General features: G+C 35.9%; 1 protein-coding gene across 1 annotated transcript; it reads right to left on the bottom strand.

Annotated features, from left to right (window-relative positions):
• Positions 1-48,195: 48,195 nt before the first annotated feature.
• Positions 48,196-87,643, bottom strand: SULT1B1 (sulfotransferase family 1B member 1). Its single transcript, XM_033214523.1, has 8 exons — positions 87,383-87,643; positions 82,004-82,195; positions 81,605-81,733; positions 76,578-76,675; positions 58,093-58,219; positions 57,364-57,458; positions 54,461-54,641; positions 48,196-51,154 (listed from the first exon to the last, which is right to left on the bottom strand). Exons 2-8 carry the CDS (start codon positions 82,149-82,151, stop codon positions 51,033-51,035), a joined length of 900 nt encoding a protein of 299 aa, XP_033070414.1. The 5' UTR covers positions 82,152-82,195; positions 87,383-87,643; the 3' UTR covers positions 48,196-51,032.
• Between the last annotated feature and the right edge of the window lie 50,145 nt (positions 87,644-137,788).

Below are 137,788 nucleotides of genomic sequence, written 5' to 3'. Positions count from 1 at the left end.
AGATTAAAAATAATTAAACTTTAAGTAAAAATGTATCTGTAATTATAGTCTCAGCCAGGAATGACAATATAATATGATAGGGTGATGCAATTTGATCCACAATATAACCTGATAGAACACTATAATTTTATAAAGTAGAGTAATGACTTGTTATAAAACAGTTCAATTGCTCTCTAGAAATAAAATATTTTTTTCCAAACAAAGTAATAAATCAATTTTTTGAATCATTAAAAAACATAAACAAAAGACACTTGAGGGTGATAAAAAGACTAACAGATGCTTAAGAGAGAAGGGTGTCCCATGAAGTTAAGAAAAATAAAATAGCTTGCAGCAAACATAATCACTAGAAACTAACTAAACAATTAAGTTCATTTTTTCTTCAGAAATGTGAACTATTTTGCTTCAGTAAAGAACCACTTAAAATTAAAAATAGTAATCATCAAAGCCCCTTCAATAATCATTGTCTTTGTCAGAATACTGATCTGCACATGCAGGTGAGGAAACTACTATAATAGGGCATAAAACCACTACAAACAGTAGGTGGTCCAGGAATAGTTAGTCCGTATTGGTTCCTGACATGTTGAAAAGGTCTCCATACATCAAAGCACATTCCTTAAGTGTATTACCTCATTGGTGGCGTAAAATTTACTCTGAAATAAAATGTTGGAATTTGATTTAATAAACTTTAAAACTAGCTTCTAATGGATCATTTAGAAATTTATCTCTACCAGATCAAAACTACCAAACATTTAAAAGAATATAAATAAATAAATAAATACATACATACATATATAAATAAAGTCCAGTAACCAAGGTAAAATCGTAGTGAAAAGTTCTGAAATATTCAACAAATCATAAATATGTGACATATATGATATAAAATATGCCATATTACTTAATAGACCAAGTCACAGTAATGTCACAGATGATGGAATTAGTAGACTTGAAAATAGTGATTATAAACAGCTTATGGCTATTGAGCTTTCTTTAAGATAATCCTCCAAGGATAGGTTTTGCTGTATTTTCTAATTGTATCTGGTTTAGAGAATGCTATCGAGTTTTACAACTCAATATTTTCTCAGACAATCTGTTAGACTCTTTAGTGAGTTTTAATATTTGTTTATTGATTTTGCAAGTTTTCTTGCCTGGAGCTTTTGAAAGGATATATCTTTACCATACTTAGCAGTTGCTCTGTATTTCTGTGTGTGAATTTTAAATTTACATGAATAATACAGTTTAGACCTGAAAAAAAAGTAGCTATGGCCAGAAAAACATAAAAGTGAGCATGTGAGGAGGAAAATAAAAGATCTAAATATGAGCCTATATTAAACTACCAGAGATGAAATACACAATATCTAAAATTAAGAATACTTTGGATAGTATTAACAGATTAGACATACTATAGAAAAATATCATAAACTTTAAAATAGTGTAATATAAACTACTCAAAATGAACAAAACCATTCTTCACTCCCCCTACAAAATAAACAAAGCATCCCAACATGCATATAATTAGATTCCCTAACAGAGGGAGCATCAACAGAAACCAATTTTGAAAGAAATAATAATTATTTTCAAATTTGGTGAATTCTATATATGCCTACATCCCAGAAATTCAATTAACCAGGTAAAAAGACAAAAAAATCATCCCAAACACATCATAATCAATGTATTGAACTCCAGTTATAAAGAAAAAAACCTTAAAAATTGTAGAAAAGTTTTAAAAACCGTATCACCTAATGAATGAAGAAAATATAGAAACAGACTTCTCATTAAAAGTAATGTAAGATAGAAAACAATAAAGTTAAATCTAAAAGTCCTGAAAAAAATACAATCCTTGTAATAAATATATGTATGCCCAGACAATTAAATATACAGCAAATATAATTTTAAAAATAAAGACTAAAGATTTTTTATAGCTACAAGAAACAAGAAAATTAATCTTCTCTAGAAGACCACTGCTTTACAAAAAATTAAAGGCAGAAGAAAAATAATATCTAATGGATATTTGGATGTAGGCAAGTGAATGGAGAGTGTTAAAATTATGAATATGTGTGTGATTATGAAAGACGTTTAAAAATTTTATTTAATATCACTAAAGGTTAAATGACTGCTTAAAACCAAAATAATAACTACTATTATTTATTGTATTGTGAATTTATAACACATAGATGTAAAATATATGGCAATAATAGCAGAAAATCTGGGAGGAGGTACAGGAAGTATACTGTTGTAAAGTTGTTATGCAAAAGATATTAATTGCAAACTGAACGTACAACTACAAAAAAAGGAACAAAACAAATATCTAAAAGGCCAATAAAAATGTCAAATAGAATTATAAAATATATTCTACTAATTAAAATGAAGGTAGAAAAGAAAAAAAAACAAAGAAGAGATAAGATGAATTTATAAAACAAATAGCAAAATAATAAATTTCTCTTCAAACATGTGAATAATCACAATAAATACGAATAGTCTCACTACTCTCACTAAAAGTTAGGCATAGTCAGATTGGTTTTTCTAGACATCTATATGATGTCTAGAAGAAACTCATTTTATAAATAAAAAGTTTAAAAATAAAATGAGAATACACATTTTATAGCAATACAAGTATAATAGAACAGGGGTGACTACAATAACATCAAATAAAGTAGATTTTTGGGGAAATTATTAGAGAAAAATGGTGATTTGATAATTAAAGTTGTCATTTCATCAAGAAGACATAAAAATCAGAAATATATATGTACCTAAGAGCATCAAAGTAAAGAAAGCAAATTGATGAAAATTAAAGGAGAAATAGAGTCCCATTTATACTTGGAGATTATTATGACCTTCTTTTAGTAATTGACAAAATAAGCATATAGAAAGTAAATAAGAAATAATAAAGTTCACATTCTTCATGAAAACATAATTCACAAAAATTAAATGTTCTTGTTATATTTTACAATATACAACATGCCTTTTTAAGGTGCTTTTTCTGGGCATTTTGGCCTGCATTAATTTTGTAAAATCTTCATCTTTCTTGTTGTTTTTATTTTCTGCAATGCTTTTGCTTATGTACTTTTGTTTAATTTACTTTCAAATAAATCTGTTATAAAAAGTATTAAGCTCAATTTTTTACCTTCATCTCAAAGATTTTATTTGAACTATTTTTATACATAGTCATACATAATTTCACACACAAAGTGAGGTAAAACAAATACTAATCTATTTGATAGCCATATAAAGAAATTAAATATTATGATACAATTCTATATATCTTGTCTGCTCGTTTGCTCCTTATGACTGACTTCAATTCTTTGATTCTCATGTTCTTTGTAATGATTTTTTGTATTTATTATTAAGATATATTATTTTATATATTTTTAAATATTGAACAGAATACACAATATTCTGTTAAATATTATGTTGATTTTTATTACATGTGTGCACAATTTCCCACAGTGGTAAGTGACTTAGTCATACCTTTATATTGGATCTTGTCCTTTCCCTATTTAATGTTACCCACTGCCCTTGTGGAAATACCTGGCAATGCTTCTTACAGAAATAATTTGCACTCAAATTTTTCCCTGAGAGCCTATTTCTTTGGGAACTCAAAACAGAGAATAATATTGTAGCGATGCTAGGCCATATAGCTATAAAAACTACATTACTGGTAGAAGTGAGGTAGATATCACTTGGCATGCAGTACAATCACAATTACTACTATTTTCATTATTGGTGAATTGTGGTGAGGAACAGATGGAAGAGGATGGACTATTCTTGTGCAAAATATACACTTAAGAAATATGGGACCAATAACGATTATAAGATTACGTAGCTGTTAGCTGTGTTTATTACCTTCAACAAAGTAAGGTAGAAAGAAAATAACAGAATCAATTCAGCCATGTATATCTCAGGACACAATATAAAGCAGAAGCCATCGAGGACAGGTTTTTTTTTTTTATAATAATTATTTTCTCAAACTTTTGTTTTAGGTTCAGGGGTACATGTGAAGGTTTGTTACATAGGTAAATTCTGTGTCATGGGTGTTTGATGTACGGATTATTTCATCAACCTGGTAATAAGCATAGGACTCAATAGGTAGTTTTTTAATCCTCATCCTCCTTCCTCCCTCCACTCTCAGGTGGGCCCCAATGTCTGTCGTTTCCTTCTTCATGTCCATATGTACTCAATGTTATAGCTGCCACTTATAAGTGAGAACATGTATTTGGTTTTCTGTCCTGGTGTTACTTTGCATAGGATAATGACCTCCAGCTCCATCCATGTTGCTGCAAAGGACATGATCTTGTTTTTTTGTTTTGTTTGTTTGTTTGTTTGTTTGTTTTCTGCTGCATAGTATTCAATTGTGTATATATACCACATTTTTTTCATTGAGTCTACCACTGATAAGCATTTAGGTTGAATCCATGTCTCCGCTATTGTGAATAGTGCTGTGATGAACACGTGTGCCTATGTCTTTAAGGTAAAATAATTTATATGCCTTTGAGTGTATACCCAATAATGGGATTGCTGGATTGAATGGTAATTCTGCTTTGAGTTCTTTGAGAAATCACCACACTGCTTCACAATGGCTGAACTAATTTACATTCCCACCAGCAGTATATAAGCATTACCTTTTCTTTGCAACCTGGACATCATCTGTTTATCTTTTGGCTTTTATATAATAGCAATTCTGACTGGTGTGAGATGGTATCTTGTGGTTTTGATTTGCATTTCTTTAACGATTATTGATTTTGAGTAGTTTTTCCTATGCTTATTAGCCGCATGTATGTCTGCTTTCAAAAGGTGTCTGCTAATGTTCTTTGTTCACTTCTTAATGGGGTTGTTTTGCTTGTTAGTTTAAGCTCCTTATAGATTCTGGATACTAGACTTTTGTCAGACACATAGTTTGCAAGTATTTTCTCCCATTCTGTAGGTTGTTTATTCTGTTGATAGTTTATTTTGCAGTATAGAAGCTCTTTAGTATAATTAGGTCCAATTTGTCAATTTTTGTTTCTGTTGCAATTGCTTTTCTTACCTTCATAATGAAATCTTTGCCAACTCCTATGTCCAGAATGGTATTTTCTAGGTTATCTCCCAAGATGTTTATGGTTTTAGTTTTTTACAATTAAGTCTTTAATCCATCTTGAGTTGTTTTTTGTATGTGGTGGAAAAAAGGGTCCAGTTTCAATCTTCTGCATATGGCTAGCCAGTTACTCCACCACCATGTATTGAATAGGGAATTCTTTCCCCATTGCTTGCTTATGTTGACTTTCTTAAATATCAGATGGTTGTGGGAGAGCTTGGCTCTCTATTCTGTTCCATTAGTCTATGTGTCTGTTTTTGTGCCAGTTATTTTGGTTACTGTAGCCTTATATACACTATACTGTATTTAGAGTACAGTACTTATAGTATAATTTTTAAAGAGACCCTTATGTCCCATAGCAAATGGGCAAACTGTCTTGAAAATCATAACCAGGACCTAATCTTTGGCTTATCAGAATTACAAAGGATGCTGAATTCATAACAATTATTTTTTCTAGCCAGCTCAAATATGCTACACCAAAGCCAAGACATAGGTTTGGGACAGATGGATTGATGTATTTGAGAACCTTGAACCTCCATATTCCCCGAACCCTATAGGTCAGTTGAAGACACCCTTCTCTTTGCTAGACAATTAAGCATCCTCTTGCATGCAGACAGTGCATAGAATTAAAGTTTATAACACACAAAATACTCAATATATGCCCCTCTCACCTTCAAACTTCTAGATCAGGAGTTGTTAACATAACATATAATATTAATATGTAATAAGCATTATATTGTGTATACATTAAGAGTATGTATTATATAAGTACTCTATGTCTATTTGACAGATAATATTTAATAAAAGTTATTTTTTCTAAAATCTGTTTCTTTAAGAAATTTGTCATTGGTTTTGTTAGGCAAACAAAAAAAATGCAGTTCTCTTTTGTTTCTATGTGGTTAAACAATTGTTTCAGGTCATTAATTAAGCAATCTATAATTTTTCCCATTTCCCAGTGGTATGAAATGCAGTGACATATTAGCTACACATATATGATTAGGTCTCTACCTCTCTTTATATGCTAGTTTTCCATCACTGTGTTGTTACTACACTATATTATTACTTGTGTTATTATTTATTATTTACCTTAATATCTGTTCAAGTGAGTATTTATGACTTTGTCCTTCAAATGTATTTTGGCTGTTTTGAGCCCAGTATTAGTCCATTATCATGCTACTATGAAAAAATATCCGAGGCTGGGTAATTTGTAAAGAAAGAGTTTTAATTGACTCTCAGTTTCCAGTTGGCTGGGGATGCCTCAAGAAACTTACGATCATAGCGGAAGGCAACTCTTCAAAGTGGGGACAGGAGAATGAGTGCAAGCAGGGGAAATGCCAGATGCTTATAAAACCATGAGATCTCGTGAAACTCGTTCACTGTCAGGAGAGCAGCATAGCAAAAACTGCCCCCAGGGATCCTATTACCTCCACCTGGTACCTCCCACAACATGTGGGGATAATCAAGATGAGATTTGTGTGGGGTCACAGCCAAACCATATCAAGCCCATTATTTATATCACAGATTTTGAAAATCAAGTTCATACAAACACAGAATTAACCATTGAGATAATTTATTTGAGAATTACTATAATCTTTTCATGTTACAACTATTACTAGGTATATTGTATTATTTGTAGTGTCTCATTCAGTAATTTTAAAATTTCATTTCTGATTGTTATGTGTGTATAAGACTGCAATTTACTTTTGTATATTATTTTAATATATAGCAATTCTGGTAAACTTTCCGTTTTGAATAATTCAGCAATTTCTTTGTTTTAGAAAACAATATGTAAATATGTATATTGCATTAATTAAAACATCAAATTAAACACTAAATTGAAGCGATGTTAAAGAACATCTTTGTCTTGATCCTGATTTTTAAAAATTATTCTAATCATTCATTATTAAGTAGATAATTTTCTGAAGTTAGGTTTCTTGATTGTTTTGTTGTTTTTTGTTTGTTTATTTAATAGCTGTTGTTTTTTATTTTTCATCTGATTAAGAAATTTCACTCCCAACACTATGTTGAGTAGGAGTGGTGAGAGAGGGCATCCCTGTCTTGTGCCAGTTTTCAAATGAAATGCTCCCAGTTTTTGCCCATTCAGTATGATATTGGCTGTGGGTTTGTCATAAATAGCTCTTATTATTTTGAGATACATCCCATCAAGACCGAGTTTATTGACAGTTTTTAGCATGAAGGGCATTTGAATTTTGTCAAAGGCCTTTTCTGCATCTATTGAGATAATCATGTGTTTTTTGTGTTTGGTTCTGTTTATGTGATGGATTACGTTTATTGATTTGCATATGTTGAACCAGCCTTGCATCCCAGGGATGAAGACAACTCGATCGTGGTGGATAAGCCTTTTGATGTGATGCTGGATTTGGTTTGCCAGTATTTTATTGAAGATTTTTGCATCGATGTTCTTCAGGGAAATTGGTCTAAAATCTCTTTTTTGTGTGTCTCTGCCAGGCTTTTGTATTAGGATGATGCTGGCCTCATAAAATGAGTTAGGGAGGATTCCCTTTTTTTTTCTATTGATTGGAATAGTTTCAGAAGGAATGGTACCAGCTCCTCTTTGTACTTCTGGTAGAATTTGGCTGTGAATCCGTGTGGTCCTGGAGTCTTTTTGGTTAGTAGGCTATTAATTACTGACTCAATTTCAGAACTTATTTTTGGTTTATTCAGGGATTCAACTTCTTCCTGGTTTAGTCTTGAGAGGGTCCATATGTCTGGGAATTTATCCATTTCTTCTAGATTTTCTAGTTTATTTGCATAGAGGTGTTTATATTATTTTCTGATGGTAGTTTGTATTTCTGTGGGATCGGGGGTGATATCCCCTTTATCATTTTTATTGTGTCTATTTTATTCTTCTCTCTTTTCTTCTTTCTTAGTCTTGCTAGCCGTTTATCAATTGCGTGGATCTTTTCAAAAAACCAGCACCTGGATTCATCGATATTTTGAAGGATTTTTATGTCTCTATCTCCTTCAGGTCTACATTGATCTTAGTTATTTCTTGCCTTCTGCTACTTTTTGAATGTGTTTGATCTTGCTTGTCTAGTTCTTTTAATTGTGATGTTAAGGTGTCAATTTTAGATCTTTCCTGCTTTCTCTTGTGGACATTTAGTGCTATAAATTTCCCTCTACACACTACTTTAAATATGTCCCAGAGATTCTGGTATGTTGTGTTCTGGTATGTTTGTTCTCTGGTATGGTTTCAAAGAACATCCTTATTTCTGCTTTCATTTCATTATGTACCCAGTAGTCATTCAGGAGCAGGTTGTTCAGTTTTCATGTGGCTGAGCAGTTTTGAGTGAGTTTCTTAATCCTGAGTTCTAATTTGATTGCACTGTGGTCTGAGAGACAGTTCGTTATAATTTCTGTTCTTTCACATTGGCTGAGGAGTGCTTTACTTCCAACTATGTGGTCAGTGTTGGAGTTAAGTGTGATGTGGTGCCAAGAAGAAGGTATATTCTGTTGTTTTTGGGTGGAGAGTTCTGTAGATGTCTATTAGGTCCACTTGGTGCAAAGCTGAGTTCCATTCCTGGATATCCTTGCCAACTTTCCGTCTCATTGATCTGTTTAATGTTGACAGTGGGGTGTTTAAGTCTCCCATTGTTATTGTGTGGGAGTCTAAGTCTCTTTGTAGGTCTTTAAGGACTTGCTTTATGAATCTGGGTGCTCCTGTATTGGGTTCATATATATTTATGATAGTTAGCTCTTCTTGTTGAATTGATCCCTTTACTATTATGTAATGGCCTTCTTTGTCTCTTTTGACCTTTGTTGATTTGAAGTCTGCTTTATCAGAGACTAGGATGGCAACCCTTACTTTTTTGTTTGTTTGTTTTCCGTTTGCTTGGTAGATCTTCCTCTATCCCTTATTTTGAGCTCATGTGTATCTCTGTACATGAGATAGGACTCCTGAATACAGTACACAGATGGATCTTGACTCTTTATCCAACTTGCCAGTCTCTGTCTTTTAATTGGAGCATTTACCCCATTTGCATTTAAGGTTAATATTGTTATGTGTGAATTTGATCCTGTCATTATGACGTTAGCTGATTATTTTGCTTGTTAGTTGATGCAGTTTCTTCCTAGCATCGATGGTCTTTACAATTGGCATGTTTTTCCAGTGGCTGGTACTAGTTGTTCCTTTCCATGGTTAGTACTTCCTTCAGTAGCTCTTGTAAGGCAGGCCTGGTGGTGACAAAATCTTTCAGCATTTATTTGTCTGTAAAGGATTTTATTTCTCCTTCACTTATGTAGCTTAGTTTGGTTGGATATGAAATTCTGGGTTGAAAATTATTTTCTTTAAGAATGTTGAATATTGCCCCCAGTTTCTTCTGGCTTGTAGAGTTTCTGCTGAGAGATCTGTTGTTAGTCTGATGGGCTTCCCTTTGTGGGTAATCTGACCTTTCTCTCTGGCTGCCCTTAACATTTTTTCCTTCATTTCAACTTTGGTGAATCTGACAACTATGTGTCTTGGGGTTGCTCGTCTTGAGGGGAAGTTCTGGCCAGGGCAATCAGGCAGGAGAAATAAATAAAGGATATTCATTGAGGAAAAGAAGAGGTCAAATTGTCACTGTTTGCAGATGACATGATTGTATATTTAGAAAACCCCATCGTCTCAGCCCAAAATCTCCTTAACTTGATAAGCAACTTCAGCAAAGTCTCAGGATACAAAATCAATGTGCAAAAATCACAAGCATTCCTATACAACAATAACAGGCAAACAGAGAACCAAATCATGAGTGAATTCCCATTCACAATTGCTTCAAAGATAATAAAACACCTTGGAATCCAACTTACAAGGGATGTGAAGGACCTCTTCAAGGAGAACTACAAACCACTGCTCAGCAAAATAAAAGAGGACAAACAAATGGAGAAACATTCCATGCTCATGGATAGGAAGAATCAACATCGTGAAAAAGGCCATACTGCCCAAGGTAATTTATAGATTCCATGTCATCCCCATCAAGCTACCAATGACTTTCTTCACAGAACTGGGAAAAACTACTTTAAAGTTCATATGGAACCAAAAAAGAGCCTGCAATGCCAAGACAGGCCTAAGCCAAAAGAACAAAGCCGGAGGCATCACGCTACCTGAATTCACATGATACTACAAGGCTACAGTAACCAAAACAGCATGGTACTGGTAGCAAAACAGAGCTATAGACCAATGGAACAGAACAGAGTCCTCAGAAATAATACCACACATCTACAACCATCTGATCTTTGACAAATCCAACAAAAAGAAGAAATGGGGAAAGGATTCCCTATTTAATAAATGGTGCTGGGAAAACTGGCTAGCCATATGTTGAAAGCTGAAACTGAATCCCTTCCTTACAGCTTACACAAAAATTAATTCAAGATGGATTAAAGACTTAAATGTCAGACTTAAAACCATAAAAACCCTAGATGAAAACCTAGGCAGTACCATTCAGGACATAGGCATGGGCAAGGACTTCAAGTTTAAAACACCAAAAGTAATGAAAACATAAGCCAAAATTGGCAAATGGGATCTAATTAAACTAAAGAACTTCTGCACAGCAAAGGAAACTACCATTAGAGTGAACAGGCAACCTACAGAATGGGAGAAAATTTTTGCAATCTACTCATCTGACAATGGGCTCATATCCAGAATCTGCAAATAACTCAAACAAATTTACAAGAAAAAAAACAAACAATGCCATCAAAAAGTGGGCAAAGGATATAAACAGACACTTCTCAAAAGAAGACATCTATACAGCCAACAGACATATGAAAAAATGCTCATCATCACTGGCTATCAGAGAAATGCAAATCGAAACCACAACGAGATACCATGTCACACCAGTTAGAATGGTGATCATTAAAAAGTCAGGAGACAACACGTGCTGGAGAGGATGTGGAGAAATAGGAACACTTTTACACTGTTGGTGGGACTATAAACTAGTTCAACCATTGTGGAAGACAGCGTGGTGATTCTTCAATGATCTAGAACTAGAAATACCATTTGACCCAGGCATCCCATTACTGGATATATACCCAAAGGATTATAAATCATGCTGCTATGAACACGTGAAGCACACATGAACATGTATGTTTATTGTGGCACTATTCACAATAGCAAAGACTTGGAACTAACCTGAATGTCCATCAATGATAGACTGGATTAAGAAAATGTGGCACATACATACCATGGAATGCTATGCAGTCATAAAAAAGGTTGAGTTCCTGTCTTTTGTAGGGATGGATGAAGCTGGAAACCATCATTCTGAGCAAACTATTGCAAGGACAGAAAACCAAACACCGCATGTTCTCACTCATAGGTGGGAATTGAACAATGAAAACACTTGGACACAGGAAGGCGAACATCACACACCAGGGCCTTTCATGGGGTTGTGGGAGGGAGGAGGGATAGCATTAGGAGATATATCTAATGTAAATGACAAGTTAATGGGTGCAGCACACCAACATGGCACATGTATACATATGTAACAAACTTGCATGGTGTGCACATGTACCCTAGAACTTAAAGTATAATGGAAAAAAAAAAAAAAGAAAAAGAAAAAGAAATTTCACTGCTATTTTTTTTAATCAGTAAGAGTGTTGGGTTACATTTAAGACTTTTCTACAAGTGTTGCTTAATAGAGTCAATTAAAGTTAGAAGTACATATTTAAAAATTTCAACCAAAATTGAATCTGAAAAGCATGAAGATTTTACTATATTAAGGGCTTCAGGAATTAACAGACAATATATTTTAGTCTTTACATACTTGCTTTTTGGGGGGGGTGCAAATGGAAACATTTGAAAGTGTTCAGTTATCTGTGCTCTATTTAAATGTTCATGCAACTACCATAGGCTAAAATAAATTAATTTTTGGCAGCAGGAATAGCAAAAGATCATTTAAATCAATACAATTAGAAATGTATTAGAATTTGCCTAGATATTTTTGTGCTTTTTAAATCTGGTCTCATGTGACAATAATTTTGCCAAACTTTAGTATAATTCCTCAACTATATTGATGAATTTGAGTTCCTGGAATATCTGACCCTATTTAATTTGATGTCTCAAAATATTTTCAAGTGAAATATAACCAGTTCTATCAAATTCAATGCATGCTCCCCCTTTCAACCTGTATACACAACACAGACACGCAAACACACACACACACACACACACACACACACACACACACATTTTCCCCCAGGCTTTTTCTCTGTGAAATGATATTTTCTCATAGAACTATGATGATTATACAACATGGATACAAACTCTCTATTTAAAAATCTGCAATCAAGTTTTTCTGTAATTTGAATTTATGTAGACCCCTAATTGAATGACTTTGAACAAATTAATTCTTACGACCTGGAAAATTATCTCTCATTTAAACTCAAATGTGAGTGATTTCCAAACGGCATATTAAAACACAATAACGCTAGGATTACAATGTCTTGTTTATCATTTTGTTGTTATTGTTATGTTAACTTTGTTACTTCCTCAGGAAACTAGGTATTGAACATTTTGAGATGAGACAATACTATTTTCCAGTATTATTTTGAAACTTAATTATATTTTAATTCAATGATCTTGAAAATTATATCAGACTATCCTGGATATTAATTACATTTTAGTGGAAATAGATTTAGAAGTTTTAATATACAGTATTGAGTAAAAATTATGTCATTTTAAAGTTTAAAATTATTTTAAACCTGTTAATGGAGTCTATATGTTGCTAGTGAAATCACCTTAAACCTTTAATGTACTTATATCTTTGTTTTAACTTTAACTTATGAATAGCACTAGCTCTAACCTGAAAATGTCTTTCTTGATAAACACCAAACAAACTAGCGTTTGGAGAATAACCACAGAATTTCCCAATAAATACATTGTGTGTGTTCATCTTGGTTTTGGGGGGGGGGGCGGAGAGAGAACTATTATTTTGCCATCAACAAAATTATTAAATTCCTAGTAATTTGGACCCGTCATACTTATTCAGCACTATCAACCATCATCCACATGAGGGCAGTATACCCTAAAGGATACGGATTTTTATATTAAAGTTTTGAAAGTGCTTTTACACATCGTTTCATGTTGAACCCTAGCAAAAGTTCTCTGATCCTAACTTTATTTTACTGATGAAGAAATCAAAATCAGAGAAGTTGAGAAATCCCTGGTGATTGGAAACTGGAATTATATTCCATTTTCACCAATTACATATTTCTTATTCACTTACATTTTAACTACAAAACAATAGTAAAAAAAAGTATGGGCAAAAGCTTATGCATATGTTTCTTACTCCACTATCATTAATTAGAGGTGCCACATACACCGGAGGTACTTTCAAGTGGGACAATGAAACTTAAAGACCCTTCCAAAAAAATAAAAATCTTTGGCAAAGAAATTTCAAAGTGTCGTTAGTTTTAGATTTGTGTAGTAATGACAAGCTACAATCCTAGCTAAACAGAGAATTTACAGCTTGCACTTCTCCATTTATTATTTCCCTTAATGAACTGTTGCATAATCTAGTTAGAAGATAAAAAGATTAGTTTTAATTATTATCGATACATAATAGTTGCACATATTTATGGGGTGCATGTTGTTTTGGATGCAAGTATAAAGTGTATAGTGATCAAATAAGGATAACTGGGATTCCCATCACCTCAAGCATTTATTGTTTTTGTGTTGGGAAAATTTCAATTCCACTCTTTCAGTTCTTTTAAAATATACAATAACTTACTGTTTACTATGGTCACTATATTGTGCTACCAAGTGCTGGATATTATTCATTCTAACTTGATTTTTGTAGCCATTAACCACGCTCTCTTTAAACTCCTCATTCTCACCACATTTTCCAGCCTCTGGTAACCATCCTTCTACTTTATACGCCCGTGAGTTAATTTTTGTTTTTAGCCCCAACATAAGAGTGAAAACATGCAATATTTTTCTTTCTGTGCCTGGTTTATTTAATGTAATATAACTGGAGGAAACTCCAGATCTATCCATGTTACTGCAAATGACAGGATTTCATTATTTTTATGGCTGAATATTAATTCATTGTGTATTATGTACCAGGATTTCCTTATCCATTTGTCCATTGGTAGAAATGGATGTCGATTTCATATCTTGGCTATTGTAAATAGTCCTGCATTAAACATGCATGTGCACATATTTCTTCAGTATATTGATTTCCTTTATTTGGATATATACTCAGTAGTATTAATTGCTGAATCACATGGTAGTTATATTTGTAGTTTTTTGAGGAACCACCACACTGTTTTCCATAATGGCTATACTAATTTACCTTTTCACCAACAGTGTACAAGAGTTCCCCTTTATCCACATCCTCATCAGCATTTATTATTGCTTACTTTTTTGACTAAAAGCCGCTTAAACTGGGATAAGATATCTCATTATAGATTTTATTTGCACTTGTCTGATCAGTGATGTTGAGCATTTTTTCATATACTTGTTGGTCATTCTTCTTTTGAGAAATATCCGTTCGGATATTTTGTCCTTTTTTTTTGTTTTGTTTTGTTTTGTTTTGTTTTTTTGAAACGGAGGGAGTCTGGCTCTGTCGCCCAGCCTGGAGTGCAGTAGCGTGATCTCCACTCACTGCAAGCTCCGCCTCCCGGGTTCAAGCCATTCTCCTGCCTCTACCTCCCGTGTAGCTGGGACTACAGGTGCCCACCACCGCGCCCGGCTAATTTTTGTATTTTTAGTAGAGATGGGGTTTCACCATGTTAGCCAGGATGGTCTCGATATCCTGACTTCGTGATCCGCCCACCTCGGCCTCCCAAAGCTTTTACCCATTTTTAAAATTGATAATTTGTTTTTTGGGTGTTTTTTTTTCTCCTACTGAGTTGTTTGAGCTCCTTATAGATTCTGCTTATCAATCCTTTGTCAGATGGGTACTTGGCAAATATTTTCTCCAATTTGGTAGGCTGTCTCTTCACTTTGTTGTTTGTTTACTTCACTGTGCAGAATCTTTTTAGGCTGATGTTATTTCATTGTCCCTCTTTGCTTTGGTTGTCTGTATTTTTGAGGTCTTACTCAAGAAATCTTTGTCCATAACGCTGTCCTAGAGTGCTTCCTCAATGTTTTCTTATAGTATTTTCATAGTTGAGGTATTAAATTTAAATATTTAATGCTTCTTTATTTAATTTTTATATATGGTGAGAGATAGGAGGTCTAGTTTCATTTATCTGCATACAAATACACAGTTTTCCAAGCACCATTCATTTCATTGAAAAGTCTGTCAATTCAGCAATGTATACACTTGGCATACATTGTCTGTGTTATCTCTTCATAGCTTCTCTTACTGTGCAGTTCTTTAATTATGTCTTACATGCCAATTTTTGTTTTTGTTGCAATTGCTTTTGGAGACCTATTCAAAAATATTTTACCTAGGCTCTTGACAGGAAATTCTATCCTAGATTTTCTTCAAATTTTTTATAGTTTGAAATCTTCCATTTAAATTTTTTTTATAGTTTGAAGTCTTCCCTTTAAATATTTAATCCATCTTGAGTTAGTTTTTGTATAGGGTGAAATAGAAGGGTACAGTTTCATCCCGCTGCATGTGGCTAATCAGTCATACCAGCACCATTTATAGAATAGGGAGTTCTTTCCCTATTTTCTGTTTTTGTCCACCTTTGTCAAAAATCAGATGTTTACAGGTGTGTGTCTTCAATAGTGAGTTTTCTTTTCTACTCAATTGGTCTATGTGTCTGTTCTTGTAATTGTACCATTCTGTTCTGATTACTGTAGTCTCATAATATACTTTGAATTTGGGTAGTATGGTGCCTCTGGCTTAGTTCTTTGGCTTAGAATTACTTTTGCTATTCACACTCCTTTTTTGATTCCATATGATTTTTTTTTTCTGTGAGAATTAAATAATATTTATTAAAATGCCAATGCATTATCTGGCACATAATAGGTGCTCCATAATGTGTCTTTTTCTCTCTCTTTTTCTTTATACTTTAAGTTCTAGGGTACATGTGCACACCGTGCAGGTTTGTCACATATGTATACATGTGCCATGTTGATGTGCTGCACCCATTAACTCGTCATTTACATTAGGTATATCTCCTAATGCTATCCCTCCCCCTTCCCCCCACCCCATGATAGGCCCTGGTGTGTGATGTTCCCCTTCCTGTGTCCAAGTGTTTTCATTGTTCAATTCCCACCTATGAGTGAGAACATGCGGTGTTTGGTTTTCTGTCCTTGCAATAGTTTGCTTAGAATAAGGGTTTCCAGCTTCATCCATGTCCCTATAAAGGACATTAACTCATCCTTTTTTATGGCCGCATAGTATTCCACATTGTATATGTGCCACATTTTCTTAATCCAGTTATCATCAATGGACATTTGGGTTGGTTTCAAGTCTTTGCTATTGTGAATAGTGCTTCAATAAACATACGTATTCATGTGTCTTTATAGCAGCGTGATTTACAATCTTTGGGTATATACCTAGTAATGGGATGGCTGGGTCAAATGGTATTTCTAGTTCTAGATCCTTGAGGAATGGACACACTGTCTTCCACAATAGTTGAACTAGTTTACAGTCCCACCAACAGTGTAAAAGCATTCCTATTTCCCCACATCCTCTCCAGCATCTATTGTTTCCTGACTTTTTAATGATCACCATTCTAACTGGTGTGAGATGGTATCTCATTGTGGTTTTGATTTGCATTTCTCTGGTGGCCTGTGATGATGAGCATTTTTTCATGTGTCTATTGGCTGCATTAATGTCTTCTTCTGAGAAGTGTCTGTTCATATCCTTTGCCCACTTTTTGATGGGGTTGTTTTTTTCTTGTAAATTTGTTTGAGTTCTTTGTACATTCTGGATATTAGCCCTTTGTCAGATGAGTAGATTGCAAAAATTTTCTCCCATTCTGTAGGTTGCCTGTTCATTCTGATGGTAGTTTGTTTTGCTGTGCAGAAGCTCTTTAGTTTAATTAGTTCCTGTTGGTCAATTTAGGCTTTTGTTGCCATTGGTTTTGGTGTTTTAGACATGAAGTCCTTGCCCATGCCTATGTCCTGAATGGTATTGCCTAGGTTTTCTTCTAGGGTTTTTATGGTTTTAGGTCTAACATTTAAGTCTCTAATTCATCTTGAATTAATTTTCATGGAAGGTAAAAGGAAGGGATCCAATTTCAGCTTTCTTCATGTGGTTAGCCAGTTTTCCCAGCACCATTTATTAAATAGGGAATCCTTTCCCCATTTCTTGTTTTTGTTGGATTTGTCAAAGATCAGATGGCTGTAGATGTGTGGTATTATTTCTGAGGACTCTGTTCTGTTCCATTGGTCTATTTGTCTGTTTTGGTACCAGTATCCTGCTGTTTTGGTTACTACAGTCTTGTAGTATAGAATAGAGTTTTTTCTTCTAATTCTGTGAAGAATGATTTTGGGAGTTTTATAAGAATATCATTGAATCTGTAAAATGCATTGAGCAGTATTGCCATTTTGATATTCATTCTTTCAACTAATGAGCATGGAATGTTTTCCATTTATCTCTGTCATATCTGATATCTGTCAGTAGTGTTTTGTAATTCTTCTTGTAGACATTTTCCCCTTTTTGGTTAGCTATATTTACAGATATTTCATTTTCCTTTGATAGTGTGTTCTTTATTTGGTTCTCAGCCTGGAGTTTATTGGTATATAGAAATTGCTGACATTTCTACATTGGTTTTGTATCCTGAATCTTTACGAAAGTCATTTATCAGTGCATCAGTTTTGAGCATCTTTTCTGAGCATCTTTATGGAGTCTTTAGGGTTTTCTAGGTATAGAATAACATCAAAGCAAAGAGAGATAGTTTGATTTATTCTTTTCCTATTTTGATGCCTTTTCTTATTTTCTCCGGTTGATTTTCAGCACTATGTTGAATAGGAGTGATGAAAGTGGCCATTCTTGTCTTATTCCAGTTCTCAAGGGGAATGATTACAGCTTTTACCATTCAGTTGAAGTTGGCTGTGTGTTTGTTACAAATGGCTCTTATTATTTTGACATATGTTCCTTCAATGCCTGTTAGTTGAGATTTTTACACTAAAGATATGTTGGGTTTTATCAAATACTTTTTCTGTGTCTATTGAGATGATCATGTGGCTTATGCATTTAATTCTGCTTATGGGGTGAATCACCTTTATTGATTTGTATATGTTGAACCAACTTGGCATCCCAGGAATAAAGTCTACTTGATCATGGTGAAGTAACTTTTGGATGTTCTGCTGGATTCGGTTAGATAGTATTTTGTTGAGGATTGTTTCTTCTGTGTTCATCAGGGATATTGGCCTGAAGTTTTCTTTTCTCATTGTCCTTTTGCAAGATTCTGGTGTCATAGTGATGGTGGCTTCATAGAGTGATTTAGAGAAGTGTCACTCCTCCTCAATACTTTTGGAATAGTTTTACTAAGATTGGTACCAGTTTTTCTTTATATATCTGTTAGAATTTAGGTGTGAATTCATCTGGTCCAAGGTATTTATGGTTGATTTTTTTTTATTATTACAGATTCAATTTGAGAGCTTGATATTTATCTATTCAGGGTTTCAATCTCTTCCCGATTCAACCCTGCGAGAGTGTGTGCTTCCAGGAAATTAACGTTTTCCTGTAGATTTTCTAATTTGCATGCATAAAGTTGTACATAGTATTTTCTGAGTATCTTTTCTATTTCTGCAGGATCAGTTGTTATGTAGTCTGTGTCATTTCTCAATGTGTTTATTCGGATATTCTCTTTTTTTATTTATTGATCTAGCTAGTAGTCTATTAATCTTGTTAATTTTTTCAAATAACCAACACTTGGTTTCGTTGATCCTTTGTATAGACTTTTATGTCTCATTTTGTTCCATTATTCTCTAACTTTTGTCTTTTCTTTTCTCCTGCTAGCTTTGGGGTAAGTTTGTTCTTTTTTTTTTTTTTTTTTTTTTTTTCTGTTCATTTGGATGTGAAATTAGATTGCTTATTTGAGTTTTTTGTTTGTTTGCTTTTGTTTTGTTTTGTTTTGTTTTGTTTTTTAGATGAAGTTTCACTCTTGTTGCCCAGGCTGGAGTGCAATGGCATGATCTTGGCTCACTGCAACCTCTGCCTCCTGGGTCCAAGTGATTCTCCTGCCTCAGCCTCCCGAGTAGGTGGGATTACAGGCTCCCACCACCACGCTGGCTAATTTTTGTGTATTTAGTAGAGATGAGGCTTCACCGTGTTGATCAGGCTGTTCTTGAACTTCTGACCTCAGGCGATCCACCCACCTTGGCCTCCCAAAGTACTGGGATTACAGGCGTGAGCCACTGTGCCCAGCCTATTTGAGATCTTTCTAATTTCTGGATGAAGGTGTTTCGCACTATAAACTTTCTTCTTAACACTGATTTTGCTAAAACCAAGATATTTGGGGGAAGTTGTGTCTCTATTTCATTAATTTCAAAGAATTGTTTTATTTTTTTCTTAATTTCACTGTTCATTCATGAGCCATTCAGGAGCACTTTGTTTAATTTATATGTATTTATTTAGTCTTAAGAGTTATTCTTGATATTTGATATGGTTTGGCTCTGTGCCCCCACCCAAATCTCAAATTATACTCCTCACCTGTTGAGGGCAGGACCTGCTGGGAGGTGATTGGATCATGGGGGTAGTTTCCCGCATGGTGTTCTTTTGATAGTGAGTGAATTATCACAAGATCTGATGGTTTAAAAGTGTTTTTCAAAAACTGCTTTAAAGTTCATATGGAACCAAAAAGAGCCCGCATTGCCAAGACAATCCTAAGTCAAAAGGACAAAGCTGGAGGCGTCACGCTACCTGACTTCAAACTATACTACAAGGCTACAGTAACCAAAACAGCATGGTACTGGTACCAAAACAGAGATATAGACCAATGGAACAGAACAGAGTCCTCAGAAATAATACCACACATCTACAGCCATCTGATCTTTGACAAACCTGAGACAAACAAGAAATGGGGAAAGGATTCCCTATTTAATAAATGGTGCTGGGAAAATTGGCTAGCCATAAGTAGAAAGCTGAAACTGGATCCTTTCCTTACCCCTTATACGAAAATTAATTCAAGATGGATTAGAGACTTAAATGTTAGACCTAATACCATAAAAACCCTAGAAGAAAATCTAGGTAGTACCATTCAGGACATAGGCATGGGCAAGGACTTCATGTCTAAAACACCAAAAGCAACGGCAGCAAAAGCAAAAATTGACACATGGGATCTAATTAAACTAAAGAGCTTTTGCACAGCTAAAGAAACTACCATCAGAGTGAACAGGCAACCTACAGAATGGGAAAAAATTTTTGCAACCTACTCATCTGACAAAGGGCTAATATCCAGAATCTACAAAGAACTCAAACAAATATACAAGAAAAAAACAAACAACCCCATCAAAAAGTGGGGAAAGGATATGAACAGACATTTCTCAAAAGAAGACATTCATACAGCCAACAGACACATGAAAAAATGCTCATCATCACTCGCCATCAGAGAAATGCAAATCAAAACCACAATGAGATACCATCTCACACCAGTTAGAATGGCAATCATTAAGAAGTCAGGAAACAACAGGTGTTGGAGAGGATGTGGAGAAATAGGAACACTTTTACACTGTTGGTGGGATTGTAAACTAGTTCAACCATTATGGAAAACAGTATGGCGATTCCTCAAGGATCTAGAACTAGATGTACCATATGACCCAGCCATCCCACTACTGGGTATATACCCAAAGGATTATAAATTACTCTACTACAAAGACACATGCACACGTATGTTTATTGCGGCACTATTCACAATAGCAAAGACTTGGAATCAACCCAAATGTCCATCTGTGACAGACTGGATTAAGAAAATGTGGCACATATACACCATGGAATACTATGCAGCCATCAAAAGGATGAGTTTGCGTCCTTTGTAGGGACATGGATGCAGCTGGAAACCATCATTCTTAGCAAACTATCACAAGAAGAGAAAACCAAACACCGCATGTTCTCACTCATAGGTAGGAACTGAACAATGAGATCACTTGGACTCGGGAAGGGGAACATCACACACTGGGGCCTATCATGGGGAGGGGGGAGGAGGGAGGGATTGCATTGGGGAGTTATACATGATATAACGTCATGCACATGTACCCTAGAACTTAAAGTATAATAAAAAAAAAAAAAAAAAAAAAGAAAATAAAGATAAATTGAATATATCATAAAAAAAAAAAAAAAAAAAAAAAAAAAGTGTTTTTCAGTCCCCGACCCTCTCTCTCTCGCTGGCTGCCCTGTGAGAAAAAAGGCACTTTTCCTTCACCTTCTGCCATGACTGTAAGTTTCCTGAGGCCTTTCCAGCCATGTGGAATTGTGAGTCAATTAAACCTCTTTTCTTTACAAATTACTCAGTCTCAGGTAGTTCTTTATAGCGGTTTGAAAACAGGCTAATATAAGATTAAGTATTATTTTTATCACACTGTGGTTCGAGAGCATGCTATGATTTTTATGTTATTAAATGTGTTGAGACTTGCTTTATGACTGTATTATTCCACTCTCATGCTGTTAATAAAGATATACCTGAGACTAGGTAATTTATACTGGAAAGAGGCTTAACGGACTCACAGTTCCACATGGCTGGGGAGGCCTCACAATGATGGCAGATAGCAAATGAGGAGCAAAGTCACATCTCACATGGCAGCAGGCAAGAGAATGTGTGCAGGGGAACTCCCCCGTTACAAAATCATCAGATATTATGATAATTATTCCCTTTCATGAGAATAGCATGAGAAAGTCCCGCCTCCATGATTCAATTAACTCCCACCATGTCCCTTTCATGACATGTGGGAATTATGTGAGCTACAAGTCAAGATGAGATTTGGGTGGGGACACAACCAAACCATATAAATGACTAAACATGTAGTCAACCTGAGAATATATTCTATGTGCCTATGAGAAGAATGTATATTCTGTGATTGTGGTGCAGAATGTCAGTTCCAGTTATTTAAGTATTGAGTTTAAGTTCAGAGTGTCTTTGTTAGTTTTCTGCCTTGATGATCACTCTAATGCTGTCAGTGATGTGTTGAAGTCTCCCTCTGTTATTGTGTGCTTATCTCAGTGTTTTTATAGGCTAATAAAACTTATTTTAGGAAGAAGTGTGCTCTGATGTTAAGTGCATATATATCAGATAGTTAATTTCCTTGGATTGTACTCTTTATCATTATGTAATGCTCATCTTTATCCTTCTAAATTGTTATCGTTTTAAACTCTGTTTTATTTGACGTAAGAATAGTGGTTCCTACTCTTTTTGTTTCCCATTGGCATAGTAGATCTTTCTCCACATTTTCAGTTTGAGCCTGTGGCTGTTGTTACATATGAGATGGATTTCTTGAAGAGAGCATATAGTTGGGTCTTACCTTTTTCTCCAGCTTGACACCCAAGTCCTTTTGGCGGGGTGGTTAGCTCATTTGCATTCAGGGCTAGTGTTGATATATGAGATTTTGATTTTGTCATCATATTATTAACTGGTTGCTACATAGACTTGATTGTATAGTTGCTTTATACTGCCTGGGGGCTACTTGCTTATGTGTGTTTTTGTGGTAGCAGATATTGGTCTCTTGATTCCCTGTTTATCACTCCCTTAAGGAACTCTTGTAATGTTGGTCTAGTTGATATGAATTCCCTCAGTATTTGCTTGTCTGAAAACGATTTTATTACTCTTTCACTTATGAAGCTTTGCTTGCTGGGATATGACATTCTTGGTTGGTTGGAATTTCTTTTCTTTAAAGATGTTGAAAATATGTCCCCAATCTCTTATGGCTTGTACAATTTCTGCTGAGAAGTCAACTACTAGCCTGATGAGGTTCATTTTGTATGTAACATGACTCTGTTGTGTTTACCTTGGTGCATCTGATGGCTATATGTTGCAGGGATGGTTGTATTGTTTAGTATCTAGGCAGGGTTTTCTATATATTTTTTTGAATTTGCATGTCAATCTCTAGTGAAATTAGGCAACTTTTCATGACTATATTCTCAAACAAATTTTCTACGTTTCTTATTTTCTCTCTTTTTCTATCAAGAATGCCAATGAGTTATAGATTTGGTCTCTTTACATAATCTCATATTTCTCTAAGGTTTTGTTGATCTTTAAAACTCTTTTAAATTTATTTTTGTCTGACTAAGTTGATTCAAATAACTCACCTTTGAGCTCTGAGATTGTTTTCTTAGCTTGGTCTATTCTTCTGTTAATACTTTCTACTGTATTATGAAATTACTATGAATTTTTCAGCTCTAGAAGTTTAGTTTGGTTCTTTCATAAAATGACCTTTTTGCCTTTAACTTTTGGATCATTTTATTGGATTTCCTGGATTGCTTGGATTAGGTTTCAACTTTCTCCTGAATCTTTTGAACTTCCTTGCCATTATACATCTGTCATTTCAGTATATTTAAGAACCCCTGCTAGGAAGCTATTGGACTCATTTGAAAGAAAGGGAACCTTCTGGCTTATTGAATTGCCAAAATTTTGTGCTGCTCACTTCTCAGTTGGGAGGGTTGGTGTCCCTTTAACTGTGGTATAAGTTGAGTATAGTCAGTTGACTTCATTTCTAGATGTTTTCAAAGGGTCAAGGCTAAGTACAGGGTTTTTATCTGTAGTTGAATTATTGCCCTTGGTTTCTCAGGGGAGTATATTAGTAAAATATATTTGGTGTTATACTTTGGGTTGTGATTCAGTAAGTAGTATTTAAGAGTAAGGGGCAGTAGATAAGTTCTTACTTAGCCACATGGCTCCTTTGGATTTCCTTACATTTGTAGCCATGTGCTGTGGTGCAATGGGGAGAGAAGTGGCCCCTTCAACCAGGTCTGCTCCTGGGCCTTAATGGAGCCCCCTCCAATTACTGGCACTGCACCCATATTTCTTTTTATTAGGTGCTCCAGGTCACAGGACTCACTCACCCTTTCCAGGCTGGCTTTTTTAATGGAAGCACACCAAACTCCTACTCCAGCCCACAAACACAAGCATCTCATTTTGCTCAGTGCTTTAAGAGTGTGGGCTACTTTCTGCTCAAATTATGGCCACATATCTCAGCTCCACATTTCCAAGCTTCATGCCACATCCATGGGTTTCTGGATCAGGGTGTGGCTCTGTCCTTTGGAGTTAGGGAGCATTTTGTCAGCTCAAAAGTCAACGGGGAAAGTGGGGTCCTCTGTAGCTAAAATCCCAATAGTCTCATATTTCCTTCTCTTTCTCATTTGCCAGAAGCCATTCAGGACTGGAAAGTAGCTCTAGCATTTGGGTATCCCACACGGGGTTACCAGCTTTCTTCTTTAGCTTAAGTATTTGCAATGTGTCTTCATCTACTTTCAGCAATTTCTCTATGAAGATCTTTTCAAATTATGTTTGTTTGCGCAAAATTTTGTTATCTCTGTGGGAGTGACTCTTCCTGGCTGCATCTAACTGGCCATCTTCACGTTTTGTATTTTATTTGATTTTTTAATTAATCAATTAATCAATTAATTTTTGAGATGGAGTCTCACTCTGTCACCCAGACTGGAGTGCAATGGCACAATCTTGGCTCTCTGCAACCCCCCCTCCCGGATTCAAGTGATTCTCCCGCCTCTGCCTCCTGAGTACTTGGGATTACAGGCACCCGCCACCATGCCTGGCTAATTTTTGTATTTTTAGTAGAGATGGGGTTCCACCATGTTGGTCAGGCTGGTCCTACACTGCTGACCTCAGGTCATCTTCACCTTTCTCATTTCTTGCACCTTTAATAAGATCCGTCTTTCAAACCCATAATTGTTATATTTGTTTATGTTTAAATTTTACACATTCTTGATTTCACCCTAGTTCTATTTTCCATAAGTTTTATGACTATATTATGCTTAGTAATTAAATGTACTAACTAATTTAGAGTACTTAGTTAATTAGCTCCCTCATATATATCATAGAGCTATAATGGTACCTTGGAATACATTTAATGAAGGAGGTGAAAAGAACTCTTCAAGGAGAACTCCACTGCTGAAATAAAAGATGACACAAATAAATAAAAACACTTTATGCTTAAGAATTGGAAGATCAATACGATTAAAGTATACTGCAGATTTCATGCTAGTTTTATTAAACTTCCATGTGATTTTTCACAGAATTGGAGAAAACTATTCTAAAATTCACATGGAACCAAAAAGGGACCTGAATAGCCAAAGTAATCATAGGCAAAAAGAACAAAGCTCAAGATAGTCACACTACCTGACATCAAAATACAATATAAGGCTACAGTAACCAAAACAGCATTATACTGGTACAAAAACAGACACATAGAACAATGGAACATAATGGAGAACCCAGAAGTACTGTCACACACATACAACTATCTGGTCTTTGGCAAGCTCAATAATAAGAACCAATCAAGAAAGGACCCCCTATTCAGTAAGTGGTGTTGGAATAACTGGCTAGCCATATATAGAATATTAAAACTGGACCCCATCTTTCACCATATACAAAAATTAACTCGATGAATTAAAGACTTAAAGGAAGAGCTAAAACTACAAAAATCTTAGAAGAAAACCTAGGAAATACAATTCTGGAAATTGACCTTGACAACAAATTTATAACTACATTGTTAAAGCAATTGTAAAACCCTCCAAAATTTACAAATAGGATGAATTAAACTAACGAGCTTTTGCACAGTAAAAGAAATTATCTACAGAGTACACAGACAACCTACAGAATGGAGAAAAATGCGAACTATGCATTTTATAAAGGTCTAATATCCAGAATCTAAAAGGAATTTAAACAATTTAATGAGCAAAAAAACAAATAACCTCACTAAAAAAATAGGAAAAGGATGTAAAGACACTTCTCAAAAGAAGACATACATGCAGCCAACAAATATATTTTAAAATGCTCAATATTCCTAATTATCTTTATTTTTTATTTTTTGAGACAGAGTCTTGCTTTGGTGCCCAGGCGGAAGTGTAGTGGCATTATCATTGCTCACTGCAGTCTTTAACTCTGGAGCTCAAGTGCACCCCTTATCTCAACTTCCTGAGTAGCTGGGACTACAGGCATGTGTCACCACACCTGGTTATTAAAAAAATTTTTTTTTGTACAGATCAAGTCTCACTATGTTGCCAGGGCTGAACTTCACTAATTATTAGACAAATTCAATCAAAACAAAAACATACCATCTCACACCAGTCAGAGTGGTTATTATTAAAAAGACAAAAAATAACAGATGCTGGTGAGGATGCGGAGAAAAGGGAACACTTATACACTGTTGGTAGGAATGTAAATCAGCTCAGCCAATGTTGAAAGCTGTCTTGAAGTTTTTTTAAATAACTTAGAGCAGAATTATTATTTGACATAGTAATCTCATTACTGGGTGTATACATATGCAAAGGAAAATGAATCATTCCACCAAAAAGACATATGTATTCATATGTACACCACAGCACTATTCACAATAGCAAAGACATGGAATCAAAGTAGATACTCATCATTAGTGGACTGAATAAAGAAAATGTGGTAAAAGGAATGTTTTAAGAATAAATACAATGGTACAAGATCAGCTCAGTACTTGGAACTTATAAATTATTCAATGGTAGTTATTACTGTTATATTTATGATTTTTAATTGTCTTATTTGGGGAATTATATTCAGTATACATTTCATAATAGATTATTCTAATTCCTTTCTTGTATATTCACTCAGCTTTGTTGCCTCTCTCAGCCCTCAGCATATTTGTTTTGCAAAATCCCAAGTCTAAGTTCAACATTCCACCCATTTTGTACTCAAACATGGCTAAAGAAAATACATTGCTATAGTGACTGATCTCGTTTTATATTCACGGCATGACCATTCTCCCATGGCTCTTCCTATGTTTTCCTACATTTCTAAAAAAATAACGTTCTACATCCTCTTTGCTATTTTTCCTTGCTCTATTTTGTGTTTTACTTTTAGGTCCCTATTTCTCATCTTCTTTTTTGATAAATTTGCTAACTCATCCTTTCCAGAGCATAGTGAGCCATGAAAGCCACGTGTGAGATAATTAAATACATAATTTACTGCAGCACATACTGACGTTCAATTTTGTGAGGGCTTTGTGATAAAATTATTATATACATTGGAGTTACTTATCAGCACTTTGTGGAAAGACATTTATTCATCATGGGACAGACACAATAGCCTTTAACTCACTAGACTTGCACATTATGGTGAAGGTAGTTACACATCCTGGTAGCAGATAAGGATGCCCAAGTTTACTCAGAATTATCAGGGGACTACCCAGGGTAACTCCTCACAACTCTCAATTAGAAATCAAGCCCCTGAATAAACTCCAGAGTACTAGAGAGAATTAGTTAAGACAACAAAATAAAGCACAAAAGTGAAAGATACTACCAGTGTTTCAAAAAGAAGGAAGGAAGGAAGGAAGGAAGGAAGGAAAGAAGGAAGGAAAGAAAAGAAGAAGGAAGGAAGGAAGAAGGAAGGAAAGAAGGAAGGAAAGAAAGAAGGAAGGAAGGAAAGAAGGAAAGAAAGAAGGAAGGAAGGAAAGAAGGAAAGAAGAAAGAGAAGAAAGAAAAAGAAAGAAGAAAGAAAGAAAGAAAGAAAGAAAGAAAGAAAGAAAAAAGAAAAGAAAGAAAGAAAGAAAGAAAGAAAAAAAGAAAAGAAAAGAAAGAAAGAGAGGAAGGAAGGAAGGAAGAAAGAAAGAAAGAAAGAAGAGAGAAAGAAAGAGAGAGAGAAAGAAAGAAAGAAGGAAGGAAGGAAGGAAGGAAGGAAGGAAGGAAGGAAGGAAGGAAGAGAAACGAGAGGAAAGAGGAAGAACTACTTTCACAACGGGTGCTCTATAACGACGGTGAAAGTTTGTACTTTTTCCCCACTGCTTTCAATAGAGATAAAGAGAAAGCACCACCTTTTTCACTTTAACATTGTCCTGAAAAGTAACTAATCTAATGGGTCTGCAGCCTTCCCAAATATACACCTCTTTCTTTTTCATCTTTTATCAAGAGGACACTGTATTTTATCAAGAAACTTTTGTTTCTCAAACTTAGCTCTAAGATTTTTCAGTAAGTATATGATTAAGACAAAACATTGATAAATCTTTCAGCAATTTTTCAAAAACAAGACACCACACAAGCAGTGACAATAAAAGTTTTAAAACCCTATGTATCCAGTCTTTCAGTTTCTCTTAAAGAGTAACCTTACAGAGCTCAGGGGCACCTGAAACCATATCTGAAATGATTCACTTAATCTCAGTAGCACTGTTTCATTCCCCATCGTTGTACTTTAGTCTTCTGAAATACTCCTATATATATATGAATTCATATTAAATGGTCCAATTTTAATTGGGAGAATTTCCAATATTGAACTTGCCTTTTACTCTTTATTTCATTGTAACTGACGGTTTATAAATCAACAGTAGGCAGAGTGTGGTAGCACACACCTGTAATCCCAACTACTTGGGAGGCTGAAGCACAAGAATTGCTTGAACATCATGTGTTTGGAATTGGTGGCTTCTTGGTCTTGCTGACTTCAAGAATGAAGCCACGGACCCTCGCTGTGAGTGTTACAGTTCTTAAAGATGGTATGTCCGGAGTTTGTTCCTTCAGACATTCAGATGTGTCTGGAGCTTCTTCCTTCTAGTGGGTTCATGGTCTGGCTGATACGAATGAAGCTGCAGACCTTCGCGGTGAGTGTTACAGCTCTTAGAGGCAGCACATCTGGAGTTGTTTGTTCTTCTTGGTGGGTTCGTGGTCTCGCTGGCTTCAGGAGTGAAGCTGTAAACCTTTGAAGTGAGTGTTACAGCTCATAAATGCGGCATGGACCCAGAGAGTTAGCAGCAGCACTATTCATTGCAAAGAACGAAAGAACAAATGTTCCACAGTGCAGAAGGCGACCCTAGCGGGTTGCCACTGCTAACTCAGCCAGCCTGCTGTTATTCCCTCATCTGACCCCACCCACATCCTGCTGATTGGTCCATTTTACAGAGAGCTGATTGGTCTATTTTACAGAGAGCTGATTGGTCCGTTTTGACAGAGCGCTGCTTGGTGCCTTTACAATCCTTGATCTAGACATAGAGTGCTAGACAGGAAAGTTCTCTAAGTCCTCACTAGGTTAGCTAGATACAGAGCATCAATTGGTGTCTTTACAAAGCTTGAGCTAGACACAGAGTACTGATTGGTGTATTTACAAACCCTGAGCTAGACACAGAGTGCTGATTGATGTATTTACAATCCCTTAGCTGGATATAAACGTTCTCCAAGTCCCCACTAGACTCAGCAGCCCAGCTGGCTTCACCTGGTGGATTCTACATGGGGACTGCAGGTGGAGCTGCTTGCCAGTCCCTAGCTGCCCCTGCACTGCTCAGTCCTTGGGAGGAAGATGGGACCGGGTGCCATGGAGCAGGATGGGGCACGCTTTGGGGATGCTCGGGTGGCATGGGACCCCACCGGGAAGGGGGCTCGGACATGGCAGGCTGCAGGTCCCCAGCCCTGCCCCATAGGAGGCAGCTGAGGCCCGGCGAGAACTCAAGTGCAGTGTCGGCTGCCAGCACCCTCTGCAGCTGCTGGCCCTGGTGCTAAGCTCCTCACTGCCCTGGCTCAGGGGGCCAGCCAGTCAGTCACTCCATGTGCTGGGCCACATAGCCCGCGCCTGCGCCCTCCGGAACTCGCGCTGGCCTGGAAGCCGGCCAGCACCTCTCCCTCCACACCTCCCTGCAAGTAGAGGGAGGCGGCTCCACCTCGACCAGCCCAGAGAGGGGCTCCCACAGTGCCCTGGCAGGCTGAAAGGCTCCTCAAGTGCTGCCAGAGTGGACAACCATGCCGAGAAGGCACCAAGAGCCAGGGCTGCTAGCACATTGCCACCTCTCAATAGGAGGTGGAATTTCAGTCAGCCGAGATCCACAACTGTACCCTGGCCTGGGCAACAGAGCGAGACTATCTCAAAAGAAAACAAATCATTGTTAGTACTAAAGAAACTAATTTGTAAATTATGTATTTTAGAAAATTTTTTTTCTAGTTTTACCTGTTTTATAGTTCTTAATCTGGCCTGAACACATTTTCTATAAATGATTAACTCCTTGAAATGTTATATTTAAACTATTCTATCTGCCCCAATATAGAGTACATAGAATGTACGTACAACTATATCTTTCTGCAGTGTGTGCTTAGAGTTCCAACCTGGTGTTTTGAGGGTGGTAGGTGTTCCTGTTAGTTCCTCTTGATGACTGTACACCCTGCACATTTTATTCAGACAAATATTAATACACATAGGCTGAAATAAATGAATATTTTCGTCTCTACTGACTCAAATGTCAGAAAAATAAAACTATAAACATCTGGAGAGAATAGAAAGGAATTACCATTTTATAATTTACCACTTTCTGTTTTTGCCAAATCAAAAACTTCATGGAACTGACCCACTCATAATATTTATGAGTTCTAAACAAGAATATGAATGGAAGCCCTAGCCCACAGTAACACCCAACTCCACTCACCACCAGAAGGGTCTCATATAAATATATTTGAACAAACCATACCTCAAGTTAAAGCTCTGTCCCACCCTTTCTTCCATGCAAAGAGCCACCATGGGAAGAAAGCCTCATAGGTCTGCTAGTGGGCCATGACCATATGGGCAGAGAATTTCTGAGTTCGGAACACCTGAAACATGGCCTACATAGAAGGACAGTCCCTGGCTTTTTGTCCATAGTGAGGGGTACAGCAAGAGAAAGGCCAGAGTATGAGCCCCTGAAACTTATGGCTCTCAGCAGATAGCAGCTAGGGATATATTTCTCTCAGTCAAAATGAGACTAACCTATAGGATAAGGATTATGGAGGAGATAAAAAGTAAATAGTAATAGCACCATAAATGCCCAGACTGGTGAGAGATGAGGCGAGTGGGCTTAGCCGTGAAAGAAGGTTTCATGTGTGACATCCTCTAACTGTTTGTGTTTTTATTTTCTATTTGAGGTACAGAAATTACCCTATTGCTTCAGGGTTTATCCTACGCAACTTAGGCTTTTAATCAACACTTTGCTTTTTAAAAATCTACAGTACTAATCAGCTGTCTTACAGCTTTCCTGCATGGCAGGTAAGAACTCACGGCATTGTTTTCTGTGATTTCAACATTACATAAAAAAAAAGGGAGGAGTAATCAACACTGCTTCCTAGAGATTGCGCTATTGTTCTGTTTCATAGAATTGATAGGAAGAAAAGTAGTCACAATTGCAATTGAATAATATTTGTATTCCAATGAATGAAATAAAAAGCAATGGACATTTTAACTGTAATAGAAAATTTTGTTTCAGTGTTAATTATTAGTTCCATTTGTGGTGATATTTTTAAATGACGTTAAGTTGTAACAGTCTTCTAATGAGAGGGGTCTTTGTTACCTCCGCTTGAGTGTGGACGGGCTTCAATCAAAAGAGTATAGCAAAGTGACACTATTTAAATCCTGATTCTAGGTCATAAAATGTTGTGTAACTATCCCTTTGTCAGAATATTTGCTCTTGGAGCCCTGAGTTGCCGTATAAGAAGACACTATTTTGTGTGGGAGCCCAAGCCATAAGGAAGGAACACAGGTAGCCCCCTGGTGTTCATTACCAGTTGAGTATAGTCTTCAAGTTATCACAGCCCAGACTTCCAGTCAGTGATAGAAGACACCTCCAAAATATTTCAGCACCCAGTCATTTGAATCTTCCCAGTGGAGTCTCCCAACGTTATAGAGGGAAGCCAAGCCATCTCTCTGTACCTTGTCTGGATTCCTGATCCACAGTATTTTTAAATATGTTTTTTCATACCATTATATTTTTGGGGTAGTTTGTTACATAAAAGCAGATAACCTGAAACATTTTAACAATTGTGTGTGTGTGTGTGTGTGCATATGTGTGTGTGTGTTCTACATAGGTACAAATATGTTAGATGAGAAATACTCAAATATTACAATAACTAATAAAGCTATTTAAAGTTTCATTATACAGTTCATTGTATGTTTACTTTTAATTGAATCTCTTAGTATAATATTTTGTTGTAAAGGATGAGGTGTCATGGACCTTTCTTGACTTTTCCCATTTAAACTTCTATAGTTGTGGATTCATTTGTAGAGCTGCGTTAAAATTATTACATATTTTGCATGTGTTCATCTTACTAGTGTTTGAAAGAGTAATTTGAAAAATGTTGTGGCATTTTAAATAACATTTATTATATAATACATACATCTAGGGGAAGAAGAAATTGAGATTATTCAGTCTTAAGTAGTTTGAGAAGTACTAGCATACAGATTCTTTAAAACAAAACTTCCTTTCAAAGTTGTAATAAAAAGAAATAAAACAATGATTATTATGCATAGAAATTACTTAGGTAATCTAGATCTTCAGGGGTCTTTACAAGACTTTAAATCTTCAATTCAACAACATCTGATTTAGATCTTTATACCTTGGAGAGTTCTTTATTATACATTTTCTTCATTTATTTTTGTCTCTATTTTCTGTTTTTCCCTCACTTCCCATTTGCTACTGGCCACTATATTATTAGAAAAAAACTAACCTAAGTAAAGCAAACATACTATTGCAGTTCTCATTTCTTTGCTTTTAGGGCGAGACATTTTCTACATCAATATTTGTATGAGATGAGAGCTAATCAAACCAAACCTCAGTTACTTTTTTTTTTTTTTTTGAGATGGAGTCTCGCTCTGTCGCAAAGGCTGGAGTGCAGTGGTGCATCTCGGCTCACTGCAAGCTCCGCCTTCCGGATTCAAGCCAACCTCCTGCCTCAGCCTCCCGAGTAGCTGGGACTACAGGCGCCCACCACTAGGCCTGGTTAATTTTTTTGTATTTTTAGTAGAGACGGAGTTTGTGTTAGCCAGGATGGTCTCGATCTCCTGACCTCGTGATCTACCCGCCTCAGTCTCCCAAAGTGCTAGGATTACAGGCGGGAGTCATCGCGCCCGGCCCTCACTTACTTCTTTTAACTTCCTTGTAGATCATCTGCTTGAACATCTCCAATATCTCCTTCCTCTGGAGACATCATGGTGTTTTTTCCCAGAAAGAACCTTTACTTATGGGAGAATGACATTTGATGATTTTTAATACTTCTGATGAGTGGGATGGTTTGGTGATTTGGGACAATTATACTCAGATAAAATGTGAGTATGCCCAGTCTGAGAAAGAAGAAACCAGGCAAAGAAAAATAAAGTGAGTTTCTAATGATCACATAGCTATTAAAACAGAATTAGAAATCAGGTTTCACTTCTAAATGTTTCTGCTCAATTCATGCTGTTCACTTTTTGTCAGTCAGACTTTCTAACTCTACTGAATGCTGAAGGATATTCTTTTTAATTCCATCAAAATAGAAGCTCTTAGTAGTATTTTAATCTATCAAAGTTTAAAATTTCAGAAGTGGGTTCATTAAAATACATTTTGAAAAATCGATAGATAAATGATTCATTTAAGAAAGGAAACTGATTTTCCTACTGATTGCCTGTAATATTTCCATGCACTGATTTTAAATTAAAAATTATCTGGAAAATGTGATAAAGTTAATGGGATTATTTTTAACATATGTCTGGTGAGATAAAAGAGGTAAGAATATACTGATATTGAGTGAGAAAAAATTCGAGAGCGAAGGACAATTTTTTTTTTAATTTTAGAATATTTACCAAAACTCCTTATTAAGCTGTATCATTTTTACGTAATTTTGCAAGATCTTTGAATATCAGGACAAAATGAGAAGATATACATGAATTTAGTTTGAAAATTATTTATACCTCTTTAATGACTCTGTATTTTGTAAGATTATTTTCACTTCAGAAAAAAAATACCAAATTGTCTCATTGGCTTTCAGGACTCAAGAGTTCTTTTGTCTCTAATAGAAAAACTGTGAAACATGAAGTTACACTCCTGTTTATTTCTTTGGGTTTCTTTTACTCTTCAGAAGATCTACATAAGCTTCTTAAACCTGGCTTGTATAGCACTGTTTTTGGCAATGCTGAAATCATGTTTTTGGCACATCACAAACTATCTTACTATTACTTATGTCAGAATGTTCTCACTATCTGGGAAATTTCCTCTATAAATTCTTTGAACTAAACACACCGGTGATGGCTGGCTGGGGCAGAATCAACACAGCTATGAAATAAAGTGTTGCCTAAGGCAGGAGAAGTTTACAACTGCCTTTCAGTTCTGGGCATGTTGGAGTTTGTCTCCCTTTTCCTTTTCTTTACTTCTTTTTGTTATTGTTGAGTGTGTTTTTAAGTGTGCCTTTACACCAGATAATCATATTTAATTTCATATTTCATGGTATACATGTGACAGAATAATTTGATGGAAATTCATCAAATTTCATCAAAATTGACTATGAGTCAATATTCTACATGTTTCTCCCATTAAGATACATTTGTTTCTATTTTTTTTTTTTTCAAAATGAATCATCTGGATTCAATTTTATGATAAGGGTTGAAATTCTCATTTGGATATTATATTTTAAAGTTAAAAATATATTTCTGTCCATTAAAAACCAGGAAAAAATTTACTCATACAAGACATATTTGCTCTATGTGTGTGTGTGTGTGTGTGTGTGTGTGTGTGTGCACCTTTCCCATTCTGCCATGCTAATTTTTAGACAATTGTCTCATGCTTGCTTTTAGAAAAAAATATGTTGCTTTAAGAGTTTTGTTTTTGCCAGGCTAGTCTCCAACAGATAACATTCATTCTCTAAAATGATATTCACAAATGAGATGAGTAACATTTCTTTAGACCTACTATCTGTGAGTAACTTCAAAGGGCTTGACATATGCTTGCTAATTTTACCCTCGTTACACTCTCATGAGTAGCCACTATAATTGTGCTCATTTTTAAGGAAGGAAACTGAAACAGAGGCTAAGCTACCTGACCCATATCACCCTGCCGGAAAGTGGCACAGCCCACAATCTTAACTCTCATGTACTACTGCATTATATAATTTCAAAAATAATTCAAATAATTATAGTAATTACCATTTTTATATACTTTTTATGTACTCTATGTGAGATTTTGCATATGTCATTTTATTTTATTCTCTTCATAATGCTATGAAATACTTTTAGCAATGTGGAAATAGAATTAGACATGCTAACTAATAAGCCAAGGTCATGAAGCTAGTAATTGGGAACATATAGATGTTAACCTCTATATTAGTCTGTTCTCATGCTGCTAATAATTAAATTAAAAAAAAAAAAAAAGACACTCCAGAGTAGATAATTTATAAAGGAAAGAGGTTTAATGGACTCACAGTTCCGCATGACTGGGGAGGCCTCACAATCACGGCCAAAGGTGAAGGGGTAGCAAAAGCATGTCTTACATGATAGCAGGCAAGAAGATGTGTGCAGGGGAATCCCCCTTTTTAAAACCATTAGTTCTCATGAGACTTATTGACTATTACGAGAAGAGCATGGGAAAGAACTGTCCCCATGATTCAATTATCTCACACTGAGTGGGAATTATGGGAGCTACAAGTCAAGATGAAATTTGGATGGGGAGACAGCTAAACCATATCATTTGGCCCCTGGCCCCGTCCAACTCTCATGTGCTAACATTTCAAAACCAATCATGCCTTCCCAACAGTTTCCCAAAGTCTTAACTCATTTCAGCATTAACTCAAAGTCTAAGTCCAAAGTCTCATTGGAGACAAGGCAAGTCCCTTTCACTTATGAGCCTGTAAAGTCAAAAGCAAGTCAGTTACTTCCTAGACACAATGGGAGTACAGACATTGTGTAAATACACTCATTCCAAATGGGATAAGTTGGTCAAAATGAAAGGACAAGATGCTCCATGCAAGTCTGAAATCCAGCAGGGCAGTCACATCTTAAAGCTCAAAAATATCTCCTTTGACTCTTTGACTCATATTCAGGTCACACAGATGCAAGAGGCGGGTTCCCATGGTCTTGTCCCTGTGGCTTTGGAGGGTACAGTCCCCCTCCTAGCTACTTTCACAGGCTGGCATTGAGTGCTTGTGACTTCTCCAGGTGCACAGTGTAAGCTGTTGGTAGATATACCATTCTAGGGTCTGGAAGACAGTGGTCCTTTTTTCACAGCTCCACTAGGCAGTGCCCCCAAGTAGGGGCACTGTGTGGGGGTTCACAACGCACATTTTTCTTCCACACTGCCCTAGCAGAAGCTCTCCATGAGGGCTCTGTCCTTGTAGCACACATCTACCTGGACATCCAGGCATTTCCATACACCCTCCGATATCTAGGTGGAGGTTCCCAAACCTCAATTTTTGACTTGTGCACACCCACAGACCCAACACCACCTGTAAGCTGCCAAGGCTTGGGGCTTGCACTCTGAAGCAAAGACCTATGCTGTATGTTGGTCCCTTTTAGCCATGGCAGGATGCAGGACACCAAGTCCTGAGACTGCACAAAGCACAAGGCCCTGGGCCTGGCCCAGGAAACCATTTTTTCCTCCGAGGCCTCCAGACTTGTGATGGGAGAGGCTGCCATGAAGACCTCTGACATGTCCTGGAGACATTTTCCCCATTTGCTTGCTGATTAACACTTAGCTCCTAATTACTTATGCAAATTTCTGCAGCTGGTTTGAATTTCTCCTCAGAAAATTGGTTTTTCTTTTCTATTGCTTTGTCAGGCGGCAAATTTTCTGAAATTTTATTCTCTGCTTCCCTTTTTAAATAAGTTCCAACTCCAAACCATATATATGTGAATACATAAAACTGAATGCCTTTGGCTATACCCAAATCACCTCTTGAATGCTTTGCTGCTTAGAAATTTCTTCAGTCAGATGCCTTTAAACTATCTCTCTCAAGTTCAAAGTTCCACAAATCTCTAGGGCAGGGGCAAAAAGCTGCCAGTCTCTTTGCTAAAATATAGCAAGTCACCTTTGCTCCAGTTCCCAACAAGTTCCTCATCTCCATCTGAGTCCACCTCAGCCTGGATATTATTGTCCATATCACTATCAGCATTTTGGTCAAAGGTATTCAACAAGTCTCTAGGAAGTTCCAAGCTTTTCCACATCTTCCTTTGTTCTTCTGAGCCCTCCAAGCTGTTCCAATCTCTGCCTGTTACCCAGTTCCAAAGTCACATTTTCAGGTATCATTACAGCAGCACCCCACTACTTGGCACCAGTTTACTATATTAATCTCTTTTCATGCTGCTAATAAAGACATAATTGAAACTGGGTAATTTATAAAGGAAAGAAGTTTAATGGACTCACAGTTCTGCATGGCTGGGGAGGCCTCACAATCACGGTGGAAGGTAAAGGAGGAGCAAAGGCACATCTTACATAGCAACAGGCAAGTGGGCTTGTACAGGGAAACTCCCCTTTATAAAACCACCAAATCTCTTGAGACTTATTCAATATCATGAGAACAACATGGGAAAGACCTACGTTCATGATTCAATTACCTCCCACCTGCTCCCTCCCAGGACATGTGGGAATTATGGGGCTTACAATTCAAGATGAGATTTAGATGGGAACACAACCAAACCATATCAACCTCTTTTCATTTTAATTGAATGACTAAGCTCATTTTACTTTTCTAATTTGCTGTTTTTCTATTTGTTACTTATTTTATATTTGTGTGTGTTCCTCTGTGTGTGAGATAATAACAGGAAAAATGTGGATGGTTTAATAATATATTTCAGCTTCTACTAAAGGATTGAATCTAAAGTCAATTGTGCAGACAGAAAATATTGCTTTGAAGGGAATTATATACCTTGGGGAAGAAACTAGATGAGATTTTTCTGGACTAGCCAAAAACTAAAATGTTTTTAATGTCCTAGGCAAGTCACATAAATGTGAGAGTGACTGAGAAGGATAGTGGGGCTTATGTTGAACTGGAGATTATATGCCCCCAGTTAAAGACATTCAAATTCTTAAAAAAGTAAATGCCAAACAAATACATGAGTACCAACAGCAACGCTGAAAATTCTACTGGTCAAATAGAATACTTCCAAAGCCAAATTCCAGTGAATAAATTCTAACTTGCCTCTTCATTGCAGATAATAATCAACACCTCATTTTCAAAACCCAGCTAATATATCAGGAATCCAAAGTAAGTAAAAAACACTTTTTACATATTTTGTACATAAAGTTTTCAAAGTAGAGAGAAACACCAATTTGTTAAAGGGAGAGTGAGGAATTCCCAGTATTCCAGGGAAGAGAGGTGCGGAAGTAGCCAATGTGCACAGATGAATTCGTGAGAAGAGACTGAGGTCTAGGAGAAGGCAGGAGAGCACAGTGGTTAAGACTATGCTCAGATATTAGACTACCTGGTGTCAAATCCCAGCTCCACTACCTCACAACTGAAATACAATAATAATAATAATTATTATAATTATTATTATTTTGAGAAAAAGAAAATCTAGATGGAGGGCAATATCTAACTCAAATGAATGAATGAACTGATGGAATCAGGTAGGTCGTCAGAGATGAGCTTATTGAGGAAAGATTTCTTGCCAAGAGTTTCAGTATGAGCAGTTGTTGTGCTGAAATCCTGTCTACTCCAGTAAGGATGGCACCGGGTTCAAGAGGCCAAAGAAGAGATCAGAATCAGCAAATGACACATCGGGTTTTACTAGGGACTTACCTACAGGCCTAAAAATCTAGTATTAGTGGGCTGGACAGGAGAACCAACCACATAGCCCATTGGTGGCGGACTGGGCAGAAGACTGAAACTCTTGAAAAAGGAATGCAGTTTGTACAAGAATTTCACATAGTACCCTTTCCCTAACAATTTCCACCTGACAACATTTATGCAACCCAAAACTCACTTCCCTGTATGTACCATGTTCCATAGGAGAAGCCAGGGTCTTAGATGTTCCTCACAGCCATGAAACAAATCTCTGGATGGCTACTCCAAAATTCTCTAGCTCTAGCTCATAACACACATTCACATGCATGTACCATGCAGGGTCATTCTCAGAATATGCTTAAGTTATTGCTCTCAGGTGCATTTACCATACACTTGTGCCTCATCTCAGAGTGGTCAAATCCTACTCCTCAACTTCCCTGATATGGTTTGGCTCCATGTCCCCACGCAAATCTTTTCTAGAATTGTAATCCCCACATGTTGAGGGGGTTACCTGGTGGGAGGCGGTTGGCTCATGGGTGCGATTTTCCCCATGCTTTTCTCTTGATAGTGAGTGAGTTCTCAGGAGATCTGGTTGTTTGAAAAGCGTCTGGCATTTTCCCTGCTGGCTCTCTCTCTCTCCCTGGCCCCTTGTGAAGAATGTGCTTGCTTTTCCTTCACCTTCCACAAAGATGGTAAGTTTCCTGAGGTCTTCCCACCCATGTGAAACTGTGAGTCAATTAAACCTCTTTTATTTATAAACTACCCAGTTTCATGTAGTGTCTTTATAGCAGTGTGAAAATGGACTAATACACATCCCTACCTCCTTGGGTCATGTGTTGGTAGGCAGATGAGCCTTCTTCTAAGAAAAGGAGGAGAAAGAGGTCTTTATTGAGCCGCTCTCAAGGACCAGATTCAGCTGAAGTTTTATCATCTAATTTCATCCTCATAATACTATGATCCTATGACCTATCCTTGATAGAGGTATTGTTTGTCCTGGTGTTCATGCAATTGAGGAAACTGAGATTCGGCAACAGTAATAGCTTGCATAAGATGAAAGAGTTAGTATGTGGCAGAGATGGGATCCAAACTCTGGTGTGTTTGACAGGAAGGCCTGTGCTTTTCCTCTACACTACACCATCTCCCTCTGCCACTTCGTTTTACCAAATGACACTGCTGCAACCCTGGCTCTTGGCCCTAACTGTAAGGTTAATTTCTATTCTGCTCAGAACCCTGGTGGAAGAACCTCCTGTAGGCTCTGGAAAGCTGCAGGGGCACAGTGATCCTCCCTATTAACAGCATCAACCTTTTCTCCAAGGTAGAGGGAACTTAATCAACCAGGTGCTACACAGGAAACAAATGGCTAAGGGGAAAAAGGAAGGTCATAAGTAAAAACTGGTAAGTATGCAGAGGGGTCACACAGGAACATGATTCAAATTGCTGTCCTCAAAAGATGGTGCTACCTTGGATAAAATTTTCCCTAACAAATATAAGAAAATAGTTTGGGACCCATAAAGAGAAATTAAAACTTAGTTACTGGAGCTATTTGCTTGTGCATTTATTTGATCAACTGTTAAAAGAGTCTGGATATTTTTCTCTTTCAGTTCTCTTCACCCGACCTCTGGGACACTTGTTTCTGTAGGTGAAAGGGATGGGAAAATGCCCTTACCAAGGTCCAGACAATGATTTCAGAAAATAACCTCTAAAGCAACGTGAGCAGGCAATGGTGGATGGGTTCCATGAGCCAGAAAGGGCTATGAGATGTCCAGGAGCTGAACCCTGGAATCCTGCTCTCTGATTCTGTATAAAAATACAACTGATTAACAAATACAAATTGTATATATTCAAGGGATACAAAGTGATGATTTGATTATCATGCATTGAGCATCAGCTGTGGGCAGTGAGCATCAGCTGTGGTAATCATTACACAATAATCCTGCAGCGAGTGTCATCTGTGTAATAACTTGTGTAAAGATTACCATGGCTAATGCTGACTGCATGCCTGCTTGCCTGCTCTTATTGCAATGTAGCAACAACAGAATATCTCACTTCCTGGCATGCAGAAAGCCCCTGTATAAACAGCACTGTCCCTATAATCAGTGGAACTGGATTTGACCCTGGCTTTCAGGTATCAGCTCTAATTTTGTAAAAGTTACTTAACCCACTGAGCTTCGGGTATTCTTACCTTTAAACAGGATAATATAAGACAAGAAATTAAATAAATTTGTGAATTAAGTGATAATACAACTTGGCACTTCAAAAGTTGTAGTGTGGCAAGCCATAGTGGCTCATACCTGTAATCCCTGCACTTTGAGAGGTTGAGGAGAGAGAATCACTTGAGGCCAGGAGTTTGAGACCAGCCTGAGTAACAGAGCAAGATCTGTGTCACTACAAAAAAAATGTAAAAATTAGCTGAGCATGGTAATACACGTCTGTAGTCCCAGTTACATGGTTGATTGAGGTGAAAAGATCACTTGAGCCCAGGAATTTCAGGCTGCAATGAGCCATGACTGAGCCACTGCCCTCCAGTCTGGTTGAAAGAGCGAGACCCTGTCTCAAAAAAAAAAAAAAAAAAAAAGACAAAGAAGTTGAAGGGTGAAGACAAAAAATGTTTCAAGTGAATTATATTGATATGCATACATTAGAAAATTTAAATCTTGAAATTAGGAGAAATATGTTCTGGTGTTCAGCACAGGAGGGTAACTGTGGTTATGAATATTTTACTGTATATTTTTAAACGGCTGGAAGAGAAAATTTATAGTGTTCTGAACACAAATAATAAATGAGGTGATGGAAATCTCAATTACCTTGATTTGATCATTACACATTATATGCGTGTATCAAAATATCACATGTACTCCATACATATGTACAATTCTTACCTATTAACTTTTTTTTTTTTTTTTTTTTTTTTTTGAGATGGAGTCTTGCTCTGTCACCCAGGCTGGAGCTCAGCGGCACGATCCTGGCTCACTGCAACCTCTGCCTCCCGGGTTCAAGCAATTTTTCTGCCTCAGTCTCCCAAGTAGTTGAGATACAGGTGCCCACCACCATGCCTGTATAATTTTTGTATTTTTAGTAGAGACGAGGTTTCACCATGCTGGCCAGGTTACTCTCAAACTCCTGACCTCAGGTGATCTGCCTGCCTCAGCCTCCCAAAGTGTTGGGATTACAGCAACGAGCCACTACATCCTGTCATAACAACTTTAAAAGCTGAAAATTAATGATCAAAGCTTCTATATCTAGAAACTTGAAAACAACACAAAACAATCCTAAATTAAGAAAAATATAAAGACGGAATTTAATGAAATCCTACATGTAATATCAAAAAAGCCAAGTAAATTTGGTATTTTTTAAGAGTAATAAAATTGATAACTACCTGGTAAAACATATTAAAAAATAGAAAGAGAACAATCATCAATATTAGGGATGAAAAAGTGGATATCACTAATATTTCCATAGAAAATATAAAGATAAAATAATTAAAGAATAAATTAAAATTTTGAAAGAAATGGAAAAATTACTCAAAAAGCACAACTTGTTAAAACTGACAGAGAAATAGAAAATTACAATATTTTTGTGTACATTAAAGAGCTGAAATTATTATTAAGAACTTTTCCACAAAGAAAATCCTGGTCACTAATGGCTTCACCAAAGCTTAAAAGAGAAATATCGTCAATCTTATTCACACATTTCATAGGCTAGGAGTAGATAAACACTTTCCAGTTCTCCTTATGAGACTCCCATAAATTGATATAAAATCTAACATGGGAAATATAAGAAAAAATATTATATATTAGCCTCATGAATATAAGTAAAAATATCTCAAAGATTTGTAAATTGAATGTAGGAATAAACAGGATAATCCACAACAACCAGGTTGGTTCATTTCAAAAATGCAATATTGATTTTATGTTATTTTACAAAAATTAGTCATTCACTTCTATTAAAATTATAAAAGGGAATTAAATAATCTCAATATATGCATAAAGATACAATTCTAGCAACACATAGTTAAACAAAATGTTCTTAACAAATTGAAGAATTTCAATTTATGAAATACAAAAAGTAGAATTAGTGATAAAATATTAAAAGCTCTACTTCTGAGACTGAAAACAAAAGCCTAAGTTCTCAATTCACTATTTTTAAAATATTTTATTAAATGTGCTAGGCAGCACAAGAAGAACTAAAAAAATACAAAGTTTTTAAAGGAATAATTATAAACTATCATTGATAACTGACATTATACTGTATGTAAAAAGACTTGATAGAATCTGTAGACTTTTAAAATTAACAAATGAATTTAAGAAGGTCTCTGGATAAAAGGTTAAACAAAAAATCAATTGCATTTCTATATACCAGCAACAAAAATTATAAAACAGTCTTTAAAGAAAACATCATTTAAAATGACCAAGATAGGTCAAATATAGAGCACTGAATCTGACTAAAGTATATGATTTCTACACTGAAACAACAAATTATTAGAGGGAAACAAATAATTCCCAGATAAAAGCATCGTTTTTTGTAATCTTATAATTACTTGACTAATGGTCAATAGATTAAATGCAATCCTAATACAGATCATAGCAGGTTTTTTTTTTTTTTTTTTTGAGGGAAATTGGCAAGGTTCTTATAAAATGTATATGGAAAAGCAAAAGGCCAATAATCGACCAGGCATTCCTGAGGAAAAATGAAATTGAAAGAGTTCTACTATCAGTCATTCAGTCACATTGTTAAGCTATATTAATTAAAGCAATATAGTGTTAATGTAAACATTTATAAAAGACCAATGGAATAAAACAGTCCAGATACAGACCCACATTTATAAGGACAACTGATGTATGACAAACGTGCCTGCAGTAAAGTGAGGAACGAATGGCCTTTTTAGTAAATTGTACTAAGTCAACCTATCTCTAGGTGGAGAAAACCACTGGAGTTCTATCATATAAATATTCATTCCAGATATATTTTGGATTTATATGTGAAAGGCAAACAATAAATCCTGTATTTTAAAAAAGCATATATATATATATATTACCTGATTGCTAACAAATATTTCTTATGTGGGGTACAAAATGCTTACTCTGCAGAAAAAAATTATAAATTGAACAATATTAAGACTAATAATACCAAAAGACACTGTTAAGTGACTAAAAACTCAAGTCATAGAATAAGCAGATGAAATAGCAGATGCAGTATCAAAAAAGCCAACAGTTTTGTGTTTCTTAAGAGTAATAAAATTGACAACCACCTGGCAAGATATATTTAGAAAGAGAGCGAGAATAAGCATCAATATTGAGGATGAAATAGGAATATCACAAATATTTCTATAGACAATATGAAAATAAGTAAGATGCTTGAAAAGAGCAAAGATACTAAAAATCTTAAAAAGGAAAGATATATATATATATATATATCTTTGAACAGACTGCTTTGAACAGACTTTATATCTATTTATATTATATGTTTCTATCCCTTTTTTGTTTGCTTTCCTTACATTTTGGCTTTGTTGCAGATGCCCAGTGTGGTTCAAGCCCAAGACCCCAAAATATGACAATAAGAACAATTCAGGTGAAACAATAAGAGAGTATAGTTTTATCACATACTAATCTTTTTAGAAACTTAGCTTTCAAAAAGTGGAAGAAATAATTACCCTACATAAAAATATGTACATATGTGTAAGCAAACATATGCACATGCACACTCATAAATAGGCATGCATATTCTTCAAATCAGTGAAAAAAATAGGGCAACACATAAAAACTAGACAAAAGATTTGAATGGGTACTTCACAAAAGAGGTATAACAAATAAGAAATACAATGAATTAATGTGAAAACTGACTCAAAATTTATCAGCAGTGAAATATCAATTATAACCAGAACTTAATACACATTTACCAAGATGACTAAAATAAAAATCATCTAAAATAATAGGTGATAAGTATAAAATCTGGGACTGGAATGCTTTTGTACAGCTGGCATAATTTTAAATCAATATAACCACTTTGGAAAAGTACATGGTGGTATATCTTAAACTTATGCACATCACATTATTTAGTAAATCAGTACCTAGACTGCACTCAAGGAAAATGCACCTAAAATATATATACCAAAAATGTAAATAATATGTTCACTGTAGTACTATTTGTAGTAAACCAAACTCAAAATTTTGAAATGCTTACCAAAAGCAAATAAATATTGGTATAGTCTCACAATGGAATCCTATATAATAATAAAAATAAAAACTACAACTACATGCAACAACGTGGATAAATCAGTAAAATACAATGTTGAGCGAAAAAAGTCACAAAGTCCACAGAGTCCATCTGTATGCTTCCATTAACATAACTTTCAAAATAAAAGGCAAAAGTAATCCATGGTGTTAGAAATCAGACTTGTGGTTTCCAATGGGAGTAACATTGACAGGAAGAGTGAGGCTCTGGTATGCTGGTAGTATTCTATTTCTTAAATATTGATTAAATAGAGATATGAAAACTGGTTACTTGGATGTGTTTATTTGGAAGGGTTCTCTGTATACCTATGATTTTGGGGGTTTTCTATCTGTATGCTATACTTTTTTAAAAAAGATAAAACTTCAATGATCATGAAAAATTTAGATATTGAGATAAAATTTTGGTACCCCTAAAATACGCCTTGACCACTAGGCTGCTCTGAACAGACTTTCTATCTATTTATTTTTATTATATGTTGCTATCCCTTTCCTTACATTTTGGCTTTGTTGCAGATGCCCAGTGTGGTTCAAGTCCAAGACCCCAAAATATGACAATAAGAACAACACAGGCTTCTGCATTACCAATGGTAGAATATAGTTTTATCACATACTAATCTACTCAGAAACTTACCTTTCGAAAAGTGGAAGAAATAATTACCCAGGGAATAAGAAAAAAATGTTCTCAGTGGAGCCCAATGTATACTTATTGTTTAAGCAAATGAATAGTATGCACACTAAGCAAACTGTACTGGGAGAGTTGCCCATTTATTTTATTTTGAAACACACTGCATATTTGTCTAAAGGCCAGTTTTAAGCTATGTGATTCACTTAACTTCCTCTTTCCCTTCAATTATATTTAGACATTGGCTTTAAGTTTTATGTTTTCATTATTTTATTTTTCTGCATTTCTAAATATGAATTTCATTCATACAAAAGGAGCTACTTTGTAGCTGTTAAATCTGGCTACCTATCTATCTATTACTTGCAAAATGAGTAGTTCATCTTCATCACTTGGAAATTGCAATATATAATAAAGCTACTGAGTTACCCCTGGTGTCTTATAAAATGCGTAAATTAGAGTCCCTCTCCAGGCTTTCTTAATCAGATTCTCTAGAGAGAGCTACAAGAATCTTTCTTTTACAAAAACTTCTAAGATGCACAGCAGTTTTGATACTCTTGCCAATAGTTCTAGAGGAAGGGAGGGAGGGGATATAGAGGATGCAAGTTGTGAGAAAATAGTTTGCTCTCTCTCCTTTTTTCCCATATTCAAAGTTACAGGAGAAGCTTTTTCATAAGATTTGTGACATTTTGTTCTCTTTCTCTCAATAGAAGAGAACAGGACAAGGTACAGTTAGTGCCCTTCTTATGAATAGACTGCATTATCTTATTAATCATTTGTTGGGACTCTATGCATTTTACCAGAGACATTCCTTTCTAATGAGTAAGTTTTAAAATCAACACTTGAAACTCAAATTAACCTGGATGAGTTTGAACGATGGAATTGCCATCATTATTTAAGACTATAAACAAGCACCAATTATGACATAGTTTATAGAGAAAAAATACACACGAATCTAATTTTCGTAAGTTCTCAGGCAGTGTCTTTGCAATATGAAGTCTCTAAGAGAGAAAAGAACTTGTAAATTTAGCATTGTCAGCTTAGGCACCATTACTTAATTATTTCCATGACATGTTTGAGAGGTAATCTAATATCTGAAGTTGATTATTTACATATAATTCTACAAAGTATCATGTAATGTTGAATGACATTTTGAAGACAAACAGACTTTTACTTGAATCCCAGTTCTAAGTCTCAGTTTGCTTGCTTTAAAATGAAATATACTGACACTTCTACAGTATTGTCTGATATCGAATAAATTATCAGTTAAAATGGTAATAACATATAAAATATAATAATTATATATCATTCTACATATCATATTAATGTTGAATTAAATTACACAATTGTCTATATGTAATTATATTATCATATTCTATAATGATTAAGAAAATTATTTCTTCTTGTAAACTAATGAGAAAAGGCTGTGATTAGCCTTAGGTAAGATGATAAAGTAAGAGATAGAACCCATTTGGGTTTAGCCGTTTCCACATTCCTGAGCAATAAACTTATGATTTGAATAGGGCCAAGAAAACTTGCATTTAAGATTTTCAAACACATTTGAAAATTATTTTCTATGTGTCCACTGGCATTTTCTAAAAAATGCTGAGACATGGACTTTCCCAATTGCTACCAAAATGATTACAAAGCATTACTGATAGAATATATATGTGAATGTCATGACACCCAAATGCTAAGTTTGACAATGTAGACTTTTTGGCTAGGTAGGGTGGCTCATGCCTATAATCCCAGTGCTTTGTGAGGCCGAGACTGGAGGATAACTTGAGGCCAGGAGTTTGAGAGCAGCCTGGGCGACATGGCAAAAACCTGCTCTATAAATTACATAAATAAAAATTTAAAATTTAAAAAATAGGCTTCCCCATGTAACAAAATTCCCACTGAGAAATTTCAATCTACCTATGTCACAGTAGGTAACTCATCTTTATTTTTTTCAATAGCTGGATTATTACAACCTGTACGTCATTTGCAGTGTTATTCCAATCTTTAGTGTTGTTGTGCTTTTCTATTGAATGATGATCATTGACACACATTGAAAATATTAAGTACTTGAAAGTAATGGCTTAAGCAGGAGTACTTGACACATGTGAAAATTTTAACTTGGTAGCAAACAACAAAAGAACAATGGAAACAGTAATGAAGCCAGAAACCTCCTTTCCCCCAGTAATTTGCAAAATATCTGTACATTTTGAAGCCAGCTAGCAGTGTGGAACAAGAAATCCGATGCCTCAATCCCATTTAAATAAATACAATTTCAAGATTTTCACAATGATTACCTTCATGGCAGCTAATATTAAACGAGCACATTGAAGTATGCTAGGCACTGTTCTAATTGTTTTATACATTATTTCATCTTTGCAAGAAATATTCATTGTCTACATTGTACAGATAAGGAATTGAGCACAAAAAAGTTGTGACTTGCTCAATCTTTCATGGCTAGAAAGTGGCAAAGACCTAATTCTAAAATGACTTTATAATTACAGATTTTGTGCTCTTATCTTTTGTTCTGTATTGCTTGGTCTTCAATGTTGCCTCAAATATCCTCCTGATTTATCCCCTGCTCCATACACAAAAACAATATGCAGGGTTATTAACTAGGGAAGAAGCTGTTAATCTTTATGATTTTCCTACTACAAAGATACTCGTCTATATTTTGAGGGTGGAAAATTAAAATAGCCACAAAAAACAGACATGAGATTTCAAAATATAAGCCAGTTAAATGTCATAATGGCACACAAATAGTAATTAATAGGTTTACTACAGCAAAATACAATACATTATATTGTATTGTATTCATTAAGTGACAGCTAAAAAAGGATTACTTTGTTGCTAGAAGTAATGCCTAAATAATGTGGAAATTTTACATATATATAAAACAGTTCCAATGATCATACATAATAAGACATGTGTGAAGACAGCTTACATAATAAAAATAATTTATACATGGGTCCATTGATCACCACCAGTATCTCTCCTTTTCCCCTGGCCTTCCCCAGTTATCCAAAGATCACTGCACCAAATAATTGTTTTCCCATATATCATTAATATCAAGCATTTTGAAGAAATTGTACTATTTTTTTTTCTGTGTATGAAAGGAGTTACAAAATATGGAGAAGAGTTGTATGTTTATTAATGGTGAAATGGGGCATAATACTTAACCTTCAAAAGCCACAAATGATGCAATTTTTATCACACAGAACATAGGGTCAATGGAAAAGGGAGTGAAGAATGTGGATAGAAAATAATTTGGGAAGATAACACAATAGAATAGAGTGGAGTGAAAGGGAATACTTGACACTTTCCTTTGAGTGTCTGAATCTGAATGTCTATCCATGTCATGATGAAAAGTTCTTGGAAGCAATGCTTTGGCTTTTTAGAAAATAGCCCTTTAGTTGATTAAGGAGAATTTCCATGGATGAGGAAATAATCATATCATTGTCAGATATTTGTTATCACTATCCTTACATCATGGTTCTATTAGAGAAAGATAGTAATATGAGATTAAGTGTTTTCATCTGGAAATTGTACTGATGATTCAATAGGAGAAATAATGATAAAAACATTGTTTTAGAAAAATTAATTGTGCAGTATTCTGAACGATTTCAAAGGATATCAAATGTATTTGAATCATACAAGTGCCACTGTGTGGTGTTAAACATAAACTGAGGAAGTAGGATAGTGACATTTACATCATAGAATAAATATATAAGAGGCAACAACCTATTAAAAAAGTAAAGGAAAATCTAAATTCTATTTTTATCTCTACTCTTCACTCAGTGCATAGAACCATACCTGAGGCATAATTACAACTTACTAAGTTGTTGAATACAGTCGAATTACAGAGACTTATTTCTACATAGTAAAACTAGAAAAAGTGGAAATTATTTTATCTTGCTAGTGAAGAAAGTGTAGCTAATCTATTCCACAGATTAGAGGATAGTTTAGTGATGTTTTTTCCCCCAGTAATAGACTATAATATCAGAAATCCATATATATTCAGGCCACACTAACTTATTATTAAATAAAGATAATAGAGGAAATAGATACATGATTTTAGTTTACTTCTTGTGGACAAGGGTATTGGAGAAACCTGGAACTAGTTCACAATACCTTTAGATAGTCACGATTAACTCCTATAAAATATGTTTCTGTGGAACATAAACACAAATTATATACTCAAATACTTTATAATACATATTGTAATAAATCTATAGAAGCAACTATCTCCAGAATAATAGGTGTACTACTTCTATGGGGTTTGTGGTTAACATTAGACAAATCCTTTGCTGAGGTTGGAAAACAGAAACATTACAGCTTAAGGAGCTATTTTAGCTATTCCTGGCTGACAGCAGAGATTCACCTGTGAAGTCAAAATGCCATAAGCCATAGCTACCTCAGTTGTGACTCAGAAAGTCTAGCAATGTGTCTCAACCACCATCCCCACCCCTTTCAGAACAAGTAAGGGCCCAGGGTACTCTACCTTCAGCTTGAGAACCATGGCTTGGCATATAACGTGGCACTTGTGATCTGATCTCAGGAAAAATACTTTGTTGCAAATGGATATATAAACAACTACTTCTAATGCAAAGTTGGAGTTGATGAAAAAATGTCAAAAAAAACCATAGATCAGAAGCCAAGCAAATAGACATAAGCACGTAATAATAAGTAGAAGGAACATTGGGTCAGGAGGGCAGAGTGGAAATTCAGTCTAGAGAGTCCTCCTAGGGCACCAGACTGGGAAATATTCTGCAGAGGTTATGATTATGTCTAGGGTATTAAAGGTGCTATTAAAGTATCCACATCTATTCAAACATAAGATTAAGTAACTGAAGTTTCCAAATGGTGACCAGAACACAGCAGTAGGTGATTTCTCTGAAGTTCAAACGGGTCTGTTGGGAAAAAGAGGACTCCCCATAGGAAGCAGGTCACAGCCCTCGGGTTTGGTTTTCAGAACAAGGCTCCAGTTCCCAGGAAAGAATCCTACAGAGACTATTGTAGATGTTTGCCTTTGGGAGACTTAGACATTAGACATGATATAGAAAAAACATTTCCAAAATCTGAACTACACGATCGGGGACATGAACTATGTTATCCAATTAGAGGCACTGCAGGAAGATGAGCTATGACTCAGAGAACAACTTGAAACTCGGTAGACAGCAGTGGAACACAGTGTCCTGGGTCAAATTTTCAGCAAAGGGAAATTGGGGCAGAGTTAGGAAATACAGTCTCATTATGAAAACAGCATTTCTTGGACCATGGCACTAGGGAGGGGAACTTAATTCTAAATCATAATATATGGGAGATTAAGTAAAATAAATCCCTTCTTTCATATTAGTTCTAGTGTAGAAAAAGGCAGGAAGAGCCTGTGGTTACACTGTTCCTTTATTACAAAAAGTTAACAATGAACTTTAGCCTTAGAGAATTTGGAACCTCAGAATCAAAGAAACAAAATTGGGATCTGATTAATGACATTGAAAAGAATCAACATATTAAAAGCATATTATTCTCCTTCATAAATTCATTTGATTGCCCAAATCAATTCATAACTGCCCTCGTTTCAATCAACTACAGACAATCTCTTATTTCTTCAGATTTGTGATTTAGACACGTGAAATCTCTGTGCGGAATTGAAGTGCAGTTTCAGACATTTCTGTCTTATAAATTGCATCAAATTTCTCATTTTGGGCCACTGTGAAGTAATTCTTCCAGTCACCAGCCATCCCTAAAGATAAATTAAAAAAAATAGGAAAGAATAAAATATTTCCATAAGAAGAAAAAGCAGTATATACCAAAGGAAAAGGTTAGAAGGACTAAAGAAAGACTTTCATTTTATTTGAATGAATTAAAACAGCCTTTAAATTGTATTAAGCTTTAAATTTTTAAGCCTTTTAAAAATTCAATAATTTTCTTCCATCTGGAAAGGTGGCTTATAACTAAATAGAGTCTGACATTTGAAGAGGCATTCTGAGAAAGACTAATTTTCTTGTTTAAATTCCTGAGCTTTACAATAGTTTCCTGAGAGTGATAATTTCACTGTTTCTATTGGCCGTGGGTCATGAGGTTATCACTGAGCACTTGGATCAATAGTCAGGGCATATTTTATTTCATAAAGTAACTTTTGGAAACTAGACAAAAAATTAGTCATCAGCACAACAAAACTGCGAAATAAAAAGTTGATAAGTATCACTTCCTAGAATTTATAAACAAGGATGCAATGATATGGAGATGATAGTTGTTTTTCCTAAATTCACTAGGCTTGTTCTTTATTTGTAATTTAGGTGGGAATAATAACATTACTATCAAATACACAACATCCTGGAACCATGCTTTTTAAAGTAAATCTTTTAGGATAAAAATTTAAATTTAATCTCTCATACTTGGGTATCTATAAATACATATTTGGAAAATGAACAAACTTTTAATGTACTGCCAATATTTTTAGAGAAAAACATCTTAATATTTTAACACATCACATTAAATTACAAGTTATATTAATCCACAGTGGTTTGATAAAACTCCCAAGTTTTTTAAAAGAAAAACATTCTTAAAGATATGGTTGTTTCCCTAGTTGTTACATTTTGTTCTATGTTCACCAGATGTTAATAGCTCTGGAATTCAACATAGGGTTGACTAAGGGTTCAACATAAACATATTGGGGCTAATGCATCCATAAGGATGTCATTAAAAACAGAGGAGAACACAGATTTAAGCAATTAAAAGTTATACATAAATCATTCCAGTGATCTGATTTGCATATAAATTTTATAATATACACAAACACGCTTGCTTCACAAAAAAAACTTGATAAATGCTGGTCAAAGGCCAGGTTTTTCTGTTTGTTATAATTTAGGACATATGAATAAACATTGGACATAATCTATCCCACCCTCATAATAATAATATTGATTTATCTAATATGGCATCTTTCAAAATTCAGTGTACCTGGCACATTTGTTCATACTTCACTTCTTTCAGCATTCATTTATGTACATGCCCCTTGCACTACATAGTGAGCTTCTTGATTCAAAGATATGTATCATTTACCCTTGAATTTTTTAAAGAATATGTGCTGTATATAAGTATTCATGAAGAAGTTTTTCTTATTAATGAATGAATGAATGAATGAATGAATGAATACTCTAAATGTTTACTGGATACATCAGGGAAGGAAGGAAGAAGGAAGGAAGGAAGAAGGAATTCTCAAACTATTTAGACTAATAATACTTTTTACTTCTGTATGCATTATTTACTGTGAGAAAATATCCTAAATACTTGCATATCATTTACCATAATCCTCCCCAGAAACTTGTGCCACAGGTGTTATTATATTATCTATTTTGCCAGTGATGTAATCAGAGCTTTGGCAGGTTAATTAATATATTCAGGGTAATAGGTTCAGGGAATGGCATAGCCTGGATAAACCTCAGATCAATCTGACCACAAAAGTGTGTTCTTAACCCCCTAGAGAGGGGATATAAAGACTGTCTTCAATATTAGAACAGCACGTGCTTTTTTTCTGTTGAGGTTGGAGAAGCCATAGAATCCAGATACCGAGCTTGTCTTCTTTATGTCTACACCATAATTAGATGTCATGAAATGGCATCAATTTTCATATGATTTGAGATAAAATTTCTGGGAAATTATATTCAGGTATTTATCAGAGTGAGAATTTGACATGTTTAATAAAGATTTATTTTCTGATTCTTCTACCAAGAAAAAGAATATATATGTACATGTACACAATTGACCCTTGAACAATACAGACTTGCACTGGCCAGGTTCACTCATATGCAGTATTTTTTTTTCAATTAAAAGCAATAAAAATACAATATTTGCATGATGAGAAACCCACCCACATTTTTGGAGTGCCAATTTTTCATATAGGCAGGTTCTAGTATATTCAGAGGCAGAGTTCCTGGAACCAATCCCCCACAATAACAAGGGATGACTGTACATACACATACATTTACATCTGTGTATAAGCATACAGATGAGATATATATACATCAGTCTTCTTTGCTCAAGCTTATAATGCATACAATTTTTGATGAAAAATATACTTGCTTTCATACTCTGTAAGTTATTTTTAATAAGTTAAATGTATTGTTTTTAGAAAAGAAAGAGCATAATTTGAAAACACTAGGACTATTTGCTACCTTAATAAGTTAACAAACAACTTTTAAAAAATATCTATCATATTACTCAAAATCAGTGGTTTTGTTTCATATGTTCATATGCATAATACATTCCTAAGGTTATGATTACTTCCTAGCATATAAATTGAAATTCTACCCTTCCCCCCCCAATTCAATCAAGGATATTGAAAACCGATTGTGGCATTATTAGGTGGATAACTTTTCAAAGTTATTTAAGTTTATAATTTGTTAAATGTATTGTTATTATTAACACATTTTTGACATATATTATGTATAATGAACCACAATAAACAGACTACCTAAATGGAAGTAATGTATTTCAACAGTAAATGCCATATTCTTCTAAGTTATATTTGGACTCTATGTTACTAATAGCTTAAACAGTATTTGTAGAGGGCTAAAACTTATTTTAAGGTCAAGTAAAAGTTTCTCCTCTTGATGAATTAATTTTAATGCGATTACCATGGTTTTCTAAGTGATATAGGGACTTTAAAGACTATGGTACTGTACTAAGTGAAATTAGTATTTCACTGAGGAGTGGAAGGAAGCTTATCTATGCCATCTTAAAGATTTAAGGGAGTAAGAAGGACAAATTTGGAATTGCTCACATCAGAATTGTCAAAAGCACTCTCATTTAGCACAGCAGTAAATAGGAAAATAAATATTTATCAAATATTCAAGATATCCCAGTAACAGATTTAAATGCATTGCTTCATTTAATAATTTTGAATCTCAGCAACTTTTGGTTGTATGTATTTACTGTGAAGCTTAAACAGGCTAAGCAACTTAGTAGAGATCACAGAACTAATCCTTAGCTCATGATAATTCATGAGAAAGTACAAAAGAGAAATTAAACCCAGCAAAGTATTTACCTTTACGCATAAAAGGGGATTTGCTATGATCCATCACTGTAGTTGGTAGATGTGTATAATTTACCAAAGGATTGTCCTTCATCACTTCGAATGAGGTGTGATTGATGATCCTATCCAAGATCTCATCATTCAGGTTCTTCTCTAGAAATCTAATGATCTTCTTGATTTCCTCCTTTGGATTCTATTAGCGGATAAAACCCAAGACAATAAACAAGTAACTCACACAATGTGAATACTTACAAAACATTTATAATCTGTTTTTCTAAATGTTAACTCTGAATAGTTTGGGAAATCCATATTTGCTTGGGTTTATTTTTCTCAAGTTTTAAATAAACTAATCATAAAATATTAAAAATCAAGAATATCTGTTTTATTTTCTTTGTCAGTCCTCTCTGACAGAAGAATGAGATCAGAACTTAAGGTGTGTCAGTGGTTAGAATGAGTAAAAGAGCAGACGTGATGATAGTAGGGATAAGCCCAAAAGAAAAGATAGTAGTTGTGCTAGGAAAACACATAGATGGACAGGCAAATTGAGAACATTTTCATTTTGGGGTCAAAAATATTTGGAGAATAATTTGGCTAATCCTAAAATATGAATGATGATATTAGTCCAGGAGTCCCCAAACCACTGGCCGCAGAGCAGTACCAATCAGTGGCCTGTTAGGAACTGGGCCACACAGGAAGATGTGAGTGGTGGAGGAACAAGCACTACTGCCTGAGCTCTGCCTCCTGTTAGATCAGTGGTGCCATTAGATTCTCACAGGAGAATGAACCCTATTGTGAATTGACTATGTGAGGGATCTAGTTTGCACACTCCTTATGAGAATCTAATGCCCGATGATCTGATGAAACAGTTTCATCTGGAAACCATCCATCTACAGCCCCCTTGCACCCTGTTCATGGAAAAATTGTCTTCCACAAACCCGGTTCCTGGTGCCAAAAAGGCTGGTAACCTCTGTGTTACTCTACAGACCAGTGGAAGTCAAAGAGACCTGGCTCTGGTCTGAATCTTCCCCTGATCTGTTACTCTTTTACCTCACTTATTAGGAATTTATAAACGTATAAGCATGTTGTAAATTACTGGATTTTTTTCAAATTTTATTATTGATATATATTCTATAATTTTCTTCCATTATTGTTGTTGTATTAAACTTCTCTATAACATTATCTACAAATGATTGTATGGCAGAAGAAAAATATTGTCTGTTAATGCAATGTATGTTGCAAGTTTGAAGGAAACTGAAAATATATGGATATGCTTAAAAAGGTAACCGGGTTAGACTATAAATCAAAATGAGTAAGTTTATTTAAATAAAGCATTTTAGCTAAATAAAGACAGAAATGGTCTCAAATATTATGTGGGAAACAGTGTAATGGTTGATTTGGAATTTGAATAACAGCCAAACAGAGAAAATGTATTTCTTAGTCTTATGGAGAAAAGGGACTATTGCCAGAAGCTAAAATTGTTCTTTTCATAAAGCTTTTAAGTGCTGCTCTGCTGTCCAAAACATGAAGAGAGATATTTGTTAGAGAGCTGGAATAATTTTCTCTCTTATGAAGAATTTATAACTTATCTCTGGCTAAACAAGCTCTCAAGAGATGTATCACTTTGTTACAGTAGTTTCATAAACCATGCAAGGTTTTGCAGCTGTATGATGTGAGCAAATTAACATTAATAATCTCAAACCCTGTATAAAGGGACAATGATAAGACATAGATCACAGATTCTTTATGGGATGTGGACAACTGTGATGGAGAAGGAAAACTTGGGCAGTGAATAAAAACTCAGAGGATTCTTTGTGCTAAGATACAAGAAACCCCTGGGAGTTTCTCAAAACTAACTAAAGCAAGGAATATTTCACATGGAGTCAAATTTCTGTGTTATGCAAAGTAGGATTAATGCCATTAAAGTTTTGGATATTACCACTCACTCATTTATTTATTGAAGCAATCAATGATCCATGCAAGTAACTTTGAGTCCCTGTTTATGTGGTATGCACTATATTAAGTACTGGGATGTAGTTACAAAGAAGACAACCTTTGTAATTTTCACTGTAGATCTGAAAGTATTCTACTTTATATGTTCAGGATTTTATAAGTAAAGGAATTAATTTCAACATGTTTTCCTGTTGTGTGTGTCTCTGTGTGTATTTGGCCAATTTAAGTAGAAGAGTTCCATAATGGTGGCATTTGTAGTTGTATTTAATTAATACTACTTCATACTAGATAGATGATTACAAGTTTCTACACTGAGTGAGGTAATGAGGAAGTAAAGGAGGGAATACTTTGAAAGATACAGTAGATACACTATCTGAACCAATTGAATGTGCGAAATATAGGAAACAAAGAGAATAAGAATAACTTTTATTGTTGAGAGAAAATAAAATAGAAAAAAGATTACATGTTGGAGAGAAAGAAAATAAGTTTAATTTTGAGTATGTTAAATTTAATACAAACATGGACTAGAAAATAGAGGTAGAAGTAAAAAATGGAGGCACAGATAACGGATGATTAGCACATAAATAGCTGTGAAAACAGTAAACATGAAAGGGGTAACTCAAATATAGCAAACAATTTTAAAAAACAATTTTAAAATATTAATGAGTAGATATCTAGAGGATAACCATAAGTGTGTGATATCCTGGAAAATGTAGGAAATAATTGCAGAAGAAAGAGTGGTCACTTACAATGCAGTGGCTAAGAGATAACACAAATAAAAATAAATAATTGATTTCACAATTAGAAAGTCATTAATTATAGCAAGATTTGGGTAAAAACACATTGTGAATAGGCAAAGCAATCAGCATTTTGGACTCCATAGACTAAGCTGAAAAGCAAATATCAATCCTTTTACACCATGATGCAGTAGGGAAATTATCCAGAATCCATATCTATCATTTTACCTCTTTCATATCTTCATAGTACAAGAAAAGTATTGGGTGTTCTTCCTTTTTCTTCCACCAGTTTTTAACATGAGTAAACCAGGAACCATAGGCCACTAAAACCAGATAAAAGTCTATTTTCATAAACATTCATCAAATTAAATATTTCTGTCCGAACAGTAAATCAAATTGTGAAAATATTTTGTGGAATTTAGTAACCAAAGGAACTGAGAATATGAGGCCAATTTTAAAAAGTAAAATTAGCTAGTTATGGATATATAAACATCAAATACTTTTTAATGTCAAGTACAAAGAAAGCATTTCAGACAAAAATACTCTGACCTCCAAAAAGTTATGTTTAGTCTCATAAAGAAGAAAACCATTATCTTACAAAGTACTCATATCAACTATTTACCTAAGTATTATAAATATATAACATGTGCATTAACAGATCTAACTAATTGCTTAAGCAAGTTAAACAAGGTCTATTGCGAGTAGGGACTGAGAATGGATTTCTAGTAACTGAGAACAGATTATAGAATACTTTCGTATGCCAATGATTAATACTAGTTTTATAAATTGAATGCCGTGGTAAAATATTAGATGCATTAGATTTAATTTTTTAGATAATATTTGAACATACTTTTCACTGGGTTGGAAAAATAAATATTTTGGAAGTCATAACAGTTATTGTTAATAGTATTATTAAAATAAAAAATACTTATCAATTTTGAGATAAAGTCCATGTACCTTTTCCAGTTATGAATTTCTCCAGATATTCTTCCCAGGTACCAGGAAAAGGTTGTAAATTATTCATTAAGTCGAAATGGTAATATGAGACTGAAACATCCTTGGCATTACGAGCCAGATAAATCATCTGCAGTGGGGGGCGGGGGGTAGGAGAAAAAAATAAAATAAAAGACATTTTATTTAGGAAAATATTAACCTATAAGCATGTAAAATAGCAGAGTATTTTTTCAACTGGAAATTGTGGGTCCGGAAGGCCCTTCTATTAGCAGCTAAAATACAGAATCAATTCAAGTGATTTGCAGTACAGCAATGAATTTTTGAGATTAGAAACATTGAGCTACAGAGGTTTTGAAACAAAGACTTCAGTTTCTGGTCACTTGACACGGTGAAGCACAAATAGACCACTGCGTCTTCTGGAAGAACTGCAAGGTTCTAGAACAAACATTATCAAGAAAATGACACTGTGAGTAGAGAGAATACCAGCAAATTGAAAATAACAAAATAGTGAGGAAAAAAATAAAAGTTTTCACTTTTCACTTCTACCAGTTAAATACCCAGAAAAATATTAGGTGCTGATAAAAATATATACAAAGGAAAAGAAGGTAAAGATAGTAAAAGACATTAAAATAAGTTTGGGGGCATCCAGTTCAGAAACTAGAAGGTATAGACTCACTATTTTCTGCCTCGCTACTTCTCTACTCTGTTTTTTTTTTTTTTTTTTTTTTTTTGAGACGGAGCCTCACTCTGTCATCCAGGCTTGAGTGCAGTGGCGTGATCTCTCGGCTCATTGCTGCAAACTCCGCCTCTCTGGTTCAGGCCATTCTCCTGCTTCAGCCTCCGGAACTACAGGCGCCTGCCACGATCCCCGGCTGATTTTTTGTATTTTTAGTAGAGACGGGGTTTCACCGTGTTAGCCAGGAAGGTCTCAATGATCTGAGATAGTGATCCGCCCGCCTCAGCCTCCCGAAGTGCTGGGATTACAGGCGTGAGCCACCGCGCCCGGCCTTCTCTACTCTTAATATCACTAAAGCCCTGGAAATTATTCAACATACAATGATACAAGAACTCTAAAGGCATACTGGATAAAGAGCTGAGTAATGCCAATGTGGTGAGTTCCTCCTAGGTGTCCTTTTTATCTCCTGTATACTCTTGGACTGTGCAGCAAAAAGGACTGTGACCTGGAACAAAAAAACAAACAAAATCTAGAAAAACCTGCTCTCCCTGGTCAAAGGATTAGGAAAGAGGGAGCCCAACAAAGACATAGTGGAGAATCCCAAACTCTGCTCCACACTCCGGGTCCCTGTAGGTGAACTAACTCACTGCCAGTAGTGGCAATGAAGCACTGGGCCAATCAAACTCCTGTGATACAAATGGGATTTCATGGGCAGTCCCACCCATTCACAGTGATAACATCAGAGAAGCCTTGTTTTTCCCAGGCCCCAAGGCTTCTCTCCTACTTTCAAATGATCAGCCAACAAGAGCAGGAAGTCCAGGAAAGTACCTTGTACCCCTTTTATGTGGCATCAGCAGGGATACTACAGTATGTCCAGCAGCCCCAGAAATCAAATAAGCAAGAAAAACAAAACTGAGATGAATCAAATGTTAAATTGTCTGACAAAGATTTAAAGGAGCTGTCATAAAAGCGCTTCAACATTCCATTACAAATTGTCTTGGAGGGTGGACCAAGATGGCTGAATAGAAGGCTCTATCAATCATCCCCCACACCTCAAAAGGAATATCAAATTTGCCAACTACCTATACAGAGAAAGTACTTTCATAAGAAACAAAAATCAGGTGAGCACTCACAGTACCTAGTTTTAACTTCATTTCACTAAAACAGCCATCAAAGATGACAGGAAAGACAGTCTTAGGATTGCCATTGACACGCCTCCCCCAACCCTGAGTAGCAGCTGTGTGGCATGGTGAGAATCTGTGCACTTGGGAGAGGGAGAGCACAGTAATTATGAGACATTGCATTGAACTCAGTGCTGCCCTGTCACAGTGGAAAGCAAAACCAGATTGAACTCAGCTGGCAGCCTTCCATGAAGGAAGCATATAGACCAAATATATCTAAAGGGAATCACACATTCCAGTGGTAGAAATATGAGTTCCAGCAAGCCTCACTACATAGGCTAAAGTGCTCCGCACCTGTAAATAAACTTGAAAGACAGTCTAGACCACATGCTTCTAGGCATGTTCTAGTGCTGAGATGGCCTCAGAGCCAGTGGACTTGAAGGTTACAAGACATACTGCGACATACAAGACTAAGGGAATGCTTGTACCACCCTTCCACAAACTCTAGGCTGCATAGTTGGTGGATTCAGAAGAGATCCCTTCTTTCCACTTGAGCAGAGGAGAGGGAAGAGAAAAGAGGACTTTGTCTTACATCTTGGATACCAGCTCAACCACAGTAGGATAAGGTACCAGTCTGAGTTATGAGGCTCCTATTCACACAAATATATATGCTTACAGTGTACCCACAAAAGTTAAAAATTGAAAAAAAAAATTAAAACAACTGAAAAAATAGAAAAGAAATTTGAGTTACATTTGTAAATTTAATTATGTGGAAAGTATAGATCTGCAATATATAATAACTGAAATAAATAAATAAATCACTAGAATAGTGTAATGGCAATGTTAGAGGACAGAATCAGTGAACATAAAGGCGTATTGATAGAATTTACTCAATGTTAACAACACAGAGAAAATAGAATAAAGACAATAAAGAGAACCTTAGGAATCTATGGGACAATAACAAGAGGCCTAACGTTTGTATATTTAGAGTTACACAATTATAGGTGGAAGAGTAAGGAACTGAAACAGTATTTGGAGAGTTGGTGACCAAAAACGTCCTGTAAGTGTTGAAATAAATAAATCAATATATCTAAGAAGTTGTGTGAACTCCAAAAAGGGAAAAAAAAAAAAAGATGTCAAGCAACATTATAAAAATACTTCTAAAAATTAAAGATGAATAAAACTCTTAGAAAAAAGCCAGATATACAGCACATTGCATAATAAAGATCACCAATTCAAATGACAACAAGTTTCTCATCTAAAACCATGAAGGCCAAAAGGAAATAGTACAATAGTTTTTCAAGTGCAGCAAGTAATATATTGTCAATTCCTAATCCTATATCCAGTAAAACTGTTCTCAGTCAAGAAGGGGAAAAAGATATTCTCAGAAAAAGGAAAACTAAGAGAATCAATTGCTAGCAGACCTATCTTATGGAATAGTTAAGGGAAGTTCTTCAAACAGAAAGAAAATGACACTAGAAAGATGAAAACTTTAGAAATGAAAAAGAAAAAGAGAATGGGTAAAAATAGAAGTAAATGTAATAGCTAATCACTCACCCAATTAATTTCTTAAGTCATATTTTACAGTTGAGGCAAAAGTTACATTATCTGATGCGGTGTTCAGTTTATGTACAGGATCACTCGAGACCATTATGTTGAAAATACGGAGAGAGTAAAGGGGCCTAAATGGAAGTAAGATATCTACACTTCACTTAAAGTGAGAAAATGTTGACACCATTAGACTGTGATGAGTTATGTATATTTATGGCAATACCTAAAGCACTCACTAAGAAAACTATGCAAAAATATATTCAAAAATACTAGAAATAAGTAAAAATTATTTCCAAAATGTTTAGGTATAACAAAGGAAAGGAAGAAAAAAAAAAAGAAATGAGATGCAGAAAGAATAAACAGATAACGAGGTAGACATAAGTCCTAAAATGCCAATAATGCATTTATTTATTTATTTATTTATTTATTTATTTATTTATTATTTTTAACTTTTAGGTCCAGTGGGCACACATGCAGATTTGTTGCTTATTTGTGTGTCACTGGGGTTTTGTGTACAAATGATTTCGTCACGCAGGTAGTAAGCATATTACATGAAAGGCAGTTTTTTGACTTGTACCCTCCTACTACCCTTCATCCTCAATTATGCCCTGGTTTCTATTGCTCCCATCTTTGTGTCCAAGTATACTCAAGGTTTACGTTCCATGTGTAAGTGAGAACATACGATATTTGGTTTTCTGCTCATAAATTAATTTGCTTAGGATAATGGCCTCCAGCTGCATCCATGTTGCTGCAGAATACATGATTTCCTTTTCTTTATAGCTGTGTAGTATTCCATGGTGTATACACAACACATTTTCTTTATGTGTTCCACCATTAATGGGGATTGTATTAACAAGTTCTCACTCTGCTGTAAAGAACTGTGTGAGACAGGATAATTTATAAAGGAAAAAGGGCCGGGCACGGTGGCTCAAGCCTGTAATCCCAGCACTTTGGGAGGCCGAGACGGGTGGATCATGAGGTCAGGAGATCAAGACCACCCTGGCTAACACGGTGAAACCCCGTCTCTACTAAAAAATACAAAAAGATTAGCTGGGCGAGGTGGCGGGCGCCTGTAGTCCCAGCTACTCAGGAGGCTGAGGCAGGAGAATGGTATAAACCCAGGAGGGGGAGCTTGCAGTGAGCTGAGATCCGGCCACTGCACTCCAGCCTGGGTGACAGAGTGAGACTCTGCCCCCAAAAAAAAAAAAGGGAAAAAGGTTTAATTGACTCACAGTTCTGCATTGCTGGAGAAGCCTCAGGAAACTTACAATCATTGAGGAAGCAAAAGAGAAGCAGGCACCTTCTTCACAGGGTGACAGGATGTAGTGAGTCCAAGCAGGGGAAGCACAAGACACTTAAAAAACCATCAGGTCTTGTGAGAACTCACTCACTATCATGAGAATATCATGGGGGAAACTGCCCTCATGATCCAATTACCTCCACATGTTCCCTCCCATGACACATGGGGATTATTACAATTCAACATTAGATTTGGGGTAGGAACCCAGAGCCAAACAATATCATCCTGCCCCGGTCCCTCCCATATCTCATGTCCTCACATTTCAAAACATAATTATGCTTTTCTAATAGTCCCCCAAAGTCTTAATCTGGCATTAACCTAAAAGTCCAAGTCCAAAGTCTCATCTGAAATAAGGCAAGTCTCTTCTGCCTATGAGCATGTAAAATTGAAAGTCAGTTATTACTTACCAGATACAATGGGGGTACAAGCATTGGGTATAGGCACCCATTCCAAATGGGAAAAAATGGTCGGAAGAAAAGGGGCTAGAGGCTCCATTCAAGACGAAATCCAGTGGGGCAGTCATTAAACCTTAAAGTTCCAAAACGATCTCCTTTTATTCCATTTCTCACATCCAGATTACACTGATATAAGAGGTAGGCTCCCACAACCTTGGTCAGCTCCACTCCTATGGCTTTGCAAGGTACAGCCCCTCTCCTGGCTGTTTTCACAGCTGGTGTTAAGTGTGTAGAGCTTTTCCAAGTGCACAGTGCAACTCTCGTTGGATCCGCTGTTCTGGGGTCTGGGGGATGGTGGTCCTCTTTTCACAGCTCCACTAGGTGATGCCTGAGTAGGGACTCTGTATGGGGGCTTCAATCCCACATTTCCCTTCTGCACTGCCCTACCAGGGGTTCTCCATGAGAGCTCCACCCATGAAGCACACCTCTGCCTGGACATCCAGGTATTTCCACATACGCTTTGAAATCTAGGCAGAGGTTCCCAAACCTCAGTTCTTGACTTCTGTGCATCCACAAGCTCAACACCATGTGGAAGCTGCCAAAGCTTGGGGCTTGCACCCTCAGAATCCATAGCACAAGCTGTACATTGGCCCCTTTTAGCCACAGTTGGAAGGTCTGGGACATAGGTCACTAAGTCCCTAGGCAGCACACAGCAGGGAGGCCCGGGTCTGGCCTGTGAAACCATTTTTTCTTCCTAGGCCTCTGGGCCTACGATTGGAGGGGCTGCTGCAAAGGTCTCTGACATGCCTTGGAGACCTTTACCACATTATCTAGGTGATTAGCATTTGGCTTCCTTTTAGTTACACAAATTTCTTCAGCCAGCTGGCTTGAATTTCTCCCCAGAAAATGGGATTTTATTTTCTACTGCACCGTCAGGCTGCAAATTTTTCAAACTTTTATGCGGTGCTTTCTGTTGAATGCTTTGCGACTTAGAAATTTCAAAGTTCCACTGATCTCTAGGGCAAAGGCAAAATGTTGCCAGTCTCTTTGATAAAGCATAGCAAGAGTGACCTTTACTCCAGTTCCCAACAAGTTCCTCATCTCCATCTGAGACCACTTCAGCTTGGACTTCATTGTATATATCACTATCAGCATTTTGGTCAAAACCATTCAGTAATTTTCTAGGAAGTTCCAAACTTTTCCACATCTTCCAGTGTTCTGAGCCCTCCAAGTCTCTAGGAAATTCCAAACTTCCCCACATTTTCCTGTCATCTTCTGAGCCCTTCTAACTGTTCCAACCTCAGCCCATTACCCAGTTCCAAATGACTTCCAGATTTTCTGGTATGTTTAATAGTAGTGCCCCACTACCTCAGTACCAATTTACTGTATTAGTTCATTCTCACACTGCTATAAAGAACTGCCTGAGACTGGATAATTTATGAAGGAAAGAAGTTTAGTTGACTCACAGTTTCCCATTGCTTGCGAGGCCCCAGGAAACTTACAGTCATGGTGGAAGGCAAAGGAGAAGCAGGTACCTTCTTTATAGGGTGGCAGGACAGAGGGAGTTTTAGCAAGGGAAATGCCAGGCACTTAAAAACTATCAGGTCTTGCAAGAAGTTATTCATTATCATGATAACAGCACAGGGAAACCAACCCAATGATTCAATTACCTCCACCTGGTCCTGCCCTTGACACATGAGGATTATTACAATTCAAGGTGAGATTTGGGTAGAGACACAGAACCAAACCATATTAGGCATCTAGGTTATTCCTTTGCTGTTGTGAATAGTGCTATGATGAACATACAAGTACAGGTGCTTCTTGATAGAACAATTTATATTCCTTCGGGTAACTATTCAGTAATGGGATTGCTGGGATTCATGGTAATTCTGTTTTAATTGTCTTATTTTGAAAAGTGCTGTTTATGTCTTTTGCCAGTTTTTAATAGGGTTGTTTCCTGCTAATTGATTTAAGTTCTTTTTAATTCTGTATATTAGATCTTTGTCAGATGTATAGTTCAAAAATATTTTCTCCCATTTTCTATGCAGAAACTATTTATTTTAATTAGGTCCCACTTCGACATTTTGTTTTTTGTTGCAATTGCTTTTAGAGATTTAATCATGAAACCTTTTCAAAGCCTATGTCCAGAATGATATTTTCTAAATTTTATTCTGGGTTTTCATAGTTTTGGGTAATACATTCAAGTCTTTAATCAATCTTCAGTTAATTTTTTGTATATGGTAATAAGGACTAAAGTTTCAATTTCCTTCATACTACTAGTCATTTATCACAGCATCATTGATTGAATAGAGTTATTTCTTCATTGCTTATTATTGTCAACTTTGTTGAAGATCAGCAGGTTGTAAGTAGGTGTGCATCTTTATTTCCAGGCTCTCTAACCTGTTCCTTTGGTATATGTGTCTGTTTTTGTACCAGTACCATGCTGTTTTGGTCATTGCAGCCTTGTAGTAAAAGGTGGATATTGTGATCCTGCTGGCTTTGTTCTTTTTGCTTATGGTTTCCTTCACTATTTGGGTTCTTTTTTGATTCCATATGAATTTTAAAATAGTTTTTTTTCTAATTATATGAAGAATATAATTAGTAGTTTGATAGGAATAACATTGAATCTGTAAATTCCTTTGGGCAGTATGGTCATCTTAACAATATTCATTCTTCCTATACATGGACATGAAATGTTATTCCATTAATTTTTTTCATCTCTGGTTTGTTTTAACCATGTTTTGTAATTCTCATTGTAGAGATCTTTTACCTCTTTGATTAGCTATATTCCTAGTATTTTATTCTTTTTGTGACTATTGTGAGTGAGATTACATTTTGATTTGGCTCTTAGCTTGGGCATTACTGGTGTATAGAAATGCTACTGATTTTTATACACTGATTTTGTATCCTGAAAATTTGCTGAAGTTAATAGGTTTAGGAGTTTTTGGGCAGAAACTGTGGAGTTTCCTAGCTAAAGAATCATATTGACTATGAAGAGAAATAATGTGATTTCCTCTATTTGCATGCCTTTTATTTCTTTCTTTTGTCTGATTGCTTCAGCTAGATCTTCCTGTACTATATTGAGAAGGAGTTGTGAAAGTGGGCATCCTTGTTTTGTTCCAGTTCTCATGGGGAATGGTTTTAGCTTTTTCCTGTTCAGAATGTTGGTTTGTCATAGACTGCTCTCATTATTTTGTATTATTTTGAGATGTGGTCCTTCAATACCTGGTTTACTGAAGGTTTTTAATATGAAAGGATGTTAAATTTTATCAAAAACCTTTTTTAAAATTTATTGAAGGCCGGGCGCGGTGGCTCAAGCCTGTAATCCCAGCACTTTGGGAGGCCGAGACGGGCGGATCACGAGGTCAGGAGATCGAGACCATCCTGGCTAACATGGTGAAACCTCGTCTCTACTAAAAATACAAAAAACTAGCCGGGCGAGGTGGCAGGCGCCTGTAGTCCCAGCTACTCTGGAGGCTGAGGCAGGAGAATGGCGTAAAACCCGGGAGGCGGAGCTTGCAGTGAGCTGAGATCCGGCCACTGCACTCCAGCCCGGGGGAAAGAGCAAGACTCCGTCTCAAAAAAAATAAATAAATAAATAAAAATTTATTGAAGTGATTTTGTGGTTTTTGTTTTTAGTACTTGCTGTGTGAATCACACCTATTAATTTCCATGTATTTAATCAACTTTGCATTCTGGGAATAAAGACTACTCGATCATGGTGGATTAGACCTTTGATGTGCTCCTGGATTCAGTTTGCTAGTATTTTGCTGAGGATTTTACCATCTATGCTGATGAGGAATATTGGCCTGAAGTTTTCTTTTTTGTTGTGTCTCTTCTAGGTTTTGGTATGAGAATGATTATGTCCTCATACAATGAGTTGTGAGGAGTCCTTCTTCCTCGACTTTTTGAAATAATTTTAGTAGGATTGGTATTAGCTCTTTTTTGTACATCTGATAGAATTCAACTGTGAATCTGTCTGGCCCAGGGCTTTGATAGATTGGTAGGTTTGTTATTACTAATTCATTTTCAAGACTGGCTATTGGTCTGTTCATGATTGAAATTTATGGGGGTTTCAATCCTAGTGTTATGAGATCCTTGGGATTTTGCTTTACCAGCCGGAAACCTCTGTGGCCAATGATGCCTTTGTTCAAGGTTTTCTCCTCTGGACTCATTCTGACCACTCAGCCTTGCAGGCTGAGCTTGGCTTGTGCTACCAACCTGGATCTCATGCCTGCCGAGGGTGAGCCAGGTGTGGAGCAGCAATGGGTGTGTGAGCAAGCCTGTAGTCTGGCCATTGTGCAAAGCCTAGCACACCAGCTGCGATGGGGTGGGCAGCTCCAGGCACCAGCATGGCCTCAGCCTCATGGCCCCAGCTCTCTGCAAGGTTGCAGCTGGACCAGGCACACCATAAACAACATCCACAGCTGATACCAGGGAACACAGTGGCACCCAGAAGCTTGGAGACACCAGGAAACATAGAGCCCTAAAGAGGGTGTCACAGCCCTGGCTCAGGGAGCTCCTAGGTCTGAGCTCCTTGAAGGGCCACAGCTCTTCTCTCTTTCTCTCTTCTGTCTTTCTTGTCGCACACAAGGTGGTGAGCAAGGTGTCTGTTTCAGGACTGTTTGTGTTACAGCTCTTTCAGCCCTGCCATTTGGTGGGTCTCAAGTTCTTGTCTTGCATCAGGAAGAATGAGGTATGTAGACAAATGGAGGTGAGCAAGATGAAGAGGAGCTTTCTTGAGCATGGTAGTCAGGGTTTCCTGATGCGTGTTCAGCTCTCAGCAGAGAGCAGACCCTGGGGTGAGTAGCTTCTCTCTGTAGCTCTTCCTCCCGTTGTCTCTTCTGGTCTGAATCTAGGACGTTTTATGGGCCTCAGATGGGAAGAAGTGCAGGCCCAGTGGTCCATGAGCAGCCATGGGTGGGCCCAGAAAAAGCACCGCAAGTTCCCACTGTGGTCCACAGGACCAGCAGTCCAGCTCCCAGGCTTCAGGCCCTCCCCAGCTTGAAGGTGGGGCTTCAGCTGGGACCCACCCTCTTCTACCCAGGAGCCTGTCTACCGCCTGCCACCCTTCATAGCACCAAGGCTGTCACTGCCAAGGGTTGCCTGCAGGCCAGCTTCGACCTACCCTCAGCAGCCCCTTGGCTTCCCTCCTGTGTCCTGGGTGCCCAAAGTCCAGAGGGGACCGAGGTGGCAGGGGGCTGGTGTGTCAGAGCTGTCCCAAGTTTGCACACATCCAACTGGGCTATGACAGCACCCGGGCTTGAAGTCAACCACTCTCCAATACTGGAGTGTGTTCCGAGAGTGGGTAGAGGCCAGACAGTGGGAGCAGACACCCCTGAGCCTGTGGGAACAAGGTGGGGGCCTTCCTTGGCCTCTAAGATTGCAGAAATGCCTGGGTCAACAGCTGCACATGGGTGGCTGCAGATGCTCCCAGGAAGGCGGTGCTCCTGCCTGCTCCTGGCCCCCAAAAGCACAGGGAGCCCTGCGTCCACCACAATTACTTGGCCTGCTGCAACTGTGCCCAGGAGGATGGGACTTCTGCCTGCTCCCTGCTCCCACTGACTTCGTGGAGCAGGGCACCACCCCAGGCCCAGCTCTGCCTTGGAACCCCTCTATCCCCTTCCCTCCATGTCTAACCACGCTGCTTCCCCATCGGTAGCTGACTCGGCGCGGCCTCATTGCAGTAGCAGGGCGATACCAGGGCAGCAGACTCTCGGGGGAGTCCCAGGAGTGGACTCTCGGGACTCCTGCCTCCTCTCTGTGTTCCCCCACAGCGGAGGTGCAGCGGCCATGGCCAATTTTCTACAAAGGAACCCGACATAGCGGAGACTCTGGGCCTGGAAGTGGGTCCTGCCCGGCCATGCAAAGGTAAGGGTGGTGCAGTAGGCTGCTGTGGGGTCACTGGGCACAGGGGTCCCACTGGTGCCTTTGCTGTTCCTGCGGCCGCTCCTGCCACCACCACCCTTGTCTCCCCACTGCAGCCGATGTGATGGCAGCAGCCACTCTGGACTCCTTGCCGCTGCCATCATTAGGAGGTTGTATTTTTCCAAAAATGTATCCCTTTCCTTCTAGGTGTTCTAGATTGTATGCATAAAGGTGTTCCTAGCAGTTTCTGCAGGTTCCTTGTAATTTTGTGGTGCTGGTGGTTATCCTTGCTTGTGTTTATTTGGATCTTCTCTCTTTTTTTTCTTTATGAATCTAGCTAGTGGTATATATTACTTATTCTTTCAAAAAACAAACTTTTGTTTTTGTTTATTTTTTGGTCTGGACTTTCACATCTCAATTTCATTCAGTTCTGCTCTGAGTTTGGTTATTTCTTTTCTTCTGCTACTTTCGGTATTGGTTTGCTCTTATTTTCCGGGTTCCTGTCGGTGCAATGTTGGGTTGTTAATGTAAGACCTTTCTAACTTCTTGGTGTAGGTATTTAGCATTATAAACTTTCCTAGTACTGCTTTTGCTGTGTCTCAGAGATTCTGATATGTTGTGTCTTTGTATCTCTGTTTTCATTTGTTTCAAAGACTTTTGAAAAACTTCTGCCTTAATTTCATTCTTTACTCTGTTTCAGGGGCAGGTCATTTAACTTCCATGTAATTGCAAGGTTTTGATAGGGATTTTTGGCGTTAATTTTTTTTTGTTTGTTTGTTTATTTTTTTATTATACTTTAAGTTCTAGGGTACATGTGCATAACGTGCAGGTTTGTTACATATGTATACTTGTACCATGCTGTTGTGCTGCACCCATCAACTCGTCAGCACCAATCAATTCATCATTTATATCATGTATAACTCCCAATGCAATCCCTCCCCCTTCCCCCCTTCCCATGATAGGCCCCAGTGTGTGATGTTCCACTTCCTGAGTCCAAGTGATCTCATTGTTCAGTTCCCACCTATGAATGAGAACATGCGGTGTTTGGTTTTCTGTTCTTGTGACAGTTTGCTAAGAATGATGTTTTCCAGCTGCATCCATGTCCCTACAAAGGATGCAAACTCATCCTTTTTTATGGCTGCATAGTATTCCATGGTGTATATGTGCCACATTTTCTTAATCCAGTCTGTCACAGATGGACATTTGGGTTGATTCCAAGTCTTTGCTATTGTGAATAGTGCCGCAATAAACATACGTGTGCATGTGTCTTTGTAGTAGAATAATTTATAATCCTTTGGGTACATACCCAGTAGTGAGATGGCTGGGTCACATGGTACCTCTAGTTCTAGATCCTTGAGGAATTGCCATACTGTTTTTCATAATGCTTGAACTAGTTTACAATCCCACTAACAGTGTAAAAGTGTTCCTATTTCTCCACATCCTCTCCAACACCTGTTGTTTCCTGACTTTTTAATGATTGCCATTCTAACTGGTGTGAGATGGTATCTCATTGTGGTTTTGATTTGCATTTCTCTGATGGCCAGTGATGATGAGCATTTTTTCATGTGTCTGTTGGCTGTATGAATGTCTTCTTTTGAGAAATGTCTGTTCATATCCTTTCCCCACTTTTTGATGGGGTTGTCTGTTTTTTTCTTGTATATTTGTTTGAGTTCTTTGTAGATTCTGGATATTAGCCCTTTGTCAGATGAGTAGATTGCAAAAATTTTCTCCCATTCTGTAGGTTGCCTGTTGACTCTGATGGTAGTTTCTTTTGCTGTGCAGAAGCTCTTTAGCTTAATTAGATCCCATTTGTCAATTTTGGCTTTTGCTGCCATTGCTTTTGGTGTTTTAGACGTGAAGTCCTTGCCCATGCCTATGTCCTGAATGGTACTACCTAGGTTTTCTTCTAGGGTTTTTATGGTATTAGATCTAACATTTAAGTCTCTAATCCATCTTGAATTAGTCTTCGTATAAGGGGTAAGGAAAGGATCCAGTTTCAGCTTTCTACTTATGGCTAGCCAATTTTCCCAGCACCATTTATTAAATAGGGAATCCTTTCCCCATTTCTTGTTTGTCTCAGGTTTGTCAAAGATCAGATGGCTGTAGATGTGTGGTATTATTTCTGAGGACTCTGTTCTGTTCCATTGGTCTATATCTCTGTTTTGGTACCAGTACCATGCTGTTTTGGTTACTGTAGCCTTGTAGTATAGTTTGAAGTCAGGTAGCGTGAAACTGGAAAAATTCCCTTTGAAAACTGGCACAAGACAGGGATGCCCTCTCTCACCACTCCTATTCAACATAGTGTTGGAAGTTCTGGCTAGGGCAATCAGGCAAGAGAAAGAAAGAAAGGGTATTCAGTTAGGAAAAGAAGAAGTCAAATTGTCCCTGTTTGCAGATGACATGATTGCATATTTAGAAAACCCCATTGTCTCAGCCCAAAATCTCCTTAAGCTGATAAGCAACTTCAGCAAAGTCTCAGGATACAAAATTAATGTGCAAAAATCACAAGCATTCTTATACACCAGTAACAGACAAACAGAGAGCCAAATCATGAATGACCTTTCATTCACAATTGCTTCAAAGAGAATAAAATACCTAGGAATCCAACTTCCAAGGGATGTAAAGGACCTCTTCAAGGAGAACTACAAACCACTGCTCAGTGAAATGAAAGAGGACACAAACAAATGGAAGAACATACCATTCTCATAGATAGGAAGAATCAATATCGTGAAAATGGCCATACTGCCCAAGGTTATTTATAGATTCAATGCCATCCCCATCAAGCTACCAATGAGTTTCTTCACAGAATTGGAAAAAACTGCTTTAAAGTTCATATGGAACCAAAAAAGAGCCCGCATTGCCAAGACAATCCTAAGTCAAAAGGACAAAGCTGGAGGCGTCACGCTACCTGACTTTTGGCATTAATTTACATTTGTATTGTGCTGTGGCCCAATGGTGCGGTTGGTATGATTTTGGTTTTCTTGTATTTATTGAGAATTGCTTTATGGCTGAGTAAAACCTGTGGTCAATCATACAATATGTGCCATCTACAGATGAGAAGAATGTATATTCTGTTGTTGGATAGATGTCTGTTAGGTACATTTAGTCAAGTGTCGAGTCTAAGTCCTGAGTGTCTTGCCTTGATGATCTGACACTATCAGCGTGGTGTTGAAGTCTTTCACTAATATTATGTGGTTATGTAAGTATCTTTGTAGGTCTGTAAGAACTTGATTTATGGATTTAGGTGCTCTAAAGTTGGGTGCATATGTATTTAGAATAGTTAAATCTTGTTGACCTGCACCTTTTATCATTGTATATTATTCTTTGTCCTTTTGATTATTGGTTTGAAGTCTCTTTTGTCTGAAATAAGATTAGCAACTCCTGCTTTTTTGTTGTTGTTGTTCTCTATTTGCTTGATATCTATTTCTCCATCCCTTTACTTTGAGACTATGGGTGTTGTTACATATGAGATGAGTTTCTTGAAGTTTGAAGGCAGCAGAGTCTTCTTGCTTCTTTATCCAACTTGCCAGTCTGTGCCTTTTAAGTTGCTCATTTAGCACATTTGTATTCCAGATCAAAATTCATATGTGAAGATTTGATCCTGTAATTGTGCTCTTAAATGGTTATTATGTAGACTTGATTATGTAATTGATTTATAGTGCCAATGTTCTGTGTGTTTTGGTATGTTTTTGTGGTAGCTGCTATATCTTTTGTTTCCATGTTTATCACTCCCTTAAGGACCTCTAGGAAGGCAAGTCTCATGTTAATGAATTCCTTTAGTATTTCCTTTTCTGAAAAGGATTTTATCTGTTCATCACTTATGAAGCGGTTTGACTGGATATGACATTCTTGGTTGGAATTTCCTTTCTTTAAGAATACAGAATATAGGCCCTCAATCTCTTCTGACTTGTAAGATTTCTGCTGAGTAGTCCACTGCTAGCCTGGTGAGGTTCCCTTTGTACATGACCTGCCCCTTTCGCTAGCTGTCTTTAAGAATTCTTATTTCATGTTGACCTTGGAGTTCCTCTTTCATTCTATATTTCGGGAATTGTTGTCTTATATAATTTGTGTGTTGGCTTCTCTAGCAAGGTTGAGAACATTTTTATTGACAGTATGCTCACATATGTTTTCCAAGTTAATTGCATCTCTCTATCTCTTTTAGAAATTCCAGTGAGTCACAGGTTTGGTGTCTATATAATCCCATGTTTCTTGGAGGTTTTGTTCATTTTTTAAAATTCCTTTTTAAAATTTTTGTCTGCCTGCTTTGATTCAAAGCAACAGTCTTCCATCTCTGACTTCACAGCTTGGTCTATTCTATTATTAATGTTTCCCATTGTATTATGAAATTCCTTTAGTAAATTTTTTATTTCCAGAAGTTCAGTTTTGTTCTTTCTCAATGTGTCTATGTTTTCTTTCTGCTCTTCATAAGTTTTACTGTTTTCCTTGGATTGGGTTTCAACCTTTTTCTATGTTTCATTGAGTTTCTTTGACATCTAGATTCTGAATTCTATGTCTGTCATTTCAACAATTTCAATCTGGTTAAGAACCATTGCTGGCAAGCTAGTTAGTTCATTTGCAGGCAAGAAGACACTGGCTTTCAGAGTTGCCAGAATTCTTGAGCTGTTTCTTTCTCATCTGTGACAGCTAATGTTTCTTTAATCTTTTAAAATCCTTTCCTTTGGACGGTGCTTTTTGCTTTTATATTCTTTGTTGTCCTTGAGGTTTTGACTCTAGTGTAAATTTGGGTTTATTAGATTGTTTTCCTTTTTGGATGCTTTTAGGGGACCAAGGCTTAATTTGGCACTCCAGGGCTATGTGCTCTGTCTCTAGTGGGCTAGAACAAGACCATTTGCTTTGCTCTCTGGCCCCTTGAAGTCAAGAACCTGCTTTGCTGGAGGTGCTGATGTGTTCCCAGACTACTGGCAACAACATTCCAATCAGGGATGCTGGCAAAGTTGCTTCACTGGGGCATTGGAGATGACATGAGACAGTGTAATCCAACAGGGAAGCAGGGGGCCAGAGGCACATATGTAGTGATGGGGCAGCCACGTGCATCCACTTGCTCATAGGGTAGCAGGAGTAGGCTGCAGGTTACTGTGCACTGGTGGGAGAAGGCTGAAAGTGAATCTGCACCAGTAAGGATCCATATGCAAAAGCAAAAACCTGGGCTAAAAACTGGAAGTTAGGGGCTGCTGGTCAAAGAACTATGACAGCAGCTGCTGGCAAGTGCTTCAGTAGGGCAGCTGAGGCTGTGCACTAAGTGAGTATGGCTATGCAGGGGCCCTAGTAGAAGCCAGCACAGAGAGGAGCAGTCAGATCAGACTGGCCCCGGCCGATGTGCAAGACAGACCTGCTTTCTCCAGACCTGGGAGCTAACAAAAGCTAAAGCCACCTAAAGAAATATGGAAAGCCTTGGGGGATGGGCACCTATGGCCGTGTTCCACTGCAGCTATTCCTGCGCCAAACCCTCTGGACTCCACACAGAATAGAGTACTGTCTCTGCCAATTCTCTGGGAAGTTCTCCCTGCCAACTAAAATGTCTCTGGGAGTGATGGAGTCTCCTGCAGCTAGGATCCTGGAGGTCCATGGTAAGAGGTGGCCATTCATGCCTGTTTAACTCACTCCTTCTCTAGGAACTGTGCAGGACCAGGAATAAGTCATGGTGCTCAACAGCCCTATTCAGAATTCCTAGCTTCCTCCCCCTGTAGCTCCACCATCTGCATTCTCCCTCTATTCACTCTTAATGCCTTTTATCCAAAGATCTTTTTGGAGTATGCCAGTTTGCTTGATATTCTGGTCTTTTTTTAGTGGGAGAAGCTCTTCCAGAATTTGTCTAGTCAACCATCTTGGCTCTACCCCATAACTACTTTAAATTTATATAATATACACACATGAATCTAAAGACAAAAATTGGCAGAGTGTATAAAAACTGAACTTAGCTGTATGCTGTTCAAAAGACACACTTCAAACAAAATGACAATGAGACATTGAGAGTAAAAGGGTAGCAAAAATACGTAATGCAAACATTAATCGGTAAAAACTAGGAGTGTCTATATCAATACAAGATAGACTTCAGTGGAAAAAAAAATCACAAGGGGCATTACATAATGATAAAAGGACTAATCTTAAGAAGATAAAGCAATTCTGAATTCCAAATAGCAAACAGCAGAACTTCAAAATACATGAAATGAAAACCAGTAAAGCTGAAGTAGGAATAGACGAATCAATAGTTACAGTTGAGCATGTTTACAAACCACTCTCAGGCAATTGCTATAATTGCTAGACAGAAAACAAGAAAGGATATAAAAGACCTGAACAACATTATTGGTCAAGAGGATGTAATAAAAATACAGAGAATACATCCACCTACAAAGAAGAATACACAGCCTGCTCAAGTGCTCACGAAACATTAAGAAGATAGAACAAGATGAACCATAAGAAATTTAAAAGAATTGCAATTATGCAGGGTATGATCTTTGACCAAAATGGAATAAAACTAGAAATCAGTAACAAAAAGAAAACATAAAAATCCTCAAACACTTAGAAATTAAATCATACACTTCAAAATCTTGCAGTAAATGAGGAAATTTCAAATAAAATAAAAATATGCATAGCATTGAGTGCAATTGAAAGCATGACATATCAAAATGTGTGGGATGCAACTAAAGCTTTACTGACGAAAAATATTTACAACACTAAATGTTTGTTTTAGAAAGTAGGAAAGAAACAAATCAACAATATCAGTTCCTGCTTAAAGAGATTAGAAAAAGGAGAGTCAAATAAACCCAAAGCAAGTAGATGGAGAGAAATAATAGAGAAAAAAAGCAGTAATCTATGACACTAAAAACAGATAACAGAAATAATTGATAAAGCAAAAAAACTAGCTTTAAAAAATCAATAAAATATACTTATGACAAGACCGACAAAGATAAGAGAGAGAAGGCACAAATAACTGAGATCAGGAACAAAACGGTATCAGAAAAAATCCTGCAGCCATTAAAATAATAATGAGTATAATATGAACAACTGTTCATTCATAAAGTCAGCAACTTAGGAAAGTTTCTCACACATCACAAATTATCAAAAGTCAGATCAGAAAAAACACATAATCTACATAGCACCTGAACTCTTAAAGCAATAGAATTTGAAATATAAAATTTCCCCCAAAGCGGATAAGCAGGAACAAATGTTTTGACAAAGATTTATACCTAATCTTCAAATAAGAACTAACGTCCTTAAGTTCAGTTTTTACAGAAGGTCTGACGATCTAGGGAGAGTTGGGAAATAATAGTAGCAATGTTGTGCTGAGATTTTTTTATTCTGTTGCTGCTCAAGTTTGGAAAACTTGAGTATATAAACTCAGACTAAAAGTTAATTTTTAATGGAAATATTTCAATGTAGCTCAGTTTTCATGACCACAAGTAAATGACTTCTGAAGATTTACATACAATGTGAGTGAGTATAGATTGTTGCAAGTATTTGGTTACACAAACAAAAAAAAAATTTTTAAATAAACTATGTGAGTGAGTAAAGGGATAGGGTCACACTAAAAAACTGACTTGGAGTCTGGAGTATACCTTGCAATTGTTCTCCCAGAAAGACTTAGGAAGAAGATCAGTTGGTAGATGTGTTTTCACAATCCGGGGTGATGGATTCTTCTCTAATTGTTCTATACCTAGAAATTGATTTAAGTATACAGAAATATTAGAGTCTCTAGAAAGGTTACGTTTCCTTATTTTGCCAATCAGTTTTTCAAGACATTTTTGAGCATTATGTAATGCAGCTAAATTCTGAACCAATCACAGGCATTTCACCACATTACTAGAGTCTGTATTGTGTAACATTCAAGGGTACACATTCTGAGGTTAGTCACCCTGAGTTCAAATGCAGACTCTCTCACTTAAGCATTGTGAGACACTTTGAAAGTATCTCAGAATCTCTGTACTTCAGTTTCCCCATCTCCAAAATGAGAGATAATAATACCCTCTTAAATAATTTGGAGTTTTATTGTACCTGTGCAATAAATGACTTTTTAAATGTTTTTTACCTGTGCAATAAATGACTTTTTAAATGTTTTTCTTCATGCCAAAGAGATATCAATAACTAGTAAGTCTAAAACTGGCTATTGTGTTGTATCAGATACTGTAGCATAGATGACATTAACTTTGCGTGTAATATCAGCTGTTGTATCTATATTTTTATTATATTCTATATGTGTCATATGTCTCTCCATATATGTATGGACAGGAAAATGTGTAATCTTTAGTTATTAGCTTAGCTCTTTAAAGTCATACAACAAATATATGGTAGAACTTGGTTTCAAATTAAGGTCTTAAGATAGATGATACATAAACTTCTTATGCATTCTTTTTGTTCCACAGTATTACTTATATGCAGTCTAAACTCTGGAATAGTGATAATCTTAAATCATCTTGCCATCGCTGAATACAAAGGCAAACCCACACAAAATTGCATCTGACTCATTGAAAACAATACTTTGTTTTAAATGTTCACAATAATTCACTGCATATGCTAAGAAATCATTCAGCCTATTACAACATTCTTCTTTTAATGTTCTATAAAACACATTTTGACTTAGTAGATTTTTAAATTATTTGTTTGTTTACTGTATGTCCTTATGCCCCTTCCTCAACCTCACTCCTAAACATACACTAACATGGAGATTTCATAAGAACAGCGATGTAACTTGTTTTATTCATAAATAAATGTCCATAGAGAACAGTGACTAGCACATGATCAGTATGAAGAAGACTATTTAATGTCAGTAGAGACAGGCTTGGCAGACAAGAAATTTAAAAATGTGAAAATCCAAGTTAAATTTGAATTATCAGATAAATAGCAGATAGTTTTTAGCATGAATATTTCCCTTACAACATTTGGAAAGTACTTGTATACTTAATAAAATGGATATTTATCTGAATTTCAAATTAATTAATTGTCCTGTATTTTATTTGCAAATATAAATGACTGTAAACATAAATTACCGTACAACTCCACCAGGGATTTTACTATGCCTCTACTGATCTAGCAACTACAGTCACTTTACCGAGCATATAAAAATGAGAAATTGTAATCTTCCACAACTCGTTATTAGTTAATGGCCATGACATGAACTTATATCTGTTTCTTTTAAGAAGTTTTTCTCACATCTGTTGTTCCTCGTTCCGCATTCAGCTTCCCTGAAAGATTTCTCAATTTCCCCTGTTTTGCAATCATTTTGCCAAGTGAGTCTTCTAAATGAACCCTTTATATCCACAAGTACGAGTGTTAGCAATGTGTAAAGACAATAAAATTATTTACACTCAGGCTCTAGAGTTTATTTATTTATTTATTTATTTATTTATTTATTATTTGAGACAGAGTCTCACTCTGTCCCCCGGGCTGGAGTGCAGTGGTGCAATCTCGGCTCACTGCAAGCTCTGCCTCCCGGGTTCAGGCCATTCTCCTGCCTCAGCCTCCCGAGTAGCTGGGACTACAGGCGCCCGCCACAATGCCTGGCTAATATTTTGTATATTTTAGTAGAGACGGGGTTTCACCATGTTAGCCAGGATGGTCTCAATCTCCTGACCTCGTGATCCACCTGCCTGGGCTTCCCAAAGTACTGGGATTACAGACGTGAGCCACTGTACCCGGCCTAGAGTAGATTTAAATGACATAGTTTACCCTCATCCACCTGCTGAATTTCAGCCATTCACTGTCAGGCGATGCTGCATAGCCTCCCTCTCTATCCCCAATCCTTTCCATCTGTTATCCCTTACTCCTATGTCTCTGATTACTTTGGTTCTGTCACTTTTTTCATTTCATACTTTCTATGGCTCTGAAGTCTTGCCTCATTCTTGAACTCATTTGGGTTCCTTGCCCCCAGCATAATATCTCAGTTCCAAGCTTTCCAAGGATAGACATGTTTAAGAACATCAAGCCTTAACATGAGCACGTTTAAGAATATCTCATCATAACCATTTGCTTTAAGAATCTTTGCAGTTTGCATTTTAAGTCCTTGACAAATGTAAGAGTAACAACTTTGTGAGAGTAACGGATTTGCTTTGTAATGCTAAGTAAAAAATGTTGAGTATTTATACTTGAATTTTAAGTTGAAATCTTGCTAAATTTCTAATTTTATTTTAAAAATTTTTTTAGAGACAGAGTCTTGCTCTGTCACCCAGGCTGGAGTACAGTGGTGGAATCATTGCTAAGTTTCTATGTAGTTTTGGAACATTTAAAATACCTAAGACTTGCTGTATTTATGAGCTTAATTTATTGGAGTATAAGTACTTGGGAAGGTTTGTCTTGGTCAGATAAAGTAAGTACTCAAGGAAATGAAATATACTGATTATATAAATGCCACTTAAGTGTTTAAAGGAGCTTAATTAAATATAACTTGGATCAAATATTAAACTCCTTTTGTTGTATAAGTAAAATAATAATATTTATAAGCTGAACTTAATGGCTTAGGGAAGAACTGGGATTTTAGATTTGTAACTTTGAAAAATTGAATCTATTTTTTAAACAAAATGAAACAAAACAAAAATTGGCATTTGCTCTCTGACTTCTGGCAATGACATAGACGGACTGACATCCTGCCAGTTGATTCGTCTCTGCCTATGGAAGCAACTAATTCAGTCAGTCTGCTGAGGGGCACTTCCATTACAGAAGAGGATTTGGATATTTCTCTTTACATTGGCATACAGGTCTATCACCATCCTACTGCTTATTTTTATCCCAGGATTCCAGCAGCATTTGACAGTCAGACTTCACTTCTTGAATACTCCTCTCATTTATCTACAAGACACCATACTCTTCCATTCCCTCTTAGCTCATTTTTTTCAGTTTCCTTTGCTAGCCCCTCTTTCTCTACCTAACTTCTGCATGTTGATGTTTTTCACAGCTCAGTCCTTCTCTTCTCATATTGCTCCACAGGCTTTCCCTGGGCAATCACATTGATTCCAATGTCCAATTATACTGAGCATTGCCTAATGAATACATTTTAACAAGCTCCAAATACCATCATTTTAATTCACTATAATTTTAACTGATTATAATATCCAATGGCATCTCAAGGTTACCATTTCACAACTAAAATATTAATAACCCTATACCCAAATGTGTTCCTCTCCAAGTATTTTTCCTTGCAAGCAAATAGTTCCACAGTCCACTTGCTTGATGAAATAAAACTATGTCATTCTTGATTCTTTCATTTGCTTCATATTTCCTTGACAGTCCATCAACAAGTCAAAAATATGTCTTCTCTAGCATCCTCAATTCCACCTCCACCAAGTGACTTGTGGAGTCTTTGTATTTAAAACAACAACAAAAACCAAAAACCCTATAACTTTTCTTTGCATAAAACCCTTCAATGTCTTCCTCAATATTCTTGGAATAAAATGAGAAAATATTTTAAGAATTACAAGTCCTACATGATCTATCCTAGCCTAATTTCCAATTGTTTTGCATCTTACTTTTTCCTTCTTTCATGGATCATTTTAGACCCCGGGCTATATCAAGATCTTCCTGGAATATGCTTTCCAGGACTATATCCTGGAATATTCTTTACCCAAGCATGTACTTTTTAATCTCAATTGGGAGTAGATGCCCCTTGTTAAATTTAGACTAAAGCTATCATCTTACACATTTTAAGTTTGGCTTAAAGGTTTCTCTATACATAGTGAATTGTAACCTAACTGGATGTGTAAACATATTACATTCTACCTTGTGCCAATCACCAAGTTTTGGCCAATGGAAGGTGGCCAACTCTTCAAACTGTGTTCAAATAAGTCAAACACTAAACTGTAACTAAGCCAGCTGTTTCTATATCTCAATTCTGTTTTCTGTGTGTCACATTCCTTCCTTCCGTAAACCATGTAGCTGTTCTGGAATCTCTGAGGCTATTTTGACTTAAGGGGCTGCCCGATTTGTGAATTGTCCTTTGCTCAATTAAACTTGTTTAATTTAATTTGTCTAAGATTTTTGTCCTTTATTACCCATTTAAAGTAAGCTTTCCTATCGTTTGCTTCCACAGAACCCTATTCTTTGGCTGTGCAAGACTACTAACATTGACATACTGTTATTTACTTTTTAACGTCACAATATTACTGTAAGCTCCCTATGATACAATATATAATTTCTAATCATTATGTATCTATACCATAGCACAGTGAATAATTATTTACAAGCATTCCATAAATACTTGTGGAAGAAAAATTAATAGTATTAGTGAATTCTATGTTTTAAGAAAAGTTGCTCCTTGTTTATTAATTACAACAATGTCCTGAATTAGGAACTTACTGATCTAATCTGACAAATTCTACCCAACAAAAGTCAATAAGACAGAGAAAGTATTGTTTATTTTATCAATCAAATTTGTAATTGTTTTGCACAGTAAGACTCTCATCTTTGATATCATACCTGGATATACAACAGACAAAAATAAAGTTTCTTCATATTCCTCAACAATTTTACATTGTTTTCCAGCTTCCATTTTATGTCACCAAATCTACTCCAGTTTCAGTGAGAGTCACAAATACAATAATGCATATGCTGTGTAAATAATATTACAAAATAATAATTCCAAGGGGGTTAAATTTACCTGATGTTCTTAATCCAGGGAGAGTCATTTCCAACATTGGAACTTTTTCGGTAATAAAACCTCGCTTACATTTTTCAATATCTCCATCATTTAGAATCATGTCTGTAATTTCACTAACCCAAGTAGTACCTGTGACAAAAGGCAACATTTTCAAAATAATTGCCCAAATTGCACAGGAGAGAGAGAAGAATCTATTGGAAAACTATCATTTTAACACATTCTATTACAAACTTAATTCCCCTTTCTGTGCCCCAAATGCCAATTTTAATATACTAAAATAGGTGACCGCACTAAATGAATATTAACTTTATTTAGAATGATAATTATTTTATGGACAAGTTGATTTCCAGGAAACAAAAATCGAGGTCGGACTTGAATTTGTCAGGCCACAGAACTCACCTGATTTAGGATAAGTGGCTATCACAATGTCATCTGGTCTGCTATGGAACTGTTCAATTTTTTCCCAATTGTTCACAAAAGCACAGGGCATGGGATAACCATGGACCAACTTCAGATCTTCTCGCAGAATATCTTTTGGGGAAAGCATTTTAATACCAGATTGTACAAATGTATAATAGATTGACAGTCGTTCTGGAGAAATATAGAGAATAAAAATCAGAATCTGAGTAACTAATGTTGGTCTTAAGACACCGCAATTTGTCACAAAGTAAAATTGGCCTTTTACATTGTGGGCACATGGAGATCTAAGTACAAAGGGTGTATTTTGTGGACTTTAGGTGCAGTAGATTGCAAGAGCAGTAACTGGCTCCGTGACAAGCAGGACAAAGGTCTCTAGGGGAAGTTTTGGAAAGAAATGAAACTGCACCTCTCTCTTTGAGTTAAAATGCATGTTTCACAGAAATATGCCAAAACAATCTGAACAATCTGGACTTAAGGCAAAATAAATCCACCGCTCATTATTAAGACTTCAGCTATACCTCATTTTTCCTTAAAGAAAATTTGCTGTCATTCTGACCTTTGATCTTCAGTTTGTAATTCATCTTCTTTCTTTGTCTGCTTCTAAGATTACTTTATCACTTATTTGGAGCAAGTGGATTATAATGTTCCTAGGTGTGGTTATTTTCGTGTGTGTGTGTGTGCACTCACATGCACATTTTAGCTTTATAGAGCTTCTTGGAATTGTGAGTTTACGGTTTCCGTCAAACTTGGATAATTTTCAGCCATTATTTCTTCAAATATTTTTTCTATCTCTCTCTCCTTCTGAGACTATAATTACATGCATATTAGGCCATATGAAGTTGCCCACAGCTGAGAGATTATCTATTTAGTTTTTTAAAAAGCTTTTCTCTATGTGTGTTTCATTTGGGATATTCTCTCTTGCTCTGTCTCTGTAATTACTAACCTTTTCTTCTGCAGTGCTTAATCTGTCCTTACTCCTTTCCAGTATGTTTTATCTTGGGCTTTGTAGTTTTAGTCTCTGGGTGTTCAATTTCAATATGCTTATATTTTTTATTCTCAATTTTAAAGCATACTAAATACAATTTTAATGATTTTTCTTCTTTGTTAACAGTAACATCTGCATAGTTCTATGTTGTTTTCAGTTGATTGATTTTTTTTCTCATTATGGTAGTTTTTTTTCCCCTTGTTTACATGTCTGATAATTTTTTATTGGATGCTTGGTGCTCCTGTTACTTCTGCTTGCTTAGAAACTGTCATTGATAATTTTTTGCGTCAACCTGACTGTGCCATGGGGTCCCCAGACATTTGGCCAAACACTATTCAGAGTGTTTCTGTATTGGTGTTTTAGGACTAGATTAATATTTAAATTGGTAGACTGAGTGATTGTTCTACCTAAGGGGGTGATCTTCATCCAATTAGTTGAAGTCTGAGTAGAACAAAAAGGGTGATGCTCCTAGGAGTGTTCCTTCTACCTAACTGCCTTTGAGCTTTAACGAAAACATCGTTGTTTTTTGTTTGTTTGTTTATTCTTGCCTGCAGACTCAAACTGAAACATTGCTCTTCCTGGATCTCCGGCCTGCCAACCTTTTGACTAGAGCTAAACCATCAGCTCTACTGGGTCTCCAGTTTGCCAGCTCACCCTACATATCCTGGAATATGCCTGCATACCTGCCTCTAAAATAATATCATATATGTATGTGTTAAAAGGCAGTCAGACAGGAAGAATTCCTCTTTACCTCCAGGAGAGTCACCCTTTTGGTTCTATTCAGCCTTCAACTGATTGCATGAGCCCCATCCACATTAGGGAAGGCAATCTGCTGTACTCAATCTACCAATTAAAATTTTAATCTCATCTAAAAACACCCTCACAGACACACACACACACACACAGAAACATACATGTACATTAATGTTTGATCAAATATCTGGGTTTCCTGTGGCCCCATCAATTGGACACATAAAATTAGCATCACAAAGAGCTACTCATTATTTATTTTTTCCATTTCATTTCCACTAAACTTTGTAGGTAAAACCATAGCCTTGCTTTTAATAATGGTTTTCATTTTACATCAATTTTATTTTATTTTACAATTTATAGATTCCTTCATAATCGATGTTCCATTTATTTCTTAAGATCTGTTAATTTAATAACATAGAACATATTTACTATTATATGGATGGAAAGAATTTGAACTAATTGCAGCATAAATTGCATAATATCTTAGAGGAAATTGTATTGCTTCCAGTAAAATAACTTTAAAGATTGCCAAAAGTTCTCAATTGATTAAGTATAATAGTTTCTGGTAAATATTTTGCAAGTAATTTGTGAACCCACAAACAAAACTCACTAACTTAACAGCTAGCTGGAGCTTAAACTAGTTTACCTAACATTAATTTGTACAGAAAGAGGTATGCTTTTGACTAGGAAGAACATGTTACGACAACAGCCTTGTATTTCAAAGCCAACTCTTCCACCATCACTACCCCCATCTACACACACATACACACACACAAATCTAGGAGGGAGAAATTTGGGTAACCACTTTTTCATTTTATATTGTAAGACATATATTACATACCACATTTTTATACATTATCATTCATGTGTTTTACACAAAAATGCTGTGTTATTTTGTTTTTCCAGTAAAAGTCATTATTCAACAATAGGTTTGTCCTGAAACATGTAGCATCTTATGCTACAAATAGAGTGAAAATTAATAAAAATAACTTGAACTTTGCATTTTCACACTGTTTATTGAGTAATGGAGTTGTAGGCCTCAGAAATCTGGAATAGAAGATATTAATGGAGGAGCAGTCTCAAAATAGATTAGATACAGACAAGTTTAGAGCATTTGAAGCCCTGGGGCAAGGATGTCAATGACAGCTGAGTGAATGGAGCCTTTTAGGAAAATTATATTAAATATTTATCTTCTATATGCTTCTCAGTTATTCTCCATTTCCAGTAAAATGTCAGGTAGTCTTTGTAATGTTTCGTTAGTGGAGGTAGTCTTGTAGAAAATATTCTCCAGCATGAAATACTGTGGAACATGTTAGCAGCTCAAGAAAGGAATAATTAATGTGGATGGTCAAGGAGTCAGCAGAAGGAGGAATTTGAAAGAAAAGAAAGTAAGTCTGTAAGTAGTGTACTTGGGATGAAGTTTGTATTGAATAAATTGAATGAAGAAATGAATGAATGATGAGATTTCCACTTCTCACCTAGAATCTTTTGATATCTCAAGAATAGTGCCCCTTCTCTGTTTGGATATAAAGGTATGAGTGCCCACAGGAGTCAACATAGTACATTTAGATATCAGACTTGATTTCCACATGATAAATGAAATAGCTCTTTCTGAAACATTTTATTTTATTAACTTCTTAACAAGTTGTTTCTTCCCAAATTATCTAAAGGTAAATATCAATGGTACACGTCATTTCAAAAATTGTCTATTCTGAATTGAGAAAAATAAATGACTCTATTCATTGGCTCCAGAATGTAATGTTTAGTAGCAGTATAACTTTGCTTATCACCTCTTATAACGCATACATATTATGCAAAAGTGAATGAATATTGATGGAGCCAATACCCTTTTCATTCTGTCTCCTAAAATTATATAGACAAATTTATTCCCCATATAGCAAGTAGCTTATATTATACATTTATAGCATCATTTCTGGTTCCATTTCATGTCTTGATTCATCCTTTGCCTTTTCTTTATTTATTCACCTTAATTTAATTTGTACTATTCTTTTATATGCATAAAATTGATTTACAATTTCTATTCAAATTACAGACCATGTATAAGTCCCATGTGTTATTGGCCTTATCGGAGAGCTTGTTAGAAATGTAGAATCTCAGGCTTCAACCCAGAAGCAGAATCTACATTTTAGTAAGATCCTCAACTAATTTGTTTGCACTTAAAACTTGAGAAAATGACTTTAAACTACCTTTAATTATCTAATGATACAGGGTGTATGTAAATGATTTATCAAAATGAATTCAGTGTCTTTTAAAACAAATTGTGTTGATCGTGCTTTGTGTATATGATCTCTAATTATTACCTACCCTGAAAAGATCAGTCTTATTTTCATTCTGTGGATAAGATTAAGAAACAGATCTTCAGAGGTCCTGCTCAAAGAAGCACAGAAAAGGAGTGGCAACCCAGGAATGGACTTTAGTTTGTCCAGCTCTGTTCATGTGATCATACTGAAAATTTCCTGTAAGCCCAATCCAGTCAAAAATGTCTGTGATTTATCTCATTCAAACAAGAGTGTTTACAAATTGGAAGAAATTTTTGCTTTGACAATGAAAATCCCCTGTGACAAAAAGGTCAGGCTCTTCATGCTGTAAAAATGTTGGTAGAGAAAAATAGAATGAGTAAGAAGATGAAAATAAGGCAACTGATTGTGAATATATGCTAGTCACCTCTGGAAAGTGTGGGTGTCCAATACAGGAAGCTACAGGGTATTAGGCATGAACTAGCATTACCTCGTTATGACCAGTGGATAAATGATGAGTTCTGAATTATATGGGGAGAAGAGTATGGAGAGGAGGACTGGAAGATATCAAATAATTGATATAATTAAACTAGATATGCTGAAAGATGATTTATGAATGACATTTACTTTAACATCTAAAAATTAGTTCATAAAATATTTTAAACACTATTGGGAAGGAGCAGGCAATTTAAAGTAGTTGTAAATTATACATGGGATCTCAAGACTTCCTATTTAAGATGAGCCATAGGCTGAAAATTAAAATGTCTAAAATTGACTTTAAGGAATATTAATGGAACAAAAGAGAAAAATAAAAAACAATGCCTGTTTTAGAAGAAACAGTCATTTAACATTAAAACTATATTTTTCTTTCAGTTAGAAAAAAACAATTTCTTCCATTTGTCATACCCTGACAAAGTTTAGCTCTATCTGCTACACATCAAATCCAGCTACTTAAATAAACGTAGTAAATGACATATTTTATATTCTGGAATGCACCTTAAAGGTGTGTGTGTGCGCATATGTCTGCATGCATGCATGTGAGTGGGACTGGATGAAAGATGGGAGCAGAGAAACAAAAACTTGAAAAAGATTTCTTTTTCCGTAAGTGGTTTACAGTTTCATGAGAAGATCTCCATTCCTTGCATGCTTCAGTTCCATTAAATGTAGACAACTAAAATTGAACATTGAAAGCTTCAGAGATGTTAGACAGCATAAACAACAGTTTTCTATAAGAAAATTGGAATTATGCCAAAGACTTTCTAATTATAAAATATGTTCAAAACAGAAATTGTTCTAAGGCACACAATATTCTGTGGGGGTAGGATAAAACCTCAAGGAAAGAAATTGAAAAGCAAATTTTACCTCACAATTTAATCTCTTTGTTCAGTTTTCATTTTCAGCCAGTGAAGCTGTTGTAGAGTAACCATGGGAAATGGTAGTGGTTCCAGCAGGGAATGGGGAGCCCAAGAAGACTCCTGGCGCCAGGAACAAAACAAGTTCAAGGTTTGATCTGAACGTAGCAATCACTGAGTTTACAGGCAGCTAAGATGTAAAAAGGTTAAACTACCCACACCCACAATCACACACACACACACACACACACACACACACGAGGCAAGCTCCACTGTTTCAACAGCTAGCAAAGCCAGGAAGACAGGAAATGGATCAGGGTGGTGACCATAAGTCAGCACAGGCACAGGTTGTTTAGATTTTAAGCTGTCTGCAAGCTTCAAAGGGTCTGAGAAATGCAGAGGGAAGAACATGAAGGGTTAGTGGATCAAAATTGTTGCTTCTCTATATCTTATAAGAATGTCTTCTAACAATTTTGGCCATAACAAAAATAAAAATTGGTTTTGCGTGTTTGTGTGCATGTGTCAGTGTATGTTTCCATCTTGAATGAAAGTGAGTTTCTAATATCATTAAATATCAAACATATTAAAGATGAAATGATTTATTACTTTGGCACCTGAAACACAAATACTCTAATCATTTCCACAACTCTTGGCTTTTTCTTCTTTTGGTATGCAGAATCACATAGACAAGAAATGACTGGAAATCAATCCATTTGTTAAGAGTGCTCGTCTCAAACTTACACACAAATACAACCACCAAGTTCTTGCCCCTGAGTTATACCTATGAAGGCCTGGGAAAGTCAGGAAGACCAGAGGGAAACTAGCACATTCCTTTAGACCATCAGTTTAACTTTTAAATTTATTAAAGAAATGTAAAGCATATTTTCTTCTTAAAAGATGCTGCCAACAGATTCCTAATCTTTGCCAGCCAGGGTTGTTTTATTTTCATTTTGTAAAGAGGGTGGAAGTGTATTACAAAGAGAATACAGAGAAAAGGGGTTTATGTGCACCTATTATGGTTGTATTTTTTTGCCCTTATAGGGAAGCATTATGCCTCCAAATGAATCGGGAACAGGCACACGGAGGGCATTGAGACTGTTATATGTCAATCTATCTCTCTTTGATTGAGAATCTGAAATGTTTGATTTTTCTGAGATGCCCTAGCTTAGAAAGTTAGCTTTCTAGACCAACTTGTTTATTTTCTAAATATGGTTTTGTTATTTTATAAACTAGGATTTTCTTTTCTCCTTTTGATGACACATAAAGCCATTGGCTCCCACAGACCACCTCCCCTTCCTACCAACCTTCATGCAGTCAACTGACACATTCCATAGACGTAGAGTCTGTATAGGTCAACTTTCTGCAGTAGTGAACTACTGAAAACAAACGCTGAACAAATTATATTTTCATTTGAGTATATAAATCTGCTATTGAAAATTATTTTACAGTGTAAATTTACAACCAATTCAATAGGCAAGATAATAAAATACATTCAGACAGCCTGAAATCTGACAAATTTTGGAAACCTGTGGAATTGTACCTCAGGCTTCCTTAAGTAAATTTATCACTGAAAAAGGTGATTATTCTAACCCAGCCACAACTTGTGAAGATAGGAAAACACACTGAAGGCAGTGGGAGAGGACTAGTGAGCAAGAGGGTGGGCTATACACAGGTCCTGGGTTTTAAATCCCAAACACAATCATTAACCAGCCTTGTGAGAGGGACAGAAGATTTAGCCTCTCTGTGCCTCCATTACCCCACTGGGAATAATAGCACCTTCTTTATACAGTTGTTTCAGTTTTCTCCTTTTTCTTTTGAATGTGAAAAAATACATATAACATAAAATTTACCATCTTAATGAGTTTTAAGTGTACGTTCAGCAGTGTTAAGTATATTCACACTACAGTGCAATCAATCTACAGAACTGTTTTATCTTGTAAAACTGAAACTCTATACCCATTAAAGAACAACTTATCCTCCCTCTGATCCTTGGTAACCACCATTGTATTTCTGTTTCTATAAATTTGATTCCTCAAAACACCTCATAAATGTGTAATCAGAATGTATTTGTCCTTTTGTAACTGGCTTATTTCATGTAACATAATGTTCTTAAGGTACATTCATGTTGTAGCTTGCGTAAGATTGCTTTTTCCTTTTTAAGACTAAATATTTTACAGATACTATAATTTTTAAAAGTAATAAAAAAGTGGATACTTGGGTAGCTTCTACCTTATGGTTATTGTGAATAATGCTGCTATGAACAGGAGCATGCAAAATTTTTTTATGAGATCTTGCTTGCTTTCATTTCCTTTGGATGTGTGCCAAGAAGTAGGATTACTGGTAATTATGTTTTTAACTTTTATTATTATTATTATATTATTATTATTATTATACTTTAAGTTCTAGGGTACATGTGCACAACGTGCAGGTTTGTTACATATGTATACATGTGCCATGTTGGTGTGCAGCAACCATTAACTCGTTATTTACATTAGGTATATCTCCTGATGCTATCCCACCCCCCTCCCCCCCCTCCCTCCCCACAATAGGCCCCCGTGTGTGATGTTCCCCTTCCTGTGTCCAAGTGATCTCATTGTTCAATTCCCACCTATGAGTGAGAACATGCAGTGTTTGGCCATCAGTGACAGACTGGATGAAGAAAATGTGGCACATATACAACATGGAACACTATGCAGCCATAACAAAGGATGAGTTTGTGTCCTTTGTAGGGACATGGATGCAGCTGGAAACCAGCATTCTCAGCAAACTATTGCAAGAATGTTTTTAACTTTTTAAAGAAACCACCATACTGTTTTACTTGTCTATATCATTTTACAATCCCATCAACAATGCACAACAGTTCCCATTTGTCTACATACTTGTTTTGATTATTAAATGAGTTAATATAAATATTGCACTTAGAACATATCCTATCCATCACATTCTTTCAAAGAAATTTAGTCATTATACTTAAAAGTTTGTTTAAAATATAGTGTTTATTGTTACGAAGATACAAATGAGCTGAAACCTTAGCATCTGTCCTGTGAGAAAGTCCTATATCTGATTATTCTAGCAGCACCATATGAGGTACAATCTACAAAGCTTAAAGGAAACAGCAGAATTTTTAAAAAGTATATTTAATTTTCATGGGTCTATACTACATTATATGCTAATATTTATAGAGTATCTATGAAGTTTTAATACATGCGTACAATATGTAATAATCTTTTGCAACCCAAAAGAGAGAATCAAGTTTAGAATGAATTTAAGGAAAAGTAAATTCTAGCAAAAATATGTTTAAATACTTAATTCTTACTTGGTGTGAAATTTAAAATCATCTTGGAAGATGAGCTGTTACATCATAGAGTCATAGGGAAGAAAATGGTGAGGCTTCATGCTGCAGATATGGACCATGCTGTCTGGGCAGAAAAGGAAGATGTGTCATTATGCAAAGACACTAGAAATTAGGTCAACTGCATATCTCAAATATATAGAGCAAAAATAAAGCCCTAATGAAGAAATTTCTCTTACAATAATTAGGCTTTTGTTATTCTTGTTTACCTATTTGTTTTCATTTAAAATGTAACAGTAGTATCTGTGTGTGTGTACATGTGCAGAGATGTGTTAAAATCAAGCAACACTTATAAAAAGGAATATAAATCCTGGTTGTTGTTATTTTCTTTTTAATGAGAATAACATTGAACATTTACTGTACTACACTGATGTTAACTTAATAAGGTCTCCTTATTTGTGTGGAATTGTAGGGTTTATTCATGAGAAAAATAATCTTCCATCAGAGACTCTTGGAAACAAATTAATTTCTCTTTAGAAAATACACATATTGAGCTTTCATTAAAAAATAAATTTCAATAAACTGCTGCAATGCAAACCTACATGGTTTTATTTATATAAGAAAATAACCTGAGAACAAATTAAGAGATTTCAAAGAAGAAAATTGACTGTGGAAACTATAAGAAGCTCAAAATTAGATATACAGTGTCACTTAAACAATGTTATTATCAACAATGTTCCCACCCTGGGAAAATATTATAAATATATCTTAAAAAAACTAACAAACTGATTTATGTACAACCTTTCAGCAACATCAGGAAACTACCCAAAAGGCCTCCACCTGGTAGCTATGCATAGTCTTTGGCAAAATTGTGAAAATTGTGAACATTTATATTTAGGGCTTCTTATGACAAACAAACCAGTGAAAACAATATTACATTTTTAATCCATATATTCATAAAAGTCAGGGTTCTCAAGATATTGTGCTGACAAAGAAAGGAAGTGAAATTGATTGGGAGTTTAATCTGATGTTTATTATTATTCAATTCATGCCAAATTTTTAAAATATACTTAGTGCAAAGGCATTTCCTTAACTGATTGAAACAGTTTAAAGACATATTTCCCTTTATGTTTCTCATTTTAAAGCTGGTCTTTTAATTTTAGAGTAAATATAATAATACAGAAGGAAATATTACATAGATTTAAAGAAAAGATACAATCTTTCAAAAAATATTATTCTTGAACAGGTCATTTGAGCTATGCCTCTTAACTTTTCTTCTTTCCTTTCCTAGTGCCTACAGTCACATTTACTTTCATCTCTAATTAGAGAGAGTATTTTCAATATTAACTTTGAACAGGGCTGACATTAAGTCTGGAGTTGCAAAAACACATGCCTATAAATAGGGTGACCCATCAGTTATCATCTGAACCAAGATATTTTGGGGAATAAAGAAGAGGCTATGACGAATTATGTGGTGACAAAAGATGTAAACTGGGCCTCAAATAAACTGGGAGGATGGGTTACCCATACATTCATGGAATATTCATGAAACAGTTTGAGATTAAGAAAAGTAATAGCTCAAGCAAAACAATAAAACAATAAACTGATATATGGTCTCCATTTTGGGAGAATAATATGGTAGTAATACTGGAGAGGCTAAAGTCCAGCATATTCTTTTTTTATTATTAGTATTTTCTTTCTATTTTTTTTTTTTATTTTACTTTATGTTCTAGGGTACATGTGCACAACGTGCAGGTTTGTTTCTTTTTCTTTTTTTTTTTTTTTTTTTGAGATGGAGTCTCACTCTGTCACCCAGGCTGGAGTGCGGTGGCGCCATCTCGGCTCACTGCAAGCTCTGCCTCCTGGGTTCACGCCATTCTCCTGCCTCAGCCTCCCTAGTAGCTGGGACTACAGGCGCCCGCCACCACGCCCGGCTAATTTTTGTATTTTTTAGTAGAGACGAGGTTTCACACCGTGTTAGCCAGGAAGGTCTTGGTCTCCTGACCTCATGATCCGCCCACCTCCGCCTCCCAAAGTGTTGGGATTACAGGCGTGAGCCACCGCGCCCGGCCATGTCCAGCATATTCTTGTCATGAAGAACAACAAGGCAACATTTTAAAGATTTAGATTCTCCATGAGAAGTGTGCATACAGTAATGTTTAAGTATTGATAACCAAGCACATGCACCAGACAAACACTTTTGTATGGCACATGACGAGGTGCAGTTTGCAAACTTTGACATAAGGTATTAGTCACATAAAAATTCTACTTAAACGTACATAGGTTATCTGGAAACCACGTTATTAATTAACTAATTAAACTCCAAATCAGTATTGAAAAGCAACCTAGAGAAGAGATTCTTAAATTTTAGAATGCTTCAGAATCACCTTGAAAGGCTTGATAAAGTACGAATTCTGCTTCCCCCCGATACTCAGTGTTTTTGGTTCAGTTGGTCTAGGGAGGAGTCTGAAAATTTGCAATTCCAACTTGCTCCCAAATGATGGTAAGCTACCAGTTTGAGGACCATACTTAGAAGCATAAATAAAAAAATCACTCTTGCTTCAAAGATTTCTATGGTTAATTCATTCATGAATCATTCTTTCATGTATTTGTTCATTCAGTTACCAAATTTACCAGCTCCGAGATACTACATTAGGAAAAAAAGGCATTGGGTTTGTCCCTCAACTCATAAATAATAATTTATTGACGGCATTCTCAATCTGTTAATAGCTCAAATTTTACCTATGAGGAAACATATTCAGAAATTCTAAGGGATTTGGTTAAGATCTTATCAGTATTAGGTAAAAAGTCAGGCTCAGAAAACTACTTGTGACTTCTAAGTCATGTAGGCTTAACAAATAAAATGATACAGACAGAAGAGATTTTTTAAAGACTTAAAGATTCACAGTGAATGCATTTCTTTCTCTATAGTTGGTCCTGAATGTATATCATCCAGTCTACACAGAAGTATTTAAGAAGTTTGGATTCTTTCAACATCACTAAATTTCTAGGAATTAAAAAAAAAAAATCTATTTAGAGTTGACTGAAAATGAGAAAGAATGTTTTTCCTAGTTTACTTTATAATTTGAGGACATTTGTTTTACTTTTCTCATCTAGAGACATGCATTTTAATATTAGAATGTGTAAATTTTCCAAATGCATTAGTTCATTTACCAGCAAATTCTACATGAATTTTTTTTTACAGTTACCCCTCTTCTGAACGTGTGAGTTCAAAGAAGCAGACATTTTTTAATGCAGTTATTTGCATTCATATAAGTTCCTGTCCACAGGGTTATCATTTTTCTCTAGTGATAGAAACAATGGTAAGATTCACATCCTTGACCTCCCTTGTTTCATCATAGCTCATCCACCTGAGAAGTCAGGGATTAGAATGAAGATGAATCTACTTTTCTCTCTGAAGGTGTGTTCCACTGACAAGTGTCACCAGAATGCTTTTTCTCATTTTCTTTTGCACAATTGAAGTCTCTCATCTGAATATTGATCTCCCTGTATGCCCTGACTTATCTTTAATGAGAAAGAAGGATGGTAACAATAAAGGGACATTGTTAGATAAAGTAATATCCAGAATAAACAAAATTTTGACATTAGAAAATAAGTGAAATATTCAAAAGTAGGCTCATAGAATTTGGCTCTCCCTTCTTTAGATATGTTCAGAAGAAAAGGAATCTATTTGCTCAACACTAGCTCAGTGTCCTTTCATGGCAACACCTCTGACTTTTTCCTCTTCATAAACTGACTGTTTTCAAGATCCCACTTAGGGACACCATGTTGTGTGCTGTGATATGAAATTTACTTCCTGGAACTGTGAAGTGCACAATATGCACAATCATAAGTGCTGGTGTGGCCGGGCGCAGTGGCTCAAGCCTGTAATCCCAGCACTTTGGGAGGCCGAGATGGGCGGATCATGAGGTCAGGAGATCGAGACCATCCTGGCTAACACTGTGAAACCCCGTCTCTACTAAAAAATACAAAAAACTAGCCGGGCGAGGTGGCGGGCGCCTGTAGTCCCAGCTACTCGGGAGGCTGAGGCAGGAGAATGGCGTAAACCCGGGACAAGGAGCTTGCAGTGAGCTGAGATCCGGCCAGTGCACTCCAGCCCAGGTGACAGAGCGAGACTCTGTCTCAAAAAAAAAAAAAAAAAAAAAGTGCTGGTGTCAGAGGCTTGTGAACTAAAACTACTCCATCTTAAATAGGAACTAGGTAAAATAAGGCTGAGATCTACTTGGCTGCATTCCCAGACAGTTGAGGCATTCTAATTTACAGGATAAGATAGGAGGTTGGCACAAGACACGGGTCATAAAGACCTTGCTAACAAAACAGCATGAAATAAAGAAGCTGACTAAAACCCACCAAAACCAAGATGGTGATGAGAGTGACTTCTAGGTCATCCTCACTGCTGTGCTCCCACCAGCACCATGACAGTTTACAAATGCCGTAGCAATGACAGGAAGTTACCCTATATGGTCTAAAAAGGGTAGGCAGGAATAATCCACCCCTTGTTTAGCATATCATTAAGAAATAACCGTAAAAATGGGCAACCAGCAGCCCTCGGGGCTGCTCTGCCTATGGAGTAGCTACTCTTTTATTCCTTTACGCTCCTAATAAACTTCCTTTCACTTTACTCTATGGACTTGCCCTGAATTCTTTCTTGTATGAGATCTAAGAACCGTTTCTCAGGGTCTGGATCCAGACCCCTATCCTGTAACATCTTTGGAAAGGACGATGCTAAAGAAACCCCTGACTCAAAGGCTAACTTTGAGTACGTGGTGGGATCTAGTAACATCTTTCTGGCAAGCTTGGAAGGGACAATACTGAGGAGACTCCAACCCAAAGGAAATAGACTGCAGCACTGATTAAATGACTTTGGGTAAGCGGGGTGCATGTACCCGGGTAAAAGATGGGACTGGGTTAAAGGCCCAACTTAAAGGAGTGAGAATGTCTCCTAAGACAGAGTGGGTTAAAGGCTCGTCTCAGTAAAAGGTAAGGAGGCTTCACCGACCTTGGGTTAGAGGCCCAACTTAGGAGGGTTAGAGTCCCTTCAAAAATTTCAGTGGTTAGAGGCCCTTCTCGGTAAACTCCCTCTCTGTAAAGACTCTTTCAGCTGAAAATGGGTTTGGCACTCTGAGATGTTAACTGCTGTTCTCTCTGGATTGATCTGCCTTGCGCTTTTTGCTGACAGCTATGAGTGACAGGATTAAGCATGCACAGGATCGTGGGACATGGGGAACTTTTGCCTCCCTAAAAGGGAAAACTTGAGAGCTGATGGGACTGCTGAAAAAGATCCCTCTGTGACCAACAAGCAGTCGGCTGAAATTTAAGTGTCACTGCAATGGGTAGGCCTTTCTCTGGCCTCCCTGAGTGCTTCGCCTACACCACCCTGCCAAGGCAAAGCTTTACTCTCTCTCCTTTCCCTTTCTTTTCTTTTCTACTACTCAGGGTAACCTTCTTTCCCAGAGATCACATGTTGAAGTTCCTGGTCCGAGGTTGGATTAATAATGATGGGGACCCAACTGGGGCCAAATTTGAGCCTTGCCAGCTTGATATTGGGTGCTAAGAAGAGTGGCTAATGTATATGTTTTGTCACAGGTATCTTATTCTGGCCAGAAAGGAAAGAGATAATTTTCCTTTGTGTTGTGACTCGGCCCCTAGGGCTGTGGTGCAGCCAGAAGGGGAAGTAGGGTCAGTAGGACCCCAGAAGAGTCAGAGAAAGGAAACCCTGAAGCTTGGTATGCTGGTCAAAGGGTAAGAATTTCTTACCAGACAGACTTCTGGCATGTGTGTGTGTGTGTGTGTGTGTAAAGTGTATGTGAGTGTGTGTGTGTGTAAAGTGTATGTGATGTCCGTCTGGTTCAGGGTTCAATTCCTGGCTTAGGGGATGATCCTTTGTCTTCTATGTATTATGTGTGTGATGTTTACATATGAATAAGCTTTAATTCGTTTCATAATAAAAGCCTAAATCAAATATTTTGTCAGAAAAGTAAAAAGTGTAATGCCTTTTATTTAGTTCATGTGACTTAATTAATATTTGGGAAATAATGATACCTTTAAAGATTATTGGTAAAATAGAAGTATCTTCAAAAATGTAAACTTTTGGTTTAAATTAGGCAGTTCAGATATCAGGTTTGCTAAATGCTTTAAAGTCATAAACTGCTTCTTTGACTCTTGAAAATTGTTCAATTTATTTCAGACCATTATATTCTAGATAAGGCTTGGGGACATAGGGAATTAGCCATGCCTCCTAGTTATGCAAAGAGATTTGTACATTAAAGAGATTTTATATAAGAAAGGATCTTGTATGGCATATTCTTGTGTTAAAGTAAAATAACTGGTTGTTTTAAAAAAGGGAATTTATGCAAGAAATGTTGTACAATTTAAAGGTGATTAAGCCTCCTAAATGTTTAATTAAATGCCACTATGACTCTTAATTGTACAACCTGCCTGCTTTACAGCTAGGTAAGGCCTGGGACACATGGAGTTAAACACTAGAAAGAGTAGGCCTTATCTGTACTTCTGTATGCTGTCCTAGGCTCCATACCTAGTAGGTAATTAAAATCCTGAACTTAACAACTTTTCACTAAATGTAAAAGTCACTAAGACCTCACAGTGTAACATATAATTAAGACTACCAAAGAAACAATTCTGCATGCAAGGCATGTAAGGAAAGTGAAGTATGTTTTTGGTAAAAGATTATAAGAAGGCATGGGAATGAATGCGGATGTCCTGCCTAAATTAAAGGGTTAAAGGATGGTTTTAGGTTAAATAGAATAAAGCTAAAGGTTTGTATAAGTTGTGGAAGGCTTATGAAAAAAAATTAATTGTAAAAGAAACTCTTTCTGTGAATATATTGGCTAAAGTTAAAGGGGTATTGTTCAGTTTTTCTGTAAACTGAACATTAAAATAAAAGCATAACAGGTTTTTCTGAGAGCAAAAACCTGCTTATGATCTCTCTTTAACAAAAATTTTAAAGGTTTATAAAAAGTTTATTAGAATCTTACCTTATGGTCAAGCTGATTAAGATTGGACAGATTTATCTGTAAAGTTTTATTAAGAATTGAGTTTGACATAAATAATGCACTAATAGAACAATGAAATTTGGCTTATTTGGCATAAAAATCATACAAGAAGCATTGTCAAATATGAAATGATGTTTGGCTTTCCTTGGACTATATTTGTATAAATATATTATTGGTATTGTTCCATAATAATGGGAAACTCCTATAATTCTAATATGATTTAGGGTATACTATTAATAGTTGTAATTGTTATGTAAAATTGTTATATGCCACAGAAGTAACCAAATTTCCTTATCTATTGTGACTTTAATAGTGACTGTCCTAAGATGTTTTGTCATCTACAAACAATTGTTGTTTTAACCCTCTTTAGAGGGTGAGTTTATAATCAGCTATGAAACTCTAGCAGGTGTTCTTGAATGCAGGTTTCTGATAACTTTGGTGATTATGACATTAAAATAGAGGGGAAAACTTTCAATACTCAAAGAAAGCTGAAATGTTCATGAATATTAAGCAGAATAAGAGTAAACTGAATTAACTGAACCAATAGAAAACTGAAGTAAACTTTTTAACTTTTTTTGCTTAAAATGTTGCTGATCCTTTGCTTTGTTTCTTCAGAGTCAAGGAAAGTTTTGAGCTATTTACAGCTTGTAGAAACTGAGTAAAGTGTACTTCTGTAAACCAAATTTGGAGTATATTTGTTTCTCTCTACCTGATTTCTCCAGAATTTGGTAACTATTTGTGAGTATCTTAATTTATGACACTATAATTATTTGCATAAGTGCAATAAGAATCTGTTTTTTTTTTTTTTTTCAATGAGACACAGAGAAATTGATCATTTTACCAAGGCTTTGACTGGAATGGTGTGCTTTCCTTTAAGGAATCAAACTTGAGTTGTAAAGTCAATAAAAGCCCTTTGGGGAACTGGCCTCATACCTTGCCTACACAGTCCCTGTACAGGGTTTCCGACCTGTGGTAAGTGAAGAATGTCACTTTTTTTTTCCTTTTATTTTTATTTTTTTTGAGATGGAGTTTGTCATCCAGGCTGGAGTGCAGTGGTGCAATCTCGGCTCACTACAACCCCCACCTCCCAGGTTCAAGCAATTCTCCTGCCTCCCAAGTAGCTGCAATTACAAGCATATACCACCATGCCCAGCTAATTTTTTGTATTTTTAATAGAGACAGGGTTTTACCATGTTGGGCAGGCTGGTCTCGAACTCCTGACCTCAGGTGATCCACCCACTTTGGTCTACCAAAGTGCTGGGATTACAGGCATGAGCCACCATGCCCAACCAAGAATCTCACTTTTTGAACAGTTCCAGGAACCCCAAGTTATCTTGGGGACCCAAGGTAAGAGGAATTTACCCAATTCTTAGGTATTTGAGGGTACAAATAGCAGCGTTCAACTTCAAAAATGTCTTATCTCAGATTTTTTTCTATAGAACAGGGTTTCATCAAAACCAATTTTAAAAAGCCTATGTGAAAAATAATTATTCTTGCTGCACTTTATACGAATAATCAGGCAAAGTATAATAAGGCAAATCAGTCTCACCATGATTTGTCTTTAGTAAAAGTGGGAAACTAGAGAGAGAAATATTACATTTCAAGAACTATGTTATATTTGCTCTTAGATTCTAGTCTCCTCAGTTGTTTTTATGTTTCTGCAATTTATGGTAATCCTGAGTATTCCTGTGAACAAACCAGTGATCTCTAACTGCTGCTCAGTAGAAACAAGAGGGATGGGTATTGAAAAATCTGGATCAGTATTCTTATCCTGGGCATATACTGGAATCATCTAGCAACCCCATATCAGCTTGGTTCCAACAGTTGCCCATTTCATGGAAAGCACTGTGATTTAGTTTACTTGGGATAATTTTACTTATTTTGCTTTACTGTTGTGGAATATATTGCTGTTTTGCTCTTTGCATAGGTATTCAGGACAAGCTTACTGAATGTTTTATTATATTGAATACTTATTATTCTTCCAGATATCATCTTTTGTCAGAACTTGGAGTTATATATGGCACTAGCCATACCAACACTTTCTGACTGAGCTTCTCTCTATTCTAAACACAAGAGACTCTCATGGTTAGGCAGGAATATCATCACCTTTATTCAGCAGAAAAAGTTACAGAAGATGGATCTTCCTCCCTCTGCTCTCTTAGGATAAAGGGTTGTCCTATGAAGGGGAGGGGGTAAATGTCAGAGGCATGTGAACTGGAGCATGCCTTTTAAATAAGAGCTAGGTACAATGAGACTGAGACCTACCAAGCTGCATTCCCAGACAGTTAAGGCATTCTAGCTTATAGGATGAGATAGGAAGTTGGCACAAGGTACAGTTCATAAAGACCTTACTGATAAAACAGGTTGCAGTAAAGAAACCAGTTAAAACTCACCAAAGCCAAGATGGTGACGAGAGTGACCTCTGGTTATCCTCACTGCTATGTTCCTACTAGTGCCATGACAGTTTACAAACGCTGTGGCAATGTCAGGATGTTACCCTATATCTTCTAAAAAGGTGAGGCATGAATAATCTACCCCTTGTTTAGCATATCATCAAGAAATAACTATAAAAATGAAAAATGGGCAACCAGCAGCCCCCAGGGCTGCTGTGACTTTGGAATAGCTATTCTTTTATTCCTTCACTTTAAAAACAAAAAAAATTTTTTTTTTTTTTTTTTCGTCATCAGCTGGAGTGCAGTGGTATGATCTTAGCTCACTGCAAACTCTGCCTCCTGGGTTCAAGCAATTCTCCTGCCTCATCCTCCCAAGTAACAGGGATTACAAGCATGCTCCACCATGCTCGGATAATTTTTTGTGTTTCTAGTAGAGATGGGGTTTCACCATGTTGGCCAGACTGGTCTTAAACTCCTGACCTCAAGTGATCCACCTGCCTCGGCCTCCCAAAATGCTGGGATTACAGGTGTGAGCCACCAAAGCCCAGCCTCCTTTTCTTTATTAATAAACTTTCTTTTGCTTTGTGCTGTGGACTAGCTCTGAATTCTTTTTTGTGTGAGATCCAAGAACCCTCTCTTGGGGTCTGGAATGGGACCCCTTTTCTGTAACACTGGTACTATAGACTAACACTGATCCTAGCCTTTAGAATGTACTCAGTAAAGGTATTTCTGAATGAAAGGCTTTTAGGTATATGTTAATAATCATAGAGTTATGTGACATATAATAGGAATTTTCAGTCCTAGGCATAGAAAACAGATTAATTTTATTGAGCCAATTGTACTTGCTAAATACAATCATGTAATTGTTATCACAATTGTTTCATCTCTAATTATTTAGATGTTCCCAAACCAACTAATCAACTTTTTTTTTTTTTTTTTTTTTTTGAGGCGGAGTCTCGCTCTGTCGCCCGGACCGGAGTGCAGTGGCCAGATCTCAGCTCACTGCAAGCTCCGCCTCCCGGGTTTAGCCATTCTCCTGCCTCAGCCTCCCGAGTAGCTGGGACTACAGGCGCCTGCCACCTCGCCCAGCTAGTTTTTGTATTTTTAGTAGAGACGGGGTTTCACCGTGTTAGCCAGGATGGTCTCGATCTCCTGACCTCGTGATCCGCCCGTCTTGGCCTCCCAAAGTGCTGGGATTACAGGCTTGAGCCACCGCGCCCCAATAGAAATGTAGTACAGTGGTGAGATCATGAACTCCAGTATCAGAAAGAAAAGACTTGAGTTCAAATCAAGATTCTCCAACTTACTTGTTGCTTGTTGTGTGAACACAATTGAAACCAAAATGAGCACAAAATTAAATTCTCATACACAACTGCCACCAATCAATATATTCACTTCTTTCTCCAGAAAGGGAGATGTATCGGTTAGGCAAGACAAGATTCTTGGGGCTAAGCAGATAGGTATGTATTTTTTTCTTTCTTTCTCATTGTTAATAAAAATAAGTCTATAGAACACTAGACAATGAATGTCTCAGTACCAAAATAGTAGTAATCTTGGGAATTACATGAGTGCTTACTTTCTTAGCTGCCAAAGAAAGAAGACCTGTTTGAGGGCTATAATTTTTCTATTTACTTCTGGCCTGTTTCTTGCACTTGGAGAAGGAAATAACAAAGCTAATTACCTTATGCTCATTTATACGTATGTTTTTTCCCCACTTATACACACCCAATTCTACCTAGAGCACACATACACTCACAATCCTTTTCTCGGCAGAATAAAAGAGGATAAGAGAGTTCCTGCTTCCTCAGGAATCAGACCAACATGCACACTCTAACTTACAAAAATACAGGGAGGCTCACCTGCTTCTTCTTTACCATAAAAGGGATTGAGTTGCAAGACTACCTCTCCTTTTTATGCCAAGGTTGGAAAGAAGCAAGGGGAGACACAGATGGCCCTTTTATTCTTTTTGTAGCCTTAGGAAAGGTGAACAGCTGCCTCCACTGCCCATACATCTGCCTGTGGTTTCCATTTCAAGAAAAAGAAACAACAAAAGCTCTCTTAAAAGAGTGTGTTTTACACTGAGATCTTTTAGGTGGCTTCAGTAAAACATAAAAATTATATTTTTATTAACATGTAATTTGCGCTTTAATATCTCCAACCTTTACCCCATTGTCCCCTCCTCTGTGAACTCTTCATCTTTGGAGATACTGGCCACATCTCTGATCCTCACCATTCTCAGCCTGATAAAGTTGTTCCAATCTTTGCCTGTTACCTAATTCCAAAGTCACTTCAGCATTTTTGGGCATCCTTATAGCAGTGCCCCACTACCTGGTACCAATGTACTGTATTAGTCCATTTTCATGCTGCTATGAAGAAATATTGAAGACTGGGTAATTTATAAAGGAAACAGGTTTAATTGACTCACAGTTCCACATCGCTGACAAGGCCATAGGAAACTTAACAATTATGACATAAGGGGAAGCAAACACATCCTTCTTCATGGGCAGCAAAAGAGAGAAGTGCAAGCAGGGGAAATGCCAGATGCTTATAAACCCATCAAATCTCATGAGAACTCACTCACCATCACAATAACAGTGTGGGAGAAACCACCTCCACGACATGATCACTTCCCACCAGATCCCTCCCACAATACGTGAGGATTATGGGAACTACAGTTCAAGATGAGATTTTGGGGAAACACAGCCAAACTATATCAAAGTGTGCAGCTAGGCAAGTGTCCCTATTGAATACATTGCTTCATGTAATTTTTAACAAACGAAGAATGGTTTATGTATTAGATTGAATGCAGTTATTTGTACATACATCAAATGAATCAAAATACCACCAAATCAATTTTTAAAAACATATTTAGAAATTATTATTTTACCACTGAACAAGTCTTTAGAAGAGACTCCTGCTGCCTTTTATCCATCTGCCTTCTAGATTTTCCTCAGATTGCCTTTGGAGATGATTAGCTTCGTTTACTTCTTAAAAGTTGCATTAAATCTTTTGAGAATTTTGACTTTCCTAGCTAGATGAGGTAAACTTATCAAAGAGTGACTAGTCTAAAATGTTGTTTTATGATTATTTAAAAAACAAAATAAATGACTACTTTTATTTACCCAGAGGAAATAAAATTATTTTGAAAGGTATAATGATTTATTTCAGTTTGAGTAAAATTAAGGTGATATTATGTATTACAGCTGTTGAGCTTTCCAAGTTTACATTAAATAACTTAAGATACATGAGAACTTTTAGGTTTTTGCATATTTTTAAAGAAACAAAGAGGTGAATCTAGAGTTAATTTTGTGTCACCTGGCTATACAATGTTGAACTGACATAGGTGGTTTAATATACACCATGTGCCTATCATAATGCTCATAAAATAATAAACTTTAACCAGTAAATAAACAGAATAGTGATTCAGACTTCTAATGTAGCTGATCCATTTTTAATCTTTCCGGAAGAGCTGTAACTTCATGGACAGGTTGAATATACTGAAAATCCATAAGGGGTAAAGTAGAGAAAGTATAGAATGCTGTATTGCAACTCACCCACTGCCTGAAGCACCATGTTTTTGTGTCTTTCTTTCCAGGCTATGCCCATGTTTTATTTTGTCACAACTTTATTTTTAAATCTCCTTAACTTTCTAGTTGATACTGCTTCTTTTGTCAATTGCATTAGAGGTTTAGGGTTGAAAGTCAAAATTCAAGATACGTTCTAACCTGGTCTCTGCTATTTTGTTATCAATATAGCCCATGAAATACCTTTTAACAACTCCAGTGTCAATTTTCTAATTTGTAAAGTATAGATTTGGGGTCCAGATAAGGTAGGATTTTTATAGCAAAGTAGAAATGTCTAGTTTCAAATCCCAGTTCTTTCAGACATTGAGGAAGCTACCTAATATCTCTTTCAGTTTTATTATATATTAATGGGGATAAAACTGCACCTAATACACAGAGACGGTGTGCACATTTTCAAAGATAATGCTTGTGAAGCACTTAGTACTATCACTGATGGTCAGTATTATGCAAGTATAGGCTTTTGTAATTATTATTTTTGCATTCACTTTCTCATTAAGTAACAAAATAAGCTAGAACAATGAAGATGGCTTCTAAGCAGTGGGTTATGGGGAAAAATAGGCTATTTAGTAGAACTTTTAATGAGCCAGATGTGTTCATGCTCACAAAGAATGTTGTTCATGACAGTAGGGACTGTATCCCTATGGGAAGGTCATTGTGACTGGCTTCCTCCTCAACTGTACTAGCTACTCTTCTTTAGAGGTCAGTTCTTAGAAATCACATTTGGTTTTTTCCTTCCATTGTCCTAGGAAACTCCATTCCTGCTACTACTATATACCTACATGTACAAATAAAATTTCAGTGTATGTGTCCATCCTTCACCTTCTCTGGTTTTCTTACTATCTTTCCTCTTTTCTGATAACACTTCAACTCAAAAACTCACATAACATAAACCTCCACAGCCTCAATTATTCCCTACACTGTTCATATTTGTTCTTACTAAATTTACTCTCAGGAATTTTGAAACCATCACAGTGCCTCAGATGTAGAAGTTCTTACTGTGGACCCTGTATATCCTCTAGAAATTGTGGCTTATATTTTATTAAGAATGTATTTGCTTTTCAAATAAAACTATACCATGAATTTCTGAGTTAAGCTATGGTTTTGGTTTGTTAGGCTTCATGTTATAATCTTTAGCAGCTATATAACAAGGGGATGTAAGTAGGGCACAGATATCATGCAAACTGATTGTCAGAAACATGCAGGAACCGATGTTATCCTTCTCTGACACTGTCTGAAAATGAGGAGTGTTGATGAGCTGAGAGTGAAGTCAAGCATGGCTTCATAGTTACTAGAACTTCCTTAACATGAAGCTGTATCTTTTCTTTTCCCAATATTGCTCCGGCTGAACACTAATGGAGTCTGGTCTCATGGGCACATTTTTGGGAGTGTTGCTTGCAATAGAAATCATCACAAATATTCAGACCATAGCAGTCATTCACAACATAGTGCTGACTATTGAACAACAGAGGCCAGAAGGCAATAGAATAACATATTTCTAGGACTATGAGAAAATATCTGTGAAATTCAAATTGTGCGCACCAAAATGCTAATTGTAGGGATATGTAGGCTGTTAAGACAAATTCTAATTGTCTTCTATTATTCGGAAGCAAAAATTAAAGAGTTTGATTATTTTTATTTATTTATTTTTCTTCAACTTTTACTTTAAGTTCCAGGGTACATGCGCAGGATGTGCAGGTTTGTTACATAGGTAAACGTGTGCATTGATTATTTTTCAACTTTGTTAATTGTATGTGGACAATTTTGAGAGAAGCTACCAAAACAAAAATAAAATAAAATAAAATAAGAAACCATATAACTTCCAAACAAGTACAGGTAGAAACAAGAATAGAAAAAAATCAATTCAAAAAAATTAAGAAATAAAAAAGAAATAAAAGAGAAAGAGGAGGAGGATGGAAACAAGTTTAATAAAATAAGAACAAATAGAAAGTATAAAACAAAATGGTAGAAATAAATTCAAACGTATACGTAATTGAAAAATATTTAAAAGTATTTAATTGTACCACCTAAAATATAGAATATTACATCAAAAAATACAATAAAAGTATTTTAGAGTAAAACACCAGCAACATAAAAACAGACTAAAATTTAAAGAATGTTAGTATACTTGCAAAATACTAATCAAACAAAAATTATGTTAGCCATATTAACATCAGGTAAAATAAGAACACCCACAATTTCGATGGAAAAGCAGGTCATTGAATAGTGATATATGTATATTTCAACTCACTTGAAAACTATGATCATTCTAAAATTGTAGGCTACTAGACACAGACATTACTACACCTTTCACCAAACTTAACAGAAATGAATCACGGATCTAAAGGTAAAAGGCAAAACTATAGAACTCCTAGAAGATAACATAGGAGAAAATCTAAATGACCTTGAGTATGGCAACATTTTTTGGATATGACACCAAAGGCATGGTCCCTGAAAGAAATAATTAATAAGCTAGACTTCTTTAGAATTAAAAGTTTCTGTCCTATTAAAAACACTGTCAAGAGAATGAAAAGACAAACCATGGAATGGGAAGAATATATTTTCAAAAAATATAGCTAATAAAGGACTATTATATACAACATACAAAGAATTCCTAAAACTCAAGAATAAGAAAACAACTTGATGAAAAATGGGCCAAAGACCTTAACATATACCTCACCAAATAGGATATACAGATGGGAAATAGGCATAGGAAAAGATATTAATCATCATGGAAATGCATATGTCACTAAACAGCCATTAGAATGGCCAAAATCTAGAACACTGTCAACACCTAATGCTTAAGAGGATGAAAAGCAATAAGAACTTGAGTTCATTGCTGGTGGAAATGAAAAACTGTACAGACATTTTGAAAGACAGTTACTTATAAAACTAGAAATACGCTTACCACATGATCTAGCAGTCTAGTTCTATATGATTATTTACTCATTATTTACCCATATTTACTATATGATTATTTACCTAAAGTAGTTGAAAATATGTCCACTAAAAAACCAGTACACAGATGTTTATTGCGACTTTATTTGTAATTGCCAAAACTTGCAGGCAAACAACATATCCTTCAGTAGGTGAATTAATAAATTATGGTACATCCAGACAATGGAATATTAATCAGTGCTTAAAAGAAATCAGCTAACAAGCCTTTAAAAATGTAGAAAACTTAAACGTATATTAATAAGTAAAAGAAGCCAATCTGAAAAGACTATATACTATATTATTCCAACTATATCATATTCTGGAAAAGGCAAAACTATGGAGATGGTAAAAAGGTCAGTGATTGCCAAGGGATAAGGGGAAGGGATGGATGAAGGGGCAGAACACAGAGGATTTTTTAGGGCAATAAAACCACATCATATGATACTACAGTTGTAGGTAGATCATTATAAATTTGCTCAATCCAATACAATGTGGAATCCCAAAAGTGAGCTATAATGTAAACTATGGTCTTTGGATAGCAATGATGTGTCCATGTAAGTTTATCAATTGTAACCAATGTATGAGTCTGGTGGGGTATGTTGATAATGGGGGATGCCATATATGTGTAGGGGAAGAGCACATATGTGAAACCTCTGTACCTTTCTTTCAATTTTGCTGTAAACATAAAACAGCTCTAAAAACTAGCCTATTAAAATTTATAAGCTATTAAAAATTTTTCTTAAAATGTTAAGAAACACTGACTAAACATCCCAGAAAAATTTAATAAACCATCATATCTGTGGAGGATGCAACATACATTTCTGAGTTGTTGAGAGACTAAGAAGAACAAAACGTTAAGGCTATGGAAGACTTAGATGGAATTACACAGAATCCTATATCCAAGCAATCAAGATCATATATTCTCTTAGGTTTGTATAAAGCCATTATATATTTTAAAAAGTTGAAATCACATAGGTCTCATTTTCTGACTACAATGCAATGTTTCAAACAAAAAGTTAACATAAAATATCAGCATTTGAAAAATAAAAATCCCATTTTTATGTCATGTATGATTCAAAAAAGAATCAATGGTGTTAAAAAAAAGCAATTATCACTGAAAAATAACAAAGTCACTACATATCAAATTTGTATAAATCAGCTAAAGTAGTACTAAGTAGCATATGAAGCAAAATGTCAAAATGTATGGCCTTTTATATTTACTTTAGAAAAAATAATACTCAAAAGATGATGAGTGAAGCCCCAATAAAACCAACAAGAAATAACCAAAACCAAGTAGAAGAAAGGAGTTACTAAATGAATGAGAATTAAATAAAACAAACAAGAAGGATTCACTAGATAGGATCAGAGAAATAAAAGTTTTTACTTGGAGCAGTTTAATAGATTATAAATATCTCTGGAAAGCTTGGCTGTAAAACAAATAGAAGAGAAAAACAGTATTAGGAATAGAAGAGACTGCCACAAATTGCAGAAGTTTAAACACAGATGAGAGAAATTTATAGGCAATTTCATGCCAGTAAACATAACAAGTAATAGAAATAAATAAATCAAAAGAAAATTATGCCTAATAATTGATTCAAGAAGAAATCGAGAAATGCACTTTAATCTTTAAGGGAATTACATCTGCGATGACAATTCATCCCAAAAAGAAATTGCCAAGCCTAGATGGTTTAAGGTAAAAATTATAATTTTAAAAAAATCACTTTAATGTTTTTGTTGCTGTTCAAAAGTTTTACAACTGTTTGAAATATTTTCATTTTTTTATAAACTCTTTCAGAGAAGAAGGAATCAGAGAGTACATCCAAGTTTATTCTGTGGAGCTGATACAACCTTAGTATCAAAACCAGATACCAACAATCTCAGAAAAAATACATACAGGCCAATCTCAATAAATACAAATGCAAAAAAACAAAAAATAAAATACTGGCAAACAGAATTTAGAAAATGTAAATGATGAAACATATTAAAACCAAGTTACTTTATTTCTGGAATGAAAGTTTTGTTTAAAAGTAAAAAGAAACCTTATTAATGTAATTTTTTTCCATTAATATCTTAATGGAATAAAACCATATAACTACCTTAACAGCTGAAAGAAGTCAATAAAATCTGGCAGTATTTTATAAAAATATCTAACAAATTAGGAACAGAAAAGAATATTTTAATGTAATTTAAACTTATTAAGGTTATCTATCAGAATCTGTAATGAACCTAATGATAATCCTTTAAATGAATCCTCTGTAAAGTCAGGATAAAGATATATACTAACTGCTGCTTCTATTTAAAATAGTGAAAGGTCTCTGCTGCTAAAATAAGAGAAGAAAACAAATTATAATGCACATAAATTAGAATGAAAAAATAAAATTTTATCATTTGAAGATGCTATCATTGGAAAGCTAAAAAGATTGTACTGACCAATTATTAGATGACTAAGATGCTTCAGCAAGTTTGTTGTATAAAGAACTACATACCAAAAAGAAATTGTATTTTCACACTCTCAACAAAAAGTAGATTATATGTAAAATATTGATAATCTACAAAACTATTAAAATAAAAACAAATATAGCATCATGTGAAATATGGAGAAAATATAAAACTGTAAAGATACTAAGAAGATCTAAATTAATGAGTGAATTTCTATTATCAAGGTAACATGAATACTGGTAATAAAATGAATTTCCAATTATTCATTCTTATTTCCGTCTTTTCCTTTATGAGTCTTTTGTCAGTTTGTTTAGATAAGTCATCACAATTTTGATTAATATGATTACAGTAATCTTCTAATTTTCCCAATATAACCAGGTATGTTAACTTATAAGCCATATTAACTAAATTTGTCTTTTAAAAAGTGAATCTGGCCATGACTAAATTCCTTAAAATAATTCAAGGATAACCTCCATAACTTTTGGTTGAAGTTATAAAACCTTATATTTGCATAAATACGGTACTTCTTATAGGTCATGGTTGAGATTTTTTAAATGTAAGATACTTTCCACTTTCTTTGACAGAGTATCTCACATGTTTTTTTCACTTTGAAAAATTAGAATTCTAGACCATACTAACATGTAGGATTCATAAAGTTAGTAATTTTTGGTTTAAATTGTTCAATAAATTACACATAATTCTATATTTGTTAAAAATGATCTAGCAGACAAATGCTGGTTTCTATTATTGATAAATTTTATTTCCCTATAGAAGATAAATAAATGGAAGAAATGAAATATAAATTTCTCTTTCTCACTTTTCATGCAGTAGTCTTGTGGGAGACCCTATGTAAAACATAGTATGCTCAGTCTCTTTGTCTCTCTCTCTCACCCTCTCTCCCCCACACACACCCACATCCCCCCCCCCACACAAATTCTTTACAATTATTTTAAAAATAGATTCCTCTTTTAGAATTTAATATTATATATATATATATTATTTTAACGTAGTTATTGTTCTGATTCTAGTAATTCCCCCCACATCTTCTCAGTCCCTGTCTTTTCACATATAAAGCAGTTTGTTTAGATCACATTAATTTTTTTAAATTCTAAATTAAAATGCTCCTCTCATTCTCTTTCTAGAGACAAAAGGGGTGTCAGCGTACAATATGCAATCTGTCTCTTACAGCTGAAATAAATAGCATATCAGAATTCCTGAGATATGTAATATTTGAGCAACACAAGCGAACATTTAATATGTAGTCTCACAGTTCATTTTAATGCATTCATTTGTAAGCTCCCCAAAGAAAAACAAGTTATGTGCTCTGCACTTTTTATTTGTTCTTTTAACAATGACTAATAAAGTGATAAAAATATAGACACACAGGTTCATTAACTGATTGATGGGAAGAAGTGAAAATCAAAAATAGAAAAATGTGCATTAGAGAAAAATTTCTGACAATGATTCCTTCAGAGTTCTCTTTATTTACATAGCTTTAATTTTTGTAAATATTGCTATTTTTGATAAAATATGTATGAACTTATATTATACACATTTTTATTCCTGTTTTTATTCATTAGCAGTAACATTAGTTTTTGATTTACTTTCTTTGGATTCTGCATAGGCAATAAATATCCCAAGACATTGCCTAAAGTTACTTCACTTTGTGTGTGTATGTGTGTGCACACACACATATTAATCTTTCATGGTCATTGAATTTATGGAACATATTGCACACTTTCTAGTTATCAAGTTATCAGCTGGAGAGTGCTTATTTAAAATTATGTAGCAGTAGGCTATTAGTTTGCTGAATTAATTAATATCACAATTAAAAATGATTACATATTCATTGCAACATAGCAGGACAATTACTTTGAGCCATCACCTACAATCTTAACCTTAAGCATCTATTACATGTATTCTCAGTTTACCTTTAGAAGCATCATGTGGCTGTACTTAGATTGATATCAGAGTAACTGTCTTATTATTTGTCTTAGTTGATTGTGAGATACTCAAAGCAAAACTATCTCATTTTCTAGTAGAGATCAGGATCATGCCAAGCTCAATGACTCAACCTCTAATTCTGCTAATTCCAGTCAAGTAAAATTTCTTCATCTTAAACTAGAGCTCTTGATGATTTTTCTAAAATTAGAATAGTTGAGATTTAAAAAGGACTTAAGTATTAAAATCATAGGACATTACTGTATTTATCAATAAAAGTCCCTTCACATAATTTGTATATCAAATGTTTTACATTAAATGTACATTTCAGATAAACTCATTTGAACACTTCCATTTCAACTGAGTGATGTCACTAGACAATACTTAATATTTTAATGACCACAGTGTTATTTCTCTTCTAAGTCTAAGAATTCTAAGTGCAGTGCCATTGTTTTCTGAATCAAAATACTGATGACATAGCCTAAAAGCTACTCACATATATATGAGGGAAAGAAAACAAAATATCTGAAATGAAAACTACTATGGAAAATTTTGAATGTGTGGTTATTATAGTTCATAGCATTGTTTTCTTTACTGTCGATGCTGTATTTATAGCTGCAGCTATGTTGGGATTCACTCAGGACGGTGGCAGAAATATTAAAGGGAAATATGAGGGAAAGTTATAGGGAATAGTCACAAACCTTTTGGAGGGCCAAAAGGTTACATAGCTTGTAATAATTGAACACGCTGAAGGCAGCCAGTTCTTACTTTAGAGCATTAGATCATAGGGTAAATACGAGGGACAATAGAGGCTCCCCCAGTTAAGTCTGTTACCCTACCTGTATTAACTAACCTTTGAGCCAGATGGCCCTCTCAGGGGAAGGTCGACTAGGGATTGCCCCCTAATGGTATTTACCTTAGACCACGGATACCTGAGCTTTAATCATTCGTAGAACTACTCTCTTAACCATGTTAATGATCTGCAAGTGTGTTGACTCAAAGTTTCTGTTGTTAGTTGTATACTAAATAAATACCTGAAGTGTGAACTGCTCAGGGTCCGCAGTGACAAACCTCTCTTGATGTGTAGGAGGTCGGACACTCAGCAGGACTTGCAAAGCAGAGCATTTGTGTGTCAGTGTATGTTTTATTCATCCATCGTTTGGGTCAGGGTCTGCGGGCAGACCCCCGCAGCGGATGCCCTCAAGTGTGAGGAGCGCTACAATTGGTGCCCTGTGTGAGGACCGCGGAGTGAGGACAGCCGTGTGAAGAGCCATACCTCAACTGGTGCCTCATGTGAGGAACCGTGTGAGGAACCGTATGAGGAACGTTAGAGGTCTGCAGAAACAGACTACCCGCAGATAGAGCCCCTCATGGGGCAAGCTGCAAAGGAAGTGGGAGGAGCAATACCTCAACTGGTGCCCTGTGTGAGGACCGCTGTGTGAGGAAAGCTGTGCGAAGAGCTGTACCTCGCAGCAATAATGTGGAATGGGATTCATCTTTTGTCCACAGTTGAAAGACGTTTATATTTTCTATCAATTTTAAGTGTTTGATATCTCACTGTTATTGTACAAAAAAAAGCCTGAAATCTAGCATATTTTAAGCCAAAAATAAACAAAAACAAAAACAAAAAACACATATTGATATATTCAAAATGACGGCAGCCAGGGCCGTCTGGAGCAACTGCTGCCGTCACGCTGGCCACTGCAGGGAGGTCACGGGAAGGAGGTGACCACCCACCCCACAGCCCTGGGGCCTGCTTCAGTGGGACTGGGCTGGGTTGCCCTTTGATGGGGGAGCAGCACAGTCAGAAAGAGAGCGGCCCCAAGGCAGAGCTGGGCCTGGGGCCGTGCGGCACTCGTACGTGGACTGTAGGAGCCAAGCCTGGGGTGTGGAGCTGGGGCCCCTCTTCTGGGACCAGGGATAGGAAGTGGGAGCAATGCCTGCTTCTGGGACCTGGCCAGTGACGCAGCAACTGCACCCACCCCTCCGAGGGTGCCTGGTTCCTATGCCTCCAGAGGAAGCTCTGTGTGGAGCCACATCCCTGGATTCTGCCCTGCCATGGGTGACTGCTGAGCCTGACACTCCTGATGGCTGGGACCAGGGCCTGCAGCCCACCATCCGCTCCATTCTGGGCTACCTGGGAGCACCCGGGCAATATGGGAAGCTCCTGGCGATGTTGTCTATGCCCTGAATGCAGGCCCTGCTCCAGCGAGGATATGGAGCTCCCGGCCCAGGCTGCAAGGGGGCCGCAGCCAGGATGCATGCTCCATGGAGCCAGTAGAAGCTGGGAGCAGGTAGCAGCCCTGCCCTTCCAGTTGAGGTTGTAGAATCGGGCCTCTGTGTGCTCTTGTGGATCCAGGAAGGCACCATCCTTCCCTTGCTAGCTCAGAAGTGCCTACTTCTACTGGCTGGCCTCTCCCCACTCCCAGTGCCCACTCTGATCTTGAAGCAGGATTGGGGCCAAGCCCAGGCACTGTCACAGCCTGGCTGGGTGTATGCACACTCATGTCCCGGCACCTTGGGCAGCTGCGTGTCTTCCGGGGGTGAAGAGGAACCAGAGGGGTGGGACAGAGGGTGAGTTGGTGCTGGCCTGCAGATGCCCCTTGGCACAAGCAGCCTGGATGCCATGGACTGCAGCAGGAGGCAGACTGGCTCCTGGGTGGAAGGGGGCCAGTCCCCAGTGAGGCCCAACTTCAAGCCAGCAGGGCTGGGCCGCTAGTTGCTCAGACTAAAGTAGGGACTTCTGGTGCCTTTTCCAGGCCTGCCCATGGCTGCCCATGGATCAATCAATGCACACTTTCTCCCCACTGAGGCCTATAAAACCCCCAGGCTCAGCCAGAGCAGAGTAGAGGATGGAGAGAGGATGGGATGACCAGCTGCAGAGAGATGCTAAGCTCTCTGCTGATAGCTGAAACTTGTTGGGATGCCTGCCTGCAGAGAGGAGCTACCACCTCTGCTAGGAGCCGAACACTTGTCAGGACAACCTGGCTACAAAGAGAAGCTTCCCACTGTGGATCTTCTCTGAGCTGTTCTGTTGCTCAATAAAGCTCCTCTTCAACTTGCTCATCCTCCATTTGTCTGCATACCTCATTCTTCCTGGTCACAGGACAGAAACTCAGGACCCACTGAATGGCAAGGCTAAAAGAAGTGCTGTAACACAAACAGGGCTGCAATATTCCCATTGCTGGCCACATTGTGAATAGCTTTCCCATTTCAAAATACATGTTTTTTTTTAACCTAGGAAGAATAAATTTCCTGTTCACATGTTTCACTTTATTAGAGGAACACAGTTAAACAAATCTAAAATAATGAGAAAATTTATTGGAAGTAATTGTATTTCTAAGGCAGGTAGGAAGTAATTGTATTTCTAAGGCAGGCAGGCAACTATGTAATATTCTAAGCTATGAACAGAGAAAGTCTGAATGATTTTTAGAATTTCATACTTAAAATACAGTAGAAGTTTTAGAATTGATGCAAAGCAGCACTTTCAAAATAGGTAGGACATTTGATTTTACATTGGAGAATGGGCTGAGAAGTGTTGCTCTAAGAATGGAAAAGGTGTAATTAAGAAGATGTAATAAAGTAATTAAGAAGAACAAAAAGGCAGTGAACCTTGCCTCAGGAAATAAGGAAAAGATTTACCCCCTCCCCACCCCGGCTTAAAAGACTCAGTCTTTATACCTCAACCAGGTTATATTCCTTTTCCTTTTGGAACAACCTGAGTATAGATCTTTTTTCTCCCTGAGAACCCAATCTCTTTAATCAACTTACATTAATCCTCCTTCTTATAAGGGATTAATGATAAATCATTCACTCACTACTTTATATGTAATTGAATAATGTGAGAACATTATTGTAAGACCACCGTAATGCTAACAGGTATTATTTTCCTGAATTCGCTATGCCAAAAACAATAATGGAAAGGTCAAACTACTGAGAAAAAGTACTTGGCCTAACCTTCTGTCAGATATAGGATATTAAATCAAGAATTCTTCACATACAGATGCAATCACCACAGAAATCATGTATTGAACCCCAGTGTAATTAGAGAGCCAGGTCCACAAGTGCCATATGTAAAATATGAGAGAGGCACAGGATTCATAGCCATGCATGTGATCACTTAAACAGGATTTTATTTTATATCATTTTCTGAAGGGTCAATTTTGCTTTCATTTTCTGAGACAACGAACTCCCTGCACCCTGACTTCCTTTTCTCCCCAACTATGACAGGAAGCATAATTATTGCAAAGCAACAAGAACATCCTAAACACATGCCTTGGTTTTGTGACTTTATGGCAAAATGATTACTCCCTAATCCCTCTCACCCATCTATGCCCCATTCTGAAGAGACTGTATAGTTGTTTGGCTGTTTTTCCACACTGAGGGAATGCTGGGTCACGAGGCAAAAAGAGGCTGCCTGGATCCTTACCCAAAGTCTTTGTAGTGAGAACAGCTTTTGGGCCAAAGAGACAAAGGAAACCAAATCCAAAAAGCAAAGCTAAATGCTAATCTCTATTGTAAGAAACAGTATTTTCATACATCTGGGAAAGTTCTTCATCCCTGAAACCAGCAATTCTCCAAATAAGTAGGGAGTTTCTTTCTTGAGAGTATGTAGCATGGGAAGAGCCTAGAAGTGCTGGAAGTAAAGATCATTTTTATTTTTACCTGAAAGAGTTCCATGCACATATTCAGTGGAAGGCAGAGAGGATTTTGCCATGTACAGAATATCTACTGACCAAATGACATCTTTGTGATACTCCTGGTGTGATACTAATAATAGTAATAACCATTCCCTTTCTTTCTTTTTTCTACTTATTTTATGTCATATATTTTGTGCCTATGATTTATTATTCTTTTTTAAGAGTAGCTTTTTTCTTAATCTCTTACCAAACCTAGAATACTCCTTAGTCATTGGATACTAAATACAATAAAATCTTGTATAGTCTTCAGGTTTACATCCATGGAATGAAAGCAATTCAGACACAAAACAGCGAATGGGTTCTAAAATAGGTGAGGCTTGGATGACCAGATAAAATAATAAATAAGATTGAACTGGGGACAAAAAGCAACCATGTATAGTCATTTTGGACAAGTCAACAGAACACGAGTAATGTAGTGTACAGTCCTATTCAAATTCTGAGGGGCAAAGTTCTGAGGGGCAAAGTCATGGATCAGAATTATCTGTTAGAAGCCAAAGCTGAGCCACACACTAAAAGAAAGGCATGGATGGGAAGCTTGGCAAACCAAAAACAAGTATGGATAATAAAAATATCTAATAGCAGGCACAAGCAAGTAGGCAAGAATGTTGACTCCCTCAGTTGTGTGGTACTAACGTATGAGAAGCTTTCTGTAATTACTAAAGTTATAGATCAGTTAGTACATTGGAGTAAGGCATTGGATATGGTCAAGCTTTCTAAAGGAATTAAATATTTCAGGGTATAGATGAAGTTAAGCTAGTTAACACTTGATAATCACATAGAATTATCTGATCATTTATCTAATTTTAGGTCACTGTGTCAGACTTCAGAGAAATTTGTCTTTTTAATATAAAAATTTTACCATGGGAACTGCAGAGTTCTTGGGTTATAGCCAATATAATGCTAATGAAATTTAGAAGGTATCAGGATTCATTCTTTGCAGTAAGGCTTTTGCTATGAAAAATCCCCTTTACACAATTTAGGAAATATTTGGTTTCTAGAGTAACTGTATGATTAGCTTTGGAAATATCTAATGTCTATATTTCCCAGAATATGAGGGTTTGCTTAGTGTGCATGGACAATTATTTTCTCTTTTTCCACATTATAGATTCAGACCCTGTCATCTACTTCTCTGGGCTCAGAGTAGAATGATAGAATATTCCTAGTCAGGAGGCCAAATAAAATGCAAATTAAAAGATAGATTTCTGCCATGTCAATCAAGAACATTCTTCAGTAAGTGCTAGGGTTTGAATATGTCCTTAGAGTTCATGTGTTGGAAACTTAATCCTTTTAATATTTTAAAGCTAATATTTTAAAAGTACAGCATATTCATTTCTGTATCCCTGGGGCTTAGAGCCAGCTGAACCCTGTGCTCAGCTAACCAAATACCCAGTAACTAGGAGATGTGGTTCACTTTAAGACTTTCTAAGTCCTAAGGATGTCCCTTTACCAAGGTTTAGAACTCTCTTAAATTCTACCATAACTGGTTTTCTTTCTCTAGGCTTTATTTTAGGCTATAATTACCATCACTTGCTTAAAATTGTTTTTTATTTATTTTCATTTTATTTTATAATATTTTAGAGATACGGTCTTACTGCGTCACCCAAGCTGGAAAACAGTGGTGTAATCACATCTCACTGTAGCCTTAAACTCCTGGGCTCAAACAATCCTTTCACTTCAGTCTCCTGAGTATCTAAGATGACAAGTGCACACAACCACCCTCAGCTAATTTTGTTTTTCAATTTATTGTAGAGATAGGGTCTTGCTGTGTTACCCAGTCTGGTTTCAAACTCCTGCTCTCAGCAATCCCCCTGCCTCTGCAATGGAAAGTGCTGGGATTACAGGTGTGAGCACGGTGCCCAGCCTGTTCTTTTTCTTTTTTTAAATAAAATTTTAAAATTTTAAGATAATTGTAGGTTTACATGAAGTTTTAAAAATTATACAAAATCACAAATGCTCTTTAGCCAGTTTTCTCTAGTGGTAACATGTTGCAAAACTGTAGTATGATATCAAAACCAGAATATGTATAGTTAATATATGACTATTTCTGTCACTACAGTATCCCTCAGGTTGCTTTTTTATAATTATATCTAATTCCCTCATGTCCTTTTCATAAATTCTGGCAATCATTAATTGGTTCTCCATTTCAAGAATGTCATATAAATAAGATCATATAGTATTTTACCTTTTGAGATTAGTTTTTTTTTTCACTCAGTATAATTTCCTTGAGATCCATTCAAGTTGTTTTGTGTGTCAATAATTTGTTTTTCTTTTTTAGTCCTCAATAGTGAATCTTGGATAGAAGGGTTTGTATCTCAACTAGAGCTGTTTAATGCCCCAGGGAGCAATGCTATAGCAAAATCACCCGGATGTGGGCCGGAAGCCGAGTGAAGAAGAGAAGAGGTCTGACTGAAATGTGATTCATTGTATATGAAGACCCTGACAGAGGTGATTCAAATCTGATTCAAATGTTGTGAACAAAAAGGTAGTCATTGATATGAATATTTTGAACAAATATCACCAGATACAGCAGTTGAATTTTACAATAGCTTCAATTTGTGTCATTAAGAACATTAATGATTAGATTACCCTAACTTTCCTTGCTTTAGATGCTACAGAATTAGTTGTGTTGGTTCATTCTTTTAAAATTGAATGTATCTGAACTAGCCATAAAGGGGAAATGAGAAAGTCTGACATCATCAGCTTGATTATATTGCCTATGTCAGTCATGATATCTTAAGATATAAAATAACACCAGATTAAGTTAAAGAGTTAATTTGAGTTTATTTAATGTAAGTTCTGTCTAGGTGGTAATCTAAATGCCAGAGACAACATCTTTCAGAAACCTGGGTTCTAAGACCATGAGAGACTGAGTAAAAAGTAATGGGAAACTTTTAGTCACTAAAAAGTAGTTTAATGTGGAGCCTTTGAAAATAATATGTTGGCAGTAAAGAATTGAAGAGAAAACTAGTGATAAACGTTCCTGAAAGATTGATAACAAGCAGAGGATTGTCTGTGATTTACGGGATTGTTCTTTAAAGTAACATACATACACTCCAAAGAGTACCTAGATTCATAAAATGTGGTTCAAGAAGAAAATGTTAATTTATTTTTCTATCAATACATGTGTGTATATATATTTTTTATTCATGTACAAAAACTTATCTGCTTGTGATGAGGCTACATCCTGGTATATCCATCAGTAAAAAAATATATTGTAAGTTGAAAATGCACTGAATGCTGGCAAACAGTAGATAGACCCCAGTTTACAATGGTTTGACTTACAATTTTTCAATTTTATGATGGTGCAGAATGTGTTATTCGTTCAATAGCAACTGCAATTCCATTGCAATTTTTAAAGAGCTCTTCAACTTAAAATGGGATCATATAATGATAAGCCCATTGTAAAGTGGAAAAATCATTAAGTCAAAACCTCATAACTTGGGGGCTGTCTATACACATACACACACACATATACACACAGTCCCCAGTTTATATGATTATATGTAATATACGTATATTTAATGATTATACATAATTATACATATATAGTGATTATATATAATTATACATATATAGTGATAATATGGAATGATATGTAATAACAAAAATGAGAAAGAAATTGATATTTATTCCAATACAATTTGCAGATTCATACTAGAATCCCCATTTGTTCCCTATGTCAGATGATTATGGAGTATGTATAGTAGTACCACCAATATTCTAAGAAGAAAGGGGAGTTCCAAGAAGACAGAATAATTAACAGTGGCATTTTCAACTGTTTTGTCTTGTTTTACTTTCAGCACACTGAAATGGGTTACTGTTTGCAGAAAAATTGGCTATCATGTATATAACTAACTTTATAAACACAATGTTCTTGAAGAACAAATTTTACCTTTTAAAAATATGAGATAAATCATACAAATATTTAAGCACAAAAGTTTTGCCATTTTTAAAATTTATCCTTAAAAATGTCCTCTCAAATTGCTGACTCTTTATGAAAAAAATGCTTGTCAGTTACATGTTTTCAGAGAAATTTAATATTAACAATGAATAGGATAATAAGGACTTCCTAAAATACAAGTAAAAAGTGAACTAAGGAGAGGGACTTTTGAAAATTTTGGAAATTGATGGTGAAAATAATGTAAATATATTATTTTAAAAACTTGAATATAAATGCATTTCCAAAAACTGGAAACAACATAGTTATTTAACTCATTTAGAAATGTTCATGGACTTTCAGTAGGTTTTGATTCTCCTTGTTAGAAACACACAAACAGAAATGCAACATGAATGATATGTCGCATAAGGACAGAGCAAAGATAGAAATGTATTACCATATTTCAGCAAAAACCTTTCTGAAAAGGTGAGTAAGTTTTAGTAGACATAGGAAAAATTTGCAATTCTTTCACTTATGCCTATTTTTTTCATCCTTATATTTACTGCAACCAAGTGCTGAAATAATTTGAATTTAGAACTCTAATTCCAAATCAAGGTGTCAAACCAAGATTTTTTAAATTAATAAAGACATTTTAATCACATTTTTCTCATTCTAAAGTATAACAATTAAAATATTTTAGTAAGAACAAATGTGCTTTTTATAGTTAATAAAAATGTATTCTAGATTATTCTATTTTGTATATTTCTTTACTTATGTGCACTCCACAATATGATTAATATATTCATACAACACACATATGTGTAATTTCCAAGAAATGAATGTGTGTATATTTTTGGAGAGTACTCAAAACTTTTTATTGCAATGGTGAATATTTCAGAAGATTTGGAGATTGCTAGATTAGAGCAGCAAACAGTCCCATAGAAGATATGAGATCTGCTATTCTCATGTCAGGAAAGATTTTCAGCTGTCTTTGTAAATGTAATCACATCTGAATTAGCTATAAATTAGAAGATCTGATTAACCTGCAATGGCAGATATGTGAGAACATAAAAGAGACAGGACACCTCCTAAGGGTTTAGTGGAATAAGGATGAGTAACTGAGACTCTTAACCCATTATGAAGAAAGCCCGGGAGCAGTGGCAAAATGATCATGCCTGTGAATAGCCAGTGCACTCCAGCTTGGGCAATGTAGTGAGACCTTGTCTCTTAAAAAATAAAATAAAATAAAAAATCAAACTATTCTTTCTCCATGCTTTTGCTGAATATCTTACATGTGTGCTTGGGTATTTTATTACCCTCTCTGTCAGTTTACTTTCAGTAAAATTAGGAAAAATTAAAATATATATGTTAAAAACTTGAACGGATGTCAGTTGAATTAAAGCTATGTAAATTGTATAGCACAGTTTGCGGCACAATTTAAGTACTCAATAAACGTCAGCTGTTAGTATTGTGGCTGTTTTGTAAGTTGTCATAATTATTTCTCTGTGTATATATTTTTATTTTGTTTTAATTGTTTTTGAGAGACTCTTATTTTTTTAAAGCAGTTTAAGTTCAGAGCAAAATTTAGCAGAAAGGACAAAATTTTCCCATGTTGTCTTTTTGTCTCTCACCTAACTTAAAGTTCTTTGCTTTCAGGGTTACTGCACAAGAGATATTTAATATATTTTAATCATTTTGATATTATTAAAACTAATTGATTTTTCTCTCTGACAGTAAATAACTCATTACTATGCAAACAATACTTCATTCAATACATTTTCTGATTACTTGTTTGGTATTATTTAAGATAATTAACATATAAAATATGGTAGTAAGATACTATGAATAATAAACTATTCAAAATTTAATCTATAGTAAACCATTCTAGGACAATAAATTTCAGCTAATTCCTTGTACAAAGATGTTGTCAAACTTATATTACACTGGGATTACTCTCAGCATAGAACAAAGAGAAATTAAGCCTTCTTTTCGTTCTGATCCATTAATCTTGAAAACTGGCCTAAACGTCTTCTTTGCAAGTCTAGCAATTCAGAATTAGACTTGAAAAATAAAGCAGGTAACTTTGTAGATTTTAAACTTTGTTTTATACTTTAATTTGTAAGGCTAGCAAAGACAGAGTGGAAGGTCATTAAAATCATAGAGATACTGTTGGGTTTTCCTATGTAGACTTTGCAATTTTTTTATTATTCTATTACAAACAATCTGGGTAAATAAGAAAACACATCACTACTTAATTTTCCTTTACCAAATACAGGAAAGATTTTTTTTCTTATAAATGAAGTGCTAACTAAAGGAGATTGAGAAAAAGCAGGTACTTCTTAGATTTCTGATTGAAACTATAGTGTGGACTCTTTCATTTTTTTTTTAATAATCTTCTTCAAATTTCTCATACTGGACTACAGTGAATTGATTCTTCCAGTCTCCTGAAACACCTAAAAAGAAATATAAAACAGCACATTTGAGACTACTGTAAAATGTTTCTTCTGAAACAAGTTTTAATTTGAATTACTATCCCCTTTATTTTTACCTCTTTAACTTTTGGATGTCATATCAGTGCCGTATCTCCCATCCTAAACTTCCACTCCCATACTTCTAGACCTTGTTAGTCTTCAAAACACTCCCACAGATTTTTTCAGTATCCTGTGTAAATAAACACATGTATATACACAGACAGTCCCCAGTTTATATGATTATATGTAATTATACATATATGTAATGATCATACATAATTATACATATATAGTGATAATATGGAATGATATGTAATGACAAAAATGAGAAAGAAATTGATATTTATTCCAATATAATTTGCAGATTCATACTAGAATGCTCATTTGTTCCCTATGTCAGATGATTATGGAGTATGTATAGTAGTACCACCAATATTCTAAGAAGAAAGGGGAGTTCCAAGAAGACAGAATAATTAACAGTGGCATTTTCAACTGTTTTGTCTTGTTTTACTGTTTAAACAATCCCTTAAATAACTTATAGAAATGTCACTGGGAAAAAAAAAAAAAACGCATCTCAAAATCTTGATTCTTTAGCTTCAAGAATTTTCTTAACAAAAGGTATACTCTAAACATCTCTCTCAAATGTAGGGACTTAGTAATTGTCTACTTCCCATATTCATTTTCACCACTTTACATTTTACACATTGTATTTAAGCATTTGTAGATCTCTAACATATCTCTTGCTGTTTCACATCTCTTAACCTATGCATACACAGTTTCCTCTCTGTGAAATGTCCTGTATATGTGAAAATGCCCCTACTCTTTCTTCAGAATGCTGACCAATTTTTTTCTCTATGGGACTTCTTTGCCAAATAGAATCTTTTTACTTAATGTATTAGGATATTTTCTAATACATTAAGAAATATTAGATAAGAAAGAATTTACCTTATTTGATCAGTAATTATTTTTCAAATATATCTTACTGATAGGAATTATTTTTCTTACTGAAAGTTAATTATTTTATCTTACTGATAGGTAATTATTCTACAAATAGATCTGTCTTTTTCACCCTACTTAAGGTATTCCACAGGACTATATGCTAAGTAGGACAAAGGTCACAGACTTCTTTAACCATTCCCCAGTAGGGTACAAGGAAGTGACTGGCATGCAGAAGAAGCTTGATGGTATTTGTAGAAATTAAACAAAATTAAATTAGATGGCAGATAATGTATGATTTATGTTTATATTTATAATACCAGTCACAATATTTGGTACATACATAGTAACATTTCCGTAAATGATTACTAATTAAATGTTTATTGACTGATTTTGCTTATAAAAAGCTGAAACAGATAGAGTTGCAAGGATAAATAAAGAATTTATGGTCAGATTTCAATACATGTCTCCAAGCAACTGATAAAATATCATGGAGAAAGTGGGTCGGCCATGGAGTGACTCATGTCCATAATCGCAGCATTTTGGGAGATGGAGTCAGAAGGATTGCTTGAGGCCAGGGGTTCCAGACCAACCTGGGCAACATAGCAAAACCCCATCTCTAAAAAAAAAAAATTAAAAAATTATCCAGATGTGGTGGCACATGACTGTGGTTCCAGCTACTCAGGAGGCTGAGGCTGAAGGATCACCTCAGTCCAGGAGTTTAAGGATGCAGTGAACTATGTTTATACCACTATACTCCAGTTGGGGTGACAGAGTGATACTTTATCTCTAAAATAAAAAATAAAAATAAAAATAAAAACATGAAGAGTGACAAAGGTGACATCTGGACAGATTCTGTAAATATTAAAGGAATATTACAAACAACTTTATTGCAAATATTTGACAATTTAAACAAAATAGATTAATTTTTTTGAAAGACACAAAATACCAAAGATTAAGGTAGGAAAGGAACATGACCAGAATGCTCCTATTTCTGTTAACTACAGTGACCTTGTAGAAAAAAAAAAAAAGACCTTTCAGACAAAGAAAATTTCAAGTTCAGCTGGCTTCAATGGTACAAATTGTTTAAGACTGAAATGACAATGATTCAACCAAACACTTCTGAAAAATTGAAGAAGAGCAAATACTTAAATATTTTCCAATTCATGAGGCCAGAACTACCCTAATATAAAAGCCATTGCACCCAATGACAAAGATATCACAATAAAACAGAACTATGGATCAATAGCATTCATGATCAAAGGTCTATTTTTAAACTAGATAACCAAATCAAAGAGTATATTAAAATATAATAATATACATAACTAAAAGCAAGGTATGTAAAGTCATTTTAACATTTGAAATCAACTGATGAAATTTATCATATTAACTGACTAAAATAATGGAAAGTCATATGATAGATCTTAATGGAGAAAAAGCATTAGACAAAATTCAATGCATACAAGGTTGTTTTAACATTGAAAAATCAGGCTGGGCAGGGTGGCTCATGCCTGTAATCCCAGCACTTTGGGAGGCAGAGGCGGATGGATCACCTGAGGTTAGGAGTTTGAGACCAGCCTGACCAATATGGTGAAGCCCTGTCTCTACTAAAAAATACAAAAATTAGCCAGATGTGGTGGCGTGTGCCTGTAGTCCCATCTACTAGGGAGGTTGTGATGGTAGAATTGCTTGAAACAGGGAGACAGAGGTTTCAGTGAGTCTTGATCACATCACTGCACTCCAGCCTGGAATGCAGCCTGTACTCCAGAGCGAGACTCTATCTCAAAAAAAAAAAAAAAAAAAAAAAAAAAAAAAAAAAAATCACTTAATATAATTCGCCATATTAAAAGACAAAAATGATGGTAAACCATGTGACGGGTCTTAATAGACACCAAGAAAGTATTAGACTGAATCTAGGATGCATGCCTAATAAAAACTTTGGAAAGGAATTCCCTCAGCCAAATAAAAGTATCTACAAAAATAAAACAGATAATACCATCATACTTAACAGTGAAATATTGCATGCACTTTTCCCAAGATCAAGAGTAAGACAAGATGTCTGCCCTCACTACTCCTATTGACATTATAGTAGATGTTCTATCCAGTTTATTAAGGCAAGAAAAAGAAGGGAAATGTATCCAGATTAGGCGAAAGGAAGTGAGAATATTTTTATTTGCTGAAAGCAGGAGCATATATATACAAATTTAAATGGAATTTATTAAAAAGCTACCAGATTTATTAAATAAGTTTAGCAAGATTTTGGAAGAAAATGTCAAATTATAAATATTACTTTTATGGCTATATATTGTTGTGAAATTGAACTAAGCTTGAACTAAACCTACCTCCATGCATATCAAACTGTAACCTCACTTAATGCAAAAACACACTGCAACCTAACCTAAGTGTATACTCTCCTAACAAGTTGCCGAGTTTCAACCAGTCATAGCAATCAAATGTTAGCCAATCATAGGCTGAAAGCTGCAAACTATGACCAAATAAGGCAACTGCCAAACTGCAGCCTACTAAGCTGTTTCTGTATCCCATTTCCATTGTTTTGGCTACAAGTATTGACACTCACTTTGTGGCATGTAGCCTCTGAACCAGTTTTGATCCTGAATTCTATCTAGTTCATAAAATTTTTTCTGCTCAATTAAAATCTGTTAAATTTAACTTGTCTTGAATTTTTTCTTTTACATTAGCAGAAAACATTTGGAAAATAACACATGGACTTGTGCATGTGTGTGATGTGTAATTACTATTTTGTTAGAAATTGTTGAAAAGACTATCACTCCTTATAAGTATTAAACAGATAGTTGGCTCTACATGTAATAACTAAAACAATAAAGCCTCTAGAAGTAAACAGAATGGAGAATATCTCATGATTTGGGGTAGGCATTTTTGAAAACAAATAAAAAGCCCTAACCATAAAGGAAAAACCATATATATTGATCACAAAAAGAAAAGTGAAAATACAAAAATAAAGCAGTAAGTTAAGATATAAAGAAATTTGATCATCTCATCAAAGAATTTGCATCCAGAATATATAATTTATCCCTTAATAATAAAAAGAAGGGAACCCCTACAGAAAAAGACGCAAAAGATTTAAACAGGGTATCTCAAAAAAGATGTCTGAATGGTCAATAAGCCATGTAAAGGGGCTTCATCTAATAAGTAATTAGGGAAATACAAAGTAAAGCAACAGTGCAATGCTACCAGACATCTACTAGTATGGCTAAAATTAAATATTATAACTATATTCTGTGTTGGTCAGGATTGTGGCATAACTTCAAATGTTATACAATGCTGATCAAAGTGAAAACTGGTGCATATGCTTTGAAAAACATTTGAAGATATCTCCTAATTTGGATAAATGCATAACCTAAGATCCAGCAATTTTATCCCAAGATATATAACCAAGATAAATCTGTAAGTATATGTGAAGTAAAAGACTTGTATAAAAATGAAAAGAGCAACACTGCTTTAATTACTGAAAACAGCAACAATCCAGCTTCACATCAACAGTACCGTGATGATATGGTTTGGCTGTGTCCTCACCCAAATCTCATCCTGAATTGTAGCTCCCATAATGCCCATGTGTTGTGGGAGAGACCAGGTGGGAGATAATTGAATTATGGAATTGGGTCTTTCTCATGCTGTTCTCATGATAGTGAACAAGTCTCACAAGATCTGATGGTTTTATAAATGGGAGTTTCTCTACACAATTTCTCTCATTCTTTCTTGTCTGCCACCATGTAAGATGTGTCTTTTACCTTCTGACATGATTGTGAGGCCTCTTCAGTCACATGGCACTGTGAGTCCATTAAACCTCTTTTTCCTTATAAATTACCCAGTCCTGGATATGTCTTTATGAGCAGTGAGAAAACAGATTAATACAGTAAATTGGTACCAGCAGAGTGGGGTGCTGCTGTAAAGATACCCAAAAATGTGGAGACAACTTTGGAACTGGGTAACAGAGGGAAGTTGGAAAAGTTTGGAGGGCCCAGAAGAAGACAGGAAAATGGGTGAAAGTTTGGAACTTCCTAGAAACTTGTTGCATGGCTTTGACAAAAATGCTGATAATGATATTGACAATGAAATCGAGGCTGAGGTGGTCTCAGATGGAGATGAGGAACTTATTGGGAACTGGAGTAAAGGTGACACTTCCTACCTTTTAGCAAATAGACTAGTGGCATTTTGCCCCTGCCCTAGAAATTTGTAACTTTGAACTTCAGAAAGATGATTTAGGGTATCTGGGGGAAGAAATCTCTAAGCAGCAAAGCATTCAAGAAGTGACTTGGATGCTGTTAAAAGCATTCAGTTTTAAAAGCAAACACAGCATAAAAGTTTGAAAAATTTGCAGTCTGACAATGTAGTGGAAAAAAAACACATTTTCTAAGGAGAAATTCAAGCCAGATGCAGAAATTTGCATATGAGGAGCCAAATGTTAATCATCAAGACAATGGGAAAATTGTCTCCAGTGAATGTCAGAGACTGTGGAAGTTCCTCCCATCACAGGCCCAGAGGCATAGGAGGATAAAATGGTTTCATGGGCCAGACCTAGGCCCCCCTACTGTGTGCAGTCTAGGGACTTGGTGCCCTGCATCTTAGCTGCTCTAGCCATAGCTAAAAAGAGTCAAGATACAGTATGGGCTGTAATTTCAGCGGATGCAAGCCCCAAGCTTTGGCAGCCTCCATGTTGTATTGAGCCTGTGGATGCACAGAAGTCAAGAATTGAGATTTGGAAACCTTCACCTTGATTTCAGAGGATGTACAGCAATGCCTGGGTGTCCAGGAATAAGTTTGCTGCAGGGGAAGGGCCCTCATGGAGAACCTCTGCTAGGGCAGTGAGGAAGGGAAATGTGGGGTGGAAGCCCCCTCACTGAGTTCCCACTGGGGCACTACCTGGTGGAACTGTGAGAAGAGGGCCACCATCCTCCAGACCCCAGAATGATAGATCCACAGACGGCTTGCACCTTGTATCTGTAAAAGCCACAGAAACTCCCTAACCAGACTATGAAAGCATCTGAGAGGGAGGCTCTATCCTGCAAACCCAGAGACAGAGCTGCCAAAGACCATGGGAACCCACCTTTTGCATCACTGTGACTGGGATATACGACATGGAGTTAAAGGAGATAATGTTGAAGCTTTAAGATTTGACTGCCCTGCTAAATTTTGTACTTGAATGGGGCCTATAACCTATTTGTTTAGTCAATTTCTCCCATTTGGGATGGCTGTATTTACCCAATACCTGTACCCTCATTGTATCTACGAAGCAACCAACACGCTTTTGATTTTACAGGCTCATAGGTGAAGGGACTTTCCTTGTCTCAGATCAGACTTTGGACTGTGGACATTTAAGTTAATGCTGAAATGAGTTAAGACTTTGGGAAACTGTTAGGAAGGCATATTCCGTTTTGAAATGGGAGGACATGAGATTTGGGAGAGGCCGGGGCAGAATGATCTGATTTGGCTTTGGGGAGGGTGTCCCCATCCAAAAGCTCATCTTGAATTATAGCTCCCATAATTCTCACATGCTATGGGAGGGACCTAGTGGGAGGTAACTGAATCATGGGGGCATGTGTTTCTCATGCTATTCTCATTATAGTGACTAAATCTCACAAGATCTGATGGTTTTATAAAGGGGAGATTCCCTACACAAGCTCTCTCATTCTCTTTTGTCTACCCTCACGTAAGACATGTCTTTTACCTTCCACCATAATTGTGAGGCATCCCCAGTCACGTGGAACTGAGTCCATTAAACCTCTTTTTCTTTGTAAATTGCTCAATCTCTGGTATGTCTTTATAAATAGCATGAGAACAGACTGATACACACGGATAAGTAACTTGTGGAATATTCACATACACATAGTGGAATGGTTTCAGTCAATCATAGGTTTTCAAATATCAGAATGAATCAATTTCACATGGGAATCTTGTTAAAACTCAGATTTCTGAGTCCCATCTCCATAATATTTGATTCAGTGGGTCTGAATGCAGCCTAAGATTTTGCATATTTAACTAGCAGCTTTTGCTCCCATCTTGGGATCCAACAGGCTTCATCAAAGAAAACAAAACAAAAATAAAATAGCAAACACAACAGTGATAGATCTCACAAATATTATGTTGAATGGAAGAAGTCAAATATTCAAGAGTATATACTCTACAATTACAGACAAAAAAAAGGCAAAGTAATTTATGAAAACATTCAGGATAGTGGTTATCTTTGAAGATAAGGGTTACTGACCAGAAGCATGTAGGAACAAAGCTTTTGGTGTGCTAGTAATATTCTACTTTTTATCTGGGTGCTGATTTTATGGGTACACTCACTTCGTTAAAATTCATCAAGCTGCATACATAGGATTTATGGACTTTTCTATCTAAATACTACACTTGAATTAAAATGTTTATTTTAAAAAGTTTAAAATAAATTTTTAAATATAAAATCTTATATAATGTATAGCCTGTACCCAATTATAAATTCGGATTTGTAAACTACAATCATGCTAAATAATGAAGAAGCAGTTCAGGAGTTATTTGAATATGTATTGTTTAAAAGCAACTGACAATGAGTCAAAGGATCTAGAGAATGACAGGCATGTTTGGGAAAAGTTGACAGGTTCTCAGTGCTTGGGTATTGAGTGTAACCCCTAGCTACAACATTGGTGTCTACAGTTGTTACTTTGATCTGTGGGATATAAGAGCCACATTATTATTTTGTAATTACTTATCTAGAGGTTGCAACCACTCACCTTGTGTTTCTCCATAACTGGTAAAAAAATTTACAACTCAAATAAGCATTATTTCTCTTTAAAATTCGCTACCTTACAGTCTTTCTTCCAAAATGAAGAAGGGAGAAGTTGAACAGGCAGGTGTGTTTTCACTAATCAAGGAGACTGCATGCTTTTCAACTGCTCAACACCTACAATCACAAAAAATTAACAAACTACCATGTAAATGTGAAATTATAAATATGATTTACAATATAATCTAAGACTTTCTAAATCCCACTATATGGCTTAAAATGGCTATATAACTTCATATACTCTTAAAATCTACACTGAGGATTTAAAAAAATGATAAACTCTTAGAAGACTCTATTATGCCTATGAGCAAAATGAGACTACTATCTTCATAAATGGCTATAAAATCCTCAGATAGAACACCTTGATGAGGCAGGAAGAGCTACAGGTCAAGAGTCATAATATCTAGCATTTTTCTTCATTTATATTCTTCTGTTTATCATTTACGATATGAGAAAATTGCACTAGAGGATTTCAAAATCCCTTTTCAGCTCTCCCATATTTGAATTCTAAGATTGAACTCGGCCATGAAGCTTATGGCTATTTTTTCTAATTTCATAATGCAAGATCATATATCCATATCTCTTTTCCTTGAGTTTGTAAATATGAGATAACTTGTAATATATATGATTCTATATTGAATCAAATATTGAAGTTTGTCTATATAATGATTACCTAATAATTAAACATTGAAAACTTCCATCTATCTTTTAAAGAAAACATGCTACATACATTAAAATCTTCTCTTATGCAGATATTACCCTTGGATGGAGGAAGAGTGTAATATGATTATTGGCACAGTCAGACTCTGACTCCCCTATTATAGATGCTTATGATTCAATTGTCCAAGCTTGTCATTTTCTATCATGATTCCTCCAGATATCACAAAAAGATAAGGGAATTTACTCTTATAGTGAAAAGAAACATTTAAAAAATTACTATTTGTGAATCCAGGAATTATAAGTTCCATGAAAGGCACTCGCTTGTATATTGCATCCTGTTTACATTTCTCTGCATCCCCATTGTTAAAGATCAGATCCAATATTTCACTGATCCAGTTCGTTTCTAAGGAAAGAAAATATTAACAAAACTTTAAACTTTTCTGTCAAAAAGAGTATCTAAGATAATCAGTGCATGTAGAGAAGCTGTGTAACAATATCTAAAACAGAAATGTGCTCTTTATTTCCACTCCCTTTCTCTCTTCTCCCCTTTCCTAGGAACACCCTTATGTATCTTTCGTTTTTGTTTTTTGACATAGGATCTCACTCTGTTGCCCAGACTGGAGTGCAGTGGCAGAATCATGGCTCACTGTAGCCTCAGCCTCCTGGACTCAAGTAATTCTCTCATCTCAGTTGGGACTACAGTCGTGCACCATCACTCCCAGGTAAATTTTAAAATTTTTTGTAGGAAAGGGGCCTCACTGTGTTGTCCAGGCTCTTATTTATCTTGAACATACACATATGTTTTGTGTGCATGTAAAATCTGATTAAAATATCATACAAATAAGACCCAAAAAGGAGGTAAATCAGAAAGTATTAAACATGGGTGGTTAAAAATGTATTAAATTATTAAAAATGGGTGGAGGAAGTAGCCAACTTCAATGTCTATCAATTTGTAAATTTCCTATTAATATCAAAAAGTTTATTGAAATTGAATTGTATTTCAGGTAAAAATGTTCTAGATTTGGTGAAAGGATAAAGAAGGAAAATAAAAAGAACTTGGCAATTTTCCATGCAGTGACCAGCATGCCACTCACAAAAAAAAAAAAAAAGACAATAGATTCTGATTGAGTAGAGTGGATCAAGGTACTCTGACAATTATGATATTGTGTCTCACCAGTTATTTGAGAAATGTATCTAAATCATATGTACCTATTGTGTACTTAATTGTACATTCAACAGTAGGGTTATTGAGGCACTGCTAAAAAAGAAATATAAGACATAGGAAATAAGTATCTCCTTAACTGTTTCCATTTTCTTCCTCTTTACCAAAGGTATAATGATAAATTAAATAATAGGAGGCAGTAACTAAAATAGTAAGTTAATTAGTTAATCATTTGATTAAGCCGTGCACACGACAACATTTTAAAATAATAATCTATATGTAGATACACATTTGGATTGGACCCAGATACTACAGCCCATTAGACCCCGTTTTGTTCTTTTCTTGTGGTCAAAACTCTTCCTCCTTCTTGTCCCCACATCATGAGTACCTGTACTAGGGAATCTCCCCAATCCTATCACAGACAGATTTAGTACTAAAAAACAGATGAGCCAAATCAGTACCAATCTTGAACATTTTGCTGCTTAATCTGGTTTAGGCTTAAGCAACGATTTATGAGTTAAAAGAGAGAGAGGGAGAGAGAGACCTAAATTTCAAAGTACAATGTAACTTATTTTATCTCTTATTGGGGAGAGGTTTAAACTGTGGTCCTTGAAGTCTGATTGAAAGAAATACCAATTTAGCTATTTTGTATGCTTTGTAATGAAAAAGTTTGCGGACTTTGGGGAAAAAAAAGAGCACATGGTTTAGCTCATCTGAGGAGATAGTTAATGTGTATCTTTTATAACAATATTAATAAGGCACTAATATATTAATAATTTTAAAACTTTAAGACATGTTCACACCCATGTGTAAAGGAAGCAACAATGACAAATACCTACTCAAGAGAATGTTAAAATATGTGTATACCTCTCTGCAGAGTTCACAGAGAAAAATAAAAATAAAAATAAAAATAATCTATGTGTAGTCATTTAGTTTTATTATATTAGAAAAAGTTTAGTTTCAATTAGTATCCTGTAGAAGAACTATTTGTATAACGGTACCTTTCAAAGGTTATCTTAATGGTTTTCTTCTTTTGAATCTATCCCAAATAGCAAAACCAAAAGGGCATGTACATTCTCAGTAACTTCCTTCCCTTCTCTAAACACTTATTTGAACAATGAAATGTGGTTTTGGTCTTAAATAATTTGGTTTGGTGAACTACTCAGAAAGCAAGGTAAGTAGTAAGAAAATAAAGATGCTTTGTCAAAACAAGTTTGTTTTTTACATGTACCGAAGTCTGTATTGTACATTATTTACTTCCTAGTGAGAAGCTCTTTGTTCTCATACAGGTTTATCATTTTCGCGGATTAACATCCGTCAAATTCAGGGCTTTCCTCCTGAGGCTTGTGACACATTACTTTGAAATAATTTTGATATTTTTGGTAATTTTGGTATATATAATATAAAATAATCAGTACACAATATATTTATTTGAAATGTATTTCTTTAAGAAATTAAATAGGAATATAAAGGAAAGTTAACTTTAGAGGGGTTGGTAATGATGGAACAGTTGCTTAACTATGGGCTAAAGTAATTTAATTAAACAAAAGGCTAGAAAGAGCCTCATCTGTGATATATCTCTGCACAACTATCACTGGGTAAATCAGAAGATTCTGTCATAGTAGATACGGAGAAATAAAAATTGTTTATTCTTAATGAGTCATCTTAAGCTTTGCTAAGATTGTATACTGAAGTCAGCAGTTGTTTAAATGTATAAACAAAATATTTAAACATCAAAATATATAGAATATATATATTCTAATACATCTGATATATGTGTTTACATAATGGAATATACATATTCTAATGTATCCAAAACATATATATATATAGTTTCAATCATTTGTATTTGAATTTAAAAAGAAAAAACAAGAAAACAGCATTAATTTTTCTCTCAGATATATTCTTTATTCAATTGCTAGCCTTTCAGAATAGGAAGTACATTATTCTAACTTAAGATGACACTCTCTCAGCAACCACCACAGGGTTTCCTAAAAAAAGTGTTTAATAATTTCAAGTTAGACCTGACTAATAATCTGTAGATCAGTGGTTTTACACAAATGGATCACTATCAAGTCATTGAGCACAAATAAATGAAAATGTCTTACCAGATTTGGGATAGGTAGAGATAAGAATATAATTTGGTCGGGCCTCAAACAATTCTACTTGAAACCACTCTTCAGCAATGCTCCAGAAAAGGGGAATCCCCTGAACATCCCCTAACTCCCTTCTGAAGACACGCTGCTCATTGTCCATTTTGAGGAAACTAGATTTTGACCAAAGTGTAGTATCAATCAAATCAAACAATAAATATTTTAGTAGTATTATCGTTACTCTAGATCCAGCAACATTAGATTTTAATACTATGGGTTTTGTACTGTTCATTTATTACGTAAGGCTAGCACTTTTTATTTGTGAAATGACTTTTATAGCATTTCCTCAGGCAAAATTTGCTGGGATATATAATAAATTTACTGAACTTTGGAGTCAGGAGAAAAGTATCTTAATTGCAGTGCCATTGTGTCAGGCAGGTCTTGCTAACACAGGCCTCCATCACAACTGCTTCAGCACTGACTGGGTGGTTAATTTAGATATTAAAAGCTCATAGAGGCAGTACCCTTATACAAAGGCTGGAACGTAACAAAAGCCCACCAAGAGTTTTGGCTAGGCCTTTCCTGGGCCTTGAAGCATGGCAAGATAAGGAAGGAATTCCTAACAGGACCCATTTAAGATTAAACAAGCTTTATTGGGGATCTGAAGAAACCTCTCAGGCCTCCACAAACAAGTTTATTGGGGGTCTGAAGGAACTCCCTGAATCTCCATGATTTAGCAAGGGACAAGGGTAATCACCCCAGCACCAAGACCCATTTAGATTATGTAAATTTACTGAGACTGCAAAGGAATGTCTTCAGGACTCAGATTTTAGTTACAGATTAAAAGAAGTTAATCACTTATGCCTTGAGATAAATGCGCACTTACTTGTAGACATATAGCTTAAAAGGTATATAAGCTCTGGAAAAACTGTTACTTTGAGTCAATCTGGCAATAATTTCCAGGTATTCTCCCTGTAATCAGTTACAGAAATAAAAACTCCCTTCTCTCTCAGTTTATCTGCATCTCGTTATTGGGCCACAAGAATAAGCATCCCGACCCTCAGTTTGGTCTGGAACAACGTCAATTCATTGCAGTGGGAACTTAAACAAATTCTGTAGCTGCACAGATCTTCTTAACTATAAAATCAAGGGTGGCCTAATCAATACTTCCCTCCCTTAAATTATAGGTGGACCAATGAATTATTGTATCTAAATTACCTATAACAGACAATAAGTGTGAGAGAAAATGTGCGTTGGGGTGGGGCAGCATCTAGCAAAGAAATTAACGACAAAAAATAAGGTTAAAGAAACAAGTTTAAGGTATGTGAAGTCTCGGAGAGATAATGAATATCTTGTGTAAGAGCTAAAGAAAGGGGAAAGAAACGTGAAAAGAACTCTCGCTTCTCAATTTCTTCATTTACAGAATAAGAGATTGAGATATACTCTGATTGAGAGCCCTTCCAAATTTATTTTTTCTATGAATTTGTGACTATTTTTGAACTCTAAATCATGGGTTAGCCAAAACGAAAGTCTGGTTATGATCTACATTATGATACTAAAAACATCTAAACCCAACAGATGAAATATAATCAAATGTATCAGATGATTTTTCAAGAGATCGTATCACAGTACATTTATATTGCAATTACATATTAAAGTGTGCATAGATATATATAAGGCACGCTGATCAGTACATTCATTTCATTGAAAGCTTTAAATATAATTTTCTATGTATTATAGTCAATAGTTATTGAAGCACCTACCATGTGCAATGCATATACAATCATTGCTTATTTTTGTAAGATCTGGTCTCAACAAATGTGCAATTCTTAAAAATAAAAATGTTTATATGCCAAAGCTAAATGGATTTAAGTGTCACAAAATAGAATCATACAATGATAAAAGTTCAAAGGAGAGCATCTAATTGGGGACACTATGAGAAACCTAAAGAATTGTGATGGCATTTGAGATCAGGTGTCAGAGATTGGTCGGAATTTACCGAGCATAGACACTACGATCATTCGTGTAAGTGTGCAATGCATGAACAAAGGCAAAGAAGAAGAAAAGTGTGAAAAATAATGTCCAGTGTAGAGTGAGTAGGTCATATTGACTGGAGTTTACATGTTTAAGAGTGTAGCTCATTCATTCATTGATAACTTTAATAATATCTATTAAGTGCCAACTATGTTCCAATGATTGCTCTGGCATAAGACAGAAAAGATTTTGCATACGTAAAATTTGCTTTCTAGTGGATAATCAAAGACAATGACTAAAAAATTGTTTCATTGTGGACAGTTGTGAATTTTGGGCTTCTAAGGGCTACTTAAGGTTGTCAACAGAGAAACTATAAGATTTAATCGGTAAGGAAATGTGAGAAAGGTTAAGAGGGGAATGAATGTAAATAAAGAAACGTGATTTTTCTCATAAACTCCCAGTGCCCTTTCAATGTTGAAACACAGTATAAATAATAAAATCCATATGTGTCTTTATTTTTATATGGTATTTGATATTTTTGACCATGTATTTTCCTTGGAACTCTCTTCTCTTGATTTCCATGTTACTGCATTCTCAATTTCCCAAAGGAATATTTCTATTTTATTTAGGCTAGAAATGTTATTTTTCTTTGGAGCTCCATACTTGGCTCTTTTATCTTACTTTGCACACTTCCCCATGGTTTTAACAACCATCTATAAGCTGATGCCTCAAGAATGTAGATTTATCTTTAGTTTTATTTTATGGCCTGAGTTCCAGACCTATGGAGCCAGCTACTCTTGCCCAGTTTCCTCTGGAAATTCCCTGGGCATTTCAAATTCAATAACATAAATTTAACCCATTAGGCTTACTCTCCACTGAACCAGTTCTTGTCCCAGATTCCTGTGTACTTAATATTTTGCTGCAACAATATTTACCCTATTGCTCAACTCAGAAATATGGAAATAATTTTAGAATCTTGCATATTCAATTGACTCACAAATCTAGTTGTTTTATCTTCTAAGTATCCTTCAGAATAGCAACTTTTCTTCATGAACTGGCTTCGTGGTTAAGACTATATGGTCTCTAGATTCAGAGTTCATATGTTAGGTCTGCCAAAAAATGTGATTCTAGACAAATCATTAACCTAGGTTTCAATTTCCTAATCTTAAAATGGAAGTAATAATTTACCTTATAGAGGTCTTGTGATGAAGAAATAAGATAATGGGGTCAGTGTCTATATTGATAAAACATAATAAATGATAGCCATTTTTAATATTACCATTATTATTGCCAAAAATCACCTGCCTTAATATATTTCCTTACTATTATCCATCTTGTACTATGGCAAAGATCTTAAAATTAGTTCTCCTATTCTCAAGCTTAGTTTCTCCCCTTCCGCATTGATTGAGATCAATGAGATCTTCCTAAAACCTGATCATAAGACCTAATTGATATTAGTTTAATAAAAAGTAATGTATAAATGTTTGTTCGTTTCCACTGCTATAGCTAGGTTAATATTGATCCAGAGCACAGAAGGACCATTTTTTGTGATATAACTAATTCCCTCAACAATTCTGTTGTTGGTAGACAATGAAACAGATCAGGGTAACTTATTCATTTAATTCAACACCAACTTAAAGGTAGGTACTATTATTACCATTTCACAGGTAGATACTGAGGCTCTAAGTTAAGCTATTTGCCTAGTTTGCAGGAATAGTAAACAGAGGAGCCATTGGTGGCTCACACGTGTAATCTCAGCACTTTGGGAATCCAAGGCAGGGGGATAGCTTGAGGCCAGGAGTTCTTGACCAGCCTGGGCAACATAGCAAGACCCCATCTCTACACAAAATACTAAAACATTAGCCGAGTGTGACGGCTACTCGGGAGACTGAGAGGCTGAGGTGGGAAGATCATTTGAGCGCAAAAGTTTCAGGTTACAGTGAATTGTGACCATTCCAACCTGGACCCTGTCTATAGAAAAAGAACAAAAAAGCAGTCAAGAATTACTTTAGGCTCTGTACTGTAAGATTTTCACTACTCTGTTATGGTGTTTACTGCCTACAATCACTTTTATTCATCCCCATCTTGTTTTATGGTGACTTAATTACATTGTTTGTCTTCTTT

Source organism: Trachypithecus francoisi, unplaced genomic scaffold (genome assembly GCF_009764315.1).
Source record: "Trachypithecus francoisi isolate TF-2019V2 unplaced genomic scaffold, Tfra_2.0 Lachesis_group1, whole genome shotgun sequence".
Classification (NCBI taxonomy): domain Eukaryota; kingdom Metazoa; phylum Chordata; class Mammalia; order Primates; family Cercopithecidae; genus Trachypithecus; species Trachypithecus francoisi.
The sequence above is the reverse complement of the archived record's forward strand: the minus strand, read 5'-3'. Positions and strand labels throughout refer to the sequence as shown.

What these genes read in the sequence shown, in the direction of transcription:
- SULT1B1 (XM_033214523.1), bottom strand. Translation starts at nt 82,151, where the DNA reads ATGCTTTCCCCAAAAGATATTCTGCGAGAAGATCTGAAGTTGGTCCAT. An exon ending in TCTGGGAGAACAATTGCAAG is followed by an intron (nt 58,220 to 76,577) that starts GTATACTCCAGA and finishes CCCCCACTGCAG; the next exon opens with ATGATTTATCTGGCTCGTAA. An exon ending in ATCCCCTTTTATGCGTAAAG is followed by an intron (nt 51,155 to 54,460) that starts GTAAATACTTTG and finishes ATTTATCTTTAG; the next exon opens with GGATGGCTGGTGACTGGAAG.